Source organism: Thamnophis sirtalis, unplaced genomic scaffold (genome assembly GCF_051295495.1).
Source record: "Thamnophis sirtalis isolate CommonGarterSnake01/CBP01778 unplaced genomic scaffold, rThaSir2_p1.2 scaffold_1, whole genome shotgun sequence".
NCBI classification, from domain to species: Eukaryota; Metazoa; Chordata; class Lepidosauria; order Squamata; family Natricidae; genus Thamnophis; species Thamnophis sirtalis.
The window spans coordinates 162,624,476-162,750,079 of record NW_028261381.1 but is presented as its reverse complement, the minus strand read 5'-3'; the positions used below and the strand labels follow the sequence as shown (position 1 = coordinate 162,750,079).

General features: G+C 45.2%; 2 protein-coding genes across 4 annotated transcripts; one reads left to right on the top strand and one right to left on the bottom strand.

Annotated features, from left to right (window-relative positions):
- Window positions 1-16,762: 16,762 nt before the first annotated feature.
- On the top strand, window positions 16,763-36,016 carry ISYNA1 (inositol-3-phosphate synthase 1). Its single transcript, XM_087702215.1, has 11 exons — window positions 16,763-16,872; window positions 18,529-18,649; window positions 22,122-22,283; window positions 24,210-24,339; window positions 25,184-25,377; window positions 28,072-28,221; window positions 29,917-30,132; window positions 33,246-33,410; window positions 33,567-33,680; window positions 34,313-34,527; window positions 35,449-36,016. Exons 2-11 carry the CDS (start codon window positions 18,536-18,538, stop codon window positions 35,666-35,668), a joined length of 1,680 nt encoding a protein of 559 aa, XP_087558341.1. The 5' UTR covers window positions 16,763-16,872; window positions 18,529-18,535; the 3' UTR covers window positions 35,669-36,016.
- An 888-nt stretch (window positions 36,017-36,904) lies between these two features.
- On the bottom strand, window positions 36,905-106,497 carry SSBP4 (single stranded DNA binding protein 4). 3 transcript variants are annotated; one of them, XM_087702232.1, is made up of 18 exons: window positions 106,205-106,497; window positions 80,952-81,024; window positions 74,682-74,743; window positions 65,311-65,395; window positions 57,800-57,889; window positions 55,739-55,822; window positions 52,082-52,141; window positions 50,622-50,688; window positions 50,082-50,152; window positions 48,515-48,582; window positions 48,319-48,364; window positions 47,239-47,274; window positions 46,997-47,042; window positions 44,982-45,049; window positions 44,228-44,306; window positions 42,470-42,498; window positions 41,452-41,559; window positions 36,905-41,221 (listed from the first exon to the last, which is right to left on the bottom strand). In XM_087702232.1, exons 1-18 carry the CDS (start codon window positions 106,258-106,260, stop codon window positions 41,192-41,194), a joined length of 1,158 nt encoding a protein of 385 aa, XP_087558358.1. In that variant the 5' UTR covers window positions 106,261-106,497; the 3' UTR covers window positions 36,905-41,191. The 3 variants fall into 3 exon arrangements, with proteins under 3 accessions (XP_087558358.1, XP_087558348.1, XP_087558352.1); XM_087702222.1 differs by lacking the exon at window positions 57,800-57,889; XM_087702226.1 differs by lacking the exon at window positions 57,800-57,889 and having other exon boundaries at window positions 50,082-50,149.
- Between the last annotated feature and the right edge of the window lie 19,107 nt (window positions 106,498-125,604).

Genomic DNA, 125,604 nt, shown 5'->3' with positions numbered 1-125,604 from the left:
GCGGTGGCTCAGTGGCTAAGACGTTGAGCTTATCAATCAGAAGGTCGGCAGTTCAGCAGTTCAAATCCCTAGCGCTGCGTAATGGAGTGAGCTCCCGTTACTTGTCCCAGCTTCTGCCAACCTAGCAGTTCGAAAGCACGTAAAAATGCAAGTAGAAAAATAGGAATCCCCTTTGGTGGGAAGGTAACAGCTTTCCATGCGCCTTCGGTGTTTAGTCATGCCAGTCACATGACCACAGAGGCAGCGGTGGGTTCCTACCAGTTTGGACCAGTTGGGCTGAACCGGTAGTAGCTTGACAGCCTGGGTCGCTGGAACCGGCAGCGACCCAGGCCTGCCATGCCCCTGAACTAGTTCTCCCGGTGGTGCTGTAGGCACCGCCATCTTGTTTTTGGCTTCTGCACATGCGCAGAACAATTTTAGTTGTACTGCGCATCTGCGGCACATCCCTGAGCAAACCGGCAGTAGTCTCTGCCGGAACCCACCCCTGACGGAGGTGTCTTCGGACAGTGCTGGCTCTTCAGCTTTGAAACAGAGATGAGCACCACCGCCTAGAGTCGGGAACGATTAGAACATATGTGCGAGGGGAACCTTTACCTTTAATTGGTAAAGTAGCTTTCCTTTTTTCACCTCTCCCTATCTCACCCTATGCAAGATTTTCATCAGGAATTTTGGAGAACCAAAGAAAGCCACTTTTACTTTCCAAGAATGTCGTTGCAGGCTGCCTGGGGGGCCAGGAAGCCCTTTTGAAAAACACAGATTACACTGGGGGGTAGGCTGGAGCTTTGCACAATGTCGGCTTCCCTTTGGGGCTAAAAAGCTATAACTTCTAGAAAGCAAGCAGAGTGGGGAGTCTTCCTCAGGAAGTCAGATCCGAAGGGCTTCTTTCTTTCCTCTTCCACCTACAGTAATGCTTTCTTATTTTTCAACTCTGTGACCAAATGGAGGTTGGAGGGAAAAAAACACAATTCTTTCTCCTTATCAGTAAGGCAATGGCTTCATTTGGAAAGCGAGGGCCTTGTTTACTTGCAAGGGGAGGCTGGGAACGGTTTATTTAATTTCTCCCCCCTTTCCCTCCACCCTCCTCCCCACCCCATCACACATTGTTCAGTCCTGCAACGAGGAAATACAAGCTCTGCGCTGGAATTCCCTAACCTCAGCAAATTCTGGGCTCCAAAAATCACATTTCTTTGTCTGGATTCTTTGGTCCCATTTAGCGATGCCAAGTCAAGTAAATTTCCACTTGTTTCCTTAGCCACAACAACCCCAAAGCTGCTCTGGCCATCGGCCAACCCGAAGGGAAGGGAAGGGGGCTCCCCATTTCTCCTGCCTAATTCCTGTTGACAAACAGCAGGGCTGCAGTTTCTGATTTCTCCCCTTAACCTTCTCAAGGGGAGAATGTATGAAGTCAGAAAGAGTCCAGGGTCTTCACAGTTGCCCCTTAAAGGGGCACTGATCTCTCCTTCTCTCTCTCTCATCTCATATCCACAATTATAAGAAAGTTACCCATTTATTGGTTAGTTTGTTAAATTTATTTGCTGTCTATCTCGCCGTGGGGCTATACTGGGTGGCTTATGACAATAAAATGGCAGGAGGAGGATCATAAAAATGTAAACATAACAATAAAAGGAACAAAACAATAAAAATGGGCCATGTTAAATATTGTAGGGTTAAAACCCACCCCTCTCCTAGAAAAATGAAATATCCTGGGAAATATTGAAAAGGCAGAATATTATATTTCCCTGATCAGAAATGGAGAAACATGTTTTTAGGCACGAAACAGACTCACTCTTAATAGCCCCCATCTTTGTCAATGGGACATTAAAAAACCTGAGCCAGTCTATTCTACATAACAAAAATCTCCCCCTTCAGCTCCAGGGTGATGGGATTAAGGCATGCTAGTATTAGCCTTTACCCATCTCACCACAGGGCACCTGGGAAGAAGCGATGCTCAACCAAACTTGAACTCAAAGCACAACCTACAGAATTGACCCTGCATGGCCCCATGGGAGTCTGACAACCTATCAGAATACAAGCTCAAGATCAAAGACCAGAGAGGGCATAAAATCAGGAATTTTCAGCATCTCGTTCTCTTTTCTTCTTCACCCAACATCTGGAACCATGTGATCCCCCTTTTCTGTTCAGGAGCTCAAGCCATGTGGTCCTGTCCACCATTAAACCATCTGTCCAAGCAGCCTCCATGTTTCCAATCTCTTTCTCCCCACTTGGAACTGAACCCAGGAGGACATTTCTTCCATCAATTTGATAATATTAAAACTTAAAAATGGGCAGAGGGGGAGCAGGAAGCACCGGGCGGAGGGGAGGTGGGGTCAGCTAGTTACGATTTTGGTGAATATTCTGAGAATCTCCTGCTCTTAAAATGGGAATCTTTAAAAGACATCTGCTTTTCCTTCTAATTTATTTAGTTATTAATAGGAGGATTCCTGTTGGGGTTCAGCCACTGTATTTACATAAAACTTTTGAAGTTGGAAGGTGTTGTTTAGAGCAGTGTTTCTCAACCTTGGCAACTTGAAGATGTCCGGACTTCAACTCCCAGAATTCCCCAGCCAGCGAATGCTGGCTGGGGAATTCTGGGAGTTGAAGTCCGGACATCTTCAAGTTGCCAAGGTTGAGAAACACTGGTTTAGAGTAGGGGTCGCCAACCGTGGCAACTTTAAGACTTGTGGACTTCCAATTCTCAGAGTTCCTCAGCCACTCTGGGAGTTGGAAACCCACAAGTCTTAAAGCATGTGCGCTGGCCATCTGACAGGGCAATGTCTCACGTGCCCTGACAAATGACTCCACATGCCATCTGTGGCACGCATGCCATAGGTTTGCCATCATGGGTATAGGATCTCTTATACCCAGGAGAAGGGAGTCAGTCTAAAAGACCTCCAAGGTCCCTTCGAATTCTGTTCTTCTACTGTATGTTCTTCCTTGAGAAGTGGGGGCTGCCTAGATGAGGTCCCCTCTTGTCAAATGCATACATTGCTTATTTTGGCTCTGCCAGATAATTTGGGGTCTTGATGGGGCGCTCAACATTGGAGGTGTTTGGTAGATTAATTGAGAAGATCATCCCCTTTTTTGCCTCTTGCCTTTGCATTTAATGTTTTTACTATTTATTATTTTGAGCCACCCAGAGCGACTTTTCAAAGTGAGAATGGACAGCGTGTGCATTTAATAAATAAATAAAATCATTTTGCAAAAGAACTATTTAACAAGATAAAAAGAATGCCAATTATAGCGAAGGAATAAATAAGAAGGCTGAATAGATAAGGAAGAAAAGACGGGAAAAAAGAAAATGCGATAAAGGTGCATCTTCCGATTTCAACATCGCTTATAAATGCATTTATATTTTATCCTCTCTCTCTCTCTCTTAAGATTATATCATAATTATGTTCTTTTCATTATCTACCCTTTCTAATTGCCAAACCCATATATCACAATTTCACTTTTTCCTTCCTTCAGTAAAACAGTTAGTGTTCGGTACCAGAAACATTGGTAATGGTTTACACCAAGGTCCTCTGTTCCGGCGGGAACAGAGATTCAATCTGATTGGTCGAAGGGTCTGACAGCTCCCTATAAAAGGGCTGCTGTCGGACTGAACCTTCGCTGGATTGTACATAGTTGACTTGTGCTAATAAAGAGCTCTTTGTTACTCTGAAGCCTGAGGGTGCCTTCATTCACTCGATCTAACAATTTGTACCTAAAGATTTTGTCGGGTTCAGCAAAACACCCAGCTGGTCATTAGGGCAGAGAACCGGTTGTTAAATTATTTGAATCCCACCCCTGGTTCGCCATCACAGTTCTAGTAAGTTAAGGATCAGACTAGAAAGCAGAAGACCATGAATTCAGGTCCTGCCTTGGCCATGAAAGCCAGCTGGGTGATTTGGGACCAATCACTTTCTCCCAATCCAACCCGGTTCCACCACAAAACCGCGGTAGACTAAAGCGCGCTCGACGAAAGCGCGCACGTGACGTCATCACAGCGCGACGAAAACAGCACGCTGTGATCGGTAAACTTAAAATTAACACGTAAATCTAAACCTAACCCCCCCCAAACCTAACCCTAACCCTAACCCTTAACCTAACCCTATACCTAACCCTTAACCTAACGCTAAACCTAACGCTAACCCTTAACCTAACCCTAACCCTAACCCTAACCCTAAACCTAACCCTTACCTTTGTGTGAATCGGCTTGCTTTAAAAGCGCTTTTTAAAGCGCCCTTTTTTCTCCGCGGTCGTATTTGTCGCGCTGCTGCTGATGTCACGTACGCGCTTTAATCGGGCGCGCTTTAGTGGACCGCGGTTTTGACGGGTCACGATCCAACCCACCTCATAGGATTATTGTTGTGAGGCAAATAGGAGGAGGAAGGTGTGTTGGATATAGTCACCACTTTGAGTTATTTATAAAAATAATAAAGACAAGATTCAAACAAAGGAAATAAGTCTCTGGATCATCAAAACCAAATCAAAACATCCAACATTTAAAAATCACATCCACAACATAAAAATGGCTGATCAGAACATTCACAACATCCCACATTCAAATCAGTGTTATGGTACCTGGACTCCCCCATGCAGGCTAGATAGCAGTTGAGATTTTAAGGTCCTGTTCCAGGCTTTAAAATATTTTAAAAATGCCTTTTCTGCACTTATTCATGATGGAATCCAGGTCCAATAGGATCTTGAAATCCAATTCCATAACAGAATAACAGAGTTGGAAGGCACCTTGGAGGTCTTCTAGTCCAACCCCCTGCTCGGGCAGGAAACCCTATATTCATTTCAGACAGATTGGTAGTAGTCCAATCTCTTCTTAAAAATCTCCAGTGTTGGAGCACCCACAACCTCTGGAGGCACATCTTTAAACTTAGAGAAAGATATTGCGATTTGGTTTTTTGTGTGTGTGTGTTATCAATCCTTTTGCTCACTTTTTGCCGCATGGCTTTAGGTCTGTTATGCTGCAAGAAAATGTGTGGTCACCTATTTCGAAGAAGAGAACATGTAGGTCAGACCCTTACAAAATATTTTTTCTTCTGTTTTCTATTAAAGATAATACTAAAGGTAAAGGTTCCCCTCACACATGCGTGCTAGTCATTTCCGACTCCAGGGGGCGGTGCTCATCTCCGTTTCAAAGCCGAAGAGACAGCACTGTCCGAAGACGTCTCTGTGGTCATGTGGCCAGCATGACTAAATGCTGAAGGTGCACAGAACACTGTTACCTTCCCACCAAAGGTGGTCCCTATTTTTCTACTACTTGTGCTTTCAAACTGCTAGGTTGGCAGAAGCTGGGACAAATAACTGGAGCTCACTCCATTACCCGGCACTAGGGATTCAAACCGCCGAACTGCTGACCTTTCTGATCGACAAGCTAAGCCTCTTAGCCACTGAGCCAACCTTGGGATTAAAACCCAGGTTTCCCTTCTTTGCAGCTGTGTCTACAGAGGAATCTGCTTGACGTTGCTTCCAAACATGATATCACATAAGCATAGCTCTATCCAGAGAAGAATCGCTTCCTTCATGAAGTAACTGATTCCATCGTCCACCTATTCTTGAGGTTGGGTCCTTTTTTCCTAACATTCCTTCCCCTTAATTATTCTGCATTCTTCTCCTTTGGATGCAGGAGAACAAGCCTTGATCTTCCTCTTGATGATATCTTTTCATGAACTCAGAAGTTTTAGCATTCCTCTCTCAGGCTTCTTTTTGAAGTCTAAATATCTTCAGAATGCCTTTCTTTCATAATAAGTCAAAGAGCTGAGAGCAGGACTTGGAGATATCTCAGTGAGCGTCTTGCGGCCCGCCAGCAGCCAGCAGAGCTGGCAGTAGATTTGGACAGTGAGGAGGTTGGGGAGGAACATGGGCCAGTCCTGGAGTCTGGGGAAGGCTCTGATGAGGGCTCTGTGTCGGAGGCAGAGAGGGGACAGAGCCATGTGCCAGTTATCAGCTGCCTTCAGAGTCAGACATCAGTGAGGCAGACGAACAGCTGGAGCCTGTTCCCAGTGTGCGCATGCACAGAGTTGCCAGATGAAGGGAGCAGCTAAAGAACAGGGGTTGACTTGGGAGTAAGGCCACAGGTGGACGATGAATGGCCCCTCCCACAGTAAATAAAAGAGGAGCTAAAGGGGAGTGGAGTTTGCAGGAGACAATTAGTTCGCTTAATTGGTTCCTGTCTCTCCAAGACTCCTTGCCAAGTTTTGCAGATATCGGCCTGTCAGCTCCCCAAGCCAGATAAGATCTGTGACTATAAATCCTCCCTTGAAAGACTTTGCTGGATGTGAATGAGCAGAATTCACCGTAAATTAATGAAAGAGCTTTTTGTCAGAACTAGGAGTTTGCTTCATAGTCTTGGGAAGCCTTGGTCAGAACAGAGCATGTCTACAGAACATTAATGGAGGATGCTATGTTCAGCTCATACCTACCTTTCTGACCCCCCAGCCTGTGAATAAACCGGAACACAGGCTTGGCTGTTTGCCACTGTTCAATTACTGAGATAACAAATCCTTTGGCTGAGGGCCCAGGCAACTCACATTCAATAGAGTAGCTCTGCAGCAACCCAGATAGTTCAAACGAAGCAATGCAGATGGTCCAAACGAACAGACATGACTAGAATACAGAGATAGATTTTCTTAACTACTAATTCAAACAGTTGTTTCTTGCAAATGTCCCCTCCCAATGCCTCACCTATAATCTCTCTTGGGAGGGGCCAATCAACAACCACCTGTGCTTAATCATCTTCTGTGAGTCTGCCTACGGAGTTGCTGCTTCCGTTTCTCAGCCCTTCTCAATCTAGCATCAGGGACAAACTGCCTTTGATCCTCCCCACTGCTCCATGCCTCAGGTGCCTCCTGGTGGCCAACCAGCCTCTCTGGTCCCTGCTCCGAGTCGGAACCCTGCCCACATCGTCCAGGGCAGACTCATGTGGTTTCTCGCTATCCGAGTCCATCAGCTCAACCGGATCCTGCTGGGCCACAACGCCTACCATACTAGGAGTTTAAAGAGGGGTTTTCCAGCTGTGCCATTGGGCAAAGTAAGCATTGGCTAGCTTTCTGGTGGTGGTGTGGGGGCATTGTGTGTGAAAGGGCCCCTGCTTTTATTGATTATGTCTGCCTGCTGCAGATATGCCCTCCTGGTTCCTGATTTTCTGATCTAACTTTATTAGTTTTTCTAACTATAAAATACAAAGAAAAAAAACATGGAAAAGTAAGAAGAGAGGAAGGGGAAAAAAGGGCACCAACGTCCGACTCTCTTTGGCACAGTCGAAGGTAACAACATTACAACCACAACTTTTTGCTTTTACACAACAGTATGTACAAGCCATTTCTATAACAAGAAGCCTTTCTAGTTTACAAAAACAGAATCAAAGATTCTTCCCTCCCCCCCCATCATTGCACACACAAAATCCAGAAACAATATCAAACTAGAGACAAAATTAAATGTAATATCTTATTCGGATAAAAGAATCATTTTAACCATCTCAGCTTCTACTTGCCGTGGGGAAGAATATATCACCCATTCTCATAATTTTCAAATCCAGTCCATGATATTTTACCAACTTTAGAATATTATTCAGCATTGCTTAAAGAACCGGCAGATCTGCGTATACATACATCCTCATTTTATATGGTTCCTGATTTTCAAGGCCACCCACTTTTTGGCAATTAGAAAAGTGGGGTTTTGTGGTCATGGTGGCCAAAAGTCCTCTCTCCCACTTCTCCAAGGGAAGCTTCACCCTGGAGATGCTCCTAGGCAGCAACTTCCAAGGTTGGCTTTATTGTCAAGCAGGGGATGGGGGAAGGCTGACCGCAGAAGTTCTCCTAAACAAAGAAGAGTTTTTCCCTAAATTATGGAGTCTGTTTAACATACATGTACCACAGGGGTGATATAGACTTACCTTCCCTACCAGTTCGCAAATGTGAGCGGTTTGGTGAAAAAATGGCCTAAATGGGATGCCATAGACCCGGGTGTGGGTGGGCGGAGCCATCCACAATTTCCACTACTGGTTCGGTAGATCCGGTCCAAACTGGTAGAAGACCAGCTCTGATATACCACATATTTTGCTGCTAGATGCCTAACAAAGGAGGCCTCTGTACTGGGGGGAAGGGGAAGCCGTGTTAGCCAGCACCTTCACATAAGAGCCGCGGTGACGCAGTGGTTAGAGTGCAGTACTGCAGGCAACTTCTGCTGACTGCCGGCTGCTCGCAATTTGGCAGTTCAATTCTCCCCAGGCTGAAGGTTGACTCAGCCTTCCATCCTTCCAAGATGGGTAAAAATGAGAACCCAGATTGTTGGGGGCAATAGGCTGACTCTGTAAAACCGCGCAGAGAGGGCTGTAAAAACACTATGAAGCGGTATATAAGTGCTGATGCTATTAAGGCCGACCTTGAAAGCAGCTTCTTAGCCAGCATTCCAGCATTGAAGCTGTTTGCATCTGGGTGTCCCAGGTGAAAACCATCTTCCTTAGCGGAAAATAAGCTTGGGGAGCATCTCCTCATCCTCAACTCAAATTAGAGGAGTGGGAGATGCAGAACTCTTTTGGTGCTGGAAGAGCTGTTTCTAAAGCCGGACGGACCTTCCTCCCACTTGCTGTGGGCAGGCTCAGAAGTGGGGCTTCTGTAGCCGGCAATCAGCACCCATTAACAAACAAGCAGGAGGTTTAAATGAACACGGAATTAAATTAAATAGCTACCCGTATGAAGACTATGATTCATTCCCCACGAGGTGAATTATTTTGCCTTTCTATCGCTTGAAAAGTGACTACAGGCAGTCCTTAACTTACAACCATTTATTAAGCAAACGGAAGTTACAATGGCATTGAAAAAAGCAACCCCACTGGTTCTTACACTTACCACTGTCCTTGTGATCATGTGATCAAAACAGAGGCGCTTGGCAACTGACATGTACTTAAGACAGTTGAAGCATCCCAGGATCATGTGATCACCATTGGCAACCTTCCCAGATGGCTTCCAACAAGCAAAGTCCAGGTGGGGGGGGGAAGCTTAATGACTGCATCGTTCGCTTAATGACCGTGACAATTTGCTTAAGAACCATGGCAAACTACGTAACTAGGGTAGACTAGCGAAAGTAAGGGAACAAGAAATGATACTAAATTATATTTGGGTTGGTGGAAATACCATCCTAAGGAAACATAAACTGAGATCTGAAAAAGACACCTACAACAAAGAAAGGAAGAAAGGAGGAGGGAATGAAAGGAAGATGGGGGAAAGAAGAAAGAGGTAAGGAGAGGAGGATGGAAGGGAGAGGAAGAGAAGGAGAGAAGGTAGGAAGGGGAAGAGGAAGAGTAGGAGTAGGAGAAAGTTAAGGGAAGAAGGAAGGGGAAGGAGAGTAGGAAGGAAGAAAGTAGAGAAGGGAGGGAGGGAGAAAAGAAAGGGAAAACAAGCTGGTGTTACAAATAGGAGGAAGGGATGGTAAATAAAGCAACCCAAACTGTATATTATAACCTATTAAATGTAATAATAAATGTATAAGAATGATAAATGTAAAGAAGAATAACAATTATGTAAATGTATACTTAAAATAGTATGTAAGAGAATAAAAAATAAAATAAAAAATTCTTTGAAAAAAAAAAGAATCATGGCAAAAAAGATAATAAAATCAGCTTTGAACCCATTTAACTGCCTCGCTTAGCAACATGAATTCTGGTCCCAGCTGTGGATGTATTTTGAGGACTACTTGTAGTTGGAAACAACCTTTGATAGGATTCAGGGGCCAAACTCCCAATTTGCAGAGAGGCTCGTATGAGGTTCTGGAGGCTCAGAATCTTCTCTTGATTGTAATTTGAGGAGTCTCACAATGGCTCAGCAAGATGGCTCAGTATTTTCCCTTTCACCTTGCACATGCGTGCTAGTTGTTCCCGACTCCAGGGGGTGATGCCGTTTCTAAGCTGAAGAGCCAGCGCTGTCCGACGTCTCCGTGGTCATGTGGCTGGCATGAGTAAACACCAAAGGCACAGGGAACGCTGCTACCTTCCCACCAAAGGTGGCTCCTATTTTTCTACTTGCATTTTTACATACTTTCGAACTGCTAGGTTGGCAGAAGCTGGGACAAGTAAAGGGCGCTCACTCCATTACGTGGCACTAGAGGTTTGAACCGCCGAATTGCCAACCTTTCTGATTGACAAGATCAGCATCTTAGCCACTGAGCCACCGCGTCCCAGATTTTCCCTTAGAGAATGAGAAAGAACATAGTTTGATAAGGAAAACATTATCACACCTGTGCTGCAAAAATCAAGAGAACCAACAGAGGGCGACGAGGAGGATTTTCCGTAGCCATTGGAACCATCTGGAAGTTTTTCAGTCCAGCTCAGGTTGCCTTAGCTAAGACTCCATAAGGAATTCATGGCACTTACGAAACCATTAGTTCCAAGGCTGTAGTTTGGCTCTTTCCTATAGTGAGGAAATATACTACATGGCTAAAGAGCCCAAAGACCCGATAGGGGTATGCTCTTGTTTTTCTACAAATTAATTATTGGTCGAGATGTTGGTTTGGGTGGGTTTGGGGCTGACATCCTCTGCCTTCCTCCTCGTGACTTCAATTATTTAAAGTTTTGGTCTTTTTTTCCAGAGGAAAAATATGGGATGGCACTTGAAGCTTTTTAAAGAATGACTCAAGCCACGGGATCCAGAGAAACGCCTTGTCCCAAGGTTAATTCTGGGTCAACTTTTCTTTTCAAATCAATTTTTAATGTGTTCATTTAAGTAAAATATTTATGCAAGGATGTCAGAGTTTGCAGTAGAAATCACATCCAGAAAGCACACTCAGATAACTGATTCAACAGGATTCATCAACTTCTTTATATACATAATAACACATGAATAAATGTACAAGACCAAGAGCAGATTCTTACAATGTGGTAGAGAGAAGAGATTGTTTCAATTCAGAGCAGACAGACTAGTTTCCAGCACAGAGATTCATACAGGCAAAGAGAACCTCCTCTGAACAGGGCAGTTAAGCTAAGCCTAAGCCACACCCAGGCACCTAGCTGCCTCCAGCAAATACTGTTTCAGTTTCTAAACAGCCCTCATTGGCTGACTTAGTTGCTAAGCCTATTCATTGGCTGACCTTGTTGCCATGCCCTATTCCAGTCAGTCCCCAATGGCTGACCTGTTGCTATGTCCTATTCCAGTTCATGAATATTCTGACAAAGGAAGTCTATGGGGTGGGGATTAAAAAATATCAAGACACTGGCTATCCTTGCACATACAAAGCCTGATTTAAAAGGGGGGGGGGGAGGACGTTGATGGCACTGGCATAATCTTGACCTTTTTACACCAGCCCCACCCTTTGCAAATGCCCCTAGACCAGGGGTGGGTTCCTGCCAGTTCTAACCTCTTCTATAGAAGAGGTTCCACAACTCTACCATGCCGTTTAGAACCGGTTCCAGCTCCCTCCCTCCCCCTGCCGGTCCGCACATCATCAAGATGAAGAGCGAGAGGAGGAATTCTTGGAGTTGAAGTCCACAAATCTTAAAGCTGTCAAGTTTGAACACCCCTGGTGTTTTTTTTCTAAAGAGTTAGGGGTGCAAGGGTCTTGTAACTTGACACCTTTAAGACTTGCACACTTCAATGCCAGAGTTTCTGAGTGAACATTTTGGTTGCTAAGCAAAACCATTAAGTGAGTTTCACCACATTTTACAAGTTGGCCACACCCACCCAGTCACAGGACTGCCAAGCCACTCCCACCCGGTCACATGTCTGGCAAGCCACTCCCACCTGGTCACATGGCCAGAAAGCCACTCCCACCCAGTCACATGGCCTGCAGGCCACTCCCACAAAGCAGGCCACACCTAGAGAAGAGGTTCTAAAAAAATTTGAAACTCACCACTGCCCTAGACATATACACAGTTCCAGCCGATGCTGAATCTGATCAGCTTACATAACCTATTTCTATAAACAGGGTCGGCAAATTAACTTACTTTGTTTATAGAAATAAATACTGCACTGTTTACAGAAGTAAATGCTGCACTGATAAGACGACATTTGAAATGCTGCATCCGGTACTGGTCACCACAGTACGAAAAAGATGTTGAGACTCTAGAAAGAGTGCAGAGAAGAGCAACGAAGAAGAGAAGGGTTCTGGAGGATAAACTGTACGATGAACAATTTAGGGAAATTAGGTGTGTCCAGTCTAACGAAGAGGAGGCCTAGGAGTGATATGATAGCAGTGTTCCAGTATTTAAGGGGCTGCCCCAAAGAAGAGAGGGTTGATCTATTCTCCAAAGTAGCTGAGGGCAGGACAAGAAGTAACAGGTGGAAGAGCATTAAAAAGAGATCCAGAGTGGAGAAATTTCCTGATGGTGAGAACAATTAATCAATGGAGTAGTTTGCCTCCAAGAGTTGTACATTGCAGGAGATTTTAAAGAAGAGACTGGAGCACCATTTCTTTGGAATGGTATAGGAACTCTTGCCTGAACAGGGGGTTAGACTCGAAAACCTCCAAGATCCTTTCCAACCGAATTATCCTAGGTTCTAAATACTCAAACGTTAGTAATAGGGTAGTATTATAACTTAATGTCGGAGATTGCCAAAAATGTCCATTTCAAACAAAAAGTAAACTTGAAGGTTTCCCCTGTCCAGTTGTATTTCATTCTAGGGGTGGTACCCATCTCAATTTCTTAGCCAAGGAAGCCACTGTTGTCCAAAGACATTTCCATGGTCATGTGGCCAGCATGACTATACACTGAGGTGCACAGAATGCTGTTACCTTCCCACTGAAGTGGTACCTATTTATCTACTTGCATTTGCATGCTTTGAGATTGCAAGGTGGGCAGGAGCTGGGGCAAGGAACGGACCTTTGGGTCCTGAACCTGAGCTGTTAGTTTTCTAACTGACAAGTTTAGTCTCTGTCATGGCCCCATCGGAGCCTGAGTCCGCGGAGGAGGACAAGCCAGACCCAGGGCCAATGACCGTCGAGGTGGTGGCCTTGTAGGCTTCAGAGGAACGCTGGGAGAAGCAGGATGAGGCAGCCCCGGGTCCCTCAGGCTTGGGACAGCTTGCTAGCAGGGAAGAATAGGGGCAGGACAATCAAGAGATGGGAGGAGAGAGGGCAGAAAGTGGAGATGAGGAGCAATGAAGTTCAGGGGAAGAGCAAGGACCGCCTCCTCTTGATCTCGAGCAAGGAGAGTGGAGAGGAGGTAGGAACAGCACAGGCTGACCTGATGACTCAGGAGGAGAGCACCCCACCCCTCTTCAGGCATTGTGGACCGAGACTTAGATACACTGTGGGGAGGGGATTTTGTCGGGAACAAGCGCTGAATTCATGCAGTTTTTTGTGCTGTTGCCAATGTTTGGACTTCTTGCCTTATAATTGCCTTGTTCCCTTGCCTCGCTGGACTTCTTGCCCTGAAGCCGTTGCGTTAACAGTGTTTTGCTGGACTATTTGCAGCCAGAGGCTGCTGTGTGTGGTGTGTGTGTGTGTGTGTGTGAGAGAGAGAGAGAGAGAGAGAGGGAGGGAGGGAGGGAGAGAGAGAGAGAGAGAGAGAGAGAGAGAGCGCACTTTGCTCCTGGACTTGCCATAAACGTGGGAGACTTTGGGCGAAAGTTGGAAAGTTGGAGCAATCAAGGGGACTTTGGATTATCAGCAGACTTGACTTGTGTTGCCTCCACGCCTTGCCCCAGGTCATCACAGTGTCTTCAACCACTGAGCCATCCTGCTGTCTATTATTTCAAACAAACCCCCATTAAAGAGTTCATAGAATTTCTACCTTGGTTAAAAAAAATAAAAACCTCAGATTTTAATAGCCTTTCTACAACTCATGGAAGTGCTGGATATGTGGATCTTCAGTGGAGAGGCAGATGCTGTTCTATAGAAGGAGGATAGTAGTTATAAAGGCCACCTCTGGGCCCCCCACCAGTAGTGGGTTTGAGATCCTGTTGCAACCGGTACGCTGCGATGGGGCAGGGTGTCCTCGTCGGGCACGCGCACATGCGCATGCCACCACCCAGTGGCACTCAGCTGCCTGGCGGAGGTTTGTGCAGACGCCGCATATTGTGCCCATGTGCGCAATTGGCCCGTTTGCATCAAAAAGTGGTAACGAACGCAGACAGGCAAATGGACCAAATGAGCCACCGTTGCGGTATGGTGGCCGCTGTTCCCAGCTACCATCAGTACGCCTGTAGCGGGCCATACTTCCCGGAACCCACCACTGCCCCCCACTGATTGTGGGGGTGAAGGGGCCTGGAGAAGACGTCTTCTTCCAACAGCCAATATTGTATGGTCAAGTGATGATTTCTTGTGGACAAGATGCAGCACTATCTCCGCCCCTTGCTGAAGGACCCCGCCCTTGCTGAAGGATGCTCTCTCCACTGCCTTGACTCAATTACCTGACACCTGTCTGGAAGTTTTGAGCAATCATGCTGGCTGGGGAATTCTGGGAGTTGAAGTCCACACATCTTTGCTGAAGTTGAAAAACACAAGCCTTAGAGATCCTCTTGCTGAATTTCGGGTTATATGGTTCTCTTCCAAAACTTTGGGTTACAACTGTTGTCCATTTCTCAACTTTTGTAACCTTGTTACGTAGCACCTGAAAGCTCACAAAGCTCACTTGTTTTTTTCTTTTGTCCGATACACATATCGGCCAACTATGTTTTTTGGGATGAAAGAAAAGAACAATGGGCAGTATAGTCTCTCCCTGCGGGTCCTTTCAGAACAAAAACAAGCGCAAGTACAAATTGTTATGAATGTAATCGTGATGGGGGGTGGATTAGAAGAGGAGACATTCCAGGACTACAGTACTGTGGTTTCATGCCAGTTCTCCCTAAGGAATGGGGTCAAATGACAGGGGATTTTAAAAGCAGATGACTTTGCAAATGTTCCCCTTTTTTGCGGAACAGAGAGCTAAAACTTTATCTAGTTTAATACAATGGATTTTAAGAGCAGCTAGGGAAGACCAGACCCAGAATGTCTAAGATAATAATAAAAAAACACTGTCTAAAAACCACTTCTTATCTGGGATTAAAGGCCTCCCTTTCAGAAATGTTCACACACTCCATTACAGTATTAAATTCCATATTCAATATTCCAGGACTGCACCTTGGAAGGAAGCTGGAATCAAAAGGAAACTTAGAACAGTTCTAGATTATGGTTCACACAAACACATATATAACATCTTGATTCTTCTGTGGCCCCAATCTCAGCAAAAACTGTTGTCTAGGGCAGTGTTTCTCAACCTTGGCAACTTGAAGACGTCTGGACTTCAACTCCCAGAATTCCCCAGCCTGGCTTTCTCCTAGTTGAGCTAAACTCCTGATGCTTTCATAGATGCATGCACAGGAGAAGGGTGTCTATTGCAATAACTCAAAAGAGGCTTGTTTGTTTATTTATTTATTTGACTTTTATCCTGCCTTTATTGCTTTATATGTAACTAAAGGCTGCAAACATGCCTAATACTCCTCCATCCTATTTTCCACACAACAACAATCTCGTGAGGCAAGATGGGCTGAGAAAGAATGACTGGTCAAGTCACCTTTCAGGCCAAAAACAGGACCTAGAACTCAAAAGTCTCCTGATGATTGGCCAAAGTCACCCAGCCAGTTTTTCATACCTAAAGAGGTATTGGATCTCTTGGACTTCCGGGATGACGTCACGGTGGGGCGGTACAGGAGAATAACTCTCCGTTCTCCCTGTTTGAATGTTTGTGTCTGGAGGCTGGCAATGGCAGAGCTGGTCCTTTGAGGGGACAGCGATAGAGATGGGTAGGCAAGCAACTTTACAACTAAAGGGTGTCTAACCTTGGCAACTTTTAAGATTTATGGAGTCTAGAAAGAGTGCAGAGAAGAGCAACAAAGATGATTAGGGGACTGGAGGCTAAAACATTTGAAGAACGGTTGCAGGAACTGGGTATGTCTAGTTCAATGAAAAGAAGGACTAGGGATAGCATGATAGCAGTTTTCCAATATCTCAGGGGTTGCCACAAAGAAGAGGGAGTCAAACTATTCTCCAAGGCACCTGAGGGCAGGACAAGAAGCAATGGGTGGAAACTAATCAAGGAGAGAAGCAGCTTAGAACTGAGGAGAAATTTCCTGACAGAACAATTAATCAGTGGAACAACTTGCCTCCAGAAGTTGTGAATGCCCCAACACTGGAAGTCTTTAAGAAGAAGTTGGATAACCATTTGTCTGAAGTGGTGTAGGGTTTCCTAGCTAAGCAGGAGATTGGACTAGAACAGTGTTTCTCAACCTTGGCAACTTGAAGATGTCCGGACTTCAACTCCCAGAATTCCCCAGCCAGCATTAGCTGGCTGGGGAATTCTGGGAGTTGAAGTCCAGACATCTTCAAGTTGCCAAGGTTGAGAAATACTGGACTAGAAGACCTGCAAGGTCCCTTCCAACTATTCTATTCTATTCTATTCTATTCTATTCTATTCTATTCTATTCTATTCTATTCTATTCTATTCTATTCTATTCTATTCCATTCCATTCCATTCCCTTCCAATCCAGTCCAGCCCCAGAATTCCAGTCAGCCTGGCTGGGAAATTTTGGGACTTGAAGTTGCCAAGGGTTACCTAGAGTGGACACCTGTGCACTGTCTTCTTCCAGCATGGCAGCCTAAGTTCCCAACTCAGGATTTTCTAGAGGTCCCCCATTCGATTGCTACGCAAGACTGAGCTGAGCTGGACTTATCCGGAGACACCCCGAATTCAGAAACCCCACCGAGCCTTAGCCAAGAAGGGGCGCGCAACCCCGGAGCCAAAGCGCAAAGGAGCCAAAGCGCACGTGGGCAGGGCGAGAGGGTTGTGCTCAGGGGGGGGGGGAGAAGAAGGGGCGGAGCCTCCGCGGAGGGGGCGGGTCCTGAGAGTTGATTAAACCTCCGGCGCGCTGGAACGAGCGAGTAGGACTCCTCCGACCGTTGAAGCTGAAGGTGGGTCGATGCGGGTCTTCTTGCGCTAAGCTGCAGCCGCTCGGGGTGCCTTGCCTGGGGTGGGGTGGGGAAGGAGGACGGGCACCTGGCCCTTCAGGTAGAGGAGCGGCGACGGACGGCGCCTCCTTTTCCGCTCAGCCTTTTGTCCTCCTGCTTTAAATGGCCCGAGGCAAGCGGGCAACTGGAGCAAGAGCCCGAAAAGGAGCCGATTCGGGTCGGGAGGAGGCGGCGGGCGGGCGGGCGGCATTTCCCCGGTGTCTCCCTCCAGCCTTTGGCGTTACCTGGCCGCTTGAAAGAGAGGAAAAGCGGAGGGGGTGGGTGGGTGTGTCTAGTGACTCTGGGAAGGAGGAAGGGCCGCCCAAGGAAAGCGGGGATCTCGGTGCAGGAACCCCGTTGCTGTTCTGCCTGTCTCCCTTAAGGACTCCGCCGGCCGCCACCTGCGGGAGACACCCCCCTTTCCCAAAGACACCCCCTCCTCTCCCCAAGTGTCCCTTGTCTCGCCTCCCTTTAACTTTTCCCCACTTTATTCTCTGAAGGAGAGAGGAGAGAGGGAAGCAGAGGTGAGGAATAGCAATAGCAATAGCAGTTAGACTTATATACCGCTTCATAGGGCTTTCAGCCCTCTCTAAGCGGTTTACAGAGTCAGCATATCGCCCCCAACAATCTGGGTCCTCATTTTGCCCACCTCGGAAGGATGGAAGGCTGAGTCAACCCTGAGCCGGTCAGATTTGAACAGCCGAACTGCAGAACTGCAGTCAGCTGAAGTAGCCTGCAGTGCTGCATTTAACCACTGTGCCACCTCGGAAAAGAGAAGAAGAGGAAGGGGAAGTAGAGAAGAGGAAGGAGAGGAGGGATGAAGAAAGTAGTGAGGAGAAGGAGGGAGGGAGGGAGGGAGGGAGGGGGAGGGGATGGAGGGTTGTTGCAGAACTAGGTATAATATGGTGTATGGAAATCGGAAGAGCAAATGAGAGTGGTGGTTGGTAGATGGTGAGAGGAACTGACATAATATTGGATAATATATAATAGTGTTATGATATAATGGTATACTTGTGGATATTTATATGAATAAATACAAAACTCAAAAAAAATCAGAAGGGATTTCTCTCACCTGCCATTTCCTGTCATTATAGTAAAACTATAGCTTTTCAAACCTAGGATTCCCATAGAGAAGAGTTGCTTGTGGGGTCTTTGTATAACAGCAGCTCTTTGACTTATGAACTGCTTCACAGTGCTTTAAATCCCTCTCTAAGCGGTTTCCAGAGTCAGCCTATTGTCCCCCCCCCACAAACAATCTGGGTTCTCATTTTACCCACCTGCGATGGAAGGAAGGCTGAGTCAACCTTCAGCCTGGTGAGATTTGAACTGCCAAATTGCAGGCAGCCGGCAGAAGCAGCCTGCAGTACTGCACTCTGACCACTGCGCCACCGCACTATAGGTTCCTGGGAAGGCCTTAAGCAGCCTAGTCTGAGATGGACTCCTTGTTTAGCCCTTTAGTCCTTGTCAGCAAAAGAACTGTGCAAGCTGCTTGCCCTCCAGAGAGACATCTTGCCTTTCCAGCTGAACAGAATAGTAACTTAAAAATCTTTGTCCAATTTTAACTCAGGGAGAGAGTTAAAACTCTGACTAACTTGGTTATTCCCATCCTTCCTGATCCAGCACAAACATGGCAACATCATTTGTAGTGGACAGCCCAGATGTGAAGTACACTCAGGAGTTCATTGAGGCTAAGTACACCTATGACACAGTACAGGTCTTCCAAGAGAATGGTGTCACCAAGGTAAGTGGCTTTTCTTTGTTGGGAAAAAAACCAAGGCAGTTTTTGTGCTTTAAATAAGAAAATACACAATTAAAGTCAGTTAAAGCAGTCAAATTCAGCTTTGCCAGTGCTGGGTGGGGGATTATGAGAGGTCCACTCCTGGAAGGTACTGGGGGTGGAGGGACTAATAGCCGAATCATTCGAGGAAGAGGATGGTAGCAATAAATCCTCTTGAGTTGTTATATATCCAACCAGCACTGTTGTTAGAAGGGAATACTGACAAGCTCTGCTGAACGTCACATTTTGCTGAAATGTGAAAGAATTTTTAGGGGGGAAATCATCAATGAGACACGAGGGGCTAATGAAAAAGGAGCAGGTAACACTAAACCAGTGGTAATATGGCTGGAAAAGTAGAAAGAAGATGGCAGAGAATATTCTGGAAAAAAGAGAGTAGAATAGAATTCTTTATTGGCCAAGCGTGATTGGACACACAAGGAATTTGTCTTTATGTATCTGAGGGTACATAAAAGCTATAAGTGATAAATCATGATCATAGTCATCATAAATACATTCATCATAAATCATAAGATACAACACTTAGTGATAGTGATTGTCATAGGATACTTAATAAGCAATCGGCATAAATCATAATAGGAAAGTAAATACATAATATAAAATATAAAGGTACAAGCAACAAAGTTATGGTCATAAGTAGAAAAAGAAATAGGTAATAGGAAGGATGAGAAGAAGAATAGTAATTCAGTCTTAGTAAATTGGTGGCAGAGAGGAATTGTGAACAAGAATTCAGATTGCAACAGTCAATTGCCTATCTTAGATGCCTGAGTATAAATAAAGTATAGAACAGTGTTTCTCAACCTTGGCAACTTGAAGATGTCCAGACTTCAACTCCCAGAATTCCCCAGCCAGCATTCGCTGGCTGGGGAATTCTGGGAGTTGAAGTCCGGACATCTTCAAGTTGCCAAGGTTGAGAAACACTGGTATAGAATCAAACAGGAAAAACACTCCAGGAGCTTTTAAAGCTTTTAAATAGATCTTATACTACATTAAGACCCAAAGGAATCATAGATACCACCTGTTCTTCATCAATGGGTGAAGAGGAAGGCAACCTTTTTTTTCCAAGTGGAGTGAAATAAAATAAAATTTGCAATGAAAGTCTTAGGGGTGGGTGGAGAGGGTTTGCCAGAACCACCAATATTAGGAATAGATATATGATCCAGCTTGTAGGGAAGAAACTGAAAGTAGCCTGGGATGATAGGTTTACAAGACCCCTGGTTCCAAACTGCCCAATGAGAAGGCAAAGCGTGGGAAAGGTCTTGAAAACTGGAAAGCAGAGATAAGGGGAACAGAAAGAAAACATACATAGAAGGAACTGTAAAGACCAGACATCTGGCTGAGAAATAAGAATAAGAGGCTAGTAGTATAAAGGGCAGAGATGAAAGAAGAGGCCTGAATGTCATCCTTCCCTGTTTTCTTTCACTTACTGGCTTTAGGCCCCTTATGTTGCCCACTGTTTATAAAGGCTAAGCTAAGTCAGAACGTGACCCGTCAAAAGCGCGGACGGCAAAAGCGCGATCGACAAAATCGCGCCTTTGACGTCATCACAGCGCGACGAAAAAGATCGAAACATTCAAATAAAAATTAATAAAAATTAAATTAAAGCAAGCCGATTCACATAAAGGTAAGGGTTAGGGTTAGGGTTAGGGTTAGGTTAAGGGTTAGGGTTAGCTTTAGAGCGTTAGCGTTAGGGTTAGGATAAGGGTTAGCGTTAGGTTTTTCGTTACTTTAACGGTTAGGTTTAGGGTTAGGTTTAGGGTTAGGTTAAGAGTTAGGTTTAGGGTTAGGTTTAGGGTTAGGTTTGGGGGGCTTAGGGTAAGGTTTTCGCTTTATTTTTACATTTTTCGATCTTTTTCGTCGCGCTGTGATGACGTCACAGCGCGCTTTTGTCGAGCGCGATTTTGTCCTACGCGCTTTTGTGGTGGAACCAGGTCAGAAAGCTTCCAGACATTCCACTTGCTTGGGAAATAAACTCCTGGAATGCTTGTAAGTTGGCTTCTTTGATAAAATAGAGAGGCTGGTGGTCCCTATTTTGTCAAAGAAACCAACTTGCAAGCATTCCATCTGGAGGGGTGGATGTTATAGTGACCCTGAGGATAGGAGATTGTTTCTTGGAGCACATACAGAATTTGGGAAGGGATTTCGAAGGTAATTAGGGAACTCTAAAGTCCTTAGCAAAGCAGCAACAAAGGTCATCTGGGAATGCGTTCTGCCTTCCTATTGGTGCCTCAGTTAACCTGACTGCAATAAAATCTGCACGTATCATTTCTGAATGGAAGCAGACAGCTTAGTCAGATGGACTAAGCACCTTCTGCACAGTCTCAAGCATTGCTCAAGTGCAGGAGTTTTGTTAGCAAGGAGAAGAGAATGTGGGTGACTGAGAGGGAATCTACTGTCAGGATTAAGTATGAAGTAATCTATGATCCATTGGAATTTTGAGCTGCTAGTCTAGCCATTCACCTAAATTAGTGTTTCTCAACTTGAGCAACCTTAAGTCTGTGGACTTCAATTCCCAGAATCCCCACAGCCAGAAGGCCAGTTAGGGAATTCTGGGAATTGAAGTCCACACACTTTTAATGTCACCAAGATTAAGGATCACTGGTCTAAATAATAGCAAATGATATAGGCGTGGAAATAAGAATGATTTTCACCTAAGGCCACATCAATTAAATCAAATAGATGGTTAAATATACAAATATTTGTTGGAGGTGCAAGAAAGAGGTTGGGACATATAAACATATGGGGTGGGATTGTGGTAGTGCACAAAAAAATATGGGGCATGGTGTTTAGAGAAATTAGAGCACTGTTGGATGTGAATCTAGAGATATCACTGCGGATTGCATTATTGTTGCTGATGGAAAAACGGGATATAAATGAAACAAAAAAAGAATTGATTGTAAATTAGATGGGGACGAAATTGGGATATTCAAAGAAATGAGTGGTATAATGAAATTTGGAGTATGGCAACAAATGATAAATTAACAACAGAAATTAAACTTAAAAAGGGATGATTAAAGTAAATAATTATAATGAAATATGGGGGTGGGATTTAAAAAAAATCAGTGTTGGTGGAAGGCAAAGGGAATAAACCTACTCAAGAATGTATGTTTTGGAGGGTATAAGGGCACAATTGGAATATATTGTATATCTAAGAAATATAAGGGGAAGAAAAAAGAAAAGGTCTCCAGGGGGTGGAGGTGCACTTTAATATGTTTTTCCCCCTTTTTCTTTTGTCTTTCTTTTTTTGTATTCAGTTATATATGTACTGTTTGTATTATTTGTGTTTAAAAGAAATACGGTACCAAAAAAAAAGAAAAGGAATGCTTTTCTGTTTTGGAGTTAGCATAACTTGCTGAGTCCTTCCATCGTCACTGAGCTTCTGATCTCACAAGGTTCCTATGGTGGGTTGTCTCCACAGGTCAAGCCAATTTCTACTGATCTCACTTTCCGCACAGGCCTGCGGGTCCCCAAGCTGGGTGTGATGCTTGTTGGCTGGGGGGGAAACAATGGCACCACAGTGACTGCTGCTGTTTTGGCCAATAGGTTGAGTCTCTCTTGGATGACCAAGAGGGGTCAACAGGTAAGTGAGCCACTCGGATTCTTGGTTATATGTATCATGTTTTCTGAGAGGGACTTAAATTGTGAGCAAGAAAACTAGTTTATAAATCTCCAAAGTCTAATGAATATTTAGTGTCATCTTTCTCTTAGTTGCAGGGGTGTCCAAACTTGGGAACTTTAGTGAGAGGCTTCTCTAGACCACACATAAACATTATGGAATATTCTACCAAGGTTTCATAAACAGCATTTAATGGGTTCGGCAAAATATCCTACCCTAGCATTTGGGGTGACTATGTTGCTCAATTTTAGTGAGAGATTTTTTAAAAGAAAATATTTACAGTTTTTATTATACCCCCAAAATTTTGAGTTCAAGTAGTTTGGGACCATTTTTTCTCCCATCTTTCCTGAATATCAGAGTGAATAAATATATGGATCTTCCTTTTTTAAAGATATGTAATATTCCTCTTTTCAGGAAGAGAAACAGAATTTTGTGTATTAGAATCTTATGTACTTAACATTGTATATAAAGGAATGTTTCTATATTTCATGACCAGCAGGAAAGATGGGAAGCTAGTAGGGTAACTTGTAAAAAGATAAATGTTACATATTAATCATTCATTTCTCTAGTATTCATAGGTTCTGAATATATCCTTGCCTGGACAATGGAAGAACCTTAGTTTTATGGGGGAGAGGAGATATAAAGATTATCTCTTAAATTTGTGCTAAACATGACTTGGGGGACTTGAAAGATGATAATTAGGCAGGAGAAAATAATAGGGTATGATGCTCAAATATAAAGTGAAATCTTAGTAGGCTTATGAGGACCAGATATTTTCCCATTAACATTTTCCTAAATGTTTCTATATCTATCTATCTATCTATCTATCTATCTATCTATCTATCTATCTATCTATCTATCTATCTATCTATCTATCTATCTATCTATCTATCTATCTATCTATCTATCCATCCATCCATCCATCCATCCATCCATCCATCCATCCATCCATCCATCCATCCATCCATCCATCCATCCATCCATCCATCCACCCACCCACCCACCCACCCACCCACCCACCCACCCACCCACCCACACACACACACACACACACACAAACACACACACACACACACACACACACACAAATGTGTGTGTGTATGTGTGTGTGTGTTCCAGCATAACTCTGGAATTCCTTGAGCAATTTCAACCAAATTTGGTACACAGATGACTTACTCTTAACACCTCTTAGCACTACTCGGGATGTGTGTTCTGTTAAGAAACAGCCTGTTGTGCCTTAAAATAGATTCTACTGTACTGTCGTAAAATGGCTTCTACTGTACAGTGGAGTTGCCATGGTAACAGCTTCACAGTACTCCACAAGGGGGCTTTCTCTGGTAAGGGGGAAAATCCAATGTTAGAAATTATGTTTGGACTGGACATTCCCCGCCCTCTATAAATAAATACCTGGGCAACGCCGGGTTATTGGCTAGTTGTGTATAAGAGCCAGTTTGGTCTAAGAAGACACCAGGCCAGAAACTGGGAGACTGTGAGTTCTAGTCCCTCCTTAGGCACGAAGTAAGGGAGGGGGCAGGTCACTTTGGACAGTCATCCTCTTTCAGCCCTAGGAAGGAGGCAGTGGCAAATCAATTCTGAAAAGCCTTGCCAAGAAGGAGCAGTGACTACTAAGCAATAGCCGGAAATCAATGCTGATTTGAAGGCACCCCCAAACGGTGTGTAACCTGGTGGGCTATCTAGGATGCTTTAATTTGGATTCTGGCTCCCAGGAGCAGGCTGGAGTCAATAGCAGCCCCTTCCAACTTTAGGCTTCCAAAATGTAATATAAAAAGCAAGTGGTCCATGCTGGATAAGGTCACTAGGTAGTTCTATTGAATGCTTCACTCTCTTTGCCCCATACTGATGTCTGGTCTCCCCCCTTCTACCCCTTAGCATGCCAACTACTATGGCTCTCTTTTGCAAGCATCCACAGTATGTCTTGGGACCGGTTCCTCTGGAGATGTCCATATTCCTTTCCGCGATATGCTTCCCATGGTACATCCCAATGATATTGTTTTTGATGGTAAGTGCTGGTTTGGAGGAAAAGAAATGTCAAGGGAAGCGGGTCTGCTTGCCTTCTTTTTAAAGTTGCATACCACATTTTTCAGACTATAAGACACACCGGAGTATAAGACACACCTTAGTTTTTGGGGATGAAAATAAAAAAAAAGAAAATTCTGCCTCTGCCTACCAGCATCCATGGTATTCATCTGGCTAGCGTCCTGTCAGTGTGTGAGAGAGTTGAGGGCTGTTTGGAAACAAACAGTATTTGCTGTGTGAGCAACAAGGAAGGAGACAGCAAGGAGCCTGGGCGTGGCTTGTTCTGTACTAAAGCTGCAGGCTGTGCTGATATCTGAAACTAAAACTGAAAGTGAAACTTCTCTGCTGAACTACTTTTGGTATTGTATATGTCCTTAATGTTTTACATGTAAAGAGAAGTTATTGGATCCTGCTGAATCCATAACTTGTGTGTGCTTTCTGAATGTGATTGCTGCTGCAAACTCTGACATGTCCTTGCAGCAAATAGCGAGCAGCCAGGTCAGCTTCAGCACATTAATGCAGCCTGATTGGCCTCCCGGAATACCCCCCAATCAGCTGTTCCAGGCTGCAGGGATTGCCACAGACCATCGCCTCCTCTGTGCCTCGTGTTTTTGGCTACATTCGGTCTATAAGACGCACCCAAATTTTCACCCTCTTTTAGGGGGAGGAAAAAGTACATCCTATCCTCCGAAAAAATATGGTACTTTAATGGGGAGAACAGTCAAAGGAGGGTAGTCATAATTAAGGTACGGGCCTGACAATTAATGCCCAAAGTTATCCTGTGAATAAGATGGGCAGCCAATACATTTTGAATTCCATCCTGCTAGGCTGGGACATTTCCTCCATGAATTTGGCCGATGCCATGCGCAGGGCTGAGGTCTTGGACTGGTCCCTTCAAGAACAGCTGCGGCCTTACATGGTGTGCTTGAAGCCTCGGCCTTCCATCTACATCCCGGATTTCATCGCTGCCAATCAGGGAGAAAGAGCTGACAACGTTCTGAGCGGAAGCAAGGCTGAGCAGGTGAGTAGAAGGCGTAAAGTTTCCAAGTTTCCAAGTTTAATAAAATTTGTATGCCGCCCACTCCCATCGGGACTCTGGGCGGCTCACAACAAGACAAAGAAACATTTAAATTTAAAAATAGAAAATACAATATTAAAATTCCACATCATCCATACCATCTAGCGGGGCTGGATATCAATCAACAGCCCCAGGCCTGCCGGAACAGCCAGGTCTTGACGGCTTTACGGAAGGCCAGGAGAGTGGTAAGGGTCCGGATCTCTGCGGGTAGATCGTTCCACAGGGCCGGTAAAGTTATTCAGGGCTTGGTCCTTGATCCATTTAGCACAATATTCATATGTGCAGCAGGTATCAGAAGTCTGTTTTAAAAGGAACCCTTCTAACCTATGAGGTGAGATCCGTTTTTTTGTTTTGTCTTCCCCCTTAGTGCCGTTCTTCAAATAGGTAAGGCTAGGCTTAAAGACGGCCTCAGTCAAAACTGGATTAGAGTTCAAACTGAATTAAATAGTTAAGAATATTTCTGCAGTAAAAATACCATTTGGTTATTCTGAATCGCAATTTTGGGAAGTGTGCTTGGGGCACTTCCTTCAAGGCTTTGTGGGGGAGGTATTTGTGGTTTAGCTTTTGCATTTCTGTCCAGCCTGCAGGTGCTTCCTATTGAGTCTCAAATCCTGGCAACAAGATGGACAGGCCCAAGCAGGTTTTTTTGGGGAGAATTTGTATAGGGTTTAAGGGTGTGACCAGGTCAAAGTCACCCTCCGGGCTCCCATGTCTAATGCAGGGATATAATTTAGATTTCCCTGCTCTGTCTAGTGCCATGACCATTAAAACCAGTGGTAGCGAGCTTTTCGACCCAGCATGTCAAAAATAATAATAATAAAAAAGCCTAGATCAGTGTTTCTCAACCTTGGCCACTTGAAGATGTCTGGACTTCAACTCCCAGAATTCCCCAGCCAGCATTCGCTGGCTGGGGAATTCTGGGAGTTGAAGTCCAGACATCTTCAAGTAGCCAAGGTTGAGAAACACTGGCCTAGATGGACTTCGCTGCCGTGTCAACACTTTCCACCCCCTCTCAAAACAACAGAAAAACCATCTCCCTCCCACCTAGGCCACCCTGAACAGCAGCACCCGTTAATGCCCAGGCCTCAACTTCAGTTCTAGGACCACCTCTGCCATTTTAAAAGGCCGCCTTGCACCATTCCTCAAGGACCACAAGGCTTGGGGAACGGTGCAGTTGCCCCCCCTGGCCCAGAGCTCCCCAGGACTTCCCCATGCACCACTTTCCTTCAGGCAGTGTTTTCTTTTGTTGACAGGCCCCCGAGGATGCTCCAGGTTACAGGAGGCCCTCGCTCTTGACGTGGAGGATGCTTTTCCGCAGCCTCTGAAAACCGTGTGAAAGTGTGCTCCATTCTCGCATGAATTTTAAAGACTTTAGAGACGCCCAAGAGCACACTCCATTCTTGTGCAGCCTCCACGACCTCTGGAAATCATATGAGAATGGATGTGCTTTCCTGAATAGTTGTCATCAGGTGTTGGTGAATGCTGGCAATGCCCCCTTTGACATACATGTCACAGGTTCGCGACCACTGCAAAGTGACCTTCCCAGCCTACCTAAGAGATGATTTTTGAAGGGGTGCCTTCAAGTCAATTTTTGACTCATGACAAATGCCTGGATCAATTCCATTTTCTTGGCAAGGTTTTTCGGAAGTAGTTAACGATCGCTTCCTTCCTAGGGCTGAGAGAATCTGACTGGCCCAGGGTAACCCAGCTGGCTTTGTGCCTAAAGCAGGACTAGAATTCAGAAACTCCCCGTTTTTTAGCCTCAGGCCTTAATTCCTACACCAAAATGGCTCTCCTAGTTATGCACGTTTTCAGTGAGCTTGCAAAGCAGATCGAGAACTGAAGGGTCATTTTTCACCTTAAAGATACTTTTATCTAAAGCTTTTGGAGATTAAACTTGGCATATCTGCCACTCTTCACGAATATGCTCTAGGAGTACAACATAGCTGTCTAATTCCCCCCCTCCCCAATTAAACTAGGAAGCTGCCTTGGGCCATCTAGTCTAATATCCTCTCCCATCAGTTTCCAGGCAGTCTCTGTGGTCCCATTTCAGCAAAAGGCCTTCCCCATCAGTTGCTGCTGGAAATTACTTCCTTGGAAATTGCTGGCATTGTTAAGCACGAACAGAAATTTAAAAAAATGAGGATGCGAATGTTACAGTAGTATTATATATAATCTAAATTGCCTAGATTAGTTAAATCCCAATTTATTTACTTTTATCCAGGGCTTTCCCCAAGTGGGCGGTATATAGCGCATATTATCTTACTCATCTTGGATGTTACCTTCTAATTTCAGATGGGGAGAAAGTGGTTTATTAAAGGCTGTTGGATCATTTGAACTGGTAATTTCTCACATTAGATCCTGCTTATTTGCACCCATATTTATGGGTAGTTTTATTTATTTCTTTAGCGAATTTATATTGCCACCCTTTCAGTGACTCTAGGTGGCTTACAAACAGTAATAGTTGTTTGTGATGCATCCAGGATATTTTTTAATAAAGGCTGGCTTAAGTGTCTTGATTAGGAATCTGGTGTGACTTTCTGGAATGAGTTCTTTGTGAGAAGCAGCAATGCAACTGCTCGTTCATTGTTTGTAGTAAAGATCTGACATTTTGCTTTCATATTTTTCCCTCCAAAGATGGCTCGGATTCGCCATGATATCCAGGACTTCAAGAAATCCAGTGGGGTGGAGAAGGTGATTGTCCTCTGGACGGCCAACACTGAACGCGTCTGTGAAATCCATCCTGGAGTGAATGATACAGCTAGCAATTTACTCCAAGCAATTGAGGTGACATATGGGTGCATTTGTTTCCTTGCTCCTTTCATCCAGTATTGGCTCTTCTTGTTCCTTTAAATCGGGGGTGTCAAACTGGCGGCCCACGGGCCAGATGCCACACCCACCCTGGCTCCGCAAAGACAAAAAGGTCACGATGCGTCACGTGACAACGATCGAGTTTGACACCCGTGTTTTAAATGTATATTCCTTTTCTTTAACTTGAACTTTAGTTTTTAGAGATGTTGCATTGAGATTAGGCACAGAAGTGTTATACATCTAAACCAGTTTAAAACTTCTTATTCTTGTTTATTTGCTTCTCCTCTCCACTCCCATCCCATCCCATATGACATATGAGCCAGGCTTTTAATGAGAGTATATTTATTTGTATGTTTTCTCAACTACTTGACTATGCTAGGAAAGTTAATGCTTTGAAAAACCAACTTATAATTGTGGTGTAAGTATGTCCCAGATATCACCTACTTTATGCTTTAGCTTTGGCACCATAATTAAGATAAAGACTTTTCAGAAAGAACAAGCAATAGCCTAAATTTTAAAGGGACACATTTGTAGCAAAGGCTGAGGGAGAGAAATATTCAGCTTTAATTAACTGTGATTACCTTGTGCAGCCTTATCCAATCCAGTCCCCCTCACCCCACCAAATGTACGGGTATTACAATTTCCAATATCCTCAAAGTTGCATTACAACTTTTTCATTTCATCAAAAATAATTGTATTATCCACTTTTCCTTAAACATATTTGTGTTTTGGTTTAAGTGAGATACATGAACCTAGCCACTGTAATAATACAATAGCAGAGTTGGAAGGGACCTTGGAGGTCTTCTAGTCCAACCCCCTGCCTAGGTAGGAAACCCTATACCATTTCAGACAAATGGCTATCCAACATCTTCTTAAAGACTTCCAGTGTTGGGGCATTCACAACTTCTGGAGGCAAGCTGTTCCACTGATTAATTGTTCTAACTGTCAGGAAATTTCTCCTCAGTTCTAAGTTGCTTCTCTCCTTGATTAGTTTCCACCCATTGCTTCTTGTTCTACCCTCAGGTGCTTTGGAGAATAGTTTGACTCCCTCTTCTTTGTGGCAACCCCTGAGATATTGGAAGACTGCTATCATGTCTCCCCTAGTCCTTCTTTTCATTAAACTAGACATACCCAGTTCCTGCAATCGTTCCTATGTTTTAGCCTCCAGTCCCCTAATCTTCTTTGTTGCTCTTCTCTGCACTCTTTCTAGAGTCTCCACATCTTTTTTACATCGTGCTGACCAAAACTGAATGCAGTATTCCAAGTGTGGCCTTACCAAGGCATTATAAAGTGGTATTAACACTTCACGTGATCTTGATTCTATCCCTCTGTTTATGCAGCCTAGAACTGTGTTGGCTTTTTTGGCAGCTGCTGCACACTGTAGTTAATAATAGCTCATGGTTGACCTTATGAATGAACCCAGCCAGTTCTAGTTGGTATCTTGGCTTAGTACAACGTGGGAACCAACTATTCTGTAATCAAGACTGTATCTCAGGCCTCCTTCCTCCATTGCCCTGTTCTGTGTTTTCACTAATTTATAGACATTTCCAACATCTGCAAAGTTCAATAGTTCATTGAAGATGTGGGTCTCTGTGAGCGAAAGGGCAGAAGAGAAGGTCTAATGTTTCAGGCCTCCTGACTAACTGTTGACCTCTTGATGTTTTTCCCCAGGCTGGCCTGGAGGTTTCTCCTTCTACACTCTTCGCTGTGGCAAGTATCCTGGAAGGTTGTACCTACATCAATGGCTCCCCCCAGAACACCTTTGTGCCAGGAGTTATTGAGCTTGCTATGCAGCGGGGAGTCTTTATAGCCGGAGACGATTTCAAATCTGGTCAGACAAAGCTCAAGTCAGTCCTGGTGGACTTCCTCATCAGCTCTGGCATTAAGGTGAGTGACAATGGGAAAGGGCATGCCCTTGGATGTGCTGGTTATTCTGTAAGATTGGGTAATACGTGGCCTCCCTCAAGTGGTGCAATTCCCGCTTCCAATAACCCAAGACCTCCCAGCTTATGAAGGATGCTGGGAACAGTAGTTTATTAACACAGGGGGGTGGCATAGATTTTTCCACCTTTGCTGTAACTTTAGTACAGGTAGTTTTCGGCCTACAATCACAGCAACTATGGGAAAGCTACTTTTATGGCTGTTATAATACTCCTCCAGCTGTCATAAATAGATGCATTCCCCCCCTCCAGTTGTGGCTGCATGTCAGACGCTTGGCAACCAAACAGGGCTTATTGTTTTGTGGTTGCCGGGTAGCTACTCCCTTGCGAACTGGCTCCCGAAGAGTCGGGCACAGCCTCAGGGGCGAAGCAGCCATGAGGTGACCAAGCTCACGAGTAGCCACCCGGTAAACTCCCTCTCCAGCCGGGCAGAGCGCCATTCACTGACCTAGGGGGTATCCCTAAGGCGCCAAGCCAGGTGGGGCTCTGCCTGCTCCCCAGCTCCCTTGGCTTAACACATTAGGGATCCCACCCCCCCAGGTCAGTGCATGGAGCTCTTCCCGGCTGGAGAAGGGGGTTGCGCGAGCATCTGTTCCGCCCCCAGCAGGCATGCCTCCTAGCTTCAACATGTCCGGGGCCAGCTCTCCTGCAGCCGCCGCCACCGCCGCACTCTGAGCATAATGTCTTCTCTGGTTCTAAACTCCAAAACTCGGCTGCGGAGTCTTCCAGCAGCGGCCGCTCTAGGAGTGCGCTCTATGGTTGTGGACTGGCTGCTGCAGGGAGAGCTGGCCCCGGACATGTTGAGGCTAGGAGGCATGCCTGCTGGGAGTGGAACAGGCGCTCGCGCAACCCCCTTCTCCAGCCGGGCAGAGCTCCATGCACTGACCTAGGGGGGATTCCTAATGTGCCAAGCTGGGGAGCGGGCAGAGCGCCACGTGGCTTGGCGCCTTAGGGATACCCCCTAGGTCAGTGAATGGTGCTCTGCCGGGCTGGAGAGGGGGTTTGCCGGGCGGCTGCTCATGAGTTTGGTCATCTCATGGCTGCTTCGCCCCCAAGGTTGTGCCTGGCTCTTTGGAAGCCGGTTTGCAAGGGAGCAGCCTACATGGGGCTGCCCTTGAAGAGTGTTCGGAGACTGCAGTTGGTCCAGAATGCAGCCGTGCGAGCGATATCAGGTGTACCTCGGTACACCCGTGTTACATCTATCCTCCGCGAGCTGCACTGGCTCCCTATTAGTCTCCGGACGCGCTACAAAGTGCTGGTGATTACCTTTAAAGCCCTACATGGATATCTGAGAGACCATCTCCTGCTACACACCTCCCAACGTCCGATAAGAACTCACAGGTTAGGCCTCCTCCGGGTGCCGTCGGCCAGACAATGCCGACTGGCAACCACTCGGGGGAGAGCCTTTTCTGTAGCTGCTCCGGCTCTGTGGAACGAGCTACCAACAGAGATCCGGACCCTTCCCACCCTTGCGGCCTTCCAAAAAGCCACCAAAACCTGGCTGTTCCGGCAGGCCTGGAGTTGCTGATTCAAATCAGGTTCAACTCCCAATTAAACCGGATGTATGTTGTGTTTTTAATACTGTTTGTATTCTCCCCTTGTGTGTTGTTTTATTTCATTCGTATTTGTAAGCCGCCCTGAGTCACCTGGGATTGGGCGGCATATAAACCCATTAAATTGCGAATTGCGCAGCCGCCCGCAACTCCCCCCTCTGGCCAGGCAGAACGCCACTCCCCAACTTAGCAGTATCCCGAAGGCGCCAAGCAATGTGAGCACCTTTCTCCCCCCCCCCCGGACCTGCGGCTTGGCACCTTCAGGATACCGCTATGTTGGTGAGCGGTGCTCTGCCTGGCCGGAGGCAGGGGGTTGTCCAGGGGGATAATTTTCAGGGGTGGGCTTATATTTTTGCCCATGTGAAAAATGTGGTAAGGCTTTAGTTTCAGGACAGGTCGTATTTTCAGGAAAACACAGTAGGCCGAAGACTATCTTACCTATATGATCTCTACTGGTACCACTTTACCCATTTTCATAATCAAGCAACAATTCACAGGCTCTGGGTAAAAAAAACAGGAAGCTCCCATGAACATTAGATAAATATGTTCTTCATAATGCCAATTGCTGCTTCTGTAATATTTTGTAATTGTGTGCGAACTTCAAGACCTCCAGAAAGTTCTTAAAATTTATACCAATTTCAAATAGAACAAATCCAGAGTGTGGCGGCTTATGAATCTCTGGTTGACCATGGAGAGGTTTTTCCCATGCTAATATCTGTGGTGGCGTGGCGCAGTGGTAAGAATGAAGAATTTACAGGCTAACTCTGCCAACTGCAAGCAGTTCAATTCTTACTGGCTCAAGGTTGACTCAGCCTTCCATCCTTCCGAGGTGGGTAAAATGAGGACCTAGATTGTTGGGAGCAATAGACCGACTCTGCAAACCGTTTAGAGAGGCCTGTAAAGTATTGTGAAGCACTATATACACTATATTGCCAAAAGTATTCGCTCACCCATCCACATAATCAGATTCGGTTGTGAGCGAATACTTTTGGCAATATAGTGCAAGTGCTACTGCTACCCTCCTGAGGCATTGGATTACCGTTCCCATCCTCTGCAGTTACATTGCCCTTTGGCTCAATTCGGGGCGAGGGGTGTGATAGGCCAACACATATGGAAGGGGTTGTTTCAAGGCAGACGACTTCCCATCTGAGATGGAAACCTTTCCCTTTTAGTAAGTGAAATTCAGGAACGGTAGAAAAGCTGGAGAAAGATTAACAAAAGTCTACAAATGACCGTGGGAGATCTCTGGCCTCAGGTATCCCTTCCCTTAAAATCTGTGTGCAAAGATAAGGGGGGCTCTGTAACTTGATCTCAAAGGGAATGCAAATGCCATTCCTCCAAAGATGAAGAAAAGGATCTAATCCCCCAAAATGAACTGAGTAAGCATGAAAGTAAGCAGTCGTTGCTTTGAAATACGTGCATGATTGGAGTAGCACCCTTTCCGCCTCCCAAAAGCTAAGGACTAGAAACCTTGCATTTGCAACAACTGCTCTTTTCTTCCTTACAGCCAGTCTCCATTGTTAGCTACAACCACCTGGGCAACAATGATGGGAGGAACCTGTCCGCAGAAGCTCAGTTCCGCGCCAAGGAAATTTCCAAGAGCAACGTGGTGGACGACATGGTGAAGTCGAACCCCATCCTATACGGACCAGGGGAATATCCTGATCACTGCGTGAGTGGGAAGCAGTGGTGCGGTTTGGGGCACAACTGTAGGCCAATCCAGTTGTGCGCGCGGTGCGCATATTGGGGGGAGTTAAATCTTTTTTGGCTGCAAGGGATTATTTACTTATTGCTTGCTCATAAACACCGCTGCACGCTCCCCAGACAGGTGGTGATCAAGTACGTGCCCTACCTCGGTGACAGCAAGCGGGCACTAGATGAATATACATCGGAGATCGCTTTGGGGGGGACCAACACCATCGTCACTCACAATACGTGCGAGGTGAGTACAAAGCTCTAGGATTCCACGTGAGGCAAACAGGTTCTATAGTGGAGAGGAGGTTACGGATTATTTTCCCCCGGCAACCCTGTTTCAAGAGATCGGAAGGGAGGTGCATGGAAGGAGGTACTCCATTTCTTGCTTAGCTCACAGGCAAGGCTTAACTGCCAATTCCGAATGTAGGAAATTGGCGCATCTTCCTACACTTTGGGGTTGAAGGAATGATTTACTTGGGACAACCTTCAGAGTCGTGACCCGTCAAAAGCGCACTCGACGAAAGTGCGTACGTGACGTCATCACAGCGCGACGAAAAAAATTAAAAATTGAAATAAAAATAAAATTAAAGCAAGCCGATTCACATAAAGGTAAGGGTTAGGTTTAGGGTTACGTTAAGCGTTAGGGTTACGTTAAGCGTTACGTTAAGGGTTAGCGTTAGGTTTAGCGTTAGGTTAAGGGTTAGGTTTGGGGGGGGGTTAGGGTAAGGTTTTCGCTTTAATTTTACATTTACCGCTCACAGCGCGATGTTTTCGTCGCGCTGTGATGACGTCACGTACGCGCTTTCGTCGAGCGCGCTTTTGTCTACCGCGGTTTTGTGGTGGAACCCTTCAGAGTTGCATTTCTGGTATGTTCCGCAGGATTCCTTACTGGCTGCTCCCATAATTTTGGACTTGATCATTCTGGCTGAACTCTGCCAACGGATCCAGGTGGGCATAGGAGATGCCAAGCCGGAGCGCCTTCACAGCGTCTTGTCCCTCTTGAGTTTCCTCTGCAAGGCTCCCCTTGTTCCCAAAGGAGCTCCAGTGGTCAACGCACTCTTCCGTCAACGGGCTGCCATTGAGAACCTATTCAGGTAACGCCAACCTTCTTGGATCAACCTCCTGCATCTGGATTGCGCTTCAGTGGAAATCTGTACTTTCTCTGCATACTACTCCCCTTTATTTACCAAATTCAGGTACCACCGATCCCACTCTCAGAGTGATTCTGGGTGGTGTACAGCTAAAAAAAAAACCACAACTGATTTTAAGCTAGTTGAGGCTTAATTAAAGAGTGTGGAAGGTGCACTCTGGTTACATAGGTTCAATCCCAACTGCCCTTTGTTACCAAAAGGAGCATTTTCTTTTATTTTTTATTCACAATTCTGAACCTCCTATCTCCTGCAAAGAGTTGTGAAGGTAACCATAGCAACTCCTGAATTTGTTTGACTGGGCCTGCTGAGAAATGTGTTCAAGTCACCATGGTAACCCTGCACATTTCTTCTTTGTAGGTCTCTGGTTTCTCTCTTTTCAGGCCCCTCCATTAGCCCCTAAACCCATTAACTTTAACTCCAAATGTAGCACTCTGTTCCCACGTGTTTGTCTGAGACAGACAACAGCCCTCCTGTTTTCCCCAAGGACCTGATACCTGGAGGTAGTCCCCTCCAGACAGATTTGTGTTTAGTTGTCATGGTTACTAGTTGCCGTTACACCTACTTTTGTGAACTTGCCCAATTTCTGTAAAGCCAGAAAGCCCTGTTTTATGGCAGAGTTCCTTAAAGTCTGTGTTACTCCTCAGCCATAGATTTCCCAGCCAACAGTTTTAATTCATGGTCCTCCCTCGAGTTGTGTATGCAGGAGAAACCCCCCCCTTTCTTTCCTTCATGGTATCAGCCTGTCTCCTTGTGACTAAAGATTTAAAACCTGTGTGTCTGTGTGTGTTTGGGGGAGGGGGTGGGTGAGTGCTTGCAAGGAAGGTATATTATTAACCTGCTGGCTTTTTTCCCTTTCTTCCACAGGGCCTGCGTGGGGCTCCCACCTCAAAACCACATGCAGCTGGAGTACAAGACCCAGAGACTGTGGGGCTGTGCAAAGCATGGCCATTCCCCTGTGCCCCCAGGTTGGGCAGCCACTCCTAGAAAGGCAGCCCCCCACATGAATGGTTTTGTGGATCCCATTGAAAGCAATGGCCTCCCAGACCACAGTGCCCACCGCCGCTTAACTGACCTGCCAAATTAGAAGCCCACAGCATGCTCTACTACTAGTCAACACTGTATGGTAACCAGACCAGATTTACAACTTGGACTGTCTGCCTCTTTGATACACACCCACCGCCCCAAAATCCCCCTTTTTTTTGTATTTGGTTACTTATATTTTTATGTAGTAGTGACAAAGCTGTATGTTCAGGATAGACAAAATACCTTCTTCTACTGTGCCCTTTACCTGTTATGAATGAAATTCAATTTGAACGCTTGAATGTCTGAAATAAGATGTGACTGTAGTTGTATCTTTCATCTAGCTCAGAAATTTAGATTTATTTGGCTATCCTTTTTTTAATGGTGACATTGGAATAAACAGATTGAAAGATGAGAGTACCTGGTTACTTTGTGATATCAACCTTGAACCTTCCATTGTCAGCTAAGAAGGCTACCTCAACCCCTTCTGGCCTACACATCTCTCTGGTTTTTACAATCTATGGAAAAGTAATACATCCTGTAAATGGCAACTAGGGGGAAAAAAAACATCTGGAGAAGGTTTTTGTTGTTGCTAGGACCTGACAGCAACTTGCTAGCACATTTTTTAAAAAGGAATCTTGATGTGGAACCAAGCTGATCTCAGGATGGCTAAATACAGCTTCAGTATTAAGAAATAGTGTCCCTTTGATGATTAGAACAGGAAGGAAGGAAGGGTTTCTTGGCTATCCAGGGGGATCTGGCTGGATCTTTGCTGCAGTAGAAAGAGATTGTATTCAATTTATTCTTGCTCTGCCCCTACCAATGCCTCTGTACTCCAACTGAAAACGAGTTGCTAGGATTCAAACAAGAAAAACATGTGATCTTCCTGTAGGAGGCTTGCTGCTGGCATCTGGCCGCCAGATGTTGGCTTAGTTGAATCTTGGATTTCATCTTAGCAGTGTAAGGGTTTTGTCCCCTGAGGGAAGATAATAGATTGTTCTGCTTGCTGAATGGGGAAAAACAAACCACTTGTAGACTTTTTTTTTCTTAAAAAAATCCAAATTACATTTATTGATGCAAGTTTTCTCATTGGAAACCTTAAAAATTCAATGACTTCCTCCAAAAATGGTATTTTATTTACACAGAATAACAATGAAAAAAAAAGCCCAAGCTGAATGCTGTAATTCCTTTGGATCTGGATTGAGGCAGGAAATTTGCTTTCTTTCCCGTTCTTTGAATTTGTGCAGAAGCTGACCCCCCAAACCCAGAAAAAAAGGAGCAGAGTCAAACATTTCTCCCCAATATTCTTTTTACAACCGCACAAAAGCTGTGAAACCCCAACACTTCAAAAGTGTTAAGATGTTATGAATATGAATTTGATTCATTTTTTTCCGGACGCAAATTAATTTGCTTCTGTTTCTACATGACTCGTAACTTTAAAACTATGATATTTTAGATATAAAATTTTGCTCTAGCTTTTTGCATATTGTTTTTCCTTGCCTACATTTTTGTTGTTTTCCTTTCAATTTGGGTGAAGAAAAAAAAAGCTATATTACAACATTTTGAGATGCAGAAATATCCCCTCCCAAACAATTTTGACTTGTTGAGACTTGTGAATTTGATAAGATACCGACTGAGGACGTTTATTCCCCGGCCCACAGATCTAGGTTAAGTTCAGAAGGAAGCTTTGTACCAAATGGGAATATACAATCCAAATCCTCAAATCTTTACATAGAAATCATTTGCTATTAAAAGAATCACACATATCCCAGAGTTTTGGGAGTGCTAACATGGTTTTGGAAGTTACAGAGTAACCAGGCAGAAATGAGAACATGATGCGAAGAGCCCTCCCCGCCTTCTTGCTAAAATTCCTAGGGAGGAAAGGATAGGATAACAAGAGCCTGTTTTTATATAAATTGTTGGGTGAGTGATAGATTTCTGCCTTTTTGCATTGCTACTATGGAATGTACCTGTTTCTCTTCAGGGTGGCATCAGAAACGGCACTGACATGAGTTCTTACGTTTCTGAAATGATGGTGGGTGGGAGAGTGAGTCAGTATCCTATTCCAGTTACGCTGGAGAAAGGACTTGCAAGCTGCATCCAAGGAGAGCTGGGAAGGATGCGATCAGCTAGAAATTGCTCTTACATTTATAGATTGTTTCTTTGTGCCCACCTAAATTCAGCTGCTGAAACCATAGGCTTGTGGGAAGAGGGGATCTTCCTGAAATAGTAATGGCCTCAGAGAGGTAAACCCATTCTAAATCTAGCTCTCTCATACTTGCATCTCTGTGGCCAGAGCTGTTCTCACATAAATGAAGCGAGCTTTGTGCCTGGGTTTTTTTTAAATTATAGTGTATAGCATTAGCCCATGTAAGAGGAACAAGGGCTGATGGGCTATAAAAAAAAGCAGATGGTGAAGAATGGCATTTGAAAGAGCTCATTTGGGGGGGGGGGAGGGAAATCCAGAACTAGCATTTTCTTTTCAGAAAACCTAGAACTAGCAGATCTAAAGCAGGGAATGCAGAATCTGCAACCACTCAACGCCCCTTTAAAAGCTGTCCCTTCCTTTTAATTTTTAATATGCCTGGAGAGGGTAGTTTATCAGGGACATGGAAAGCCTATGTATCGTCTTCAGTTCGTTTGAATCAAAGGTAAATTAAGCTTAAATAGCTTTTGTTCCCACGTTTGTAGGTGACCTCTTCCAGCACGTCTCTCAGATTTCAAATCTAATTCAAGATTATGCTGATTATTTCAGTGGATAATAACACAGGCATCCATGCCTAATCACAATACCAAAATATTTAGGAACATGAAAGACTAAAGGGCGAAGTTTGGGTCACGAGAGTACTGTACAACTACGTTCTTCATTTTCTCCCTTTGAATGCCTATGAATTGTAATGATCACTCATATCTAACCCAGCAAAACAGAATGACTCAGTTCTCTTTTGGCTGATCTCAAAGCCGAGATCTCAAATCCCAGTATTTTCTGGAAAAGTTAGGCCCTCGGGCATCTCAGCTTGCAGACTTGATGGGGATGATGACAATAATAAAGATGATGTCATTGTTCAGTCTGGTTCTGGATGCCACCACTTTTAAGAAACGAACTGGAATGAGTTCAAAGAAAGTAGGGGAAAGGTAGGCCCATTGGGCCAGGAACTGTAGGGACAACGGAGATGATCTTGAAGAAGACACAGAATAGCCCACAAAACAACCACAAATGCTGAAGCATGCATTAAGCCCAGGTAGGTGGGGAAGTATTAGAAAAAGATTCAGACTGGCTCCTCCTGGTATTGGAAGGATGGAAGGGAAAACATGGGCAGACTTGCAAAATCCTGTTAACTGTAGCCTGATCAGTAAAGTATAGTTTTAGTCTTCCTCTTTCTTGATCTTGCCTGCTGCTCATAGGCTTGATAGGAATTTTAGTCCTATGAGAAGAGACTGAAGGGAGTTGGGTGTGTTAAGCCTTCAGGGGAAAAAGCAAAGGAGGAAAGGGAAAATATGATGGCACTCTTCAAGTACCACTAAAAGTCAAGATCTCTGTAGCTTGAATGAATTTAAGACCCAAGAAGACAAACTGGTTACATGTTTGAGTAAACTTTCTGCTGGAAGAGTCCTCTGATAAATGAAGGAGAAAGTGGGCTCCCCTTGGCTTGAGCTCAAAAGCTATCCAGCTATGATGGTGGCAAATCACCCATGCTTGGGCTGAGATTGGTACAGCTGGTTCTTAGGAAAAAAGGTGAGTAGGTTAGGCCCGCTTAGCACATGGATGTGAGACCTTCAGGACATTCCAGAACTATAGACTAGACTGGGAAGTCAACCCTCCCAGATGGCAAAGGCCAATCACTTTCACATTGTTGCCACTTTCACAATATAAACCTCAAAAGGATAGCCCCGTTCAGTCTTTCTCAAGGGCCAATTCATCTCCATCTATCACGGAGGATACACAAAGGTTGTGTCCCTTTGATAACAGGTGTAAGAACAGGCCAAATGATTAAATCTCTTCCAAAGTAGTGTATTCACTGACACATCCTTGAGTCCATGACTTTCTTCACAGGTCTTAGCTTTCAGCTCCCACCACCCAAAGTTGCTGGCTATAGATGGCAGGAATTGTAATAGGAAGTATCTGAAAGCTGACAGATGGAGGACTGACTTTTGAAGAAACAGTCAAAGGTGTATTTTATATTCTTGTTAATGTTGGGAAGAGATGGAGGTGTAGCCTTTTTTTTAACAAGTCATTCACAGTGTTTCCCCTTTACCTTCTTAGCTGAAAGGGGTGGAAGACAGAACAGGGGAAATCTCTAATGTCCACCTCTGCCATAAAGTTCTCTTACAGCGCCAAGTTTCTTTTTCAGATACTGCTGGCAGAGGTGACAGAAAAGGCATGCCAGAGGTGTTCAAAACACCATATTTGAGAGAGAGAAATGAAAAAGGCTAAAAACATGATGCAGGGAAAAACACTAACTGCTATCCTAAATTTGTGTCTTTGCATAGCAACTAGTAGATCAGCTGGTGGCAGCATCTGGCTGACCTTGTCTAAGTTCGGAAGCTGTGCAGATTTTAATCTGGTTAATACCAGAATGGGAGACCACTAAGAAATCCCAAGGCTTTAGGAAGCTGAAAATACATCCCAGAAGAATGCAATGGCAAAATACTTCCATGCTATATTGCCAAGAAAACAACATGGAAATTTTTGTGAAGTCATCAGGAACCAAGCTCAAATTCACCTTGAGTTCAATATTAGGTATCTCTCCCCACACCCCTCCAAATAGCATCTGGTACTACACAGTCTCTGTCAACCGATATGGGCAGAATCAAGAATACTTCCACGGAAGTCTGTGCAATTAGGAAACAATTTTGCTATATATATATATTTTCTAGCCCAATGAAGATAGGCAGGAAACCAAAGACATGAGAGAAGAGTCTCCCCATTCCTCAAAAACTTTTGCATTGGCAGTCAAGTCCACACACCTCCAAATTAATTCAAACATCTCGTGGCAGCCAATTTTCACCCACCTCTTCCCCATTTACTTCCCAAGCTCACCAAAAGGGGCTTTTTGTGTCTCCCTCTAGCCCTCCCACTGAACTTCCAAAACTCCGGAAGAGTCTTAGCCATGTTTCCTGATGCACATGCTTTCCCCCCAACTAATACCACCAGGTTTTAAGAACAGAGACCAAAACGAAGCTTTCCAAACTGTTCCTGCTACAATGCAGAATTTAAAAGTCCAAAGACGCACAGTAGACGATAGTCCCAATGTCCAATGGATCATCATGAACCCCTCGGGGTAAAGGATGCTGCAGTCCAGCAGGGGAGGATGCATCTCCCTGCCTTTCGTAACTGTCCGCTTGTGCAGCATATCAAACCTTCGGCTGTCCCACTTGATTAAGTGACCATTCTCACGCCACTACAGTTTATTGAGTACCAGTTAAAGAGGGCAGGTGGTGACCTGGGCGGGGATCAAAAGTCCAGACTGGGGGCAGGGGAGCTGAGACTAGCAATCAAGGGAAGCTGTTATTAAATACAGGGGGATTAAGACCCCTGGGGGGGGGCATCAGTCTGGCTCTTCTGGGACTGGGCATCCGGGCCGGGTCACACGCTCATAGTCATGCTGGGCGAATACTGGGGAGACAGATGGGAGACACCACAGCATTAGAGGAAGGGTCCGTCACGGAGGGGGGGCACCGGCCCCCTCTTCACACCTCTGACAGCTGCTGCTTCCAGCATGAGATGGCACTGTTAGCTGTTGGCACTGACAGCCCAGTCCGACCCTGCCACAGGGTGCCCCGCCCCCCGCGTGCCCCCCGAGATCCCCGCCCCCTCCGCGGCCGCCGCTCCACGCAGGCCCTTACGCTCTCGCTTTGGAAGGGGTTTATGAAGCTGCTGCCCATCTCACTGCTGCTGTCGTCACGCGGGGTGCCCGGTGGGTTAGCTATGCTGGCCATGCTACCCGGGGAATTCTTGGGAATCAGAAATAAGAGAGAGAGAGAGAGAGAGGAAAAAAAAAAAGCAGGCAATTCACATCTGAGCCACGATTAGAACACATTCTCAGAGCTCTCGATAGCATCTTTCAAAAGGCATCGTGTGGAAAAGGTTGGCATTTTTTTCTTTTTAACAAGCCAGTTTAATTACAGGCAGTGCTCAATATACGAGCATAAGAGAGTCTGCCCAGGATGACTGAATGTCACAATGGTTGCAAAACAGGTTGATCACATGACCAAGCCAATTTTTCAACCTTTTCTTGGGAGGCAGTCAATAAACAAATCCTCGGTGGTTAAGTGGATCAATGGTTTTCTACGAGAGCAGTTTTTGTTAAAATTAGAAGCGGCAGTTTTGGGTCAAACTGTCATAAAATAGAGCCATGTGACACGAGGATGCTGCAAATGGCCATTTGCAACATTGCTAAGTGCCCAAAATTAAATCATGTTCAGGGAGATCCAACTACCAGAACTTCCAGAGTCACTCAAAGGATAATGGGTTGTCTCTAAATGTAATAAATAAATAAACTTTAAATTTGGATCCTAAGTCCCCCCTTTTTTTGGCTCGGTCGTAACTTCAAACAGTCGCTAAGTGAGTGGTTGTAAGTCAAGGACTACTTTTGATTCAGAATTGGCTCCAGAAAGACCCTTGTTCTCTCCCAAATACCAGTCCTTCAATGTTAGGCAAACTACTTACTGGGGAGGTCAACTGACTCTCTTTCTTCTGAAAGATAAAGATTCTACATTGAAAGAGACCCACCAAGTAGATCTCATGCTCCCCTTTGAAGCCATATCATCGCTCCTGATCCCCTTCTAATCCCTTGGCTCCCCCAGGGGCCTGTGGAAGTGCAGCTCACCCTCTGGAAGAGGACACCATGATGCAAACCCTTACCTTGGGCATCCCATCTATTTCACCTGGACCTGCAACGAGAAGGACAGCAGTTAAACCCGGCCCCTTAGGTGATGTCTACCAGGTTGGAAGACTTTTGTGGAAAGTACAGATTGATTGGCAGCCAAAGTCTTAGGAGCCTCCACTTAATCCAAAGAAATTCTTACCAATAAAAACGTTCTACCAATGGACTTTATAGAGCAGAGATGGATAACCTTTTTGTCACTGCATGCCGAAAGTGCGCATGCCCACACCCATAATGCAACGTGTGCCCCCCGTAGCCCGTTTTGGGCGTAGCAGGCCTCCCTGCAGCATCCTGGGACCAAAAACGGGGCGCGGAGGGGTGCACTGCGCCCCCAGTGCCCCACACGAGTGAATGACCCCCTCCCCCACATGCACCTCCCCCACATGCTCAGCAGAGACCTGAAAATCAGCTGGCCAGCAGGTGGCGTGTGTGCATGTGCGGTGGAGCTGAGCCAGGGTGACGACTTGCGTGCCCACAGAGAGGGTTCTGCATGCCACAGGACGCCATAATGGTTATAGGGCAGTGGTGGGTTGCAGACGGTATGGACGTACCAGAGCCAGCCCGGAGCACCGGATACCGTTCCGGTACAGTGCTCCGGAGGGCTGACCCGCCTGCCTGAGTTCTTTACCGGTCTTTTACGTCTTCTGTGCTTCCACGGCCACGCACACAGCACCTGTGCGATGCTCCGCTGACCAGCTGTAGTGTCGCGGAGGCTCGCAGAGGTGCTAAGATGCATGCGCGCACTGTAAACCCCACCACTGTTATAGGGGTGTAGAATATCAGCTGTCTTCACTATCAGCTTTTAAGAAAGCCTTATAAAATCTTTCCTCAAGGCCTCCTCTGAATGGGATGTTAATGTTCAGTTCTTGACTCTGGCTATATAGTCCCTTTCACACAATCATTTACTTCCACAAACCCCCAAGAATAACCTGATCCTCTGCAATCATGCCATTTCGCAGAGCTTTCACCGAAACAACTAAACTCTGTCAAAAAGTCAGCCTGTCTCAGGATGACTTTGAAGGAGGGAAGCTACTACTCCTGAATTCAGATGGCGGGTCCAACATATTTCTAGTCTTATCTAGAGCAGTTAACATTGTTATGTAAGTTTCATCTAAGAAACCAAGCTGTGCGCCATTCATTTAGTGCCATTGTTAGCTTTGAATGGTCGTTGAATGGAATGATTGTAGGTGAAGGACATCTGTATCTGATTTCAAGCTCAGGAATCTCAATTGTGTAACATCCCTGCTAGGTAACCAACAGATAAATGGACATATGTGTAGGAACACCAATTCCCTGATACTGCAGTACTGCAGCATGGAAGTTGTTCCTCATCTTTTTCTGCCAAAATAAAAGCTAGAGGATACTCAGAGTTAACGTTCTGGTGTCCCAATGTGCTCCTGCTCCAGTCAGAACCTAGCTGGTCTTGGCAGAACTCAAAAAGCTAAGCAAGCTTGGAGCTGGTTAGGATTTGGATAGACCATGAGAAGATTCCACATCTAAAGATTAGACTGGGAAGTTAAAAAAAAATCTTGGAGGAAACCAATGACAAAACATTTCTGAATAGACGTAAGTAATGTAAGAATTTTATGGATGTGCCTTAAAATCACCCGAAATCACACTCAATTGGACTTGTCCTCTTATAGCATGCAAGGGGACATTGAGAATGTATTGGATTCTATTTATTTATGGATGTTTTTATTGTCCATGGCCTGCCCTGCAGGAAGATCCATACTTACCTAAGGATCCATTCATATGATGGGGCTCCATGGCACTCATTCCAGCCATTGGACCTTCTGGACTTGGCCCCATGGAGAACTAAACATTATGCACAGAAAACGTGAAAAGAAGAGAAATACAGAAATAATAAGGGGAGATTCCAGGCAGAGAAGCATGACAGTTTTCTCCTTTATGTTTGCACGTATGTATGTATGTATGTATGTATGTATGTATGTATGTATGTGAGGTGGGTTGCTGCCCGTTCGGCCCGGATCGCCCGAACCAGTAGTAGCAGCGGCGGCACATACGCAGAAGTGTTGCACGCGCACGTGGGAGCACGCCCGAACCGGTAGTAAAAAAATTAGCAACCCACCTCTCGTATCCATGCATGTATGTATTTATTTATTTAGAAAATGTATATTTATTTATTTATTTATTTATTTATTTATTTATTTATTTATTTATTTATTTATTTATTTATTTATTTGTCTTGTATGCCGCCCACTCCCGGAGGACTCCGGGCGGCTCACAAAAGACAAGGGAAAGGGGGGAATGAGACAAAGACAACATATTAAAAACAAAACCAACATTCACAATTTCTGTGGATGTTTCTCAGCTCCCCCCAGCCTGCTGGAACAGCCAGGACTTGGTGGCTTTGCGGAAGGCCGGGAGGGTAGTAAGGATCCGGCTGCCCAACTCACTCATGGTGAAATAAGAAATTTGTCATAGAGTATCACCCAGCAAACAAGGAGTGAGCATGAAGAAGGCACTTACCCCAGGCCGGCTTGGTGGAGGGCCAACAGAGTTCATCATGTACATATTTTCACTAGAGTTGGTGGAGTCTGAAACAAGGACAGGACATTGCAAGAAAAAGTTACAAAGGTAATAGCAATAGCAATAGCAGATTTTTATATACCGCTTCATAGGCCTTTCAGGCCTCTCTAAGCGGTTTACAGAGAGTCAGCATATTGCCCCCAACAATCTGGGTCCTCATTTTACCCACCTCGGAAGGATGGAAGGCTGAGTCAACCCTGAGCCGGTGAGATTTGAACCGCTGACCTGCTGATCTAGCAGTCAGCTGAAGTGGCCTGCAGTACTGCACTCTACCCACTGCGCCACCACGGCTCAGGTGGCCTTCTTTTCATACAGTGAACATCTAGAAATCTCAAGGAAGTCCCATCAGCAGGACATGATGTTGGTTGGTACTCATAGATACACTGCCTCAAGTAAATGGAGGCTTCATCCTTAGGGTTTAAAATCTGGCTGATTGAGGTCAAAAGTCTGTCTAGTCCAGAGCTCCATTCCAAAATTTAGCCAGAAATGATGCCTCTTCAATTTATAATAGGTTAAACTATATTATGCATTGGAGGAGGGCCTTAGCTTGATATGTAGGTTAATCTGTAGATTGGTTATAGTCTTTCCCTTTCTTTCTTTCTTTCTTTCTTTCTTTCTTTCTTTCTTTCTTTCTTTCTTTCTTTCTTTCTTTCTTTCTTTCTTTCTTTCTTTCCTTCCTTCCTTCCTTCCTTCCTTCCTTCCTTTAAATAACTCAAGGTGGCAAACATATCTAATACACCTCCTATTTTCCTCACAACCACCTTGTAAGGTGGATTGGACTGAGAGACTGTGACTGGTCTCACAGGGTCTGGATTTCTATCCTGGTGCTTTAACCACTAGACACTAAGACAGCATAAGCAAAGCAATGGGTGGGCACTGGAGAGTGTAGGCAGATGGGCTGGGATCCTGGGTAAATAGGGAGAGGCTCAGCCAATCTCATTGTACACATGTTGTACTCTGACAATAAAGGTTTGGATTTGAATAGGGGTGACTGCAGGTGAATGCACCCTACTGTATGGAATGTGGAGGGGAGGTACCATGGGCAGAGAGGCAGGGGATGCTAGATGGATATCTGGAGTCCCATACTCCACAGGGGAGTTCTCGGGAGAATAAGCAATGGGACCTACTTATAAAATAAACCTGTGAGCAAGCCTGCCAGCTTTCCCCTTGATTTTGCTTGTGGGAAGCTAGCAAGGAAGGTTGCAAATGTTGATGATGCAATTGTGGCTCATTACGACATTATAACGATGCCTGGATTGTGATCACATGATTGCGAACATCTTGGGGAAATGATCGTAAGTTCCCCTCATTCACAGCCGTTCCAATTTTGAACATTCGCTGAATGAGTGGTTGTAAATCAAGTACTACCTGTATTGCCTTGTTTCCCTTTTTTTTGTTATTCTTTTTTTTTCCTCTCTCTGTTCTTATTCAATAAATAAAGCAAAAGAAAAAGTTGCCTAGCGACTATACCAGTGTTTCTCAACCTTGCCGACTTTAAGTTCTGTGGACTTCAACTCCCAGAATTCCCCAGCCAGCTGTGCTGGCTGGGGGATTCTGGGAGTTGAAGTCCACAGGACTTAAAGTCGCCAAGGTTGAGAAACACTGGACTATACATATTGAAACTCAAACATTTGAAAGACACCAGGATGATAGGGGAAGACTTTTCTGAGGCATTGGGACAGGAAAGTGGGGCATTCAGAAATAAATTCCTTCCAAAATAGAATCTAGGATACTTACAAGGATCCAATTCAAGTCGGGATCAAAGGTTTATTCTTCCAAGCTTTCGGGCTTATGCTGGAACTCATCACCACAGAACTTCTTTCTCTGATGATGAACTCCAGCACGAGCCCAAAATCTTGGAAGAATAAACCTTTGGTCTCGCTGACTGACTCAGATTGGATCCTCCAACATTATCCCGGGACATGTATATTTACCTTCATTCGCAGGATACTTACCTCCAGGGCTTGGCATGAGAGGGGTACCAGGGGGGCCTCCACCTCCCTGTGAGGAGAGAGAGAGAGAGAAATAATGTTGATGATCCTGGGGTTTGCCTTGTGAAGGAGTCATTCTCATCAACATTATCAACTATGTCTTGCAAGCAGATTTATTAGATCCATCTGCCCTGTATCAAAACTGGAGTTCAAAATTTGCTTAGGAAGTCCACCCCACATCTTTTCACACCTCTTCAGCCACTTACCCCATAGCTGCCAGGAGAAGAGGAGGAATAGGATACCTAAAGGAGATAGAAAGGAGAAGGAGGAAATCACTGGCTGGGGACCAGATTGATTTATTTAGTGCAGGGGTAGTCAACCTTTTTATACCTACCGCCCACTTTTGTATCTCTGTAAGTAGTAAAATTTTCTAACCGCCCACCAGTTCCACAGCAACAGTGATTTATAAAGTAGGGAAATAACTTTATAAAATAGCAGAGTTACAGCAAACCCCTATCGCCCACCATGAAAGCTGGAACGTCCACTAGTGGGCGGTAGGGACCAGGTTGATTACCACTGATTTAGCGTATGGCATATCATACAGGGACTAGCAATATAGATTAACATTTCATCTAGATTAAATGTAAAGGTTCCCCACGCACATATGTGCTAGTCATTCCCAACTCTAGGGGGCGGTGCTCATGTCTGTTTCAAAGCTGTAGAGCCAGCACTGTCCAAAGACATCTCTGTGGTCATGTGGCCTGCATGACTAAACGCCAAAGGGGCAAGGAACGCTGTTACCTTCCCACCAAAGATGGTCCCTATTTTTCTACTTGCATTTTTACATGCTTTCGAACTGCTAGGTTGGCAGAAACTAGGACAAGTAACGGGAGCTCAGTCCGTTACACGGCACTAGGTATTCGAACCGCTGAACTGCCGACCTTTCTGATTGACAAGCTCAGCATCTTAGCCACTGAGCCACCCTTAATCTAGAGTAGTAGAACACAATAAAACATAAATGTCATAAAGGTCTTATCTGGGAAGCAGAATATATCAGGCATTGGCTGCATTTGGCAGACCTGCTTAACCTGGTTGCCTAATTAACCCATTTGGGGAGACTCTGCATAATTTCCTGAATTACAAAGTAGATAAACTGGTTGGGTGTGTACCACAAACCAAGACACAAAAACTCTGACCAAACATAAACGACGTGTTGTGTTAATTGCAGCCACAAAGTTTTTCGCCTGCTCGGTGAAGTCTGTTGTGTGAATGCAGCCACTGTGACTTTCTGAATTGTAGATACAACTTTTATTTAAATAAATAAAAAATAAATAAAGCAGACATACCGAGTTTGAGTTTATGTTTGGCCAGGATCCTCGAACACCCGGAGCTCTGCGGAGAAAAATGTACAAGGCTGACCTCTCAAACATTTGGAAGAGTTCCTGGGAAGGGATGATGATGTTCCTGTTCTGTTGAAAAGACACACTCTCCCTTATTTCCTTTGGCTACCCCTTCCCAAGAGAAATTAATGCGGACACTTACATGTTCATTGTGGGCATACCAGGGCATACCAGGGACCCTGGAGGAGGTCTTATGCCACCACCATAATTCTGGATGAAGAAAAAGCAGGAAGGGATTAGGGGAAGGAAGAGAAACCAAGCAAATCTATTTGATTCCCATCCCAGTCATTCCTCACCTATAGCACCAATTCCACCCAACGGGATTTATCTATTTAGTACAGAGGTCAGGAACTTTCTATTATTACCATTATGGCTACCACTGATAAGAAACACCACATCACTATTAAGGGCAAAGGTATTTTGTTCCTCTAGTTCAAACAATACTAGCTGTCAACTAGATATAAAGGTAGTCCTTGATTTATGACCACAACTGGGACCAGAATTTCCATTACTAAGAAAGATGGGTTGTTAAGCGAGTGGCCTCTGATTTTTTTTGCTGTAATTCTTTAAGCAAAACACTGCCGTTGTTAAGTGAGCCAGGCAGCTGTTAAGTGAATCTGGCTTCCCTTATTGACTTTGCTAGTTGGAAGCCAGCTGGGAAGGTTGCAAATGGCGATCATATGACAGATGGAACACTGCAATTGCTGTAAATACGTGCCAACTGCCATGTGAATTTTGATCACGGGGACGCTGCGATGGTGAGTGTGAGGATTGGTTGTTGTAACCTTGAATGGTTGCTAAATGAATGGTTGTTAAGTCCTTGTATTTTGACTACTGTTTCACATGGATTTTTACGAACCCGCTTTCACGTTTTCTTCATATTTTATACTACTTAATCCACCGCCTTGAAGTCTGTTCACTTACTGTGAGTCACCATGCAAATTTTCATAGGAAGCAACATACAGGTTTAATATAAATAAATAAAAGCCGAAATGGGAGATTAGAAATATTTAATACTAGTTTCATTTTTTATTTACCGTATTTACCATATTTTTCAGAGTATAAGACCCGCCAAGATTTTTAAGAAAAAAGTTTTTGAATTCTGCAAACCTTATGAAAACAGGCCCATTTTTTGTCAAAAAAGGGCATGCATAGCCCTTAGGAGGCTTGTAGAGTGCTCCTGGGGACTGCAGGGAGGGGGGACAAAAACGAGCAAAAAACGGCCTGTTTTTCACTCATTTTTGCCCTCCCCAGGAGCACTCTGGAAGCCTCCTAAAGGCTATGCACGGTTGCAAAGGGGGGGGTGGGGTTTCGGGAGGCCAAAAATGCTGTATTCAGTGTATAAGACGCACCCAGATTTTCACCCTCTATTTTGAGGGGAAAAGGTGAGCCTTATACTCTGAAAAATACGGCATACACTTTAAGCAAGCCAGGAGTCCAGGGTTTTATAAGGCGCCCACCAGATTCACTATTGAACTTTTCTTTATTCTAACTGAATGAAAACAAAGTGCATCAGTTTTAAGGAATATGCAAATTAAACTGTGAGCTTCAAGCAGTTGGAAAAACCCCTGAGCTTCTAGACCATCTTTTGCATTCATTATGCATGTGCACACACACACACACACACACACACAAACCCCATCACAATCTCAAATCAAATAATAGTTCCAAATCCACTAACTTGTCTCAAAAATCTATTGAGAGCTCACCTGTGGAGCCATTCCTGTCATACCCCGTGGTGGGGTCATGCGCTGCATCGGGCCCATGTTAGGATGCCCTACTGGTGGCAAAAGGAGTGGGAAAAGAGGGGAGAATTGGGGAGATCAAACATATTTAAGATGCAACTGTAGAATCAAAGTATGTGTCTGAAGCCTCAAAGAAGAAGCAATAATCAAAAACAAATCTGCACATTCAAGCAGTTAAACGAAGCAAAAAGAACAAGTTCAGAAGTTCACAGCATTTGCATTAGCTTTACCATACTGAGCTGAAAGAAACATAGGCAAAGATGTGAAAAATCCAGAAACATTTCAGAAGTGCTTTGCTTTTTTAAAAAAAATGCAAATAATTTCTTAATAAGATACTTTTGACATTTGTTGACTTATTTATGAGATACATATTTATCTCATTTATTTATGAAATGGATGGATATAGATTCTAAAGAGACCCACCATTAATCTCATTTTCCTGCTTGCACCATAGTCTCCTGTTACTCTGATTATCCACTCATCCCATTGTAACTCACCGCTCACCTTGTGATCGGATTGCCGGATCCATTGCACTGGACATCAGAGGTTGGCCAGACACACCCATAGATGGCTGTAGTGGGGGGAAAAAATCCATGTCTTTTTAATCAGGTAAATTATGATGCTTATTCACCAAAGAAAGAAAGGGAAATATATCTAGAGACGAACTAGGCATAGTAAACCAGTACATATACCTTGGCCAATGCATCTCAGGGGAGGGTGATACAATAAAGGAAATTGAATGGTTTGTTAAATGTGGTTGGCAGGCATTTGGCCCACTAGGCATAATTTTCAAGAACAAGCTCCTGCTAAGCCTAGAAAAGTGTGTGCACTTGTTCTAACACGTGACCCGTCAAAACCGCGGTCCACAAAAGCGCGCTCGACGAAAGCGCGCATTTGACGTCATCACAGCACGACGGAAAAAATTAAAAATTGAAATAAAAATAAAATTAAAGCAAGCCGATTCACATAAAGGTAAGGGTTAGGGTTAGGGTTAGGTTTAGGTTTAGGGTTAGGTTAAGGGTTAGGGTTAGGTTTAGAGCGTTAGGGTTACATTTAGCGTTAAGTTAACGGTTAGGTTTAGGGTTAGATTTAGGGTTAGGCTACGGGTTAGGTTTAGGGTTAGGTTTGGGGGGGTTAGGGTAAGGTTTTCGCTTTATTTTTACATTTATCGATCACAGCGCGATGTTTTCGTCGCGCTGTGATGACGTCACGTACGCGCTTTCGTCGAGCGCGCTTTTGTCTACCGCGGTTTTGTGGTGGAACCGTTCTAACATATGCCAGTGAAACAGGGACACTAACCTCACAATTGATACAAAAGCTATGAGTGACACAAAGAGCCATGGGAAAGATACATGCTCGGCATCACAAGACAAGATAGAAGGACCTGCATATGGATTAGGGAACAAACAAAAGTATACGATATCATCAAGAGAGTACAAGAACGGAAATGGAAATGGGCTGGTCACACAGCAAGAAGAACAAATGGCAGGTGGACCAAGGGGTCTAAACCCACTTTTCTAACATCCCCTGTCAAAAATTTAAAATGTGGTCTAATTTTTCATTGGTTATAGTATACCATTGATTAGGAAGGATTATCCAGAAAAGAATTTGCAGAAAACAAAATTCCATTTATTAAGGCTACTTAGCTTAGGGTTAATTCATAAGATGCTTTGGGGGCATTGCTATGCCATATCACAGATGGGCAGTCAGAGGAAGTATGAGGTGGAAAGTAGAGGTAATGAATGCTGGATGTTAGGAGGTCTTGGAAATTAAATCACTTTTGGAGGAAAGAGGAAATGAAGATAATCTAATGGAAATGATCAATTTGGCCATTTGCTAACTGCTATCAGTAAGTAATGGGAAAGTTATACAAATGCTAGAGAATATGACAGGATACCAGATCTGGATTTTTGTAGGTGAAAAGGGAGAGCTGAATTACCAAAGTAATCCACGGAAGAACTTACCTGGCTTGGCATTCGAACGGAAGGACGGAGCCCACCAGGGAAACGCGAAGGCATGAATGGCTGCAGATGAATAAAAGAGGGGTGAATGGCTCCAAAACATAGTAAATTGCAGAGGGACTCACACATGTCTATGCTTTGGGAAAGGTCAACCCCAAACAATGCAAACTGAATTGGGTATCTTCATAAGAATCAGTAAAATGGCACCAAGCAAGTTAATGAGATACAGCACATCCTAAGCTTCTTATCACTAAATCTAACGACTGATTAGCTGTCCCCAGGCTTCCAAATGCTTTCCCAGATAATCTGGAAATGCCAAAGTTCTGGACATTTTCAGTAAATAATTAAGTTCTTCTCAATTTCAACTGGATTTTTGTTAGAAAATTTTTTCTTGCCCTCCATATATAGCGGAACCATTTCCAGGAATCTCAACCTGTACCATGAGGGATGCTGGGAGTTGTAGTTCAGTAACACTGGGAAGGTCACACGTTGACCACTGTTTCCTGAAAAGATGTGCACACTGAGGACTAAGAGATGGAACTATTAATGGCTGATACCCATTTTAGCTTTCTAATATCATGAACATGGGTTAAACCTGCCTTCAGATACCTGCAATAATTCCCTCTGTGCACTCATGGGTTATCTAGAACTTGGCTTGAATATAATTTATTGCAGTCACAGTGATCTAAATGAGACAAATGGCAACTTGGCAAAAGACTGGCAGCCACCTTTTTCTCTGGTTCACCTATTACAAGTCCCTCTGTAGTGCTGTTGGTTCCCTGCCATCCCAATTCCTGCCTTGCTAAGTTCAACATGACAACTCAAAACAGGGGTGAAATTCTACCAGTTCGGACCGGTTGCCTGAACCGGTAATAAAAATGCTACTGGTTCGCCCGAACCAGTAGTAAAAAAAATGAAACCGGTTCGCACGAACCGTTTTTTCTGACAATCAGCTGTGACGCATGATTTATATTAGCTAGAAAGCAGGGTTTCATCACGTCCATTTTTGATGCTCTGCGCATGTGCAGGAGGTCTTGCGCATGCACGGAGGTGGTGCATGGGAGAGAAGCGAGTACACATGCACTCACATTGCTACCGAACCAATAGCAAAGGTAAGTGGATTTCACCCCTGCTTCAAAGATACCCTGAAGCTTTCTCTTTCAGCTGGGATGGTCCCTCTGGTATGTTAGGAGAGTGATGTTGTCATTAGGAGAGTGATGTTGTCTGATCTTACGTAACTACTGTGGGCTTCAATAGCTTTTTAATTTATTTCTTAATTATCACTTCCCACCTCCTCTGCAAGGTGACTCTGAGGAGCTTTTGAGAACCACCTTGCCAGTCAGAATTGGGAATGCAACAATTGCAAACATCACACATGTATAATATAATCCCCCGTCCAAATGGTATCAGAAGGGTCCAAAATTAAGTAAAAATGAATTTGATGTAGGGGCTTCAACAGAGCATCTCTAGAAGAGCTAGTTTGATTAAGGGTTAAGGAGAGCCTTCTCTGTGGCTGCTCCGACCCTCTGGAACGAACTCCCCGTGGAGATTCGAACCCTCACCACCCTCCAGGCCTTCCGCAAGGCCCTTAAACCTGGCTGTTCCGACAGGCCTGGGGCTAAAGAGCTGTTGCCCCCGTCTCGAATGGTATGACTGTTGTATGTTTTTAAATTATGCATTGTTATGCTTTGTTTTTTTAAAAAATTTCTTTTTGTCTGTATTCCCCTTCCCTGGTTGAGTTGTGAGCCGCCCTGAGTCCCCTTCGGGGGAAAAGGGCAGCATATAAATGAAATAAACTGAACTGAACTGAACTGGGTTAAGGAACTGTGCTAAAAACTGGGAGACCAGGAGTTCCAGTTCCACCTTAGGCACGAAGCCACCTGGGTGACCTTGGGCCAGTCATTCTGTTCAGCCCTAGGAAGAAGGCAATGGCAAATCAATTCCAACCTCTTGCCAAGAAAATAATACCAGTAGGAACTAGTCCAGGCAGTCAGCAGGAGTCAACAATAACTCAAAGGCTCAAATCACTTCAAATCCCAAATGGCCAAAAATAGGGAATTTTTTACCAATCTTGCAAGATTTTGTATTACATGACATTTGTGATATTTAGGGCAATCTCTTCATCCCCACCCCTTTCAAAAATCTCTTGAGGTTTCAAGTAAGGAATCATGGCAATTATGCAAGATTATTACAATTTCAAAAGTACAATTCTTAACTTATGATGGCAACTTAGCAATGGCAATCCCTGCAGTCCCATTATTGTTCTAAACAGAATTTCCGTGGTTGTTAGGCAAGGCAAGCTTCGTGCCGGCTTCCCACTATCAAAATCAGTGGGAAAGTCAGCAGGAACTTGCAAATTCCAGCACAGCAGTTAGGTAAATTGGCTGCTGCCAGATGTGTGAAGGACCGAGGGGGCTACACAAGAGGCGCTACACAGGTTGCGGAGGGAGTGCCTCATGAGTTGGCAAGGGTATGCAAGAGGTGCTGCAAAGGTAGAGTGCCCAGGGAAGGTACGAGGGGGATGCACAAGTGGCATTGCATGGATCAGGGAGGGTGTGTGAGGTTGCAAGGGGCTGTAGAAAAGGTGCTATCCAAGTTGGGGAGGGACATGTAGGGGTGTGCAAGTGGCTGGTGAAACATAATATCCTGTTTCCCTGAAAATAAGACCTCCCCGGATAATAAGCCCAATTGGGCACATTTGAGCGCATGCGCTAAAATAAGCCTCCCCCCCCAAAACAAGCCCTCCCCGAAAATATTGCAACACAGCAGCAGCCATGAGGTGACCACACTCACCACCTCCTGCACCTCAAAAATAATGAGACCTCCCCAAAATAAGGCCAAGTGCTTATTTCAGGAGAGGGGGGGGTGTTAAAAAAAAGACCCTGTCTTATTTTCAGGGAAACACGGTAAGCGGAGAGGAATTGGGGAAGACTCAACCCAGAGACTTCTGACATTCCTTGCCAGCTTCCCCACTGACTTTCTGGTGAAGCCAGCAGGAATGGATACAAATGTTGATGACATGATTGTGGGGTGCTTGGCAACCAGTGTGAAAAGGTTGCTAAGCACCCAGATCATGATCATATGACCGTGTGTGTGTGTGTGCTGGGACAACCGGAACTCCGAGAACCAGTTGTAACCATCGTTCATTCAGTACTGTCATAATTCAGAACTTGGGGAAAAGGAGATGGAATAGATTATCCTGGGGGGAAAGAAACCTGGAAACGATATTCCAATGCAAGATGATTATCATGTAATTCTAAAAGATACAATTCTCTATTCATAGATAATTGAAATCCAGGCAAGAGCTCTGTGGCTGGATCTGCACATAAGACTAAACTACTGGATGAATTTCTACAAACAGCTAAGCCATATAACATTCAATGCCTGGGTTCAGAGAGCAGGCTAATCTAAAACAACAGTGTATTTTCTTGAAGGAAATCCCCAACAATTCATTAGGACTTCCTTGTGAATAGACCTCAGTTTAGTTTCTTGGTATGGAGTAATGGATTACAATCGTTTGTGGTACACCTTCCAAAAATACTTGATGTGTTAGTGTAAAACAAAAGGTACAAATGGATCAAGATTTGGGGAAAGGATGAGGTCGGACAGCAGAGCACAGCTGGGCCAATGACAAAAGGCTGCCTCTTTCTCTGGTCTTACCTGATTATGGGGTCCCATCATTGCCGCATTGGGATTGTGCATGGGAGCTTGAGCATGGAGGGATGGCTGGGAGCCAGGTGGTCCCTTAGGGAAGAAGCAGAAATGCAATTATAGGGAGATGGATGCGGCTTATTGTTCAAGATTTCTCCTGTTCCACAGTAATTTTGCATAAATCCAAGCAACAGGGATGCATGCTGAAGCCTGGGGCCAAGGGAAAAGTATTAGGGATTGCTTCCTAATGCAGTTTTTCTCAACCTCGGCTTCTTTAAGATGTGTGGACTTCAACTCCCAGAATTCACCAGTTTGCACGGCTGTCTGGCTGGAGTATTCTGGGAGCGGAAGTCCACATATCTTAAAATCACTAAAGTTGAGAAGCACTGCCCTAATGGTATGGGGATCCATTAGCAAACAAGCTTCTGTTACAAGATGCAAGAGGAACTCTGTGTTGAAATACAAGTCTTCCTCTTCTGCTTTTCAACTGACACCTAACCAGAGCTCCCAGTCTTATAACTTCAGGATTACCACAGTTCAAACCTGAGCTAAAAATATTCTCTTCCATTGGTACTTACGTATATCTGCCTCAAAGAGAAGTACAAGAAGGCCCTCCTAATTACACAGAGTTCATCTCATGCAGTATGTCATTTTTAGTGTAGGTAGTCCTTGACTTACGACTACAACTGGGAGCAGAATTTCTAATGCATGGGTGTCAAACTCAATCACGTCACATGATGTAGCGTGACATTTTTTGCCTTAGTGGAGCCAGGATGGGCGTGGCCTAAACGCGACGCATCTGGCTTGTGGGCCGCCAGTTTGACAGGCCTGTTCTAATGCCAAGCAAGGCAGTTGTTAAGGGATGCCTGCCTGGTTTTATGGCCTTTTTTGCAGTTGTTGTTAAATGAATTACTGCTGTTACTGCACATCTGTTGCAAAATGCATCCAGCTTCCCCCCCTAAGTTTGCTTGTCAGAAGCAAATGGTGAACCCACGGGCCCTGGGATGCTTCAAATGTTGTAAATACATGCCAGTTGTCAAGTGTCCAAATTCTGATCACATGACCAGGGGAGATGCTGTGACAATCATAAGTGCAAGGACTGGCTGCAAGTCATTTTTTTCAGTGCCACTGTAACTGTGAATGGTCACTAAATGAATGGTTGTTAAGTCAAGGACTACTTATAAGGCAGAAGCTGTGGCCTTTCTGTCTCTTGCATAACAGGAGAACAACTCAAAAAAAGAGCTGCTCAAAGAATTAAGGATATAGAAGCACAAAATGATATAACTATCCTTAGTTGAAGATATAACTTGAAATGGCTGAGTACTTTTCAAGTAGACAGCTAGTTGAAGTTACAACTGCTCAAATATCTTAGGGAGATATTTACGCGAGCGAGATTCGAACAGCTTGACACAATGGTCAGATATGGGAGATCCCATTCTATACCCTACAATGAACGTCTTTGCATTTGCTGAGAGGCAGACCTGGCTCACATCCTATTTGATTGTTGCTTGTATAAGGGGGTGAGAGACAAGTGCCTTGGTCTATATACCAAACAAATGACCCATTGGGATCCCCACATCAAAACAACTTATCCTATGGGCGGCCAGAACCGGAAAATAACATTTAACCCAGCACCATACTTAAAAACAAAATGATTCGGTTGAGATCTGCATATGTGGGACTGACTGGGGTAGATTGCAGGGGTGACAACACCGAAATATAATTTTATCATATTTTATCTCTCTTAAATTATTGTATTCTATTCCAATTTCATTTCAGACTGTATTTTATTCCAATTCCATCTTAAATCATATTTTATTCCAATTCCATTTTAAATTGCTTTTATCAAATTTTAGTAATCATTTGTTTCTGGAACTTTGCTCTTTGATATGGCGCAAGGGCTAATCAGTAAAGATTGAATGTCAATATAAGGCAAACTGCCAAGTTTCTGACAGCTTCAAAGGTAGACTGCCTTCGAGCACAGAGGCTTTATCAAGATGAAGGCAAGTTCTGCAGGGTGCTTCGGCTTCAGCAGTGGCCCCTTTTTCCCCTACCTCCGTCTATTCCCACCTGAAAAAAGCCCGACAACATGGGCCCGCTGGGGATGGCATCACTGGGCGGCATGTTCGCCATCACAGGACTGGTCGTAGCTGCGGAGCTCTGTGGAGAGAGGGAAAGAGGTTCAGACTCCCAGGTTTTCTCTGCCCAGCGCATGGTGGGCCAGCACAACCAGCCTCTCAAGCAGAGAAAAGATCTGCAAATAGTGGGGCTTGAAGTTGTTTTGTAAGACTTTCTGAGCCACGGCAGCAGAGCTGAGATTTGTGCGCTGCTGCGGAGTGAGCGAACGACCGAGCTGCATTTTCTGATTCAAGGCAGGCATTCATTGGGAGCCAAGTTGGCTCCAGGGGGAGCTGTTAAGACGGCAGGAATTTTCTGCCTTTTTTTTTTTTTTTCCAGCCTGGCCCCTCACGCATTGTCTCCACTCCAAGTGGTTTTAATTTAGAGGGGGGTGGGTGAAGGACTGCAGAACGCTGCCCCCCCCCAACCTCCACAGGAGGCCAGCTAGAACACAATATTCAACACTGCTGCTGTTGCTTCGAAAGGCAGGCAGAGAAGACGGCCCCGGGATTTTTTTGCTCCCCGCTGCCATTTCCAAATAATTTAGTGCTTCCTCCAAGCTGGGGAGGTTGGGATTGGCTTAGAGAACAAGGAAAAACCAAGTCAGAGTTCAAAATAGCGCTTGGCTGCCTTCCCTGCCCCACAGCTGTACAACCTATCCCTTATATGAGGAAAGGAGAGGAAAAAAAGGCAGGGAATATGGACTTAGGCAACCGACAACTGATTTCTGCAACCTGGTTGGGACTACAAAAACCTTCCTCCACCCCATGCCAGCCAACATGGCCTGGTTAGCTGGAAAAGCCCCAAATAGGCCCAACTGGAGAAGGCAGGCAAACAAGAGAACAATTTTCCCTGGAGGAAATTCGTACGTGGAGCTCCGCCTCATTGACTTAAAGAGTTCTTCTCCTTCCAAAGATTTAACAAGAGTTGGAAGGGTCATCTAGTCCAACCCCCTGCCCAAGCCGGAGACCCTGGCCTACACCATTTCTGACAGATAGCAGTCCAGTCTCTTCTTGAAAGCTTCCAATGATGAAGCTCCCACAACTTCTGAAGGAAACTTCTGTTCCATTGGTTGATTGCTCTCACCGTCAGAAAGTCCCTCCTTATTTCCAGGTTGAATCACTTCTTATTCAGTTTCCATCCATTGTTCCTTGTCTGGTCTTCAGGGTGCTTTGGAAAATAGGTTGACCCCCCCCTCCTCTCTGTGGCAACCCCGTATGGACTCTCCCCTTCATGGACCGAATGACCTCCCAGAATTTCAGGAGTCCACATATCTTAAAATCACTAAAGTTGAGAAACACTGCCCTAATGGTATGGGGATCCATTAGCAAATGAGCTTCTGTTACAAGATGCAAGAGGAACGGTATGTTGAAACGCAGGTCTTCCTCTTCTGTTTTTCAACTGACACCTAACCAGAGCTCTCAGTCTTATAACTGCAGAGTCACCACAGTTCAAACCTGAGCTACAAATATTATCTTCCATCGGTATTTATATCTGCCTCTATTTAGAAGCACAAGAATCTCCCCTTCATGGACCGAATGACCTCCCAGAATTTCAGGAGTCCCTCATCTTTCCGAGCCTGTAAAGTTCCTCGTAGGCAGCCTCACAAAATGACTGCCTTGAAAGCGGATATTAATAAATCCCCAAAATGCATGCTATTTTTTGGGGGGGGGGATAAACTCAGTCAGAAAACACCCACTTCCCCCAACGACGACTGAGGCTCAAAGGCAAGGAATTCTGGCAATAAATTAAAATCGAAGCAGACGTGAGAGAACAGAGTAGAGAAATATCGTATCGCATATTTGTCCCCAGCAAAAAAAAAAAAGCCTCCAGATCCATTTCTGAAAGTATAAGACAGCGATGGCGAACCTTTTTTGGCTCGCGTGCCATAAGGGCGGGGAGTGCAGGGGGGGTCATGCACAGATGTGCCACACCCATAATGCAATGCGCGACCCCCCCAGTGTGCATGTGTGTATGAGAGGTGCTTCCCCCCATTTTCTGCATGCTTTTTTCGCCCTCCCCAGGCTCGAGAGGCTTTATAGGACCCTGGGGAGGGAGAAAACAGCCCACCGCCCCACCGGAGGCCCTCTTCAGGCGGCTTCCCTGAAGCCTCAGGAGGACTAAAAAGGACCCTACGAGCAAACCAGAAGTCACTTCCGGTTTGCTCATAGGGTCAGTTTAAGCCCTCCAGAGGCTTCAGGGACCTTCAGGAGGCTTCCCTGAAGCCTCAGGAGGACTAAAAAGGACCCTACGAACAAACCGGAAGTCCGTTCCCGAACTTCCGGTTTGCCCATAGGGCCGTTTTTTGCACTCTGGAGGCTTCAGGGAAGCTCCTGAAGCCTCCGGAGGGCCTGGGGGGGGGCAGGGGAGGCTCTTTTCGCCCTCCCCAGGCTCCTATAAAGCCTCTGGACCATAGGTTCACCATCCCGGGTATAAGCTGCCAGCCAGAGGGTCCACTGGAAAAGAGGTGTCAAAAAGTCAAGATGGCGGCCAAAACTGTGCAAACAAAACCCCACCAGTTTTTTTAACTGCATGTATAAAGAGCAGGGCTTTGACTGCATAGTTGTGGGTGCAATCTTGACTTTTGTGACCCCTCTCCTCCACAGACGTTCATGCCGGCAGTAATCAGTTCAGAGGTGGTATTCAGCAGGTTCTAACCAGTTTTGGAGAACCGGTAGCGGAAATTTTGAGTAGTTTGGAGAACCGGTAAATACCATCTCTGACTGGCCCTGCCCCCATCTATTCTCTGCCACCCGAGTCCCAGCTGATTGGGAGGGAATGGGGATTTCGCAGTATCCTTCCCCTGGAGTGGGGAGGGAATGGTGATTTTACGGTATCCTTCCACTGCCACGCCCGCCAAGCCACGCCCACAGAACCGGTAGTAATTTTTTTTTGAATCCCACCATTGAATCAGATAAATAACCAATCGGGAAGCCCAGCAGAAAAAATACAACATAAATCTTTCTTTCTTAGTCTCTCTCATCAAATTTCAGTTCAGCTCAACCAAGGCTCTATTCAGAGGCAGATGGACATATAGGCTATTTGGCTACACACACATGATGAGCTTGCTTTGCGGGCTCTAAATGGTTTTACGTGAAGCCACGATTTGCTTAATCGCAGTTGCTGAATATATAAATGATTTCAGTTCATCAATCATGTTATGCCACAGAGAGGTATCCACCATAACTATGAGTCGATGTCTACTAATTCAGAAACGGAGAACGTTTTCTGGTATTGAGGTGACACACTATGTGTTTCAATGTGTTTTAAGCATGTGTGCTTAAAATTAAACGGCCAGAATATTGTGAGGCTTGCTCCAAATCTTGTAAGATTACATACAAAGGCTTTTGTGGTCCTTTCAGAATCAATCTCTAGGAATATAAAAACTTGATCAAAATGACCATGGGATGCTGCAATGGTCGTTAAGTGTGTAAAATGGTAATAAGTTACTTTTTTCAATGCCAGTGTGAGTCTGAACAGTCACTAAACGAATAAAACAAATTATTTGGAACTTTTTGGAACCACTTGAATCTCGTATTGATCGTGCAGGAAGGAGATCGGATATGGCTTGGCTATCAGCAAGAAAAATCATTCATTAGATTTATACCCCACTTTGTCCAGGAGTTGAAGGCAAGGCACCTATGGATCTGCCTTCCTTGTTATCTCCAAAAACCAATGTAGATGAGGCTGTTCAAAGCCTCCCAATGAACTTCCAGGTCAGAGGGCAGATTTAAAACCTGGCTTTTTCTATTTGTCTATTTGTCATCCAGCAGCATATCTCTTATGTCATAGTTCAGTGTTTCTCAACCTTGACAACTTTAAGTCCACAGGACTTAAAGTCGTCAAGGTTGAGAAACACTGTCATAGTTAATGTATACTGCTACCTTTCCCCCAGGTAGTCCTCGACCTATGGCCACAACTGAGCCCAAAATTTCTGATGTGGAGATAGTTGTTAAGTGAGCTTTGCCCCATTTTACCACCTTTTGGGCCACAATTGTTAAGCGAACTACTAGTTGTTGAGTTAGTAACCAAGTTGTTAAGTGAATCTGGCTTCCCCATTGACTTTGCTTGTCAAAAAGTTGCAAAGAGAACAATGGCTGACCCGGGGAGATTGCAATAACCATCATAAATACGAGTCAGTTGCCAAGCATTTGAACTTTGATCACCTGACCATGGGATGCTGCAATGGCCGTTAAGTGTGAAAAATGGTCATAAAAGTAACTTATGATGCCACTGTAAGTTTGAACAGTCGCTAAACGAATTATTGTAAGTCAAGGACATCCTGTATATGGCCAGACTGGGCAGATGAGCTGGGGAACTCAGCCACCCATTGTACTCTACAGCCGTGCAGGTTGTTGAGGATGGCGTGAGGGCGGGGGGGGGGGGGAGGGATTTCCATCACTGAACATTAATCATTTGCTATGCAGAAAGCTCCGGCAGCGCTCCCTGAAATATTGATACAAGTGGCACCCGGCCAGTTTGTGGGCAACATCTAGGACAGTTAACCCCTGCTGGCCTGTGGGAGAGGGAGAGGTGGGCAAGGCCAAGGGCTGCTGGCCTCAGCGTGTGTCAGAAGAAAGGTGGTCCAAAAAGAATGCGGTTCCCATGGAAACAGGCAGGGGAGGAGAGCTGGATGTGTGGTACAGCACCGCGTGGCCACCTAGCAAGGAAAACAGCAGAAGCAAACGCCGCATGACTCCTCTTAGGCAATTTCTCGCTCACAAAGGATCCAAAGCATATTCTCCAGGGGAGCAACGGGAGGGGGGCACACACACACACACACACACACACACACACATAGAGGAGAAGGAATAACAGAAGGGTTTGAGTCTAGAAAATTAAAATGCAATTTTTCTTTTACCCTTCCTCTCTCTCCCTTTCCCCCCACCCCTCTATCTCACTCCCTTCCTCTCTCTTCTCTTTCTCTCTCCCCCCCCCCACCCCCCAAATTTTATAGATAATTAGACCGGATTTGAATGCAAGGTATATTTGGTGCATTTTTATTTAAACAAAAGCGTTTTCGTTTCTCGTTTCCCCTTAACGGAATCAAATTTAATGAATCCAATTATGGATTAAAATAAATAAATAAATAATTGGATCAAGTTCAATTCTTTGGTTTTACTAGTGTCTGTTTATCTTCTAAATCTGGGGGGGCTAAACCTGTGTTTAATAATGTATTTAATAATGCCTGCTTAGCCTAGCTTCTAATTAGAGGCCGTTGGTTCTGTTCTTTTTCTTCCTCAGACTATTGTAGAAGAGCTGAACATCGACAATGAAATAACTGCATTTCACTCTTGATAAGAGAGGGAACAGCTCTCTTAGCAGTCAGTCCTTCCCTTGATTTAAATCTTATCTGTAAAAATAAAATAAAAAATAGACTACAATTTAAAACAGGTGTGTCCAACCCACAGCCCATGGGCCAGCTAGTAATGCAGCCCCACCAGATAAAAACTGAAGGCAGTTTGTTATTTGTGCAGATTAACTATATTATATATTTTACATGCGACTCAAAACAATTCCTTTTCACTCAATGTAGCTCAGGCAAGCCAAAAGGCTGGACACTCATAATTGGAAAAGCTTTCCAAAAAGGAGGCAGAAACATTCAAAAACCTCACAGACATGTCATATTTAACTATATACTATTTAGGAACAAGGAGGTTCAATTTGATATAATGAAAAACAGCCATTCATATACCAGCTGGCCCATGAACAGGACACAATGGGACAGCCTACCTCTATTAGTTATTTCTTAATAACTGGTATTTAGATGTAGACTTTCTCAGTCCTAGGAAGAAGGCAATGGCAAATCAGTTTTGAAATCTTGCCAAGAAAACTGCAAAGATTTGTCCAGGATGTTGCCAGAAGATTGACTCGAGGGCATGTGTGTTTGCATATGCATGCACGCATGCACAAACCCACATATAGACGACTACCCTTGAATATGAATTGTTTATTAATTCTAATATTGACTACATTGAATAAGTGCTAATCAACCTGCCAAAGTAGAATTACTTCTTTAACTTAAAACAGGGTTTCCCAATTTTGGCAACTTTAAGATACATGGATTTTAACTCTCAGAATTCCCCAGGCAATCATATCTGAGTTGGGAATTGAAGTCCACGTGTCTTAGAGGTGGGACGGTTGGGAAACCCTGACTTAAAGACTTTCAAAAATTGCTTTTGCTAAGACCTGCTACAAGTGGACGGAAAACCTTGGGGTGATTAATCCAGGAATCTCTAGAAAAGATTTATAGGTCGATTTGAGAACAGGTGCCATGCATTTTCTACCTATGTGACACCTCCATATGAGGGAAACAGTGATCTATTGGCTGCTATTTACACAATTATGGATTCTGTATGCTCAGAGCAGTGGTGGGTTTCAAAAAAATTTGGAACCTCTTCTGTAGGTGTGGCCTGCTTTCTGGGTCCACTGGAACCTTTTCTAACCGGTTCGGTAGATTTGACGAACCAGTTCTACCGAATAGGTGCAAACTGGTAGGAACCCACCTCTGGCTCAAAGGCACCCTTAATTCTTAAAGGCAAGTTGCTAATGATTATATAAAAGTGTCTGGAGGTTTTCATTTATATTGCTTATGAAATACTAATCAGATGCTACGAGAAAAAGTGCTGGAATGCTACTTCCTCCAGAACCAGAACCAGGGCAGGTTTTGTTTAAATAGTAGAGAAGCATTTGGGTAACTCTCATTCTACCCTCAGGTGTGACTCACTATTATTTACTTCAGGTGAATGGTTATTGGGCTGTGGAACAAAAGAATACACATGCAAATCATCTTGAAATGTTTAGGGGTCATTCAAGGATTGACTGGTGTTTGATGGCACTGTCTTAACAGATTAACACAGTTGGAAGGGACCTTGTAGGTCATCTAGTCCAACCCTCTAGCCAAGCAGGAGGCCCTGGCCTACACCATTTCTGACAGATGGCAGTCCAGTCTCTTCTTGAAAGCTTCCAGTGATGAAGCTCCCACAACTTCCGAAGGCAACTTCTGTTCCATTGGTTGATTACTCTCACTGTCAGAAAATTGCTCCTTATTTCCAGGTTGAATCTCTCCTTATTCAGTTTCCATCCATTATTCCTTGTCTGGCCTTTGGGTGCTTTGGAAAATAGATTGAACTCCCCTCCTCTGTGGCAGCCCCTCAAATATCAGAACACTGCTATCATGTCTCCCCTGGTCCTTCTCCTACATCATCCACGTTGGGATTGACAGGATGTCTGCAGTTTGGTATCACAACAATCGTCCCTTGCGTTCAGAATATGGCTGAAACAGAATTCCTTTATGGGTTGTTTCAGCTGGTCACCTTCAATATTCCAAGTGAATGGCTTTCACCTCTCTTCAAATTACTTTCATCTCTCTTTCACTACATTCACTTTGGTCTCATCCAGGAGGCCCTCCAAAGTCTAAAGAACACAGCACAATCGGCATCAGCCTCACGCACTGTACTCACATAATCATGGAAAGCTTTGGCCTCACTTGAGTGCTCGCAGGTCTCTCGCCGATCCGGTGCTGCACAGTATAGGTCCCAAAAGACACTATGGGATAGGAAAGGAAGAAGGAGAAAGAGAGGCATCGTTAATATGGATTTGGGACCTTTGGGAAGAAGAGGACAAAATAAAAGGAACTTAAAGCTCCCCATGATTTCATTGCACCCAAATTTAGCGTCACTTGTGGTTCTCCAGATGTTGCCATATTAGACCTTTCATGTTCCCTGGCTATGGCGGAGCTGTTGAAAGTAGAAGTTCTAGAAAAGCATGTGCTAGAGGTCCATAACTTAACTGGGAAAGCCTAGAAGAAATCTAGACTGTTGGCATGTAGATTATTTGCTTTCAAAGATTAGTTCACTGATTTGCCCAGATCTGACCAAGAATGTGGATTCGAGTTCCAGGAAGAGCAGCTTCTCCCAGCAGCTTTAACTGAAATGCCAAGGCCTTGATGTGGCACTTCCACATAAAGTATTGGAACCCAACCAAGGTTATCAGCTAACCAAGGCACAGAAGCAAATGCTTGGAATTGCAGGCAATATATCCCCAACAGAGATTATCTTTCTCCAGGCTCATTTTCTCAATTTAAAAGTTTATACAACTTCCTAAAATCTGAAGGTGTCCGGTGGCACCTTTTCAGACCAATATATTTTGTTAAAACAAAAGCTGTTCCACTAAAAGGGCGCTATCAGTCTCCTAATTTTTGGCTATCCCAGACTAACAGCTCTGTTCCCACAATGGGCAATAGCCTCTCCCTCCCTCCTCTATGTATGTCTGTATCAGTGGTGGGTTCCGGATTCCGTTCCAACTGTTGGAACAGCCCCGGCGTCACCCACATGCACGTGCACAGTGCGCGCGTGCTTTGTAGCGTCAAATGACGCTTCCGCAAGCCTCCGCAATGCTTCAATTGCTCAGCGGAGCATCGCACAGGCGGTGTACGTACCATGTGCGTGCGCAGAAGCGCCAACAGCTTTAAAAAACGGTAAGTAGCATGGGCGGGTGGGCCCTCCAGAGCACTGTACCGGAACGGTACCCGGTGCTCCGGACAGGATCCAGTACGCCCGTACTGGGGGCGTACCCGCCTGCAACCCACCACTGGTATGTATGTATATGTATATACGTACATCTCTATGTATGTGTGTGTGTGTGTGTGTATGTATGTATAAATGTGTATACACATACATACATACCAAAACACAATTAAAGGTTCCCCTCACACATATGTGCTAGTTGATCCCTACTCTAGGGGGCGGTGCTCATCTCCGTTTCAAAGCTGAAGAGCCAGTGCTGTCCGAAGACGTCTCCATGGTCATGTGGCCGGCATATTTAAATGACAAAGTTGCATAGAACGCTGTTACCTTCCCACCAAAGGTGGTCCCTATTTTCTACTTGCATTTTTATATGCTTTTGAACTGCTAGCTGGGACAAGTAAAGAGAGCTCACTCCATTACGCAGTACTAGGGATTTGAACTGCTGAATTGCCGATCTTTCTGATCAACAAGCTCAGCGTCTTAGCCGCTGAGCCACCACATCCCTTCTCTCTCTCTCTCTCTCTCTCTCTCTCTCTCTCTCTCTCTCTCTCTCACACTCTCTCTCACACACACACACACACACACACACACACACACACACACACACACACACACCACTTCCTATATAATCTGTTTTCTGGATTCAGAAAAATACTGAACCAATCTAAGCAAATGGAATGACACACGTCATGCTCTGTTACCCCAAATGTTAAATCTAACCTCAGCTCAATCTGGGATCTGAATGCTAAATGCCTTAGCTCTTCTTAAGAATTTTTTTTTCAGAATGTAACCAACTAGACTGAGAATTGTGGTTAATTAAAGGTCAGGGGCAATGTAAAAAAGTCAAGATGGCAACTACGATGTACATAAAAAAGGAACAGGGTCTCAATTATGAGGGCAGAGTCACCATCTTGACGTTTTTGACAACTCCTGGTCCAGCAAACATAATGCTTTCTGATAGTCTATCCATGAACTGGTTCTTGCACCCAGGGTGGACAGTAGTTTTGAGGTCAGAACCCCACCAGCTGGTGATTGTGTAACAGAATTTAAATCAGAAGTGGGTCTCTGGAGCTATGATGTTACTGAAAGCACTCTATGAGGGAAATGAGCAGCCTCTAAATATCATTAATACATTGAAGAGAGAGAGAGAGACAGAGAGAGGTAGGAAGAGAAAGGGAGAGAAATAAAGTAGGAAAGAAGGAGGGAGGGAGGGAGTTGTGATCCTCAGCACCTCCAGAATGATGATCAAACTGTAATTTTTAATGCAACAGGAAGGCAGAATGGTTAAATAAATGGCTGGAAAGTTATTATTACTTACGTTTAATTTTAAATAAAGTGAAAGCTGATTTATTTATTTTTTTTCAGAGCAAAGGACTGTCTTGGGCTACCCAAAGGGGACATACAGCCTTTCTTCGGGCCAGAAGAAAACAGCAATTCTCCATCTTACAATCAGAATGCCAGGAAAAGAATCTCAGTGCAGAAACTACCAGAAGACCCTGGCAGCTGCCCCTTAGCTACCAGAAGCAGAAGCCGGGCAGTCAGCTACTGTCAAGAGAATGAAATGAAATGTCCATCCCTCCCTTTGATGATACCTGCTCTCCTCTATTTCTCCCAACTTCATCTTGTGATCCAACGGGTCAGACAGGTTGACAGGGGACAGCACAAATCCACCAGACTATTGGGCTGATATCAAACTTCCTGGCCAGGGTCATGAGCTGTAGATGCGGGCACCGCAGGCTCCCATCCAAACGCTAACAAAGCGAGGCTCTGTCTTCGGGCGAGGATCTGTCCTTTTGTAGCTGTGCAGATGCCCAAGCCACCCAGTGGCCAAATGCCCACTTCACATGCCTTTGACCTTCTCCCTTTAGCTTCGGAAGGGTTAAGCCCAGCAGCCTGGAATCCTCTCCTAGCTTGTTTCAGCCTCCAATAAATCAGGCTGCTTGTTGGGTTTCTGGGAAGCAGTCCCCCGTCCCCGTGGGAGAGGAGTCACGTGATCTCCGCTGCCGCTGCTGCTGCGTGGGGCCTCTCCCCTTGTGGTCTTTCTGCAAAGTCTTGGCGGAGGTGGGGGGGGGAGAGGAGCATAACTATCCCCCTAGTGTCTGCCAAGAATGCAGAGTTGCCAAGAATGTTTAGAGGGACAAGGAAAATTAGCCACGGACCTGGAATTTCTATCTCGCCATCAAGCATATGTATCTGTAGATTTATGTACGCAGGGTTCACTTTGGCCGTGATTCCTGCTGTAAATTTAGAAAGCCCAGGAAGACCTGCTCATAAACTACACCCAACGATGGTAAAATGAGGCCGGGCCAATTGTAATTGCACCCTGTTGTGGCGAAGCCCAGCGACTGTCTTAGTTACGTGGTGTGATTCATGCTGTCACGTTGAGCCACCATTTTGTTCTCCTGTTTGGGAACTGCATTGGGAAGCACACAATGTGTCTTGATAACCTGCATTTAGCTTTAAGGTGTTGTATGAGCAAGCCATTCTGTCACCACGGGCAAGTAATTTTGGGGGTACTCCAGAATGAAGTTGATTTATTTTTAATTCATCAAATTCATATGCCGCGGAGCTCTCCTAAAAGCAGACTTTGAACTATGCTGAACTATTTCTGAAAAAAGAAAGGCAAACAGGGACTGATGCCCAAGATCAAAACGATGTGCTAGCTAGACAACTATTAACAACCTGTCCCAAAGGTGCTTTTTTCAAGAGGCAACTGGGCTTTCTTGTCTTTCTTTGAAGACCTTTTGCTTCTCATTCAAGAAGCTTCTTCAGCTCTGCCTGGATGGTGGGGAATGGAAGGATTTATACTTCTTGCAGACAGCTGGTCAAAAAATATATATGCAAATGATGTCTCCAAAGAGCATAAATCCTTCCATTCCCCGTGACCCGTCAAAACTGCGGTCCACAAAAGCGCGCTCAACAAAAGCGCGCATTTGACGTCATCACAGCGCGATGAGAAAAATTAAAAATTGAAATAAAAATAAAATTAAAGCAAGCCGATTCACATAAAGGTAAGGCTTAGGGTTAGGGTTAGGGTTAGGTTAAGGGTTAGGTTTAGAGCGTTAGGGTTACGTTTAGCATTAGGTTAAGGGTTAGCGTTAGGTTTAGCGTTAGGTTAAGGGTTAGATTTAGGGTTAGGTTTGGGGGGGTTAGGGTAAGGTTTTCGCTTTATTTTTACATTTATCGATCACAGCGCGATGTTTTCGTCACGCTGTGATGACGTCACATACGCGCTTTTGTCGAGCACGCTTTTGTCTACCGCGATTTTGTGGTGGAATCCCATTCCCCACCATCCAGAGCTGAAGAAGCTTCTTAGATGAGAAGCAAAACGTCTTTAAAGAAAAACCCAAAAGTTCCATTATCTCTTGCAAAAGTAACTTTGGGGCAACCATGACCTGGATGACTGAGAATCTCCATAGATATTAATATCCTGCTTCTCAGTTGCAAACAAAATCAGTCCCACTTCCAATCTTGAAAAATAGCTCTATTATCCAAATAAGTTGGGGTGGGGACAGGGTGGATTGGCATATATGATGCCTGGGAAGCCCCATTAAATTCACCCGGGCTTACTTCCTGGTATACGAGCCCAAGATTATTGCAGCCTTTTGCATGTTACTCTGAGCTGGCCTTCCCTGAATTTTGCAGGGCTCATTTCCGAGAGCCTATCAGCCGTTTTGCTGGAATTTTGCTGAAACAAATGCGTACCTGCCTTGAAATAAATGTGTTCATGACCAAAATAACAAGCTGGTGTATGCAGTAACTTGTAATTTTATATAGCAAATGAGATTGCTTAGAAGGAAGAGACTTCTTTCTTTCCACTTCTTATTGCAGTAACAAGGATCACAACAACCTAAAAGATAGGATATCTCAAAAGCTCAGCCCTTGCTTAAAATGACCTGGGGCATTGGGAGGAGAGGAATTTCGGATTTATCACCCAAAAGGCTAATGCTGCCAATGAAGGCGGATCAAATTGCAAGGAGGAAAAAGAGATTTCTGTGCTTGCTTTTATTCCCCGTGTGCTTTTTTTGGGGGGGTGGGGGGTGGGGGGGAGGAATTGTGATTCATTTTACAATATTTATCACTTGAGCCAGTCCTGATTCTCTGGGCAGGGTACAATAAAGACAAAGCAAAAATGCAAATTTAATATAAACAATTTAAAGATTATAATCCCAAAACATCTGCAAACCTTTAATCTAATCTAATCTAACCGTTGAACATCTACTGAAACTAAATGATTTTGACTTGTTTACAAAACGCCAGCAAGTTCAGAAACTTCTGTACCTCCGAGAGAAAGTATTTCTAATGTGGGGGCCACCACTGAGAAGGCCTGTCACAAGGTCAATAAGGCCCATACTTTATAAGAAAAACATTCCTGCAACAGGTCCTCTCTAGAGGACCACACGGGAGGGCAGTTTTAATTTGTTGCCTAAATACCCTGGTGTTGCTCTACAAAGCATAATACAAAATTTGTCTGAATATATGTGTGTGTGTGTTGCTATACAGAACAGCATTAAGTGCTCTGAATACACTATCAGAAGAAACATTTCACTCTATGATGGATCTCATTTATCGAAAATGATTGATAGATGGGATCTCATCCTTCCTAAATGGTAAGAGAAAATATAGGTAATTCTTGTTTAGCGACCACGAATGGAACCAGCAACTCAGCTGTTAAGCAAAGTTGTTGCTAAATGAAACCATGATCTTACTTCAGTTTTCCTTTGCTTTACAGACCTGCAAAGACCTTTCCACCACCACTGTAATTAGTCACTAAACAAGGCACTCACTAGATAAGGACTACCTGAATTTCACTTCTGTAGTTGGTTTCCTTTTGACCCTAATTGGAATCAAATGGGGAGGGGGGCGGGAGGGGGGGAGAAAGAGAAAGAGAGAGAAGAGAACATACTGTAGATATTCTTGGACAGAGAATCAAGAATTGAGAAACTGCTAATCAAGACTCAGCAAATAATAAAACTATACTTTTGTTAGCTACTGAATATTATATACACAGAGATACATACCGATGTGTATACATGCATGTGTCTTTGTGTATAGGTAACTGAGTTTACAATGCTTAATCCTTCAAACCAAATACTGTATATACTTTGCCACAAACAATAAATTAGATGTCAGGAGGAAGATAAATACCTTGCAATGCATATGATATCAGGCAGATAAAGGAAAATCTAATCATTTCAACAGTACATCTGTGCATTTCTGACACTTTTAATGAACTGTCTCTTTATTATACCACGATGCCGCCAAATCTTATTGCTGTATTGTCCCTTGATCCAAAACTCTTGATTCTCATGAAGGGCAATAGAGAAATATGCCACCAAAAAGAAAGATTCAGAGAGAAACAGAGAGGAAGGCGAAAAAGAAAGAGACTATGTAAAAAAAGAAAGGGCACGGGGAAAGAGAGGAGAGGGAAAACAAAGAAAAGGAATTTGTGCGTATGCTTTTTTTTTTAAAAACGGGAAGGATGCAAGGAGAGAAAAGTGTAGAAAATGTAGCTGCAGCACGATCGTGTACATAATAAAACAAAATCAGACCCTTGGAAAAAAAGAGAGGGATGTGGTGGGAGGGAGGGAGGGAGGGAAGGCAGTTGGAAGAAGGCAGATGCTCTAAACAGCCCATCCGTCTAAAGCTGAAGAGCTGGCCAAGTTTTGAGACTGGGGCAGGGGGAGTCAGCATAGTGGGAGAGGGGGGATGTACAGCACTTCATCCATCATGCCCTCCCAGACTCTCTTCCCACTGCACAGGGAACCCTCCCCCTTTATCCCTGTGATAAGAGCCAAAGGTTGGGGGGGGAGGGGGGGACGGACACTTATCAAGCCAGATCTCCATTGCCGCCACCCCCAGTTAGGTCCCTGGAATATTCTGCCTCTGGATTCCTCCAAATCACATCCATGTGTAGAAGCTGGAGCCAGACGCCGCAACGGACAGGGGGGTTTCCGGGAAGGAGTATGCGTTGAGAGGGGGAAAGCTCTTGAATGGGTTCCAGTTGTGCCTGAAGCCAACAACAAGAATTGGGAGGAGGGGGCGACTTTTACGCTTGGGACTGAAAGAGCAAAAATCCGGCAGACACGCATACCGACGTGCACACGCGTACCCTTCCCCAGTCAACGCCTCTTCCAAGGGTATCCAAAATTCTCTACCTTCCGGGAACTTTCTCCACCCTATTTTCTCTGCCAGCAAACTTTCCTGCAGAAGGCAGGAAAAATAAAGATGGGCGTGGTGGGGCCTGCATGCGTGTATCTGTGTATATGTACGGAGAGGTTGCACGAGCTACCTATGTTATAGGAAATTTGGCACCTCGATGCCATTTCTTCTGCCATCATCCCACCTTCTCAGGTTTTCCCACATGCTCTATTTCAAACTGCATGAAGGACTAGTAAGTTAAAACCTGTTCCATGTTTTTTTTTTTGAAGGAATGCAGATACTCTCAGGATCCTGATTGATCCTTCCTTCCTTAGAATAGAATAACAGAGTTGGAAGGGACCTTGGAGGTCTTCTAGTCCAACCCTCTGCTCAGGCAGGAAACCCTACACCACTTCAGACAAATGGCTAGCCAACATCTTCTTAAAAATGTCCAGTGTTGGAGCATTTACAACTTCTGGAGGCAAATTGTTCCACTGATTAATTGTTCTAACTGTCAGGACATTCCTCCTTAGTTGTAAGTTGCTTCTAATCCTTGATTAGTTTCCACCCATTGCTTCTTGTTTGACCCTCAGGTGCTTTGGAGAAGCACCTGAGAGTAACCTTCCTTCCTCTTTATTATTTATTTTTAATTTGTTCATCTCATGGCAGCATCCATACTTAATACTTCTACCTCCTCCTGGGAGTTGTTGAGAGGGAACAATTGGTCATCCATCTGGCTTTCCTGCCTAAGGCAGAACTAGAATTCCTGATTTGTAGCCTGCACCTTAACAGTAAAGCAAATTGGCTTTTGAGCCCAGCTGAGAATACGGAGAGTCCACCCTTACCCATTGGCTTGTTTGGCAATTGTTAGAAATTATGATAGTGCTGAAAAAGTAGGACTTGCAACCAGTCCTCAAAATTAAGAGCTGTCACAAAGTCCCCAGTCGCAACCAGTGTGCATTTTGCACCAGCTGTAGTGCCCCACAATCACATGATTGCCAATGGCGAGCTTCAGTGCTGGCTTCCAACAAACAAAATCAGTGGGGAAGCTGGCAGTAAGTCACAGACCACATGATGCTATGCTTAAGGATTCACCATTATTTGCTTAATGATTGCATTAAGAAATGATGTTGCACAACTGACTCAGTCACATGATATTTCACTTAACAACTGTGTCACTTAGCGGTGGAGTCAATGGTCCCAACTGAGGTTGTTACTAAGTGAGGTCTACCAGTACATTCTGAGAAGCAGGATAGGGTGAATGTCTGTTGGCCTTGGTTTGTTCATGGCCATTATCTTAAATGGGAAATCCTTGTTCTCAAATAATGGTGTTACCAAAGAGGAAAAGAAACTTGCTCAGTAAAGTTTCTGAGAAAGTTTCTGAGCTCAATATCTGACAGCACTTATCCCCTTAAAAAGATCTCAACCAGGGTGTAATGGAAAAATCCTCTCCGGTCCAAGATCCTGGGAAATCTTCCATCATTCAGAAGAGCCAATAACAAATTTGATGAGCTGAGCTGATAGCCTCCTATGTTCACAGACCTGCCTTCCCGAATCTGTGTTCTCCGAACAGTTTTGGCTAGGAACTGTGGTAGGTGATGTCCAGACACTTGTAGAGTATCGTATTTGGAAAGACTGACACTGAATAATCAAGGGAATATCCATCTAGACCAGGGGTGTCAAACTCATACCCAATGGGCCTGATGCGTCATGCGCTGGCCACGCCCACCGCCCTTTTAGTGAAGGGGGGAAAGTCGCAATACGTCACGTGATGATGTGTCGCCGCAAGTTTGACACCCCTGATCTAGGCTAACCGGCAGGCCTGGGGGTGATGAGTTCCTTCCCCTCTCGACATGTATGGTTGTGCGACTGTTGTTTACTTTTATTATTTGTATTTTGTTTTTTATGTTCCCCTTTTTCCCCCTTGAATTGTTCGCCGCCCTGAGTCCTCCCGGAGAAGGGCGGCATACAAATAATAAAATTCTATTCTATTCTATTCTATTCTATTCTATTCTATTCTAACCTTTCTTAACTTGGCAACTCTAAGATGTGTGGACTATCCCGGAATTGAATTCCACACATCCTAAAGTTGCAAGGTAGGAAAACATTGATTTAGACAATGCATTCCACCCACCGTTCAATTAAGAACACTGAATGCTACTCACCACCACCAGGAGTGAAGGAAGCCAGGTGGTTCTCCCAGGGTAATGTTCTTTTCCCACCGGATCTGGGGAGAAACAATAAAGTGGCAGTTAAAGAGGAAATACCAGCTTTCCCCAATTTAGCACTTCCAAAAGTGGCAGAACTACAACGCCCAGCGTTCCACTGGACCATAAAAAAAAATTGCCTCCTGAACACTTTTGGGCGTATCTCATACATTTTAGGTGGCTAATCACAAAAGTAATCTGTAAATTAAACTATCAGATACCACTTTATGGAAATTTTCTGTTTTTACACAAGGGCCTTGTATACCTTTTAGTGCCAGTTGACTATGCTGCGCAAATGAAACAAACACATGAAAGCATGGAATTGCTCTTGAAGCAAAACGTCTTCAAAAGAAAAGAAAAAAACAAGGAAGTCCAGTTGTCTTCTGAAAAAGCACCTTTGGGACAACCATGACCTGGATGACAGAATCTCTACAGGCTCCCCCATCCAGGACACACAGTGCAACTGGAATATCTGTGGAGATCTGTAGAATGGCGGGTCTGCTGTTTGGGATGCAACTCAAATGCACCAAATACCTGGGCAAGCTCCCAGGCTACTTGATGGACCATGTCATCCCATTGGGACTGGCCTGTCCCACTTTTGCCAGCAGAAGAGGTGTTCTATAGGCCCCGTCAGACTGATTGTTCCACCTGGCAGGGTCCAGGAGAAGAGTCATCTCTGACATTGCACCTGCCCTCTGGAGCATCTTATTTATTTATTTATATTTGTCAAGAAGTACAAGTAGAGACTAACTTGATTCTGCACCTAATAACTGCAGCAAGACTGTTGGTGGCGCAATACTGGAAGAAGGAAGACTTGCCTACAATTCAAGAATGGACATTGAAAGTCACAAACTTAGCCGAGATGGCTAAAATATCGGCATATCTTAAAGATCACTCAAATGAGAGATATAAACGAGACTGGAAAAAATGGATTGACTATATACAAAATAAATACGGGACCAAGAAATTCCAGTTAGCCTATGCTTAAGATCAGAAATGATTTAAATTGTTTAAAGTTAGTTCAGTAAGAAGAAGCTAAGGTCAATGTAGAATGTCATTAATTTCTTTATTTCTTTTTTCTCAATAGATTTTAGACTGTGTTAGTTAAAAATCCATACCGTGTATGGGTTCTGGGAAGTCGGGGGGGGGGGGGGAAGGAGGAGGGGGGTTGGGGGGGAGGGAGGGAGGGGCATACCAAAAAAAATTGTACTTCAATGTTTTAATGATTGACGAATGATGAAATATTTGTGTTTTTTAAAAGAAATAAAACCTTTGGAATTAAAAAAAAAAGAAGTACAAGGAAACTAGTAGGAAAAACACATGAAAAAAATGGCACAAATGAACAGATAAAAATAAGCAAAACATAGCCACAAACAAATAAAATGAGTATAGGTAAGGGGGGACAGTAGGACAGGGATGGTAGGCACGCTGGTGCACTTATGCACGCCACCTTAGGGACCTCTTAAGAAATGCATAAGGTCCACGGTAGACAGCTTAAAGGAAAAGGTATGGGGGTTAGAGGAGCTAACAACAGGATCAGGTAGGGGTGTTCCACACATTTACTATTCTATTGCTGAAATTGTTTTTCCTGCAATCAAGATTAGAATTTGGTTTGTTATCTATTGATAGCCTTTTGTTATTGCAGTAGTCGTTAACAGGTAGGACGTTATAGCAGATTATCTTGTGCAGTAAGCTCAGGTGAGAACGTAGATGGTGTAGTTCAAGATTATCCAGGCCTAAAATTTCAAGCCTGGTGGTAGAAGGAATTTTATTACGGGCAGAGTAATCTTCTTGTAAAATACCTCTGGACCCTCTCTAATGTTTTAATGTCCAAAATGCAGTGTGGGTTCCAGGCAGGTGAGCAGTATTCAAGGATAGGTCTGGCAAAGGTTTTGAATGCCCTAGTTAGCAGCATAGTGCTACCAGAGAGAAAACTACGTAAAATAACTTTGACAACTCTGAAAGCCTTTTTGGCAATCTCCACACACACACCCCCCGCTTTCCCCCATGTGAGGCTGGCCCGATTTTTCCTTACTTTTCACAAGGGCGTAAAGACCTGGCTCTGCCAATTAGCTTGAGCCCCCAATGGGGGAGCATCACAATGGAGGTGGTTGATCGAGTAAGAGCAGATTCCACCTCCCCACCCCCCATTTTACCTCTGCCTTCTCCATCGGTAGTTGGATTTTAGTGGTTGGTACCAACTTATTTATGTGTGTATATGTGTTAGTGTGTATATGCATACGTATATGTATAAATACAAAACAAGGAAGGAGGAGGAGAAGGATATATATACATATACATATATACATATATATACATACTTAAAGTCACAACCCCTGGTATGCCCAATTATCAGCACAAATAATAACATATATATACATATATATACATATATATACATATATATACATATATATATACATACATACATACATACATACATACATACATACATACATACAGTAAGCTGCCCAGAGTGGTAGCTAAGATAGCTAAGATAGCTAAGATAGATAGATAGATAGATAGATAGATAGATAGATAGATAGATAGATAGATAATTTGCGAGACAGGAAAAAGTGGCATGTGAACCATTTATTGGCCTGACAAATAAATTTTTGCCCCTCTTCACATAAAACTCGGACTGATGAAAAATTTTGATGAAAGCAATGAACAAAGAAGGTGAAGCTTTCTGTTATTTGACACAGATGTTTCCAAGAATAACTGATGTCAAGATTAAGGAAGGCATTTTTGTTGGATGAGATACATTATCAATGACAAGCAGTGTAATGAACTGTTAGTAGGACCAGAGAAAATCACCTAGAAAGCATTCAAGGATATAGTTGAGAATTTTCTTGGTGACAGTGTGGCAAACTACATCCAACTGGTTGACAAACTTCTTACAGCATAGAGCACCACAAGTCACTGAAGATTCATTTCCTACATCCACACTTGAACGTTTCCCCCCCAAAAGTCTAGGCTCAGTCAGTGTTGAACATGGTGAAAGGTTTCACCATGGAAAAACAGTATCAGGAGAGCTAGAATCCATTAATTCTGGCTGACTACTGTTGGATATTGCTGCGAGATGTATCGACACCAAGTATAAATAAAAATCAGCAGCAAAACATTTTTAAAGGTAAAGGTTTCCCTTACACATATGTGTTGGTCGTTTCAAAGCGGTGCTCATCTTCGTTTCAAAGCCAAGAGCCAACACTGTCCGTGGTCAAGTGGCTGGCATGACTAAACGCTGAAGGTGCACGGAACGCTGTTACCTTCCCACCAAAGGTGGTTCCTATTTTTCTACTTGCATTTTTTACGTGCTTTTGAACTGTTAGGTTGGCAGAAGCTGGGACAAGTAACGGGAGCTCACTCTGTTACGCAGTGCTAGGGATTCGAACCGGCGAAGTTTCTGATCGACAAGGTTTTTTTTTCATTTTTTTTTCATTTTAATGACATTTATAGGCCGCCCTTTTCCCTGAGGGGACTCAGGGCGGCTTACAATAAATAGGAAGGGGGTGCAAGACAAAACACAAGAAAAAAACGTGTGAAGGTCAGTATCTTAGCCACTGAGCCACTTCGTCCCAACACTTTTGGCCCCGTTCAAAAACATTAATTGCAGAAGCATGGGTAAGACTCTGAGATGAAGGCTACTTGGGAAGTCCCAACAAGTTTAGAATAGTAGCAACAAAAATTAAGTAAGCCTCTTTTGAGTACAGCCCAACTCCTAGCAGCCTTACAAACATATTCATGTAGATATTTTGGCATCAACATGGAAGCAATTTGCCCTTGCTTGCCATCTTCTGGCTTTGAAAAAAACCCACCCAGATGTAATTTTCAGCCTGGGATTTCCTAGCAGTCTTCCATCCAAATAATCCAGGATACTATCATGTACCTGGCAGTAGGAAGGAAAGAAATCTACCACAGGTAGTCCTCCACTTACAACCACAATTGGGACCAGAATTTCTGTAGCTAAGCAAGATGGTGGTTAAGTGAGTCATACTCAATTGCACGACCTTTTTTCTTTTTCTGTCACAGTGGCTAAGTGAATCACTGCCGTTAAGTAAATCATGCAGTTGTTCAGTGAATCCAGCTTCCCCTTACTGACTCTGCTTGTTGGAAACTGGCTGGGAAGGTTCCAAATGGCAATCGCCATAACCCCAGGATGCTGCAACTGTTGTAAATACATGCTGCTTGCCAAGCCCCCACATTCTGATTATGTGATTGTGGGAATGGTGCAACAGTCGTACGTGTGAAGAGTGGTCATAAATCCCCCCTTTTTTAGTATCACTGTGACTCTGAAAGGTCATCAAATGAATGGTTGTTAAGTCCTGTATTCTAAGACAGAGTGGTGGATAGTAACTTAGAAGACTGAAGATTAATGAGAAAGACTGAAGATGTTGAGACTCTAGAAAGAGTGCAGAGCAACAAAGATGATTAGGGGACCGGAAGCTAAAACATATGATGAACGGTTGCAGGAACTGGGCATGGCTAGTCTAGTGAAGAGAAGGACCAGGGCAGACATGATAGCAGTGTTCCAATAGTTGAGGGGCTGCCACAGAGAAGGAAGGGGTCAAGCTATTTTCCAAAGCACCTGAAGGCCATACAAGGAATAATGGATGGAAACTGATCAAGGAGAGATTCAACCTGGAAATAAGGAGGAATTTTCTGATAGTGAGAACGATCAACCCATGGAACAGAAGTTGCCTTCGGAAGTTGTGGGAGTTTCATCACTGGAAGCTTTCGAGAAGAGACTGGACTGCCGTCTGTCAGAAATCATGTAGGATCCTGCTTGGGCAGGGGCTTGGACTAGATGAGCTACAAGGTCCTTTCCAACTCTGTTAATCTGTTAATACTTTGCATTGAATAAATTAATGGAGGACAGGCTCTTTAATCCCTCAATGTTCTCTCCAGGTTGGGAGAAAATATGTCTCCAAACTCCTGCAAAAAGCAACAATGATTCCTCTAGTTGGCCTCTATGGGAAACACACTGCAGGACTAAAATGGACATTGGCTTCATCCAAGAGAGCTGTTCTTGTTCTTTGAAATGATAAACTCTGGCATCTGGTTCGCAAGAGAGTGGGTGTGGAGGCACCAGATCAGACTTCTGTCCTTGGGGAATTCTTTCTTTTGAATCTCTAAAGGCATTATTAAGCTATCACTGTGTTAAGATTCCCAAGGAATATTTTTTTCTCTCTCAACTTATATGCGAATTTACTCTTTGCTCAAGGGGATTGCTCTTTGGATTGCAAATTCAGTGCTATTAAGATTTTGCAGTAGTAATAGTGTGCGAACTGTGTTTCTGAGAGACTTGAATCAAAAAGATAAAATGGAGCAAACAGAAGAACAATTCATTTTATCCAGCTCTGTCATCTGGTATCTTTCAATTATACATTTCTATTTTAACATTTTATTCAGATTTGTCTTCCCCCCTATCCCCAAGGGATGTTTTGAAGACACAAAGGAATTCCTTGAATAAAAAAATATGTAACAAGGAGAAAATAAGAAAACAGAAACATGTGTTTAAATTGGGCCACTAATTGGCCACACCTGGCTTAACACCTTGACAATTAATAATTTGGCTTACTTAGTAATGGATGGGAGACCACCAGGCGATATAACACTGAGAGCTAAATTGGAATGTCAAAGCAACATTCCCAAAGAGGGCAGTGCCAAACCATTTCATTAATGCTGCTAAGAAAACTACTCAAGCAAAACTTAAAATTTTAATTCTAATTGCTACACATCAAGTTACAGTAGGAAGACCTCGGCTCTGTGTTGAAAAATATTTTTAAAAAGAGATTGCAAACTTTGCCTGAAAAAAGCACCTTCAAACTTTGGTCTGTTTTGTCGTTTATTATAATCCCCTCTGCAGAACCTTCAGTTTTAAAGAAAATATAGTACTTAGACTTATATATCGCTTCACAGTGCTTTTATAGCCCTCTCTAAGCGGTTTACAGAATCAGCATATTTCCCCCAACAGTCTGGGTCCCCATTTTACCCACCTTGGAAGGATGGAAGGCTGAGTCAACTTCGAGCCTAGTGAGAATTGAACTGCCAAATTGCAGCCAGCGAGCAGTCAGCAGAAGTAGCCTGCAGTACTGCACTCTAAGCATTGCACCATTGAGGCTCTCTCTATAGCCAATCTACAATGATCAAATCTAAATTGAGCTGTGTATCAATGGATATTCCTCCATCTGCTCACTTTCCCCAAGCTTTGGTTCCTATTCTTACCTCTGAGAGGAAGGTCTGTGCAGATTTCTGAGCCCCGACATGAAGGAGATATTCATACACATACAGTGCCAACCTGGGGGAAAAAGAAGAAATTTCAATACTTTACTTAAGAACATGTTTGCTGCAGTAACACTGGCTTAATGTTCTTACTGATTTTTTATACATTTTAATGTATTTTATACATGCCTGGCCACTTCTATGCAGGTTTTATCTTATTTGTTATGACTGCCAGTCAAAACAATGAACTAACTGTAAATATTTAGTAACTCCACCTCAGCCCAATGACATATGCCCAGGTTTACCCATGTAACATCTCTGTTGGGTGAGTTGCACCGGTTCCCAGTTTTTTTCTGGGTGCAGTTAAAGGTGTTATTAACTCTAAAGCCCTATATGGTATACGGCCAGGTAATCTTTTCTGTGTAGTTTTCCCTAAGGTCATCTACCTGTCCTAACCAGGTAAGGTCCTTGTAAGCCGCTTTGAGCCGCCATGTAATTTCAACCAAACTGGGTCACAGATGAGTACTGGAAAAAAATATTGTGGAGGTAAGACACCCCTAAAACCCCTTGGGCAGGGGTGAAATTCAGCAGGTTCTGGAGAACCCCTAGCAGAAATTTTGAGTAGTTTGGAGAACCGGCAAATACCACCTCTGTCTGGCCCCAGAGTGAGGTAGGAATGGAGATTTGGCAGTATCCTTCCCCTGCCATGCCCACCAAGCCACGCCCACAGAACCAGTAGTAAAAAAAAATTGAATTTCACCACTTCCTCGGGGTGTGTGTTAGCCTGTTGTGACTTAAAGTGGTTTCTACTGTACTGCCGTAAAATGGCTTCTACTCGGCAGCGCAGTGGTGTTGCCATGGTAATGGCTTCACAGTACTCCACAAGGGGGCTCCCTCTTGTAAGGGGGAAAATCCAACATTAGAAATTATGTTTGGTCCGGAGAATTTCCCCCTATAAATAAATACCCAGGCAACACCAGGTTATCGGCTAATAAATAAATAAAATAAGATAGAATGAGCACGCTTCCCCTAAATATTTCCATATGGTGAGAGCCAGGAAATTTGCCTTTTCCATGAAAGCCTCTGCCCTGTGGATTATACTTCCCAGGCCTCTATTGTCCTAGCCTCCCAAAAAGCATTGAAAAATTGGGTCCCCCCCACCAAAATGCTGCATCGGGAAAGGTGGGTGAGAGATTTAATGAGGTGACTGTATGAGCGAAGTTTAACTTTGGTGCCAGTTTTTAAATGTTTATGGTTTTAATAGATTTAATATATAAGTTAAGCAGCTATGCACATGTTTTAAATAAACATTTGTAGGAAGTTAAAACCCACCCCTCTCCTAGAAAATGAAGTATTTCAGGAAAAATTAAAATGACCGTTGTCTTACCTGAACGGTCCTTCTATGGGTGCTGCGAAGGGAATCCAATCATGGGTTAACTTAGCCTTCTAGCCTTGAGACTGAGTATGCAAATATCAAAGTTACGCCTCCTCTGACTGGACTTCCGCTTCCTCCCCAGTTCTTATTACGAAGTCCACCGAAGAAGCATTATGTCAATCCTCAACAAGCCGCAAGTCATCCGGCACTACGGAGTCAAGTCCAGTCAGTAACTAGTCACAGTCAAATGGAGCCCGACCAGCCGAAGCTGCGGGCGGGTTTGGATTCCCTTCGCAGCACCCATAGAAGGACCGTTCAGGTAAGACAACGGTCATTCTCCTGTGTGCTGCTCCGGGAATCCAATCATGGGATATATCAAAGCAAAGAACTCCCAGGGCGGGAGCTAGGCTGGTCAGGCTCCTCCGCAGACGGAAGGACCCTTTGCAACACTCTCCGCCCAAAGGACGCCTCGGCCGAGGCGAAGACATCAATCTTGTAGTGGCGAATAAAAGGCGAGGGGGATGCCCAAGTGGCCGCCCTGCAAATCTCTTCCACAGACGCTTGCGTCGCCCAGGCCGCTGTGGTGGCCGCACTCCTGGTGGAATGAGGAGTGATCCGCCTTGGAACCGGTCTGGAGTGGGTGTCATACGCCAACGCAATGCAAGCTTTCAACCATCGGCCGATGGTGTGGGAGGACACCTTCTGTCCCATTGAAGATGGCTGGAAGGAGACGAACAGGGCCTCCGATCTTCGGAACGACGCCGTGCGCTTCACATAGCGACGAAGGGCCCTGCGCACATCCAGATGGTGCCACTGACGTTCCCGCGGATGAGACGGGTGAGGACAAAAGTCCGGCAGGACAAGTTCTTGAGTTCTGTGAAACAATGAGTTTATCTTTGGAAGAAAGGTCGGATCCAAACGAAGCACTACCTTGTTCGGGTGGAAGATGCAAAGATCCGCACGAACCGAAAGGGCTGCTAGCTCCGACACCCTCCTGGCCGATGTTATGGCCACCAGGAAAGCCGTCTTGAGTGTCAGCAAGCGGAGGCTGATGGAGTGTAGAGGCTCAAAGGGGGCAGCTGTAAGGGCCCTGAGAACCAAGGTCAAATCCCACGTGGGATAACGATGTACCGTCGGCGGTCGTAAGTTGGAAGCACCCTTAAGGAAGGTTCGAACTCGCAAGTGCTGGGATAAGGAGCGGCCTTGGCCACCCCCGACCACCGTTGACAAGGCTGTGACCTGACGGCGAAGTGTGTTTGGTGCCAACCCCTTGTTGAGGCCGGACTGCAAGAAATCCAGAACTTGGGGCACCGAGGCCTTGATGGGATCGACCCCGGTGCGTCGGCACCAGCGGCAGAAGGCCTGCCAGGTAGCTTCGTAAATACGGGTAGTCGACGGGCGACGGGCCGCTTGAATTGTAGAGATGACTTCGTCTGAATAGTGGAGGGCCACTAGCATCTCCCGCTCACGTGCCACACGGCTAACTGCAACAGCTGAGGGCCCGGGTGCTGGAGAGCCCCTTGGTGGAGCTGAATCTTGTCGTCCGGGATCCTCCAAGGACGCGAAACGGACAGATGGACGAGGTCTGCGTACCAGGGACGTCTGGGCCACATTGGGGCGACCAGCAGCACTTCCGCCTGTTCTGTCAATATCTTCTGAATGACCGACGGAAGGATCGGGAGAGGAGGAAAGGCATAGAGAAGGCCGGCCGGCCAACGGCTGCGTAGAGCGTCTACCCCCTCCGCCCCCGGAGCCTGGTATCGGGAGTAAAACCGGGGAAGTTGTGCGTTGTGCGGGTGAGCGAACAGATCCACCTCGGGCAGGCCGAAGCGGCGAGAGAGCTCCTGGAAGAGAATGGGGTGGAGCTGCCACTCCCCCTGATCCACAGTCGCTCTGCTCAGCCAGTCCGCCTGAGTGTTGGCTTCGCCCGAGATGTGCTCCGCCCGAATCGATGAGAGTCTGGGCTCCGCCCAATGGAACAACCTTTCCGCTTCCAGCATCAGAGCTCTGGACTGCGTTCCCCCTTGGCGGTTGATGTGAGCCTTGGAGGCCACATTGTCGGTCAGGATTAACACATGGTGATGAGATACAATGTCCCGAAATTCCAGGAGAGCCAGACGGATGGCCCGCAACTCCAGCCAGTTTATGCTGTTCGCCAGCTCCTGGTCCGACCATCGACCTTGGGCCACCTTGTCCAGGGCATGGGCCCCCCATCCGAATAAGCTGGCGTCCGTTGTAACTTGAACGCGGTCCGGCTCCTTGAATGGACATCCCCTGAGGAGCCTGGACGACATCCACCAATGCAGGGACCGCCTGGCCTTGCCCGGGAGCTGCACCTTGATGTGGGAATGACTGGTATGCGCTCTTTGGAAGGGCAGCAGGAACCACTGGAGAGGACGCGCATGGAACCTGGCCCAGGGCACCACGCTGATGCAGGAGATCATCTTCCCTAGCAGTTTGGAAAGCGACAGCAGCGGTACTCGCCGATGGGATAGCGCATGATGCGCTAGGCGGTATATGCTCTGCCTCCTTTCCGGGGACAGGAAAACCTCGCACGACATCGAGTTGATGGTGGTTCCCAGATGAAGGAGGGACGTGGTTGGGCGCAGGTGGCTCTTGGGCAGATTGAGGACAAAGCCATGGTCCCGCAATGCGTCCATCGTGACCTGTAGGTCTCGGAGGGCCTGATCTCGAGAGGACGACAGCACCAACACGTCGTCCAAATAACAATTGATGCGTATTGGAATTGAGCGAAGGGAGGCTGCCAATACTGCCAGAAGCTTGGTGAACGTGCGCGGGGCCGAGGAGAGGCCGAATGGCAAGGCCCGGTATTGATAATGACGGCCGTTGAAGTGAAACCGCAGGAACTTCCGATGTGCCGGATGAATGGGCACATGGAGGTACGCTTCTTTGATGTCTATGGAAGTCATCATGTCGCCTTGGCGGATGGAAGCCAATATGCTCTTTAGAGAGTGCATTTTGAATTTTTGGTATTTGATATACTGATTGAGCTGTTTCAAATCTAGGATTGCCCTCCATCCCCCGGAGTTCTTTGGTACTAGGAACAAGATGGAATAAAACCCTAGGCCTCCCTGCCCTTTGGGAACTTGCTCTATGGCCCTGATGGTGAGAAGATGAGATATCTCGGTGTCCATAAGGCGCCGCTTTGACGGGCACCTGGGCACAGGGCACCTGATGAACCTCCTCGGGGGGATGGATAGAAATTCTAGCGTGAGACCCAAACTCACTACTTGAAGGGCCCAGGCGTCTGACGTGAGCTCCGCCCACCGGTGGGCGAAGGCCAAGAGACGTCCTCCTATGGGCCCTACCTCCTGCGAGTCAGCGGTATCTGCGAAAGGATCGGTTGCCCGCTCCTCGGAATGACCGTCTACTCTGCGCCTGACTCTGCTGGCGCCCCCTGTCTCTGGCCCCGGCTCGGTCCCGGCCACGGTCCTGTGCCTGGGAGAACCCCCTGGTATAGTTGGGGACATAGGGGGCAGAGGTAAACCCCGAGTCCCCAGACCGAAAGGGCTGCCGTCTACCATAAGGCTGTGGCCTTCTGGCCACACGGGCACTTGTGGAGGGAAGCACCCTACGTCTGTCCCGAGTCTCAATGAGAATTGGATCCAGCACCGAACCAAACAAGGCCCCGCCCTTAAAGGGCGTGGACGCTAGACGCCACTTGGATTTGATATCAGCTTGCCAGTGGCGGAGCCAGAGCAAACGGCGAGAGGCCACATTGGAAGCCACGGCTCGGGAAGCAAACTTTGCCGCGCTAAGGGTGGCATCAGCAGAAAACTCTAGGGCCGCTATCAGTTTGGTGACATCCTGATGGAGGCGCAGTTCCTCCGGATCCAGCCTTTCCTGTAGCTGTCTCAGCCAAACTAAAGAAGTCCTATTAAAGAAGGAAGCTGCAGTGGCTGATCGCAAGGCCCACGCTGCTGCCTGATGAGTCTTGCGAAGGACCGATTCGGCCTTGCGGTCCTCGGCCTTCAATCCTTCCGAAATTTCAGAAGGAATTAACGCCGGTGAAGCAAGAGCCGCTATGGGAGCATCCACTGTGGGAAACTGCAGGAGGGCCTCCAACTCTGGGGAAGATGTGAAAAGCTTCCTATCACCAGACCCAGGGGGCTTAACCGCGGTCGGCTCATCCCACTGCTTTTGGATTAAATCAAGAAAAAGCTTGGGAGATGGGATAAAATCCTGCAGAGCCACCTGCTCAGCAAAGAGCCGCTCGGTGGCATCCAGGCCCACAGCAGCACTTTCTGCAGAAATTGCCTCCCCCATGTGGGTGGTAGTCTTGGCCTTATATAGCAGGGATTTGAAAAGAGTGTGCCTGAAAAGCCCAGGGGGCGGAGGCAGGTCCACAGGAAGGCCCTCGTCACCAGAGAGTTCCCTATCCTGGATTTCACCTTCTTCCACTAAGGGAGATTGTGCGCTAAACACAGAGTGTAAAGGGGAAGGAGGATCAGTTTGCAGAATGGAAGAATCCCCTTGTACTGCTTGGGGAGCCAGGCCTGAGTAGGCCAGAGTAGGCCTGGAGACCTGGGATCTACGCGCTAATTCCGCATCCACCCCTCTGGAAATAGCCTCTGAGATCATGCTGTAGAATTCAGCAGAAAGGCCCAAATCCTGGCCCTCCAGAGGCCTGAGGCCTGCAGCTGTGGGGGTGAACGTGGCAGAGGGCCCAGCGCGTGGAGGTGAACGAAGAGAAGCCCCACTAGCCTCCGAAATAATTGGGGGAGAACGAGGCCCGAAAGCCCCTACCTCGGGAATAGGGCCCTGGGGAAGTTGAATATCAGGAGACCAACCCTGCTCAACAACCCTCACCGGAGACACAGGCTGCTGAACCAAAACCGGAGGGGAAGAAATGGGAGCCCCAGATGCCTTGGGGGGAACTTTGGCCTTGTCCTTGCGCTTGTGCGACTTATCCCGAACAGTAGATGAGGCTCGAGGCCTACTAGTAGAGGCCCTGGTCGCGGCCCTGTTGGGCCCAGGGCTGGCCCCTCCCTCGCCAGGGGAACGGGGCTCAGAAACTGGCCGGACAGTACCTTGCAATTGATCAGCCATGATATGAGTTTGAAAGAGCTCAATCAGCGAGACAAAGGAATGCAATTGAAAGCACTTCGCCAAGAACGCCACGTGGAAGCAGAGACTAAGAGAAGCGACCTCCTCCCTGAGTCAGCAAACTCGAGTGAGGGAAAAGGGAGGGGCGGAAGCAGTGCGCAGACTCAAGCGCGCGAACAAAATCTGCCTTCTCATCCCAGGCGTTAGAGCGCATGCGTGAAAAGCGCTTCCAAATAAGGTCACCGGCTTCAAAGGCGCGAAATTCAAAGGAACCGCAAGGGAAATTCCCAACAGCCGATCCGTGTAATTCTCCGGCAGCCGCTCCAGCGAGGGCACAAAGGAGGGAGGCGGGGAAGGGGGGGAAGCCCCGCTCCGACAAGCCAAAGCCTCGGATCTGACCGCGCCCGCGGGCGGGTGCTATCCGGCAGGGGTGGCAGCGCTGGGAGACTCAGCTTCCTTGCGCGCTGATGATAAGGGAGGGCAGGCGGAGAAGCCCCACTCCAGCTGCAGCGATCCGATATCCCTTTAAGGGAAATAGCGAGGGAGGAATCTGCTGACAGCAATCTGCCGCTTTACCTCCAATCCAGCAAGAAATCCACAGTGAAAAACCAAGTAATTTCATCCTTAACCTAGAAATATTAGCAATTAATCAAGAGAGCGTTGAAAATAAGTCTCGTAGGCTTGACTGAGTAATAAGGACTGGGGAGGAAGCGGAAGTCCAGTCAGAGGAGGCGTAACTTTGATATTTGCATACTCAGTCTCAAGGCTAGAAGGCTAAGTTAACCCATGATTGGATTCCCGGAGCAGCACACAGGAGAAAGGCAGAATATTTCCCCTAAAAAGAGAAGTAGAAACTCAGAGAGGCAGCAACTTGCCCATCGACCTTTGTTAATGGGCCATTAAGGCCTGGTCGTCTATTCTACATAACAAAGTGGATGCCTATTCTACATAACAATCATCTATCTCCTTCAGGCAGAGCATTTCATTGTCTTTCATTGCTCCACCCATCAAGTTTCAACCAAACTTAGCACACAGACAAACTACAAAGCTACCTATGACCTCTGACAGCAACCAATCAGGATAACCTTCCTGTGCCCCAGAAACTTCAAAGCCCAGAGAGGGCATAAAACCAGAAAAAAAATCATTGTCTCTTCCCTTTTTTGCCCAGGATCTCAAGCCACGTGATCCTGTTCATCAATAAACCTTCTTTCCAAGCAACTTCCATGAATCCAGTGTCTTTTTCCTCACTTGGAACTGAACCCAGATGGACATTTCTTCCAACATGTATAAATACAAATAAATTAAAAGGCCTCCCCTCAGCAGTGCTGGAGATTAGAAAGGTCCTTGAAGAGGCATTGGTAGCAAAAGAATTAACAGCATCGTTTTGGATTATTTTGCAAGATCAGATCAAACTCCATTAATCTTGCAGCTAAATTCCAACAAACCACGGCTTTTAGGAAATTTTCAGGAGAGATATAAAGCAATTGGGCTCATCTACATTGCCTAGTGCTGAAATTAAAGCTACATACAGTCTGAGTAAACAGAATGCCAGCTTTAATAGCAAATAACCACAGTAGCTCTGTATTTCTTTCAATCTTTCACACATCATCTTGGCTCAATTACAGCAATCTTCTGAGTTCACACATCGTACTAAAGTACCTTTGACAAACCTGTGGCTCTATGAATTATGTGCACATAGCCCTTGATGGCTTCCTATCTGACCCACTTCCTGTATTGTATTTGCATTCTGACATCTGCATTTACATTTAAGCATCTGAATAATCTGCATTGGGGCAAATGCTAGTTTGCTACTAACACCTTTCCTACCATTTTCCAGTATTTTTTTTCTTAAGCATGAGGATAAATTTGCACAGCATAAGCAATAGGAATAAGGAGGATTACATAGAATTAGAGATTTAATTATAGATGGAAACCCTGCAAATTCTAAATATATTTTGCAAAAAAAAAATTGCCACAAGTACCAACCTGGTTTCAAATGAATCAAACCCAATCAGATCTATTGTAAAGTATCCAGGTGTCTTCAATTAAAAGCCAGAATAGTTTGAAGCATGGTATATATTTACTTCACTTGTATCTCATTAATGTTATGTCAAATACTTATATTAAACGTAACAGCTTCTCTTGAACATGTAAAAATATTTTGAGGAAAATGATGGGTTTTGAACTTCCAGAAACTCACCAGAACTCTTTGGGGCATTAATTTATTTTAAATCTACTTCAGCAATTCATGAAGAATTGACTGAAAGATAATCCATAGGCGGTATTACACTTTGCAAGCATTTTAACATTAATTGTAATATTTCCAGATTGTACTGGAAATTGGCACATATTACTATTTTTGGTATCAATATCTAATTAGTTAGTCCTTGTAGTTGGAAGTTTTTGAAAAAATTGGAAAAGTCACCAATCGTTCGTAACGATTCTTGGAAAAGTCACCAATCGTTCGTAACGATTCCTGCTGTTCAGTTATTATTTTTTTTCCTAGCATGTATAAATTAATGCAGTATAAGGAACTGATTCAGTTCCTGTGCTAGCTGCCAAGATGATAGTTTAAAACACCAGAAATGTAATGTTTCCTTGGATGGGGATTATATAAAGGTATGGAAAATTATTTTAGGTCAAAAATAAAGAGCTTTGAAATATTCTAAGAACAAATTCATCCAAATCATAGTAGATTACCTTCATTTGAATAACAGTCATTTTGGCCAGGGAAACTATATATATTTATGCATTTTTCTATCTGATTACATATATGTTTATATGCGCTACCAACTTTTCTTTAATCTTTCTTTTGTAGCCTCAACCTGACATCAAAATGATCTAGGATACGGGTGTCAAACTCACTGTCTCACACTGCCATCATGTGACATTTTGCTGTTTTTTCCCTTCACAGACCTGGGGTGGGCATGGCCTGTGCATGATGCATCCAGCCCACGGGCTGCCAGTTTGAAACCCCTGATCTAGGACAAGGTTTCCCAATCCCTGGCAACTTTAAAACCCATGGTCCCAGAATTTCTCAGTCAGCCATGCGGGGAATTCTGGGAGTTGAAGTCCAGACATCTTAAATTTGCCTAGGTTGGGAAACCTGATCTAGTACAAATTACACAGTGAGAGAAACCTGCAATCCAAAAGCTTCAAGAAGTAGAGAGAAATTACAGAGACAGTCTTATCCATGATGAGAGCAGATATTTTTGTTCCATGTTGTTAATGCTAAAACCTGGTGAACTTTTTCCGCACAATACATACAGTAGCTAAAGGATGAAATTGGCTATTGGAAACTGGTGCTACGGGTGTTCCCAGTGAAGTCAAAGAAGACATGATAGTGGCTATGGCTGTGTGGTCAAGAAGAGTCCCCAGGGAAAAAATGTCTTAGCCTCTCTATTTCCTTTACTGTCTGTTGTGACTATAGGAAGCTCATGCCACTAAACTCTCTCCCTTCCTCTCCTTCCCCATGGCTCTAGCTTCAAATGAGCCACCCCCATTTATTTTTACATTTTAATTCAGGGGTCAGCAACCTGTGGCTCTGGAGCCGCATGCGGCTCTTTCATCCCTCTGCTGCGGCTCCCTGTTGCCAGTCGCCACCACAATTTTGAGAGGCGATTCTGGTTTGGGGTGGGGTGGGGGGAAGCAGGACAGGAGACTCTATGGCAAGGGGTGGGTTTTCTGGTCAGCTCTACAATTGATAAGGCTTTCGGTTAGGACAGATAGAGGAAAAAGGACGCCACGCTAGGAGGAGACTCTATGGTGGGGAAACGGGACTTCCGGTCAGCTCCAGAATTGAAAGGGGGGCTTCCACTTAGGACCTTTGTGGGTCTTTGTGTGTTTAAGGTTGCCAAGTCCTGCTTTAACCAAAATGAAACCCAACTAGGAACCTGTTGTCTAACAGACTGAGATGCTGTCCAAGGTTACCACTCTCAACCCCTTGGATACGTTACTCATTTTGCTAAGGTGACTTCCCAGGAGTATCTGTAAAGGTGGGGGACAAAAATTATGACGGCTGTATAGTCAAAGTTCCACCCCTTTTATTGATATATATGAAAGGGATATGAGTCATGGTGGCACAGCGGTGAGAATGCAATACTGAAGGCTAACTCTGCTCACACAACAGGGGTTCGATCCTGACTGGCTCAAGGTTGACTCAGCCTTCCATCTTTCCAAGGTTAGTAAAATGAGGAACCAGATCGCTGGAGGCAATATGCTGACTCCGTAAACTGCTTAGAGAGGGAATTAAAGTATTATGGAGAGGTATATAAGTCTAAGAGCTATTGCTCTGGCTACTGTTATGCTGTCATCATAGTTGTCCCCGTGAGCTACCCTAAGGTCCTGTAACCTGTGTATAGGCACTGTAATGATAACTAATTTTTTATGTCCCTTTGAGTCAATCACTAGTGGCAATAGTGGAGAAATCCATGCAGTTTTCTTGCCAATATTTCAGAAGCAGTTTGTCATTGCTGCCTTTTTGCTAGGATTAAGAGAGGATGATTGACTTCAAGTCACCTGTGTGTAAAGTAGGAGTAGAACTCAGTAGTCTCCTAGCTTCTGACCTGGCACTTTCAAATACAATACTACACCTAAGTGGCTTCCAAGCAACAAAGTGGGTGGTGTTATGAAAAAGGGAACTGGATAAAATGCTATTAAGGACCACATTAAGGACTTACAACCATTTATTTAGCCACTGTTCAAAGTTATGACAGCACTGAAAAAAGCTGACTTGCAACCAGTCCTCACACTTACAACTGTTACGGCATTCCCATGGTCACAAGATCAAAATTCAGGTGCTTGGCACCCAGCATATTCTACCATGTTTGCAGCATCCCGTAGTATATGTGATCTCCACTTGCGACCTTCCCAGCTAGCTTCTGGCAAGCAACATCAATGGGGGAAGCCAGATTTACTTAATAATGACATAATTCACATAACAACCACAGGGCAGGGATGAAAGGCTACCAATTTTGGCCGGTTCACCTGAATCGGTAGTAAAAAACACAAAAAAGGGGGGGGGGACACTTTCCGAAGATCACATGTACCACAGCTGAGCTTAGGAACTTAAAAAAAAAAAACTTTTTAAGTATTTTTTTTAACTACAGGTTCTCCAACACAGGGGTGGGGTCCGTTTTTGCTTGAGGCCTGCTTGGTCAAAAATGGGGGGTGGAGGGCATTTTTGCTTCCAGGAGGCTTCCCTGAAGCCTGCTAGGCCAAAAACAGGGAGGTGGGAGGTGCTGAGAAAGAAAGAAAGAAAGAAAGAAAGAAAGAAAGAAAGAAAGGAAGGAAGGAAGGAAGGAAGGAAGGAAGGAAGGAAGGAAGGAAGGAAGGAAAGAAAGAAAGGAAGAAAGAAGGAAGGAAGGAAGGAGAAAGGAAGAAAGAAAGGAAGAAAGGAAGGAGAAAGGAAGAAAGAAAGGAAGAAAGGAAGGAGAAAGGAAGAGAAAGGAAGGAAGGAAGGAAGGAAGAAAGGAAGGAGAAAGGAAGAGAAAGAAAGAAAGGAAGGAAGAAAGGAAGGGGGAAGGAAGAGAAAGAAAGAAAGAAAGAAAGAAAGAAGAAAGGAAGAGAAAGGAAGGAAGGAAGGAAGGAGAAAGGAAGAGAAAGAAAGGAAGGAAGGAAGGAGAAAGGAAGAGAAAGGAAGAAAGGAAGGAAGGAAGGAAGGAAGGAAGGAAGGAAGGAGAAAGGAAGGAAGGAAGGAGAAAGGAAGAGAAAGAAAGGAAGGAGAAAGGAAGAGAAAGAAAGGAAGGAAGGAAGGAAGGAAGGAGAAAGGAAGGAGAAAGGAAGAGAAAGGAAGGAAGGAAGGAAGGAGAAAGAAAGAGAAAGAAAGGAAGGAAGAGAGGAGAAAGGAAGAGAAAGAAAGAAAGGAAGGAAGGAAGGAAGGAGAAAGGAAGAGAAAGAAAGGAAGGAAGGAGAAAGGGAGAAAAAGAAAGAAAGAAAGAAAGAAAGGGAGGGAGGGAGGAAGGACTACAAACCTGACTTTAGCTTCAGAGCCTATTGGAGGGTTGGAAGGGAAATGGGGCTCAGCTAGCCCAACCCTGCTCCAGCAGGACATTGTGAATTTCTGTCTTTTGATCCCCCAGTTACATGATTATATAGCCACCCCACCCAGTCACATGACCCTCACTAAGCCACGCCCACCAAGCCACACCCATAGACCTGGTAGTAAAAAAAATTAGATTTCACCCCTGCCTCAGGGTTTCATTCAGCCACAACAACATCAGGAACTACTCACTTAACAACCACTTTAGTTAGCAAAAGAAGTTCTGGCCCCAATTGTGGTCAAGGATTACCTGCACCAGTCAAGACTATCAGCACTAGAGACAGGTTTGTCGTATTCACACAGCATACTAAACCAGATCAGTTAAAGACGTAGCAGTTGTATCCAAACAACATGCTAAGGGTAGCTGGTTCATCTAGATTTACCTCTTTTGGAAGCACAGCCGGTTGCCCCATCAAGCTCATTTGGTTTATGGTTCAATTCTTATGTGACCTCAAGAAATGGATTAAGCACTCACCGATTGCCTCTATCTGTCCATCTTGTTCTGACCTAGGCTTCCCAAGAGCATGAAGGAACCCTCCCAACAAAAACCCCTTTTATTCATTTCCTGTAAATCCTGCTCATTCACAGACACCAAAGTCTTTCAAGGGAGGATTTACAGTCACAAGCCTTATCTGGCTTGGAGAGCTGCCAGGCCGATATCTGCAAAACTTGGCAAGGAGTCTTGGAGAGTCACGAGCCAATTAATCAAACTAATTGTCTCCTGCAAACGTCACTCCCCTTTTGCTCCTCTTTTATTTCATTGTAGACTTGTAGCCTTACTCCCAAGTCAACCTGTTCTTTAGCTGTTCCCTTCGTCTGCGCATGCACACACTGGGAACAAGGCTCCAGCTGTTCGTCTGCCTCACTGATGTCTGACTCTGAAGACAGCTGATAACTGGCATACGGCTCTGTCCCCTCTCTGCCACCGACACAGAGCCCTCATCAGAGCCTTCCCCAGACTCCAGGACTGGCTCATGTTTCTCCCCAACCTCCTCACTGTCCGAATTCGCATCGATTAGGCCTCCTCCGAATTCCATCTACTAGCCAGTGCAAACTGGCAACTACCCGGAGGAGAGCCTTCTCGGTGGCTGCTCCGACCCTCTGGAACGAACTCCCCGTGGAGATTTGGACCCTCACCACCCTCCAATCCTTCCGCACCGCTTTGAAGATCTGGCTGTCCCGGCTGGCCTGGGGTTAAGATTCCAACCCCACCCGAATTGTGTGACTGTTGTGCTCTCTTTTAATATGTTGTATTGTTTCCATATTGGAATACTGTTTGTCTTTCCCCCCCTCCCTTTTTGAATTGTGAGCCGCCCTGAGTCCCCCCAGGGAAAAGGGCGGCATACAAATAAAGGAAATGAATGAATGAAATGAAATGAATTTGCTGCCACTGGTGGGCCACAACACAATCTGGACTGGCAGGAGAGGTGTGCTGAAAGTCCCATTGATCAAGGATCCAGGGCCTTTCCTGACCTTTGGAATACCGCCCCAAAGATTGGAGCCATATTTTGGCAAAGCCCTGAAGGCCAAGAAGTGTTTCTAGGCATGAGCACAGATGAGTTGTTGCAGCCCATGAAGTTCTTGAGTTGTATAGATGCATGTTGCTTGCATTTTGATTTTAAATGCTGCTTAAAAAATCGCTATGGTGAAATGGATGGCCATATAAATCAAACCAGATTTCAGATTATTAAACAGAACACAGCCGATGGGTTTTCATTGCATTTGCTAAAGCTCCAAGAAGAAGAAAAAGAAGAAAATGTGTTCTGGCCCTTTTGGCGTATGTTGATTTAGAACAGTGTTTTTCAAAGTTGACAACTCTGGACTTCGATTCCCAGAATACCCCAGTCTGCCATGCTGGCTGGGGAATTCTGGGAGTTGAAGACCGCACATCTTACAAGTTGCCAAGTTTGTTAAATACTGATATAGAAAGTATTTTGGGGGGAGTAATTTGTCAGGGGAGGGTGGTTCTTCCACAAAGAGGGTGGAGTCAGAGGTAACAGTGGGAGGAGTCCACATTTTTAACATTTCTCTTTTCTCCCCTTTCCTTTTTCTGATATTACTTTCTCTTTCCTGACCACACAAAATATAAAGTGAACCATTTTGAAGTGACTGATCTCTAAAAGCTTTAAATATTACAGCAGGAGTAATAATATATCCATTTGTTGCAAAATATACCTATCGTAAATACCTATTCCAAAATGATTGACAACCCAGCTTAGTTGCTATTTGTAGGAATTCTAGTCAATACCTGCACTGTCCATCATATCAAATATCCGTATTGCATCACGTCGTCGATATTCTGCTTCTCACAGACTGGATAATTTCACGAAGCCCACGTATGTGGCACAACGGAAGCAGCCCATCCCTTGCATTCAGAGATAGAATGCCTCCGAACATGGAGGTTCCACACATCCATCCTAGCCAAAAGCTTCTAAGAAGTTTTCTTCCTCCTCCGTAAATGTATCTACATCTCACATTAAACCCCCTCCAAGTCAGAGGGCCTCCCCAATCTTTTGGGGCTACCGGATACATTTGGAATTCTAGGCACCTACAGAAAATAGCTGCCAGGATGTGCATAGCAAAGCATGAAATATTCATTTACCTGAAGACAAACTGCCTTGCTCTGTCCTTTTTCTGAGCAGGTAGGCATATTTTTTGGAGGGAGGGGGGGGGAATCTACCAGGCTGCAGCCACTCACCAATTATTTATTTTCTGCCTTGGGGATCTACGTGGAGTCTAAAAACATTGATGCAATTTTTGATCAGGCTAGCTTCCAATTCTTTTAAAAAATTTAAAAATAAATAAAGAAGGTAAAGCCAAGTATTTATTATCAAGAAATCTTGATAGGGGAACATCTGGCCTGGAAAATCTATACCGCAGACTAGGATTAGGATAGTGGCTATTAATACCTGTTGAAACTAATGAATTCAGTAAATTAATTTTCCACTGCACTGCACTGCATTCCTTTAAACTGCCTGAAATGCCTGGCAGTTGCCTATGAAAATCGGTGGAGTCCTTTGGATTCAACCACAAACCGCACGCGGGAGCAGGGACAGGTACCTGCCTGCAATTCCTTAAAACAGCCACACCTATCCCAGGATTGCACAGCAGCTGCAGAGCCAAAGATGCAGCTGTTTCAAAGAGTCGCAGACAGGCTCTGTCTTTGGGCTCCTGTGCTGCAGAGCGCTAGCTTAGACGTCTCCACCAACTGTCCAAATTGTACTGCCGTGGGAAGAAAAGGCGCAGTTTCTCCCGGGGTTCCCAAAACTGTCTAGCTTTGTCCTCATCTCAAACAGGTGAAAAAACCCCCTCCCTACCTTCCTTCAAGTCAGTAGCCCCTCCAGAGCAAACGTGGCCCCCATGGCATAAAAGGGAAGCACGACCTCCTTTATTTTATTTTATTTTTCAACAGCATCGCTTCTACTCGGAATGGGCCCCTTTCCAGAAATCTATAGCTGCAAATCTAAACCTATGACTTGCTAGATTTATATCCCAGCTTTCCTTCCAGAGCAAAAAGTAATTCGATAGCAGCCTCTTCTCTAATGTTCGTTTCCACACACACACACACAAACACACACACACACACACACACACACACACACACATCCAGCAATTCTATGAAGGGCACCAAAGTCCTCCTCCTTCTGAATCAATGATATTTAAACATGTGTGAAGGAAGGAAGGAAGGAAGACTGGGTGAAGAATTAAGGCTGCAGTCAGGAGCCTTGGAGAATCCTTCTGTTAAGGGCTCCTTGACTCATATTCGGTTGCCATGTTTTTAGTTCCTAGCAGATCACCTCCATTTATAAAAATGTATTTTTTTAAAACAGGGGGAACAGAGTTTGCAAAGAAGAGAGGGGGATGCCAAAAAAACTCAAGGTGGTAGTTGTCACAATGCAGTCACAGCCCCAGCCTGTTTTGATGTGCGATCATCTTGCCTTTTTTTGATTCTCATACGGGCATTCTCAAAGCATTGAATATAGCTGTTCAAAATTTTATACGGGTAGTCCTCGAGGTACGACCACCACCGAGCCCAAAACTTCTGTTGCTAAGTGAAACATTTGTCGAGTGAGTTTTGCCCCATTTTGTGACTCTCCTTGCCACAGTTGTTAAGGGAATCATTTCCTTTGTTAAGTTAGTAACACGGTTGAGAGAATTTGGATTCCCCATTGACTTTGCTTGCCAGAAGATCTTAAAAGCAGATCATGTGACACTGCAACCGTCATAAATATGAGCTAATCGCCAAGCATCTGGATTTTGATCATGTGACCATTGGGATGCTACAAGGGTCATGTGAAAAACAGTCGTAAGTCCAGGGGGGATTTGATTTAAATCAAGATTTAAACCATAGTTTATATCACTAGTAAGAAGTCTTAATGCAAATCAACTCGATTTAAATCGTAATTTTTTAAAGAGCAACTGTCATCTCTGTCCCACAGTGGCTCTTCCTCTGACCCGCTGATGACTCACCGACAGACCCAATATTGCAGCATATACAGCTTTCATGCTACATAACTAAACTCCATTTCATGCTGAATAAACTAAATTATTAAGGCATCTTAAACAGAAAACTACCTTTAAATAGATTTTTACTCCAAAATATTTTATTAAAATGAATTTGATAAAAATAAAAAAAAAATCCGATTTAAATAAAAAAATCCGATTTAAATTAAAAAATCCAATTTAAATTTAAAAATTCGATTTTTATTTTTATTTTTTTTTAAATGGATTTTTATCCACCTTGCGAAAGTCACTTTTTTTTCCACTGCTGTTGTAACTTTGAACTGTCACTAAATTAACTGTTGTATGTTGAGGACTACCTGTATCAGTAGGATTGAAGTTTGAAGTTACAACAGCGCACCGGAGAAAAGTAACTTATGACTGGTTTCTCGTGTCCCTGCAGTCACATGATCAAAAACCAGGCGCTTGGCAACTGGCATATATTTATGACATTTGCTGCCTCCCAGGGTGATGTGATCACCATTTGCAACCTTCCCAAGAGGCTTCTGACAAGCACGTCAGTGGGGAAAGCCCAAATTCACTTCATGAGCATGGCAAAAATGTCATAATTTTTTTTTTTGTACTACACAATTAACGGCTGTATCAGTTAGCAACTGAAGTTCTCATTCCACTTGTGGTTATAAGTTAAGGACAATCCATAAAAGTTTCCAAAACTTTCACCTTGTCCTTCAGTGCAGTTCTCTGGCAGACGGGGCATGAATGGATTTCTCTTACCTTCACTACCTGTTCAGAACTGGGAGTGTGCGCACACGCTTGCTTCTGCTCATGTGCAGAGCGTGATTATGTCTGGGCGGGTGGGCGGAGCCTGCCACCGCCGCTACCGGTTCGGCTGAACCAGGGCGAACCGGCAGAATACCACCAGTGAGACGGGGCATGAATAGATTTCTCTAGACCAGTGGTTCTCAACCTTCCCAATGCCGTGACCCTTTAATACAGTTCCTCTTGTTTTGGTGGCCCCCAACTATAGAGGAGCAGTGTCTCGGTTCCTAAGACCATCGAAAATATGTGTTTTCCGATGGTCTTAGGTGACCCCTGTGAAAGGGTCATTCGACCCCCAAAGGGGTCCCGACTCACAGGTTGAGAACGGCTGCTCTAGACCTAGCTGAATAACATGACCACTAGACTGTTTTGACACTCTGTGCACAGAAAGGGTGTGTAGAAGATGACCAGGCTGAGCCCAAGGGAGGGGTCAAACACGTCATCAGTCTCGCATTCCATCGTGCCCACAAAAGATCCAAGTCCAGCCAAGCTTGAATTCCATTGCCTCTTATCTACCGCCAATTTGCTTTGATTGTCAGATTCTTGCAGAGAGATTTAGAAAACAATACATCTATATATTCATTTGAACTGCCTGGACTCCTGACTGTCTGTGCTTGGTAGATTTTCTGTATCTCTCTCCTTCTTCTTTCCTTGTGAGCCGTGGTGCGCAGTGGTTAGGATGCAGTACTGCAGGCTACTTCTGCTAATGATAGTTCGGCAGTTCGATTCTGACCGGCTCAAGATTGACTCAGCCTTCCATCCTTCCTAGGTCAATAAAATGAGGACTCAGATTGTTGGGGGCAATATGCCAACACTGTAAACTACTTAGAGAGGACCGTTAAAGCACCGCGAAGCAGTGTGTAAGTCCTATTGCTATGGCTATCCTCCATACAAGAGGATTGTAGTGCAGATGTTGAAGTGAATCACCAGAACAGTGTTTCTTAACCTCGGCAGCTGTGCGGACTTCAACTCCCAGAACTTCCCAGCCAGTGTGCTGCCAAAGCTGAGAAATACCATGTTCTAATCCACTTTCACCTATGGAAGCTCATAGTGGAACCTTAGGCAGGTCACTTTCTCTCAGCCCAGCCTATCCCACATGTTTGTGGTTATAGGAAAATCCCCACATGAAGTCTTGAGCCCCTAGCCCCTAGCAAAAGGGCAGAACATAAATCCAAAGAATAATGCTATTATAATAGGTCCGTTGCTATTGTTTTTAAAATGGAATATTCACAATACATGATGTGGATGTATCACATACAGTAGTCAACTCACTGCCCCATCTTGCTTACATTTTATCTAAATAATCAGGCACTCTCCTTGGGGTTTTTAGGGGTTTTTCCCAGCCATTGAACTCAAAAAAACCATTTAAATGGAACTGATGGTTCTGAGGTTGGGGCTTTCCGTGCTCAAACCAAACTCTGGAAACCTTTGCTAGACCAATTCTTGAATACAGCTCATCTGCCTGGAATCCACACTGTATATGGGACATTAACACAATTGAGCGAGTCCGGAGGTATTTCACGAGAAGAGTCCTCCACTCCCCTGCTATCTGATGCCACCAGGCTTGAAATTTTGGGCTTGGACAACCTAGAAGTACGCTGCCTACAGTCTGACCTAAGTGTAGTACACGAAATTATCTGCTGCAATGTCCTACCTGTCAATGACTACTTCAGCTTCAACCGCAATAATACACGAGCGCACAATAGATACAAACTCAAGGTAAAACGCTCCAAACTCGATTGCAGAAAATACGACTTCAGCAACAGAGAGGTCAATGCCTGGAATGCACTACCTGACTCTCTTGTTACATCCACAAACTTCCATAATTTTAACCTTAAACTGTCTACTGTTGACCTCACCCCCATTTGTAAGAGGTCAGTAGGGGCGTCCATAAGCACATTAGCGTGCCTAAAGTCCCTGTCCTACTGTCCCCATTTATTTGTACCAATGTCCTGTGTTCTTATCACGTTCATTCTTATTCCTGTTATCTTGTACATGAGCGACAAACTAAAATAAATAAATAAAGTAAAGTACTAGCTGCCTGAAACAGAGCAGGGGTTTCCAACCTTGACAGCTTTAAGCCTGGCGGACTTCAACTCCAGGCTTAAAGTTGCCAAGGTTGGAGACCCCTTGGCAATGTTAGAGGACACAACATTTCAGAGCCATGTTTTGCCAGTAGCAGCTATCTATGATATTAGTTCCTGGAGATATCACAGACTGGACCTGGAATTCCTGCAGATAAAAAACATATGTGCTCTACCTACTGAGCAAAACTCCTCTCTGCCAAAAAAATTACTTTAGCTGTGCAAAAAGAGCTATAAAACCTAGATACAGGCAGATGATCTAGCAACCAACTAAACACTACTGTATTAACCCCTGCACACACACATGTATTTGTTTGTTTGCTTAACAGATTTATATGGCCATCCATCTTGTAAAACAAAACTCCGGGCTGTTCACAATAATAATGAAGCCAAAAACAAGAAAACCACACACACACACACACACACACACACCAACCCACCATCTGCGATCCATACAATCCTCAGGTCCCAACTGAACCAGTGGCGGGTTTCACATTTTGTTACCACTGGTTCGCCCCCCCGCCCCGCTCGCTTCACACACATGTGCCCTTTCCATGCATGCGCCCGGCCTTCTGCTCATGCATCCAGCCTTCCGTGCATGCAGTTTGCTTGAGCCCATGCGTTCCGCGCATGCACCCAGCCTCAAAAATGTGCCTAAATGTGCCTCCTCCGAATTCCATCTGCCGGCCAGTGTCGACTGGCGACTACCCGGAGGAGAGCCTTCTCTGTGGCTGCTCCGACCCTCTGGAACGAACTCCCCGTGGAGATTCGAACCCTCACCACCCTCCAGGCCTTCCGCAAAGCCCTTAAAACCTGGCTGTTCCGACAGGCCTGGGGCTAAAGAACCGTGGCCCCCGTCTCGAATGGTATGACTGCTGTGTGTTTTAAACCATGTATTGTTTTGTGTCGTTTTTAATTTTGTCTGTATCCCCCCCTTCCCTGGTTGAGTTGTGAGCCGCCCTGAGTCCCCTTCAGGGGAAAGGGCGGCATATAAATAAAATCAACATAACAACATAACACATAAATAGGACGGCATAGAGCTGAGGCACCTGCAATTTCCACTACCGGTTTGGGTGAACCAGTCCGAACAGGCTGAATACCACCTCTGAACTGTACCCAACCGCAATGCCTAGAAGATCTGGCCCTTTATGGCTTTCCGGAAGCTAAAAGTGTGTTTGTGGGTCTACCAGATTCCAGAGGGAAGGATATTATCGCAAGACTGGCCGCTGAGTTCCCCAACCTGATGCCTGCCGAAAGTGCTAGACTTCTAGTTTGGATTTGGGAATCCAAATTCAACATAACTTAAAAGGCGTGAGGTTAGAAAAAAGTGTGGTCTACCATCTGGAATTCTCAAGACAGCAATTTTGCACAAGGCATAGTTTAGATGCGCTACTTGTCTCACATCCCCTTCAAGGCAAACTCATAAAGGCACCCAAATATATGGACATTCACTTCCAAGACAGAATTTAGGTAGTCCTTGACTTACAACCATTCACTTGCTTAGCAACTGTTTGAAGTTACAATGGCACTGGGGGGGGGGGGAAGTGATTTAAGACCTGTACTCACACTTACAACCACCGCAGCACCCCCAGGGTCATGTGATCAACTTTCAGGTGCTTCTGAATTGGCGTATATTTTATAGGGTTGCAGCTAATAGCAGTGGTAACTCTCTGCTCTCTGCAATCTTCCCAGCCAGCTTCTGACAAGCAAAGCCAATGAGGGAAACCAGATTTTCTTAATGACTGTGTGATTCACTTGCCTGCAGGGATTCGTTTAAACAGACATGGCAAAGCAGGTCGTAAAATTGGGCACGGCTCACTTAACAACTGCCTCGCTTAGCAACAGACATTCTGGTCCTAACCGTAGTTTTATGTTGAGGACGAAGGATCTCGGGATTCACCAAAGAACGCTCCTGGATTATTCAAGCCTTCCTATCCACATTACATGAACAAAGATGAGCGGCCTGCTTTATAGGAATTTTCTAGATGGATTTTTTTTTTTTGAAACCTCCTGAAAATACTGTATTTCTATCTCACACATACCCTTATTGATTAGCGTAGCTACTAGAGCTGTGCAGTGGAAATAATTCAGAAAAGATGCTTGATCAGAGCATGCAGGAATACAAGCATAGCACCTATCTATAGCTATTTAAAGCAATCTTATCCCCCCCCCCCCCAAAGGATTATAGCCTCTGCAGCTATTTCATGGTTCAGGAAAAAAGACACGGTTGCTTTAAAGCAGTGTTTCTCAACCTTGGCAACTTGAAGATGTCTGGACTTCAAGTCCCAGAATTCCCCAGCCAGCACATGCTGGCTGGGGAATTCTGGGACTTGAAGTCCAGACATCTTCAAGTTGCCAAGGTTGAGAAATACTGCTTTAAAGAGAAGCAGAGATGGGTTTAATTTCTGACTCTGTGTTTCATTGCACCTTTGCACAACTGAATAGGATGTATCACAGTCTTGCTAGTGACTATGCAGCCTCTCTCACCTCATTTTTTACTTTATTTTTTGGCCTCAGAGCACTGGCCCTTTTGCTTTCCTTAAGCGCTCCAGTTCTACCATTATCTGGGATGCAAAAATCCAGATGTCCATTGGACATGAGAAATGAGAAACAGAAAAATCCTTCATATTTTGCTATCAAGTGGTCATCCAACTTTCTACAGCCCAGATATGATGGGTTTACCTTATTAGACCCCACGTTTGTGATAGGTTTCCAGAGCCCCTGCCCAGATGCTGCCATCGCAATTGCCAACTTTCTCTCTCGCTGCTGTTTTGGTGGTTTTAAAACTGCACCTCAACAAGAAGGAATTAATTAGCTGAAGCTTTTCAAGGCATGGAGAGGAAACAGTGAGGAAAAAGCACTCCCTAACCAAATGTCTTCTGGCCAAACAGCTGTTAAACCAAAGGGGAAGGGCCAGGAAAGGGGCATAAAGAGATCCGTAGACCTCCGAGCAAATCTTCCAAGGACTTTATTAAACATATTTATGCAGCATTATGTAGTACTATGGCATCTGCCTACCATAAACAGATATCTTCTTCTGTAAAGGTAAAGATTCCCCTTGCACGTATGTGCTTGTCGTTCCCGACTCTAGGTGGAGGTGATGATCTCCATTTCAAAGCTGAAGAGCCAGCGCTGTCCAACGGCATCTCCGTGGTCATGTGGCCGGCATGACTAAACACCGAAGGTGCACGGAACACTGTTACCTTCCTACCAAAGGTGATTCCTATTTTTCTACTTGCAGTTTTACATGCTTTTGAACTGCTAGGTTCGCAGAAGCTGGGAGAAATAACGGGAGCTCACTACATTACACGGCACTAGGGATTTGAACCGGCGAACTGCCAACCTTGAGAGACCGCCTGCTGCCAATTACCTCCAATAGACTGATTAGATCCCACAGATTAGGCCTCCTCTGAATTCCATCCACCGGCCAATGCCGACTGGCGACTACTCGGAGGAGAGCCTTCTCTGTGGCTGCTCCGACCCTCTGGAACGAACTCCCCGTGGAGATTCGAACCCTCACCACCCTCCAGGCCTTCCGCAAAGCCCTTAAAACCTGGCTATTCCGACAGGCCTGGGGCTAAAGAGCTTTTGCCTCCCTTCTCGAATGGTATGACTGTTGTGTGCTTTTAAATTGTGTATTGTTATGTTCGTCTTTTTTATTCCCTGTCTGTACCCCCTTCCCTGATTTGAATTGTGAGCCGCCCTAAGTCCCCTTCGGGGGGGGAGGGGGAAAAGGGCGGCATATAAATGTAATCAATCAATCAATCAATCAATCAACCTTTCTGCATCTTAGGCACTGAGCCACCGCGGCCCTTCTTCTGTAAAGGTATCATAAAAGAGAATCTTCTGTTGCATAGGTCTTAGAATTTGTGAATGGCCACTGAAGAAAATAAATACCGTAGTCCAAAATGGTGAGCTCTGCCATATCCTGAAGCAGCTTGTTCCCAACAGGTATCTCCAGATGTTTGCTCCTAATTCACAGGTAGCACAGCTCAGATCTGTGAGCCATGTGTGTGGGCATAACAATAGAAGTGGTCTGTGGTTGGAAAAAATTGCTTAACATGCCCTATTTGACTCCAGTGACTAGACTAGAAGCAGCCTGCTGTATCTGGTGGCCTTGAGTTCCACATCTCCTCTTTACCAGAAAAGGGGGGGGGGGTATTGCAGAGACTTCATTTATGCATGCCTGCCTAGTCCAAAATCAGGGAATAGAAAACCCTCTGTAAGATTTGGGGGTGGGGGAAGCTCTGCAATACCAGCCTCTGTCTGGACTGTAGGAACCCCCTCCTCTGTAAATAACTTTGATATGCACGTTTTAATCCTTCCCCATTGAGGTCTGCTTCAGCACCCACCCCCCCTCTCCCCTATATCCTTCCCTCCCCCCTCCCGCCTGGAGTAGCCCCTACGTATTTCATAACCTCCTCGGCTCCAGCAAGCAAAACATCATCGCTGAGGAAAACTGAGGTCAACCCCCCCCCCGCCACCCCGAGGTATTCAGCGTCCTCATTCCAGCGCATACAAGCAGAGACACGGCGGTTCCATTTCTCGGGGGAGCGGGGGGGGGTGTAAACTCCACTTGTCACGGTCCTCCTCCCCCTCTCCCACCCCGATCGCAGGAAGATTTGGGGAAGGGGGGGGGACATACAGAAGGGGGTCTGTCGAAGACAGGAAGAGACACACCAGCCGCCCACGTGTGCCTGGAGCAAACAACTGAGCGATGCAGGGAGGAAGCGGGGCGGGGGGGAGGCACGACGGACGATGGAGGCGAAGCCGCACTCAGATGCAACCCCATCTGAGTGCAGTTTCGGGGGGGGGAGGGGGGGAGCTGCGCTTGGTCTCCAGGCAAAGGCCGCCCGCCGGGTGCCTTCCATCCCCGCACGTCGGGCGAAAGCGCAAAGTGCCCGGGGCTGTCCAACCGCTCTCTCTCCCAGGGATGAAGGCTGCGTGTGCGGGGGAAGGAGGACGCCTCCGACCTCCCCCTTCTCCGCCTCTTAACCAGGAGCAACTCTTCCGTTCTCGGGCGACCTCCCCCCTCCCCAAATTCCGAAAGACCCTCCCGTAACTTTCCCACCCACTCCTCGACGGGGCTCCCCGGGAGCGCCGAGCTCTGACTCTCCCCCAACACGACCCCCACCCCGGCAGGCTCCCTCGCGCCAAGGGGGAGCCCGCCGGCGCCCAATCCGAGGGAGGGAAGGAGGGGGCGCGCTTTTCAGGGGAGGGGGTCGCGGCTGGAGCGACGCGCGCGCGCCCAACTCCGGCTTCAAAGTTTAAGCAAGGAAGAGCGGAGAGTTGCTTGCAAGCGGGAGAGGTGGGGTGCCGAGACGTCCCCGTCGCCCCCGGGGAGGAAGAGGCGGCGGAGGGGAGGTTGAGGGCTGGGGGGGGGGGTTCGTCCGGGGAGTGGAGCACTTACTTCTCGCGCGCTTGTCCGTCGGAGGGCACGCTGGAGCCCTTGCCCTTGGCGTACATGGCTCGGGGGGGAAGCCCCCGCCGCGGCACCTGCCGTTAGAGGAGCTGGAGGTGGAGGAGGAAGCGGTCTGGGGATCGGGGCCGCCGCCCGCAGCAGCGCTGGAACCCCATCGCGCCGCCGTCGAGCGCCCCCCGAGCTAGACTGAGCGCGGAGCCTGCGGACGCCACCCCGACTGAGGGAGGCTGGGCGCCGCGCCGATGGCTCCGGGCTGCCTCCAAAGAGCGAAGACGGCTCCGGCGGACCCTCCCCTCCCCGCGATCTCCCCTCCCCTCCTCGCCTTTCCGTGGCTGTTCCAAGAAAGGGGCCTCCTCCCCCTCCCTCCCTCCCTCCCTCCTATCGCCTGGGCTCTTAAAAGGGCGATGCCGTTTCCATTCTGGAGGAAGGCGAGGAGGAGAAGCGGGGGCCGCTCAAAGCCGCCGCCGCCGCTTCGCGCTTCTTTCTGGGTCTCCCGGGTTATAGAGCTGGGCTGATTTATGCGAGCAGGCTGGGTTCCCGCTCCACGGTTAGCCAAGTCAGATGGAGACCTGGCGGCTGCGCTTGTGAAAGCGACCAGCCCTTGGAGAGTGCTAACTTCGGGGGTTTAGAGGGGAGGGGAGGCTTGGAAAGCTTATGTGAATCCTGTCCCGTCGGGTAATTTATGGCTTTAGTATATTGTCAGTATTTGAGTTAACTCTGCGAACAGATGCAAAAATAGGGGGGCCGTTTTTGAGCTTGAAACTAAGGTATGATCTTGGATTCTACTGGTCGTCTTCCTGCCTTGCAAGGGTGTTGCAAGACAGAAACAAAAATGTTATTGGAAAAAGGATATATGTAACTGTAATAAATTATAATGTAAAGTAAAAGGTAAAGGTTCCCTCGCACATATGTGCTAGTCGTTCCTGGCTCTAGGGGGCGGTGCTCATCTCCGTTTCAAAGCCGAAGAGCTGAAGACGTCTCCGTGGTCATGTGGCCAGCAGGACTAACCGTCAAAGGCACATGGAACACTGTTACCTTCCTACCAAAGGTGGTTCCTATTTTTCTACTTGCATTTTTTACGTGCTTTCGAACTGCAAGGTTGGCAGAAGCTGGGACAAATAACGGGAGCTCACTCTGTTACATGGTGCTAGGGATTCCAACTGCCGACCTTTCTGATTGACAAGCTCAGCGTCTTAGCCACTGGGCCACCGCATCCCTAAAAAATGATAATGTAAAAAATGAAAAATGATAAATGTAATCTACTACAATATTGCCCAGGGAGAACCCAACTAAGAATCCATCTTAATAGCTTCGATAAATAAATGTAATTACTTAAAAAGGGATCGGAACCCAAGTTCCTTACTCCTTACAGGTTTTATTGTTTCTAGCTCCACAGTGTTGAAAAAAATGACGTGAAGGGGCTCACGTCTTTCACCCGTTTGTCTTTCAGCAGATAACTCTGAAAAAGCAGAAGGAACCCAAGGATGGCCTCACATCGGAGCTTCCATCAGGGGCTGCTGGTTACTAAGGCGGAGCGAAGTCAGGCTAAGGTGCTCAACCTGTAACAAGAGTTTTCCCGTACTCTGCTCTCCTGCACACGCACATTAGTTGTCTTCAGAGCTGGAGACCAGCTGTGAAATCAGCACTCCCGTTGCACCATTTAATTCATCCATGAGGTGCCGCACCTCCCTGCCCAGTTTTCAACCGTTATGGGAGAGGAGCCTGGACATCTCAGTCCTCCTCCTTCTCTTCCTTCCTCCTCCTCCTCCACCTCGTTCAGGCACAGCAATCTTAGTCTTCTGGAAGAAGAGACACAGTTATCACCAGAAGGCTGATATTCCCACTGATGCATAAACCAAAAGGCCCTGTAAGCTGCCCTGCTCCCCCAGAGGGCACAAGGGCTGACTTTTCATTTGAGTCCCTTCAATGGAAATTGTCTGATTTAAAGAAAAATAAACACTCCTAGCCATGTAGATAAACCCAGCCCATCCAAAAAAGACAAGATTTCCAGCCAGTATTGCACGTAAACTCTGCTCACAGTCAGGAGTTTGATCCTGATCGGCTCAAGGTTGACTCAGCCTTCCATCCTTCCAAGGACGGTAAAATGAGGACTCAGATTGTTGGGGGTAATAGGCTGACTCTGTAAACTGCTTAAACATGCGTGCTAGTCCTTCCTGACTCTAGGGGGCAGTGCTCATCTCCGTTTCTAAGCCGAAGGGTCAGCACTGTCCGAAGACGTCTCCGTGGTCATGTGGCTGGCATGACTAAATGCCTAAGGTGCACGGAATGCTGTTACCTTCCCACCAAAGGTGGTCCCTGTTTTTTCTACTTGCATTTTTACATGATTTCAAACTGCTAGATGGGCAGAAGCTGGGACAAGTAATGGGACCCCACTCCGTTACGCAGCCCTAAGGATTTGAACCGCTGAACTGCCGACCTGATCGACAAGGTCAGCATCTTAGCCACTGAGCCACTGCGTCCCTTTCGCTTAGAGAGAGCTATAAAGCACTGTGAAGAAGTATTTATTTAAGTTTTATTGCTATAATGGTTTTTCTATTGGCGTGAGTCTTGAGTCTGAAAAAGCTGGACCCACCCAGGAACTGCAGAGAGAAAAAAATCCTGAAGAACTCTTTCCATGTATCCTTATGGAGAAAAAAATTGGCCAATGACTTCGAATGTTGCTGACTGTTCCATTCTAAGTCCCTTTCCTGTCTCTTTTGAAGTCATGTGACCCAGAGTAGAATTATCAGCATGGTTTCCTATCTTGTTTTCTTTATATTTTGTCTGTTTGACTGAGCCTATAAAACAATCCACATTGTTTTCAATCCAGTACAGGTAGTCCCTCAACATACAATCACAACGTTAACTGGATAATTCCTTGTTAAGCAACATGGTCATTAAGTGAGTTGATTTTTTTGCTGCAGTTATTAAGCGAGACATCGTGTGACCATGATTTGTAACCTTTCCTGCTGGCTTCTCTCTTGATTTTCTAGACCAGATTTCCTGTTAAATTTTAATGTATGAATTCTCGCCATTCGGCGAATACTTCTACACCCCCCCTTTTAAAAAAAAATATTATAAGAACACCAAAAGGATTTTTATCTAGCTCATACTTACTCTTCTTGAATTATGTAATAGGATTACTTGGCCTGACATGGGTTGGGGGTTGGACTAAGAGAGGGTGTCAAACTCGATTTCATTGAGGGCAACATCAGAGTTGTGTTTGATCTCAGGGGGCCAGGGTGGGTGTGACCAGCATGACGTCACATGTGGCAAGTGGGGGGATGTGGTGGCCCAAGTGCTCTGCCAGCGAAAACGGGCTCCCGAGGTCCGTTTTTGGCCTTGACGGCCTCCAGCACCCCTCTGCCAGTGAAAACAGAGTTCAGGAGGGCCACGCATGCCCCTCACAAACTCTGTTTTTACTGGCAGAGGCACTGCGGGCCGGTCCTTTGCTATTTTCAGGGTGGCCCCATGGGCCACATCTAAGCATCCCCTGGGCTGGATTTGGCCCCCAGGCCTTGAGTTTGACACCCTGGACTAGATAGATAGATAGATAGATAGATAGATTAGATAGATAGATAGATAGATAGATAGATAGATAGATAGATAGATAGATAGATAGATAGATAGATAGATAGATAGATAGATATTTTATTTGTATGCCACCCTTTTCCCTGGGGGGACTCAGGGCGGCTCACAGTTCAGGGGGAGGGAGGACAAACCAGGTTAAACACATAAGACAATACATCGTTAAAAGCACAACATTCATACAATTCGGGTGGGGTTAAGGGCTTTAGCCCCAGGCCTGTCGGGACAGCCAGGTTTTAAGGGCTGTGCGGAAGGTCTGGAGGGTGGTGAGGGTACGAATCTCCACGGGGAGTTCATTCCATAGGGTCGGAGCTGCCACCAAGAAGGCTCTCCTCCGCGTGGTTGCCAGTCGACATTGACCGGCTGATGGAACTCGGACTAGATGATCTCCAAGGTCCCTTTCAATAACAATAGCACTTAGACTTATATACCACTTCATAATGCTTTACAGCCCTCTCTAAGCAGTTTATAGAGTCAGCATATTGCCCCCAACAATCTGGCTCCTCAATTTATTGACCTCGGAAAGATGGAAGGCTGAGTCAACTTTGAGCCGGTCAGGATCGAACTGCCGACTGTCGGCAGTCAGCAATCACCACGACCCTATGATTCTGATTCCGGTATGGTTGTCTTAAAACAGAATTGTGATTGAGCTATATAAGTTGAAATATGCAGGCCTTCCACCCCAAATGTAAGTTCTTAGTTCTTTTTGGTCTATTAAGTCTACCTAGGATTACATTTTGTACCTCCTGAGTGCAACAGGATGCTTTCAGGAAGACCATTATCAACCCACAAATGCAGCTGAGACTTCCGTTCATGTTCCCAAGCAACCGGCTCTCAGTAATAAGAACAGAGAAGGATATTTCCTCTCTGGAGGTGGTGACATAAAGCCATCATATCTAGTAGCCATTTAGAGCATTAAACTTTCATGGATTTATTCGATTGCTTCTTCAGCTACCCAAGATGGTGCCCATCATGAAATCCTGAGCAAATGAACTCCACAATTTATTTATGTGGGTATCAAGAAATAAATATATTTTACCCAAGAGAGCCTTCTCCATACTGTGCAATGAGGTGGGTATTTCATTTCTCCCACATTTACTGAGATGCAATCTTTGCCAAATAGGCCTTCCAAGAAATTATGCTTGGTCTTCTGGATCATTTTTCCCCATATAGAGCAGTGTTTCTCAACCTTGGTGACTTTAAGACCTGTGGACTTCAACTCCCAGAATCCCCCAGCCAGCTATGCTGGCTGGGGGATTCTGGGAGTTGAAGTCCACAGGTCTTAAAGTCACCAAGGTTGAGAAACACTGCTATAGAGAGTAGAGGATGACACAAAAGGATGGACTATCTTGGCTTCATCCTAAGCAAGTGGGAAATGTTAAGTACGGTTTTCTAGTGACTTGCAGAATGCCTTTAACATCATTCAGTGATTCTTGGGAGAGTCCTTGACTTACAACTACAATTGGGACCAATATTTCCATTCCTAAGCAGGCAGTTGAGGGACGTGGTGGCTCAGTGGCTAAGACGCTGAGCTTGCTGATTAGAAAGGTTGGCAGTTTGGTGGTTCGAATCCCTAGTGCTACATAACAGAGGGAGCTCCCGTTACTTGTCCCAGCTTCTGCCAACCTAGCAGTTCGAAAGCACATAAATGCAAGTAGAAAAATAGGAACCACCTTTGGTGGGAAGGTTCCGTGCGCCTTTGACGTTTAGTCATGCCGGCCACATGACCACGGAGATGTCTTCAGACAGCACTGGCTCTTCTGCTTTGAAATGGAGATGAGCACTGCCTCCTAGAGTCAGGAACAACTAGCACATATGTGCGAGGGGAACCTTTATATTTACCTTTTAAGCAGGCGGTTGCTAAGTGAGTTATCTCTGTTTCAGTTGCTGTTAACCTTCTTCCTTCTCTCTCCAGATAATGAGCAGATTTTTTTGAAGCTGCTTTGGGATGAGGTTGGAATACTTACCACAATGGAGAATATTTGTAGCTCAGGGTTGAACTGCTGGCTTCTGGGTGATTTTTGAACTTACTCCCGTTCTTGCAAACATTTTGTTATCAGACTAGGTAACGCCATCAGTGTAGGGGAATGAAGAGCACTGGTGGTTCATCCTTTTTGAATGGTGGTTGATCATTTTTAGTTGTCTGATGCTGGTTTCTATTTTTCTGGCTAATAATTATGGGATGAGGATGGGTGTGTTTAAATCTGTTTACCTCTTCATCTTCATTGCCTTCTTTCTTGAGGAAATGTAAGCAGTAGACGGAGCTTCTCACATTGTGTTTATGGATTCCGATAGAAGAGAATATCAGGGTTACACTGTGGTGCTCTCTGAGCTTAGTTGTTTTCTCGCAGACATTTTATTACCCAACTGGATAACATCACCAATGCTAAAAAGGACTGGGCTTTGCTATCTGTTTATATGCATGTGGCTTGCCCTGGAAGTGTTGGTAGGAGTATTTTGGGTGGTTCCTTGATTAGGCTGTGGTTTATTGACGTGGTAGTTCCTTGACCGGGGTATCATTTACTACTTGATGTTGATCTCTGTTTATCTAAGTGTTGATCGCTAGTTAGGAGGTGTCGTGATCTTTTAGGTTTTGGGTTAAATTCATGTGGCTGATTCATCTGAGTGAAGAACAATTAAATAAATAACGGTTCCACCACAAATGCGCGCACAACAAAAGCGCGCCTGACTAAACCACGGTGTCTAAAGCGCGGTGACAAAACCGCGCGACGAATTAGCCCTAAAGCGCGCCGACAGAAGCGCGCTGTAACGTAACCCTAAACCTAACCCTAAACCTAACCGTAAACCTAACCGTAAATCTGACCTTAAATTAAATCGCGCTTCTGTCGGCGCGCTGTTCTCGGCACGCTGTTGTCGGCGCGCTTTTGACATCGCGGTTTTAGCGCCGCGGTGTTGTCGGCATGCTTATGACGTTTGCGCTTTTGTCAGGTCACGTAAATAACTATACACCTCAAAAGCAATGCAGGAAAAAGCAAATATTCCAATCAAGACTGCTAGGACAAGCTAGCAGATATTTTTTTTAAAAAAAACACAGCAAAGTCATTCCACCATGCACTGACAATGTTACCCACCCTGCAGTGGTGGGTTGCAGGTGGTACGCCCCGGTATGGGTGTACCGGTGCCTGCTGGGAGCACTGGGTACCGTTCCGGTACAGTGCTCCGGAGGGCCCACTTGCCCTCCTTACATGTATTTGAGCTCTTTGGCGCTTCCGCACACGGGCACGGAGCATACGGTGCCTGCGCAACGCTCCGCCAAGCAGCTGGAGTGTCGCAGGAGGTAAGGACGCATGTGCGTGCTGCGTGTGTTGCTGCGCACGTTCATGTGGTGGACGCTGGGCCCTGTTGCACCGTACCGGTTGCAACGGGATCTGGTACCCACCACTGCTAGACTGGCCCCAAAGTGTCTGCAGGAAGAGGAGCAAGATTAGAGGAGCAAGCTCAGCACCAACAACACAACTTACAACACTCTTTTCTTTGGGTTCGGCTAACAGTATTTTAAGGCCATCTCATTCATGGGCTGGAAACAAGAGGAAAGCGACGATATGGGGCACGAGGGAGGGGGCTAGGCATGACTGGGTCACATTCAGGTTCATGTGGGCACCTGGCCTATAGGCTGAATGTTGAGGGAAGTGATCACGTACAAGCAGTCCTCCTCCACTTACAAGAGTCCGTTTAGTGGCCGTTCAAAGTTACAACAGCACTGAAAAAAGTGATATGACCATTTTCCACAGATACGTGACCGTTGCAGCATCCCCATCAGTGGTGGGATTCAGCCAGTTCGCACCTATTCAGGAGAACCGGTTGTTAACTTTCTAAGCAGTTCGGAGAACCGGTTGTTGGAAGAAATCTCATTTTGTTTTTTTCCACTTTACAGGGCTAATCCTATAAGGAAGGCAGGAAGGAAACATTCTGGTGTTGTTTGTAGCTTAATCTTTATTGCCCTGCTTACAGAAACTGCCTCTGGTTAACCCTGATTACATTGTAACAGTTGATGCAAAGCGCCCATTGACGTGAGTGACATTGAGTTGGCCATGCCCACCCAGTCACATGACAACCAAGCCCCACCTACCCAGCTGGTCATCGTGGCACGACAAAACCGCGCTCGTCAAAATAGCGGTGATAAAATCGTCATCACCGCCGCGACAACAGCGCGGCAACAGAAGGGCGCTTTAAAACGGCACCGCAGCAGAAAGCCGATTTCAATTAAGGTAAGGGTTAGGATTAGGTTTAGGGGTTTGTTTTAGGGTTAGGTTTAGGGTTAGGTTTAGGGTTAGGTTTAGGGTACTGAGTGCTTGGGAATGCGCAAATTTGCCCTCTGCGATTATGTCATTGCGGTAGGGTCGTGTTTTTCCTTAGCGCTTCGAACAGCACAAATTAGTCTTCGCGCTTATGTCTCCGCGGATAAGGGCTTCGCGGATTTGTGGTGGAACCGCTGGTCATTAGGGCAGAGAACCGGTTGTTAAATTATTTGAATCCCACCACTGATCCCCATGGTCACATGGTCAAAATCCGGACACTTGGCAACTTAACACATGTTTATAACCGTTGAAATGTCTCGGAGTCATGTGATCACCTTTTACGAACTTCTGACAAGCCAAGACAAGAGGGGGTGTCAGGGTTCCAAGTAACACCTCCCACGAAAGAAGGCTTGAAGTTCCTCAAAGTTCTATTTTATTAGAGATGTCACAAGGACACATCTGGGAAAACCCGACTCTGAAAGCTTCCAGGTTTTCCCCACCCAAAAGAAAGTTGAACTCCCTGCCCAGCACCCACATGTCCATCACATGTGGGTCCAATCAGGCACCATCCAAAACTGGAGATGCCTCCCAGTCACACCATAGCAGCTACAGGGCAAGGCGTCCTTGACTCTGAGAAAAGAATGTTATTTTGACTATATATCACCCATACTCCATCTAATCCCCCTTCCCGTTTTTTTCCTCAGAAGCAAATGTGGCAGGCCTGAAGGCCCAATGTAAAAGATGGCTTCCAGGTCTGACAGGGGGAGCCAAAACCACTTAACAACCAAGTCATTAATTGAACAATCGCAGTGGTTCGCAAGAAAGGCTGTAAAATGGGACAAAACACACTTAACAACTGTCTCACTGAGCAACAGAAATTGCGGGCTCCATTGTGGTCGTTAGTCGAGGACTCCCTGTAATTCTGGAGTTCTTGATTTTAAAGGAAGAAAAAGCTACCTATAATGAGCACATTTTAATAAGAGCAATAAGTAGAATTCCTTGAGAGGGGAAAGCTAATGGGAAAGGAGTTCAGAAAAGGTGGGAATTCATACTAACGGCATATTTGCAATCAGTTCCAATGGAAAAAATAATGAGGACAGAAAAAGAGGCCAATGAGGTAACTAAAAAAACTTAGTAAAAATGCGAAAACAGAACAGGGCACAGGCCAGAAGTTTTTTAAAAATAAAGGGGGTTGGGGGGAGAATTCAGGTGAGGGGGAACTAATGATTAAAATAAGCTGAATTTGGTAATGGTTGTTAAGAACAATGAAAAGGAGGTTCTTTAAACAGGGTTTAAAAAAGAAGGGAAATGCAGACAACAAAGAAAAGATAGAACTAATCAGGTCTTATTTCATCCCAATCTTTTCCAAGCAGAAGACTAAGGAAGAGAATAATGCTTGAAACGGATACAAATGTGGTCAGGGAATACCAGATTACTTTTAATGAATTCAGGGACGTCTGCAGAATATGGTGAAAAAAAGGGAAAAGAAAATGGCAGCCATGACATCGTGATGGAGATGCATATAAGAAACAGATGGAGCTTTGGTTGCATCATTGTTCCCGCCCTCTTGACTTTTTCTGACGGGGGTGCAGGGTGGACACCCCTGAATGAAATAAAATCTTCAGGGTCCGATGAATTGCAATCTAGGGTACTGATGGAATTTCCTAATCTTTAGGTGAACCTCTCTTTTGATGAACCCTGTAATCCCTTACTTCGGGTGGTGTCAGGGTGACTGTATGGAGCTGAGCATTTACTGCCAGATGCCCTTCCTGACACCTATGCAGAGTTTGCAGCAGATATTTTCTCTTTGCGCTCTGATAGCAAAACATCTGTTGTGTCTAGGATTGAACTCTCAACCTTCCAAGTAGGGCCACCGTGCCTCTCTCATGAACCTCTATGCATTTACGTTTGAGAAGTTCTGAAGAATGAGTGACGTTGAAGGTTGAAGGTTTATTGCATTTATATGCCGCCCTATTCCCGGAGGGACTCAGGGCGGCTAACAAACCCAAAAGAGGGGGGGGGGAAACAAGAAGGTAATACAACAAACAAGATACAAAGAGAATTTTAAAAAAAACAACAGTCACACAATTCGAGGGGGGGAAGGGAACTCGTCAACCCCAGGCCTGCCAGCACAGCCAGGCTTTAATGGCTTTACGGAAAGCCTGGAGGGAGGTGAGGGTCCGAATCTCCGCGGGGATGTGGCAGGCAACTGGCGGATAGCAAATGAATTTTATTTTATCATACTTCAGAATTGACCATCTCCCTCCCAGAGATACTCTGGGCGGTATACAATAAAATATTAAAATATACATAAAAACAGTATATAAAATTTGAAACAAAAAACCCATTGTTCTTGTGCTCAAAAAGAGAGGAAAAGGATTCAGGGGATTACAGAGAATTCAGTCTGACTTCAATTTGCAGAAAGACTAAAGAATTCAATTTGGAAGCACTGGAATGCAGTAATTCCAGAAATCAGCATAAATAGCTCAGGAAGACATTTTGATCAACCATAGTCGTTTTTTGATTGGCTAATTTTATTAGTAGACTGTGGGAATGCTAGACCTGGCCTATCTTGCTTTCAGCAAAGCATTTGTCAATACAAACATTCAGAAAAGGAAAACGAGCGTGTATTTGATAACATGCCAATTAAGTGGATCCACAGCTAGCTTAAATACTTATGTCCGAGCATGTTTATCGATGGATTCATTAAATTGGAGAGAAGAACCAAATGGGATAGTAGCACCATCCATGGTATTCAGTCCCAGGGCTTGTAATCTTCATTAATTCCTGGCATGGTTGCTGATTGCGTGATGTAGCTGCCAGAAAGACAACTGCAATTTTGCATTATATCAACGGGAGTTTACTGAACACAAGCAGTAATAATCTCAATTTAGGATGCTCTGATTTATCAAATTCCATTTCAGGTTCTGACCCCACTTCTGGATACGGCACCCGTTGAATAATTCAGGCAAATGGGCAGGCTTGAGGTAAGCTAATGAGGAGGGGCAGGAGTCTAAAAACTAAACCCGACGAGATAAAAGGTTTAGGGAGGAGAGGGCTTAGCCTTGAGAAGAGAGAACCGAGAGGGGATAGAACAGTGATGGCTAATCTTTTCCGGACCGAGTGCGCTCAAACCCCTCAAATGCCCCCTCTCACATGCACCCCACCTCTGTGCATGCGAATGTGCTCTACATGTGCCTCCACACACATGTGCCCCAGCTCCCTCGCACGCGTGGCAGAGACCCAAAGGAAAGCTGGCTGGCGGGTGGCACACGCCCATGCATGGCGGAGCTGAACTCGGGTGACGGCTCACGTGCCCACAGAGAGGGCGCTGCATCAGGGATGGGTTCTGGCAGGCACTACTGCCGGTGCATTAGTGTGCGTGCTACGTGTGCATGCAATTAAAATCATTCTGCGCATGCACAGAACTGAAAAACAAGATGGCGCCTATGGTGCCAACCGGGCAACCGGTTTGGGGGGCGTGGCAGGACTGGGTCGCTGCCAGTTCCAGCGACACAGGCTGCCAAACCACTATTGGTTCAGCCGAACCGGTAGGAACCCACCACTGCGCTGCACGCCACCTCTGGTACGCCTGCCATAGGTTTGCCATCATGGGGATAGAATATAGGCAGTCCTTGCCATATGCTGAATAATAAATAAATAAATAAATAATAAATACATACATACATATATACATAAATGTCAAGTTACGACCACAACTGAAGCCAACATTTCGGTTTGCTAAGTGAGCCAATTGTTAAGTGTGTGTATTATCTCATTTTACGACCTTGCTTGGTACAGCTGTTAAGTGAATCATCGCAGTCGTTCAATTTGCAACACGGTTGTTAAGGGAATCTGGCTTCCCCGTTGACTTTGCTTATCAGAAGGTCGCAAAACGGGATCACATGACACACACACCCCCGGGGACACGGCAACCGTCATAAAGGTGAGTCGGTTGCCAAACGTCTGGATTTTGATCATGTGACCATCAGGACGCTGCAATGAACAGTTAAGCGTGAAAAACAGCCGAAGGGTTACTTTTTTCAACGCCGTTGTATCTTTGGCCACAAAATGAACCGCGTTGCAAGTTGAGGACTACCTGTGGCAGTTTTCAAATGTTTGAGAGGATGTTACAGAACAGGTGAAGCATAGGCATCTATAGGTAGTGGAGGTGGCAGCCACACAACCATTAATTTGACATTTTTATTTCACGTGCATTGTAAGAGGAGGAGAGGTGGGTGCGGTGATTAGAATGCAGTATTGCAGGCTAACTCTGCCCACAGCCAGGAGTTCGATCCTGATGGGCTCAAGATTGACTCAGCCTTCCATCCTTCCAAGGTCAGGTAAAATGAGGACCCAGACTGTTGGGGGCAACATGCTGGCTTTGTATACAGCTCAGAGAGTGCTGTAAAGCACTATGGCGCAGTATATAAGTCTTAACTGCTATTATGGGATGCATGTAAAAATGCTCAGGGCTTTGAGCTCCAATCAAGGCTGCTCTCTTACTCTCCTCTGAAGGCATTTGGAGCCAAGACCTGTTCTCTACCATCCTAAAAAGCAGGACATAGAACAATGGAGATAAGGAGGGAGAAGAAATGTCCGAATTTAAGAGTACTTGAACTGTGGAACCAATTCTCAAGTCTTCCCTATTGCTGAATGTCTTCAAGCGAAGCTGGATTTACTCCTGGGGAGGACGCCTGAGCTTGGATTCTTTTGTGATCTGTTGTGATTTGAATTCCTTTATGATTGCCAGCACTCGAAGTCTGGATTCTGTACTGTTCCTCCCCTCTCTCTGTTCAGCTTCATTCGATGATGCAATTTTTTAAGGAGACAAACTCTCCTATTTTTCCTGCATGCTGCACATTGTATACACTTCTTATTCCTCCTCCTTCTCCATCTTAGCTGAGAAGAAGGCATAACTTTTCCTCCTGGGACTGTTGCTCCATCTCATTATTATTATTATTTTGACTTTTCTGGCACTAGGATACTCAAACCCAGGAACAGAAAACCGCACCCATTTTTCCTCCCCAGGATGGCTATTTTATAGATCTGTATATGCAGGAATAGTCTGGACGTGGTGGCACAGTGGCTAAGACGCTGAGCTTGTCGATCAAAAAGATCAGCAGTTCGGTGGTTTGAATCCCTAGCGCCATGTAACGGCATGAGCTCCTGTTACTTCTCCCAGCTTCTGCCAACCTAGCAGTTCAAAAGTAAAAATGCAAGTAGAAAAATAGGGACCACCTTTGCTGGGAAGGTAACAGCGTTCCATGCGCCTTCAGCATTTAGTCATGCCAGCCACATGACCACGGGGACGTCTTCAGACAGCGCTGGCTCTTCAGCTTAGAAACGGAGATGCGCACCACCCCCTAGAGTCGGGAACAACTAGCACATATGTGCCAGGGGAACCTTTACCTTATGCAAGAATATTATAATATTGGCAATTTTATCATCTGGAGGCTAGCCACATCTGAAACATTTTTTTTAACGGCAGCCCTTTCGTGTTACTAATATAAAAACCATGGGTTAACACTCTCTGAGATGAAGGTGAAATTCACTATATACCTCCTTAGCAATTAGGTTTCACCAATGAATGTGTGAACCAAGCAAAAAATCCCTTGTCTTGCATGAAAATACAGGAGGGGGGGGGAAGAGGGGAGAGAGAGAGAGAGAGAGAGAGCCTCTAGCAATCCTTTCTCCAATTAGCGTACTTCTGCATTAAAAGCAGAGGCAGGGGGTGAATTCTTGCTCCTCTCTTTAAATTATAGAGAAATAAATCTAAAAAAAATCTCTTTCATGTGATTCTAAATATATCCTCACTTTCCTTTAAACTGGAATTAAAAGAAAATTGGCTGCATCTTTCTTTTTCTCGCCTCTGTCTAATAAATACTTGGGTTCTACTGGATGGAGAAGCAGAAACATAAAAACAGCCACCTTATCTCACGTATTTTCCTCTCCTTTCTTTCTCATCCTTATTCTCTCACACAACTATACCAGTAGACACATTCCTACACTGCAGGAGACACTACAAAGCCATGGAAAACGAAGGCTACAGATCCTTTTAATCCGTATGTATCCATTTGAATACGGTTCTCTCGTTCTATGTTATATATTTCATTTATACATATCCTGATATCCTCCTCCACACTCTGCATGGGGAGAGGGGGAATTGTACATTTTACTATGCAGGCCACTATCGCCGTCATCGCGGTGCTGCCGGCTTCACTTTGCTCTAAAAATTCTCGGTCCATTTTACAGGGCTGCCTCCTTCTCTCCTTTTGCTTTCTGGTTGGCACCGGAATAAATTCTCAAAACGTGATCAGGGATGTCACTTTATAGAGCGATCAGTGGCCAGGGATATGGGTAGGAAGGAAGTTGCTGTTCAATAAAGGAAGGTCAAGATGCCATGGGCGTACTCACACACTTATCCAGGGTTAAGTTCTCCTCGAAGGCATCTTTTATCATTTTTAATGATGAAGGGGATATCCTGCTGAGTGGCCTTAGTGCTTTGCTGCTTGGGCCGTAATCAAGGTCTGAGTCCCGGGCACAAATTGAAGCTTGATGGGAAAAGATGCTCTCTATGCAGAACTCCTGGAATATATCCTGAATGTGCATTTAAAAATGGCGATGGCAGTTCACAGAAATCTTATTTAGCTCCGTCTAGTAAATACACTCCCGAGTCTTGCAGAGTCTGCATGTTGTGTTCATGTGACTCTTTTCACCTGTAGTGGACTTAACAGAATAACCAAATAACAACATTGGAAAGGACGTTGGAAGTCTTCTAGTCCAACCCCCTGCTCAAGCACTAGATCGTGATGGTGAGCCTATGGCACGTGTGCCCGAAGTGGCACGCGGAGCCATGTCACCTGGCACGTGAGGCATTGCCTGTTCCTCTTCTGGGTTTCTGCCGCACATGTGTGCATGATGATGAGCTAGCCTTTGTGCATGCAGCCGTGCTGGAAACGGGAAGAACTGGTGTTCCGTTTTCCGGCGTGAGGATGCATGCTGGCCAGTTGATCATCACGCGCACATGCGCGCCAGTACCCGGAAGATTAGTTGGCTGGCGTGCATGCATATGCTGGAAACCAGAAGTTCATTTCCCAGCAAGCACCAGCCCCCTGTCAGCTCCTGTTCCGGGTTGCAGCCCTGACAAGTACATGCGCATGCTCCCTTTTCGGCACTCGGTGCCAAAAAGGTTTGCCCTCACTGCACTAGACTCTACACTATTTCAGACCAATGGTTGCCCAATCCCCTCTTAAAAATCTCCAGTGATGGAGCACCCACAACTTCGGGAGGCAAGCCATTCCACTCGTTAATTGTTTTGTCAGGAAATTTCTCCTTATTTCTAGATTTCCTTGATTAGTTTCCATCTGTTACTTCTTGCCCTGCTTTCGGATACTTTGGAGAATAGATTGACCCCCTCTTCTTTGTGGCAGTGCGTTAGATATTGGAACTTCTGCCAACCTAGCAGTTCGAAAGCATATAAAAATGGAAGTAGAAAAAATAGGAGCCACCTTTGGTGGGAAGGTAACAGCGTTCCGTGTGCCTTCGGCATTTAGTCATGCCGGCCACATGACTACGGAGATATCCTCGGGCAGCTCTGGCTCTTCGGCTTTGAAATGGAGATGAGCACCGCCCCCTAGATTCGGGAACGACTAGCACATATGTGCAAGGGGAACCTTTACCTTTACTTAATGTAGCTGAGTGCTTTTTACAGTATAGCTTAATGATGATTTTCTAGGGAAGGTCCATAACTAAATATTTTGGCCAAGGCAGGGATTTCCTCCAAATTAGCTGGGCTAGGTGCAGCCAGAATAAAAAATAAATTCTATTTACTATGCTTTTCTGTCAAATAAATTTAAGATCTCTACTAGAAAGGTAAGATTAGAAAAGTGGAGGGGGGGAAATCTAATTTGCCTACATTTCAATGTTCTCAGCAAATCTACGATAATTATCCATTTGCAGGTTAAATAGTTTGTGGGAGGACTTCCTTTTCTTCAGAGGAAATACAGTACTGTAGTAGCATATTACTTAACTTACTTACTTATTTACTTACTTACTTATTTCTATCTATCTATCTATCTATCTATCTATCTATCTATCTATCTATCTATCTATCTATCCTGCCTTTATTATTTGTTATAAATAACTCAAGGCAGGGAATATACTTAATACTCCTTCCTCTTCCTGTTTTTCCCAACAATCCTGTGAGGTGGGTTGGGCTGAGAGAGAGACTCTCCTGGGGATTAACCCAGTTGGCTTTCTTCTAGCCTGGTGTGTCTTCACCATTGACCCAACTTTTAAATTTTTAATTTTAAAAAATGTGGAATGGAATGGAATAGAATAGAATAGAATAGGTGTAGGAAGTTAGCACCCATCCCTCTCCTAGGAAAATGAGATATTTTAGGAAATATTAAAAGGGCAGAATATTTCCCCCTAAAAGGGAGGCAGAAACTCACACACACCCCTTTGTCAATAGGCCATTAAGGCCTGGGCCAGTCTATTGTACAAACAAAAGATTTACCTCCTTCAAGCAGAGCCATAATTGGAATTGCCCAAAGCCCTTTCATTACATCATCACCCAGCAAGGCTCAACCAAACCTGGGACACAGACAACTTACAAAGTTACCTCTGCATGGCCCCATGGGAATCTGACAACCAATCAAAACACAAGCTCAAATTCAAAGCCCAACAGAGGGACTCTCAGCATCTCTTTTTCCTTTTGCCCAGGACCTCAAACCATGTGATCCTGTCCACCATTAAACCATCTTTCCAAGCAGCCTCCATGTTTCCAGTGTCTTCTTCCCCACTTGGAACTGAACCCAGAAGGACATTTCTTCCAACAATAGAAGAGAAGAGAAGGGAAGGGAAGGGAAGGGAAAAGAGATGAGAAGAGAAATAATTTGTTATTGCTTTTGCTTATATTAAAAATAAAAGTGGCAGATTCTTAAAAGGGGGCTTCTGCGCACACTCAAGGGTGCAAGGCACCCAGCTATGCACCACTTTTCCACTTTGACTGGCAGCTACCAGAGAAATCACTTTCATCACACAAAATGTAGTGTTTTGGACTTTGGCTACCATCACTGGGAAGAATCCATAGCTGCCTCAAAGAGCAACCTACATATAGCCAGGCAAGGGTGTTAGTTTGCACAAGCCAGGTGACAAAATGTGACAGAGCAGGGAGACAGAGGCGGGGGTGGGGGGTGGGTCTGCAGGGAGGGGTCCAACAGCCAAGAGGGTGGCATTGTGATGTAGGCAAAAAAGGGGCAGGGTTTTGAACACCTGGTTGTTGTGGCCTCCTTCTTGATTTTTTGGAAATCCCCCATGCAGAGCTCTTCATTAATCAAGAAAGAAGTGGCGGGCAGTTATTATTAACATCTAGCCCCAATGCGAATTTTGCCCCAGAACAAAGAGCAAGCTCCTGTGGAAAAGTAGTAGGCAGCCTGCTTCTTGGATACTTGCCTGCAGGTGGCACCCTGGATCTATTAAAGCGGTGCTTCTTCAACCTTGGGAACTTTTAAGATGTGTTGACTTGAATTCCCCCAGAATTCCCCACTCAGTGTGGGAGTTGAAATTCACATGGCTCAAAGTTCCCAGGGTTGAGAAATACAGTACTGTATTAAAAAAAGGGGCTGGGAAGCTTTCACAATTCAGTTTTGGTTGCCACCGTGTAAGAAGACCTCCAAGGTCCCTTCCAACTCTGCTATTGTATTATTACAGTGGCTAGGTTCACGTATCTCACTTAAACCAAAACACAAATATGTTTAAGGAAAAGTGGATAATACAATTATTTTTGATGAAATGAAAAAGTTGTAATGCAATTGCAAATTCTCAGTTTGTTTGAGGATATTGGAAATTGTAATACCCATACATTTGGTGGGGTGAGGGGGACTGGATTGGACAAGGCTGGGGGCTGGACTAGAAGACCTCCAAGGTCCCCTCCAACTCTGTTATTCTATTCTATTCAATCCCTACATTTTAGCTTGTTCTCGGTACAGTATTTTTAGGAGTATAAGTTGCTCTGAAGTATAAGACGCACCTAGTTTTTTGGGAAGAAAACATCTTTCTCTGCCTCCCAGGAATTTGTTTCCTTGCAGCAAACAGCAAACAGTACAGACAATATACACTATTTGTGGTGTATTTCTGTGCATGTGTGCCTGACCCATAGCAATGTACATTATGGCAGTATATTAATGCCAGAAAGTTTTTTTAAATGTGGTCACGCTAACTCCTCCCAATTATTTAAGTAGATCTACTCCAAACATGACTAAGTCAGGGTCTAACTCAGCTGCCTTATCTTAATACTACAACAGGACACTGTTACATTTCAGACTATACTTGTACAGATGCTGTTAAAATTGATGTGGCTTTCTGAAAGTATAGGCTATTCTCCGCTATTTAAAAGAAGATGCAATAGCACTGGGCCTCTTCAGATCAAGCATTTATTTTAAAAAGCTTCTTCATTTTGTTAAGTTGCCTAGAACAATAATTAAGCAGTCTTTAAAAAATAAGTCTAATAATTTGAACATTCTATAGACATTTATAGTTATTGACTTACCTCCTTGCAGCAAACAGAAAACCGCCTGTTTCTGTTTCAATTTAGCCTGAAGAAAAAGAATCTACCTCGGCCTCCCAGCAATTTGCCTCCTTGCAGCAAACAGCCAGTTTCAGCTTCAGCACAGCCTGATTAGCACAAGCAACTGATTGTTGGCCTCCCAACCATCAGCTGTTTCAGACTGCAGGGATTGCCATAGCCTATTGCTGTCTCCGCAAGCCCCGTTTTTGGCCTCCGCAAGCCCTATTTTCCACCTGTTCCAGTGGGGATTGGAAAGGGCGCGGAGGCCAAAAATGGGGTGTGCGGAGTTGGCAATAAGCAATGGCAATCCCTGCAGCCTGAAACAGCTGACGGTTGGGAAGCCGACAATCAGTTGCTTGTGCTAATCAGGCTGTGCTGAAGCTGAAACTGGCTGTTTGCTGCAAGGAGGCAAATTATTGGGAGGCAGAGGCCAAAGGGTCGGGGGCGGTGGGTGGGTGAGGCTACATTTGGTGTATAAGAGGCACCCAAATTTTCACCCTCTTTTAGGGGGGGAAAGTGTGTCTTATACTCCAAAAAATACAGTAATTCCTGATTGCTCTTAACTCCGCAGGGCTGCTCTGATAGGTCCTTGTTCCTCTTCCTCTTGAACTCCAGTGGCCTTTGTTTCTTATAATGACATGTTCCTGCCTTTCTTTCCAACAGCCTTTCGAGATCCCCTTTGCAAAAACTCATTAGCTAGAGAAATCTTTTGGCAGAATTTCAGTCTTGCCATCCACCAGCTGGTGAGTAAGAATCTAAGTAAAATTCTGCTGAGTTAGGTTAGCCTTTTCCTGCTTCTTCTATCCACAACCAGCTGGTTAGATGCTAGTGAGAAGGCCCACAATAAAAGTTTTAAGGACTATCAGTAGTGAATGGTCATCTTTAGGAGCAATTATAGTCCAAAATTGCAAGCAGAATCAGGGGAAGACTCCACCAGTCACTGGCTGGGTTTACATAATGTACTAAGC

Coding starts and splice junctions, on each gene's coding strand:
- ISYNA1 (XM_087702215.1), top strand. CDS start 18,536: ATGGCAACATCATTTGTAGTGGACAGCCCAGATGTGAAGTACACTCAG. Junction 33,411..33,566: donor GGGAATATCCTGATCACTGC/GTGAGTGGGAAG, acceptor CTCCCCAGACAG/GTGGTGATCAAGTACGTGCC. Junction 34,528..35,448: donor GCCATTGAGAACCTATTCAG/GTAACGCCAACC, acceptor TTTCTTCCACAG/GGCCTGCGTGGGGCTCCCAC.
- SSBP4 (XM_087702232.1), bottom strand. CDS start 106,260: ATGTACGCCAAGGGCAAGGGCTCCAGCGTGCCCTCCGACGGACAAGCG. Junction 57,890..65,310: donor CCAAAGCTTTCCATGATTAT/GTGAGTACAGTG, acceptor CTCTCTCCACAG/AGCTCCGCAGCTACGACCAG. Junction 41,560..42,469: donor AAATAGATGGGATGCCCAAG/GTAAGGGTTTGC, acceptor CTGATTCCCAAG/AATTCCCCGGGTAGCATGGC.